The sequence below is a fragment of the Pholis gunnellus genome, assembly GCF_910591455.1.
Source record: "Pholis gunnellus genome assembly, chromosome: 1".
Taxonomy (NCBI): Eukaryota; Metazoa; Chordata; class Actinopteri; order Perciformes; family Pholidae; genus Pholis; species Pholis gunnellus.
Window position 1 is genome coordinate 18,365,077 of NC_136528.1, and position 144,179 is coordinate 18,509,255.

The window sequence follows — 144,179 nt, forward strand, 5'->3', positions numbered from 1 at the left end:
TCTCTATTTGTCCATATGTGTGGTTGTCTATATACATGTGTTTATGGATGCCTGTGTGTTGTATTGTTGTTCACAGTGCATGGGCCAAGGTTGGCATGGACACTGTGAGTAGGAAGTCTCTTCTGGCATCATTTCCATGTCCTCTGACCACTGTCATGACAGGGAAGCCACAATGACGAGGGATTTTAGCATTGCGGTTACAGTAACAAGAGTTGGCCACAAACAACGCCCCTCGGTCTCCATTCCTCCCCCATCCAACTCTTCTTATTGTTTTTCCCATTATACGTTCTCTTGCTCACTTAATAGTCTTTCCTTTCTCTGTCTCTCTTGTCTTTCGGTGTCTCCTTCCTCTGAAACACCCACTGAAGCCCTTGAGGCTCTGGGTAGCCTGAGCATTATCATCAGAGGCTATGTGAGGTTGAGGTGAAAGATGAGCTTTACACAAAACAACTATGACAAGGCTGTCTGTTATTGTAGCTCGCAAACAATGGCCTCATACAAGCATCTGCAGTTACAGTGACATAACAATCTAAATAATTGTAGAGAGTTATTAAGAACTGTATGTTTCTTTATTTCTTTTTTCAAAAGCAGGTCAGCTCCCCCTAGATAACCTCAGTGTAAGTTCTAATTCTATAAGAGTGATGGAAAAAATGTTTTAAAGTAGGTTAAACGTGGTGTTATGTGTGTGTTTGTGTGTCCATGTGCATGTGTTTCGTGTTTCTAGGGGCCTTATCAACTTATTTGTTTGACGCAGGCTCAAAAACACACACACACACGCACACACGCACACGCACACGCACACACACACACACACACACACACACACACACACACACACAGTACATAGCATGCATTTGATGAATCAAGACCATCAACATTATTCACGTTATTTACCATTACCTCGTGAATTAATGAATTATTACCTTGGCTCGAATAAGTGCAGTGAGAAAATGTTGATATTGGAAAAGCACATTTCTTTCAATTTACTACAAACTGTGTGCCTTCATGTCCTTTTTGCTGTGGAAGCCTTTTTCCTTGCCAGCCCGCAATTTACATAAAAGCATTTATTTCATCATCACACCATAAATGAAGATGTACGGATCAGGACTTTTATTCTTTTAAGGGCTAGTATGGAGAGAAAAAAATGAAGTTGTATTGTAATAAAATGATCTACTTCATTAAACGCATTTTCCTGTAACTGGTAAAGGGTAATGTTGGTTTGCATTTTTATGGCTTCTTCTTGTCTCATGGCAGGGGATCCCAGAGTGGAACACTGAGCTGGCTTTTAGACAGAAACTTGGTACTTCTTTCTGTTCCATATTCCCTGTAGTTCTTTTTGTCGTTGCATCACTAGTCTTTCTCTGTCCTCTTCCTCCTTTCAATCTTCTCAAATGTCCCTCACCTCCACGCTTCCATCTATTAATTGCACAGCCCCCTGTGCACCGTTAACATTCCTGAGGGAGGCTCTACCATGAATAGCCAGCCTTGAAGGTTGGTTCTTTGGCCCAACACCACGTCCCATTTGGCCCAGCTATGGTGGAAAAGCCGAGTGGCGACCACATAATGACCGGTGTCTGAAGGGCCTGACTAATTTTTCATGTTCAAACAGGCGGCTGACTCCTAGGCCCAGACTAGGGCTAATGTGAGGTTTGTCAGTGCCCTCCAGGGGTCGTAAAACATGGCAACCAACCTGAGCCTCTGATCCCTTTTACACAATCTACACCAAGAACTTCCTGACAGCCTTTAATGGCAGTGACAGATTTACTAAATCACATAAAAATGTCAGACTTCTTGATACACAGAAAAGTATTATGAGCCTACAAGTTTGTTTTCTAGGCAGCTCAAATTTAATATTCAAGGGGTGTCTTTCGTATTACTACTAATATGGATTTGTAAGTGATCAACTGAGGGGTAATTAAACAACCAAGAATATGTGATGTCATTTTGTATGTATTAATGTATTAATGAAGACAAACCGGATGAATGACTATGTGTGAGTCAATGAACAGGTTTTGGGTGATGCAATGCAATTTTTTCACTTGTCCTGTCTGTAGCTCTGCTCTAATCACATCTCCAAGAGCTCTGAAGCAGTAGAAGCTCATTTAGTTATTTCTGCTTTCTCTTCTTGCGGTCAGTTCACCCTTGTCCATGTAACCTGACACCCAAGGCTGTTACTCTGGATCCTGGCCTGTAGCTGTTACCAATGGTTGTTTATTTCCCTAGCTCTTTAGGCCTGTTGCTGGAGTTCTTGAGACTCTCCTTCCTGCCTGGTGATGCTACCGTTGACTTGATTTTGTGTGGTTTTGCACCAACAAACTATACGTATATATATATATATAACTTCCAACAGACAGAAAGATAAACATCCTTAATGTATTAGCCTTCTCAGGGCAGTATGGCACAGGAAGTGAATTATGGTTTTAGAAGACAGTGCATCCTGATTGTTTGTTAAATGCAGAGTTGGCTGCACTAGGTGTGGTGGACTTTAGACTTTAAATGGGTTAGCAGGAAGAATGCAACTAATGCAAATGTGTTGTGCTGTCTAGATACACTAATTATTTGTAGGTATAAAAAGAATAAGGCGAACAGACGAGCTGGAGTAAGAAAAATAGACCACCTCTATGGTGACCCACATAATCCATTATGTTGATGAAAGCAATACTCACAATGGGTGTTGTGTGGGTGTGAGAAGTTGAAAATACAACTGTCTAGATTAATTTCCTGTGTGTGCGATTGTCCCTTTGCATTCTCGTGTATGTAGTGTGTTGTGAAAATAACAGAAAGTGTAACATAAATCTACAAGGAAGGATTGCCACACACAAAAGATGTTAAAATTGCACAACATTTGAGAAATCCTTAGGGAGAGTTCAGTTTTTATTTGTACGCCAAATCAGACACTAAAATTGGGATTGGAGTTGAGATTGAATTTTGTACTCTTCATATCTGTGATTGTATTCCGGTTTATAAATTAGAAAACAAGCAGGGTAACACAAATCAAGGCGATGAAGACAGCTTCCTTCACAAAGACAATTAATTAATTGCTGGCAAATCTGCCTCATCATGCTGATGCCTCCCGAACAGAAGTAGTGTATTGACAGAGTTCCGAAAAGAAAAGCATGAAGTCATCTAAAATAACATGTGTTTGTATACTAATTCTCTGCCTGCTATAGTGTTGCAATTAGCAAATTCATCAAAAAATCATCATCATAGATTGTATCATACACATTTATAAGTGTGAGAAGAATTGACCTTGACTTGAACACTGACACACGTACTTCACAACTATTACTCTATCGGGAAGACTGCTACGTAGTGAACTGAAAAACCCTTTATCTCTTACTCGAAATACCTCTGTGGCTTTCCTGTGTGAGGAACACAGAGTTCTCAGCTTTTCAATGGATCCGGACTTTTTCTTGAGGTCTTCTTTTGAAAACGTGTTACTGCTACACAGGATGTAGATCTTTGGTATCTTCACAGCTTACATGTAACCTCAGAGAAAGTACCTTGTGGCCTTGTAGGATGTCTGTCATTGAGTGAATGAAGAGCAGAATCCTTTTATGACTAAAATACTTGAGACAATCTTCATTATTGTACATCATTTCACATTTGAATTATGTATGTCTAGTGCTGTCTCCTCGAGCTCAGGAAACAAAGTGAGAGAAAGATTTTCCATTTGTATTCATTTCATTGCTCTTCAGGACAGTTATGTTGTCAGCAATGGATGGTATGCTTTAAAGAATCAAATGGTACAGTTTTTAATTAACACTTAAGGGTGAGGCAGAAATGGTTCTGAAAACAATTGAGTAGTGGAGCTTGAACAAAATGTTCAATCATTGCCTGTAGAACTGTGCTGGAAACTTGTGCGAGACAGGTGCTTTCTGATGAAGTGAAAAAGCTGGTATGGTAGGTATTGGTATATTTTGTAGGGAGAGACTAGGACACCCTCAAAGAATTAAACCAGGCAATTTGATGTTGCTTTTTTTTGTGATGGACAGATATTGAGTATTCTACAGATATATACTAATTTGGTTAGGAAAAAGTGATGGAAACTAGGATGGATATGATATATCCAGCTGTACTGAAAAGGGAATGGGTTTCTGATTAGCGTTGCTGGTACAGAATAGCAGTGACGGAGTTGTGTTACCCCAGTGGCTGGAAATCTAATGCTAACGTGACGCAAAAGAGGGCAACCTAAAGAGGAGGTTGGAAAAAGAAAGGACAGCTAAACCACTTCTGGGTTTGTGGCTACACGGTAGCTGCCAAAGCTGAGACAAACCCAGTAATTCACCCAAAATGTTAGTCTCTTAATTCATGGTATCTATAACAAATAGCTGTAAGACACATTAGCAAACTAAAAGAGATTCACATGTCCATGCAAACAGGCATATATTATGGCAAGAGATTGAGAAACAACATCAGATTCATTAACATAAGTTTACAAAGCAGAATAAAGTTCTTACAGTCCTGAAAAGTGGGTGGTTACTTGTGTGATAAATCTTAATCTGCTTTTTGAATTTTACATGCTATTTAATGAGGGGGAAAAACTACAGATATAACACAACACGATTATATGTCCTTCAGCTTTTGACTTCTTGATATATCTATCTGTTCTAATTGGACCTTTATCAATATGGAGTTACGGTATAGGTCAGGTTACATTTCTACTATCGAAAAATAAGGCCAACATGTTTGGAGTGCGTTCTACCCTGCATTCTGTTATTTGTTAAAAGTCGATAAAATGTAAATGTAAAAAAAATCTGTTACATTATAATTAATAATAGTTTGTTGGGTTTTTCAAGTTATTTAGTATTTTACGTTTGCAGGGAATAAGAAGTAGCTCTGCCCTCAGGAAGTATTTCTGTCTTCCTCATGGCAGACAGCATGGTGGATCGATTGTTTAGGGCTGATTTTCACTCTCCTGCAGCCCACAGAAAGCCAAGGCTGTAAGTCTATTTTGTTTAACACATGTTCGGCATTTTGGATTGCTGTATATCGCTTATCTTTGTAACATGGCTAGCTAGCAACAAAGTTCCGTCCCTAAAAAAATAGCTTCCGAAAAATATGTGCAGATGAGATCGATTCTGCTGCAGTTTGCTGTTAGCGGATTTACAGAAATAGCAACTCTTAAACTGGCCTATTACAGCTCCAAATGCCCACTATACCGCCGCTTCCATGTCAACTGAAAATGACATCAGGTGGGACACATAAGTCTCCATTGACACGATATCCAAATGGAAGTCTTTTTTTTTGTATGTCTTGCAATGTAAAATCATAGAATGTGTTTAAGTACTTGTATATTTGGCCATTTTTGTGTCACTTTGAATTGCACATGAAGGCATCCCATTGGTTGGCCATTATTTTGGATCTCAAATTACAAACCATTAATTAAGATACAAACAGTGGTAGCTAGAGAGACCCAGACAAAGACAACTCTAGCCTTAAAGGACACAAATATTTGTTTTAGTCTGCACATGCGTGTATATTTTGAGTATGGGAGGAGGAGGAGCTGTCAATGACTTGTCTCATCTGCAGCCGGGCCCTCCATCCGTCAGGGCTTAAGTAGTTTTCCAACAGTACATTGACCTTGAGTGCCTGGTATCGATTTCCTGTGGTGTCGCACTGAGAGGGGTCGTTACCACACGGCCCCTGCTGTGGGGTGTGATCAGGAACAGATTCCTGAAATCCCGATGCGATGGTGATGGATAGCCAGCCTCTGCAGACCATCAATCCTCACCTACCGTAACCAGGATGACACCTGCACTGAATTTATCATCATACAAGCCACAGGCGTGGCAAAGACTGGGATGCGGCATGCAGAGTGAAATAAACTTTCACACAGCAAGAAAAAAAAATACATGCTCCTTCATGTGCCCTATATCTGACCTAAGCAGAGAGCCATATCAATGCATTACCTCCCTCAACTCATCCCTGACAGTCCTGTTGCTATTTACTGGGGACTTGGGATAAGAGCAAAAATAAAATTTTGATTGCTAATGTGACAAGATGACATATGACTAGATAAAAAACTACACTTATTACGTAACTGGCATTCGTAAAGTCAGGAAGTTGTCATTGACTTGGTTGACTTGGTTTCCGACATGACATGAACACCAGCCTCCTGGTTGAACGTCCTGTGTTTACTCATGCCGACTTTTCTAACATACTTTTTGCTATTTAAACTACATCAGTTGCTCTGACTTCATAATAATGACACGGCAGGGTTAGCATTGGAGTTAGTTGAAAACCCAGTGCAGACGCCAAAGGGTGCCTCTGTGCATCGGTATCAGAAGCCGAGAGGCACTGACTAAGCTGCGGTACTTGACGCGTTGGGAGTGTGACCGGGTTGAGCTTACATGATCTGACCCCTTTGCTTACGTGATTATTTCACAGCATTGGCTTTTATAAACAATTATAAAAACGCAGTTATTTTTTACTGAACTGTGCTTTCACTGTTAACATACACATGAGATGGTTAAACACAGAATTATGCTATGTCATTATTTAATGAAAAAACAAATGCAGCTATCCCACTATTTTTCTTACATGTGACTTTACATGCCTTTTTGTCTCAGTCTCTTGCTGTCTCCATTGTTCCTCTTTTAACATCTTTCTCTTGTGCATCATATTTGTACGACATATTTTCTATGTCCCTCATCTTCTCTCTGGGCAACGAGTATGGGTATTACTGGTATTGTGTCAAAGGGAGCGGTCCCTGGTGCCGTCCAGGCCACAGCTCAGAGCCTTGACTGCAGGCCCCATGTGGAGGAGAGGGGCTTACAAGCTTTACCCACTAGGAGAACACTCCCACAGCACAATGCTCCTTTTCACTAAGTTTCTCCATAGGCCTCACACAAACCCACCATGAGACTGAGCCAGAAGTTTAAGGCCACGCACACACACAGACATAAAGGCATGAGCATGGACACACACAAACAAGTACGTTCAAGATCTCACATCTATCTCCCTATTTCATTAACTCTGACAGCAAAAGAGATTAATGCAACGCATCACTAATAGCAAAAGGCAGTACCTAGGGCCTAAAACTTCTCGATATGCAGATGCTTTACTCCCAACATCCCCACACTAAGACTTGGATTAGGTTGCATCAAAGGATTGTAATCAATCGATTTCTTTTTTCTTTTTTTAAATCTTGGTTCGTCCTTTTTCTTTCACCAAAAGCAAAACTTTAAATTCCTCTTACTTATTCATTACAATTAAAGTTGCGAACATATATCTAAATATATTCCATAAATATGTTATTACTGCTGTCTATTGTATTTTTTAAACATGACAATATATTGTATAGTAACAGTACCTTAAATTATATACTTTTCAGCAGTTCACATGAGAAACTGAAAGTTATGTTGATTAAAAATAGCATATGTGATTATTGTACAAAACAAATGTCTTTGCAAATGCTAATTTTTTTTCAACACTGCTCTTTGAAATGTTCCCCTTTGATCCACTCAGTTTGACACTGGACTGGCCTGTCTCACCAGTTTGATTGAGAGCCAAAGAAGACAAGACTAATCTATCCACACATAGAGGATGGCCCACATCATGCTCCTGAGCACCCTGCTTTGATAAGCAATGGCTTTGAATGATTCCTTAAACTATCGATTGGCTTGGAGATGACATTTGAACAGCAGAAGAAAAAAGACAAAAGAGAGAGATAAAATCAAGGGATTACTACTTATAATACTTTTAAGGAAAGCTTTATGGATGTGAATATCTAAGGGTTTCCCCTTCCTGTTACCACAAAGACTCATTCTCATTTGAATAAAGGGATTTGCTGTTATTTCTATAGAAATATATTAAATTATAAAATCAGAACCTTCCGTTGTGGTACATAGGCTAAAGTTAATTAAGCCCCAAGATAATTTGCCAAATTAGGAGCCAAATGAAAATGATTCTGAACTGAAAATATACAGATGATAATATATTCAGGGAAGGACACAGCTAATGGCAAAAAAAAAGCACTTAAAAATAGACCTATACTGGCATTGTACATATTTTCCTTCATATTTGTGGTTTCAGCATGGTACAATAAATACATAAATAAAGGCATGGGGTTGGAGGGGTTGCAGTGGTTCTTCCTGTTTCCACTTGTGGTGTCCTTGTCCGTGGTCTGCTTCTGGCTGCGCTGGCTGTTGTACGAACAGCCTCCTTCTACCAGTTATTCACTCTGCGCACCACATAATTCAGCCTGGGAGGTACAGATCACCCCCTACAGCAAACTACTGTAGTGACAAGGCATTACTCATTTCCTCCACTCTTCTACGATATGTCTTTCTTTCCTTTAATTTTGATGGAGAGGGGTTGGGGGTCATGGCATTCTCTGTTGTACATTTAGAAATTGGGAATGAACAGTGGGCCTTGACGCAATTTCTTTAAAAAAAAAAAAAAAAATAGCAGCAACGCAGGCAACCCCAGTACTCTAATCCTTTGTCTGTATCTCTGTGCCCTTCCTACCCCGGTGATCTCTTCCTCTGTCTTTCTATCTCCCCTCTCAGCATTGACAGCAGTGTAATTTGAACTGCTTTTCCCAGGGGCCTAATCGTTTACTTCCTCCTTGCAGAATATGCAGCTATTGATTAGTTATCAGACCCTAATTGGGGTGCAATCTCTCTAACCCTCAGATGTTCAAATCTATGATGGAAATGGCAGAAAGTAAATAAGCTACTAATACTTGTTAATAGTTTTGGCAGCTTGCCCTGCCACCCATAACGACACTCACTACTTCTTATCCCTCTATCTTTTTCGAAGAGAAAGAATAGAAATGTACAACAAACAGATGATGAATGCTTTAACATCCTAATTTAAAACCAAAAGTGCAGAGGGGAATATTACCGGGGTACACCATCTGTTTATGAGATCTCCCACCGTCCCTCTGTGCCTGGTGTGCATAAGGACTGACCTACATGTCTTCACACACCAGGAAGTCTGCACAGCTTTCTACCGTTCTCTGCTTCCCTAAGCTTTCAGCTCGGCCTGGCCTCCCTGCGGCTCTGGCCACAGTTCCCACTGTGCCAGAGCACGGTGCAGAGAACGGCTGGAATTGGAATAGACAGTTAATGGGCACTTAGAGGATGGTGAAAACATTTTCCTCTGGAGACGCAGTGGTTTGGAGATTTCTCAGTGGGACATGGCCGAGCCAGCGCCCTGTCATTCTCTGTCTCTTTTTCTCCTCTATGTCTACGTCTATTTTTCAATTTACTCACCCACTTCGTCTTTCTTCAATGCATGTAGATTGTCCTATGCTTGCCATGTCCTCCTTATTCCAACTCAGGTATTGCCTGTCCTTTATTTATTTATGGTAGACTATCAACTGTTGGCATAATTAGAGGGTGTATACTCACCATTCATACCAGCAACAGCTTGATTGCAACTACTAATGTAGTTAATCTATATGTGTTCGTCCTTTTCCTTACAGCCCCAATTGACCTTTCTATTTTTCCTTCATCCATTCCATGCTGCTTGTTGGCAGACACCAAAACTAGCCAGCTTACAGCTGTCTGTGAAGCTCGGAGTGTGGAGCCTTTAGCTCCATGCCCAGCGGCAGTGTCTGGCGATGGGTACTGGCTGGGTCCCAAGCCTCACGTCCAGTCCAGACATATGAGAATGCCGTTTGAGTCTGGAGTCACTTCAGGATAAGCTGGAGTCAGCTGCACATTTTCCAAACCTTTCACTCTGCTTTCAACTACATTGCTCCATCACTGTCTTGTTTCCATTCAGCCAATACCTCATATACCGTAAGTTTGGACACCGGCTTCCATTTACAGTAAATCTTACTGTGTTGATTTTTTTAATGTTATATAAAACATTTTCACACTTAGTTTGTGTTTTTTTCTTTGTCTGGAGTCATAGAAAAATAGCTTAGACATGCATAAAGTTAAACTCAAACTTTAAGAAGTCACTTGAGTTTTTGTGGCACTATGACAAATCTAAAGTGTCTTGATTTTTTATTTTTTTTAATCTCACTGTGAAAAAAAATAAACTGTAAAATAATTATTAGTTATAAAAATACACCATATAATGTTATCACTGTGAGAGAGCTGTGAGGGGGTTGTGTATTTGTGGGCAATTGCTTTCACACTGAATCACACTTTTCTTACTGTCACAAAGAAGACAGTTCATGCTTGTCTGTAACCTTTACAGAGACTCAACATTTTCATATGGTACTTTTATATCAGTGGTCTGTTTATGCTGGTTGTCTAAAACTGAAGGAGGAGAGTAGACCAAATTTGAGGCTCAGTGTTGTTTGTAAAATTACATCACTCTCCGGTAATATTTGTGCAAGTAAAAAATTCTGAAACATACAAGTGTCAAAGCCATGACTCCTGTCTTCTGTGACCTTGTACACTGTGTGTTTTCTGCCACAGTATAGAATGTGCCACAGACGATTGTTGAAATGTAGGTGCTCATGCTCTGAGAGTGAAGGATATGTGCCCCTGTGGGAGGGAAGAAATCTGCAATGGGAGGCAGAAATGTCCAAATGTGACCCCCTCAGCAGAACCATCTAACTCTAAAGGCTATCTAATTGACTGGCTGGTGCTCTCCTTCCTCCCTCTTCTCCTCCAATCCCTGTGGATAGCCATCAGATGGATTGTGTGAACTTGCCCCTAATCAAGACCCATTCACCACTAATGAGAATACGCTTAATGACCAAATAATGTGTGTGTGCATTCGTAGGTCAGTGTGTCAGTAAGGTGGGGGATGCATAAAGCTTGGAATGGACAAGAATCCTGGAAAAATAAACTAAACCAAATGAACTAACTAAAACACTGCTTTAAAAATGCATTCAGTATTCCTGGGAACTAAAATCAAGGCAACAACTGATCTAGTACTCACAACTGTGGTTTTGATTTAACAAAGTTCAGCATTAGCTTATATGGCTGAAAAGACGTAGCAGACAAGTATCTGCAAAATGCGTTTGTTAGTTTCTTGTCCACATGAGTGATGGATCAAATTTGGCCTGATTGAAACCTCTCAGGAGTTATAGAGGAATGGCAAAACTGATTATAAATGTTTTCCACTTTACTGAGCAAATACACAAGACCCACTGACGACTGCAGTAAAAGTAATATTCTAAGACAAATTTCCCTGCGGCACAATAAAGGATATCTTATCTTATCTTATCTATGTAAGGATTTTTAAGAGGTCGTTTATTCTATTCTTCTAATTCTCCGCTGTTGGCTCAAAAAAACGAACTGAGCTGAAGACACATTGTCTCTGTGTTCTAAGAGTCGACATTTGACAAGAAAAAGGACCATGTTGCTCTTTTTCTACTGGATGTTTTTCAGCAAACATAACTATTACAACTTGATATGCTGGTATAAGAGATCTCTCACACCAGATAAACTCTCTCTCTCAATAGCAAAGGCAGAAGTAGCTCGACATATTATACCGTCTTTTTAGGGTGCTGATCGCGGTGGATGTTGGGTTAACACACTGACTTTGACATGGGCGATGATTTGCAACCAGAGAAGAATGGATTGTGACTGTGTTTTTTTTTCTATACTTAGCTATGTCAGTGATCTCAATCATAGAGGCATCAGATTACATTAATTATATATATCAGTCGTTCATTTAATCAATCGATTGTTTTGAAAGAAGCTCAAAAATGATCTTTTTTTGTTATTTAGGTATGGTGACTAGTTGGAATATCAGGGTCTCTTGCTGTTGAATACGTCTTTAGAAAAATGGTCATGATTAAGTCAAAGTCATTGGAAGTTCTTTGAGGCACCATATTGATATTGTTCCCAGGCATCTATCTGAAATATGATGGGTGGAAGGCTGTACACAAATAATAAAGAACATTTATTTATATATTCACCACCATATGACAGCTTTGAAACGCAAATGATCATGAAAAATGAATAGAAGCGCCTGTATGTGTGTAAGGGAGAGAGAGGATAGTGGGGTAAAGGATATCACTATCTGATCTCAGCCTCCCTCTTTATCACTCCACAATTTTGATCTCATCCCCAGAGGATCTTTTCGGATGTGTTTAAAATTGGAAACATGGAAGTCGGTCTTTGACCAGAACTTGAAAAGACGCCCAGGAATCTCCTTCTTTAACTCTTCAGTGTGCTTGGTGTCCCCATGAGAGCATAGAACTAGACACCCATTAAAAAGGCCCTGGACGGCCATTTGCCAGTCTCCGATACCCCTTTAAGAGCACTGGATAGTGCTTTAAATGGGCTCCTTTCTAGCTGATTGCATGTCATCTCTGGAGCAGATTAGACAGCAGGCAGCAGGGTCTTTGGTGGAGCAGCATGCTCCCTTCTGCCACAGGAGAGACGACTGAGAGGAGTCATCCATCACTGCTTTTGTGATGCCCTTTCGCAGGGGGATGAGCGGCTAATGACTGCTTTGCTGGAGCTTGGGATGGAGCACTGGGGTATATCGAGGCCCTCCCTTGAGGTACAGATTGAGATTTGGGGTTTGGACATGGTTTTGATTATGTGATTGGAACGATAACTAAATGCAAAGTATTTTGAAACAGAGGGAACACAAGGATAATATTTGACAGTGTGTGTGTGTGTGTGTGTGCGTGTGAAAAAGATGAGATCTTTGAGTTTTAGTTAGTGTCACATTCTTGTTCAGCAGCACACTGTAGGGTTAGACAGAGAGCTGCTCCGGCTGGATTGTATTCTCTGCCTCCACACTGAGCGGGGCCAGGGAGGGGGAAGGGAAACAGGAGATTTATGTCCTTCTGTGACACACGCTGCTCTAGGTCTCATGTTAATGGAAAATGAGATGTTTAAGAGTCTGGCAGAGAAATACAGCTCTCTTTAAATCCTCTGCTTGTCAGCCAGTGTAACAGCATTATAACTATAGTCCAGCATGATAATGCTGTTAATGACAGTAATATGTCACGGTTTCAGCAGACTTTCATGCTTCTTTTACTCTGCACCTCAGCGCAGTCTTCAGCTGTTTCAAATACAGCTTACATGACGCTGCATGAATGGTTTATGTCAGGCCACAGGCTGCGTATACATGAAAGAATTCAATATGGCATAAAGAAGCCCAAGGAGTGAAAGAAAAAGTGTTTCTATGACTGAACTGGTCACTATTCAGACAGCAAGCTCATTAACAATGGACGCCTAGTTTATCAACATGTCTTCCCCCTTTCCGCCTGTACACTGAAAGGCCTGTCAGTGAAACAGACTCACAATGCTTCACCTAAGGTCTGTGGGAAAATGACTTGGCTCATAATTGTGTAATGTTTTCCAAACAAGGAGGGACAATTTCATACTTTCCAGCCATCACAGTTAGCCTTTGTCCATCCAATCCGACATTCCCATAATGCCCACATGTTTCAGATGCCTCCTTCTTCCTTGTTTCTTCAATTCTGTGTCTGTTTACTTTCTAAAGGCCTCTCTCTGCCCTCTGTTCTCAGCCTTGCTGCCCACTGTTCTGTAGGAGAGGAATGGAGACCGTAGTAGCTGCTGGACTTCCCGTTGACATGGAGTCCCATGGTTTAAGATATATTTAATGAAGGAGGCCCAGAGTCTCCACAATCAAGCACTGGAGCCGAAATCTGCTCTTAATATTAGCGTTCTCACAAACAACATGGAAAACATGATGTATAAGGAGACATATCTAAGCAACACTGATCTAGCAAGAAAATGCATCTGCATTGTCTAAATACTCACTTTTATTCACTTTCTTTATCTTTATTGTTTAATATTTTTTGAAAATCATCTACACTGGTGAATCATTTTGTGAAGATTGTGTGGCAACTTTCAAAAAATGTTAAAAAGAAAACCAAAAAGGACCTAAAAGTAATGATAAATATGGTTTGTCTGCCCCCAATTTAAAGCTTTACCATAATGCAGTATGACATTTTTGTGGAGGCATTCATAGAGTAATTTGATTCTTTAACTCTTTACTTCTACTGTCATAAAAATGAAGATCACAACACATAGCCTACATGAACAGTGTGTCTGTTGCTGAACCATGAAAGACGTGTTATCCCATCTGTAATGGCCTCAGTACCATCATCAAACTTGCAATATACTGCCTACAGATAGTTATCAGTGCCGGACATCCCTCATCAACACTTCAACCCCAGCTTGCTCCCTCATCAACCAACCAATCCCTAAAACAACAAAAGGGGAGATAAAAGCAGCGCTGTGTAAACCACAGAAGCCCCTCTTCCTCTTGAACACAAAACCCATGGCCACTGCTTCCCGTGTCAGAGATTGTAGCAGGATTTCATCCAGGAAAGGATCAGTATTCTCATAGCTAATCCTGGTTCTGTGGTCTTGGTGGGACCAGCCTATATGGCAAAGGAGCACCACGGGACTGTCATGAAAAGAACTGAAGTGAACAGCAACTGAAATGACAACATGAATAACTATTCATTTAAATTGAAGATAATATTCATGTTTTGTATGATGTGTGTAATTTTGTGCCTTATTATCAGAGCTTTTTTTGGTTATTTGATCCATGAAGTGGAGCATAGTGGAATATTGTTCTTCAGATGGCACTTAGTAAGTGATTTGTAACATTATAACCAACAGATTATGCTGTTTGTACACCACACGAAGCGACTCTATTAAATCTCATCAAGTATAACAGCCCATATCATGTCTTCTCTGCCTCACACTCCTTAGAGATACACGCTGCCTCGACTATCTGGTCTGGACCAGGTCCAAAACCCTCCAGCAAAACCTAAATTTGTGTAACAAGATCTAGACCTTGAGACGCACGCCTGCCACAACAAATTGGCCTCATGTAGAGAGAGAAAAGAGCGGCGTTGGGGGGCGGGGGTGCAAAGCTAGTGAAGATGCAAGCTAGCAGAGGGAGGTAATCTTAGAGCCTGCATGGCCTGGAGGGGCCCTGCCCCCTGAAGCTCAGCATTTGGCCCCGGCCCAAATCGTGAGGACAAACATCATGTCTTCTTCAATTAGACACACTTCTCTCTGGGCAGGCAGAACATGATGCTACACAGAGTGGGTTTTCTTTAAGGGACAAGGTGCTTAGGTGTTAACACATTTTTTCTTATCCCTGTGCATTGAGAAATTTGTTGTTTGAAGTCTGGAGATTAGGAAATGAGCAGGCTTAATGGTTTCCTTGTCTCTGAATTATTAACCAAATTGTACATAGGTACATTTAGTTTTGTGTGTGCTTGGTTGGAAGAATAGTGTTTATGACTCTTTCATGTTTTGGACTCTATTAGGCAAAAACTATTTTGAGCTCAATTTTAAATGGGCAAATAGGTAAAAATCATATATCCTCTCACAACAGCCATTTATGTGCGATATTTATCTCCTCCCTCTTTTTCTGGTTTCCTGTTTCTGCCTGGCAGCAGGTGTACAGGTGTGAGATGAATGTGCCCCCTGTGTAACACGGTTGGTGGAAATGTAATGCATTTCCTTGTAAATCACAACTTTCTCTTTTCTCATGTCCAATTCACATCAACCACTTCTGTATAATATTTTCATTTCCCTGGCCATGTTTTTGCAACGATAGCGCAAATGAAATCACTTGTCCACCAGCCAAAACAATTAAAGCTAAGAGCCATAGAACATTGATTGTTGACTTCTTTACATTTGTTTTATTTCAGACGCATGTGTTTAATAATCATATAGTGTTAATTAGCACCAGCTTCCTCTCCTTTTGAAGAATGGAAGGGGAATGTGTTTTAGAATTGGGGGAAAATTTAGGCTCCAGAGGCTGAAAATGACCCATGACTTCCCTCCACAGCTAATAGCCAAGATTCTTATTAGTGTCCGAAGATCAGTGAGTTCCTCAGTCACCTCACAGACGCACTGAGACAGGCAAATAGACATTCATCTGGTGATCCATCTGCCTGTCCTTTTATTTGTCTATTAATCCAATCATGATTTGGCATTTTACGACATTTAATGTAATGTATCTCCAAATGAGCCAACCAAAAGTTTTATGGTATCTGCCATTGTCTTTTATATCATTCAACCATCCATGTCGGCAGTAATAGGATATATGCAACAGTTCTGGCTCCACTGCAGCCAGAGACACTGCCACCGTGTTCAATGTAAAAGCAGACAGAGCTCAGGACGTTTTGGAGGATGACTTTTAGAGCCTAGTACTTCATTAACTTAAGGTTATTCTTAGCAGGGTGATGACATGTACTGTATAAACCAAAAAGATATAGTATATGGAGAAGGCATCTCTGCTGTATGCGGATGATGTCTCCTTTTAGCTTAACTGTACAATGATGATTAAAATTAGCATCAGCACCTTAAAGTGAGGTGTCATTGAGGACTGAAATCCCCATGTGGAACACAAATTGCTGGAAAACCGAACTGCTTTTCCACAGAAAACCAATTTCAGCAACTTACTTAACAGTGATGACAATAGATTAGCAAAGCTCAATGTAAAGCTACTTTTGTAGTAGCCTACTACTTTTGGTAAATCATAGAGATTTCAAACATCTCCAGACTGTCTTTTCCACTGTATATTTTTACATGCAACATGTGCAAAGCCCATATTGTCTTCTTGAATGCTGAGCGGGGCAGGTTCTTGCCACCAGCTGCAGAAAGCAAAAAACAAGAGTTCAGTAGATGCAGTGGTTACTGTAAAATGAACCCTTTCCATTAGTTGAAGAATTATTGGATGTTGGATGGTTCCCTCCCCTTAGTGCTTCCAGAACACAATGGGTTAATACAGAGACGTTCTGTCTTGGCAGCAATCCCAGACTAGGACCTGCCGCTGCACGTGGAAGTGCAGACTACGAAACATCTGTATGGCAGCATTGTGACAAACGCACACACTAACACACATACACACATTTTGCAATACTGTATGTGCAACAACAAAACTCAACAAAAATCCTCCTTCTTGCTTATCTTTTCTCACATTTCAAGATAGGATAACAGCATGACTCATACATTTCCATCAAATCTGATGCAAGAACATTCAATCTTTCATTCTGCAAACTGTCAAGTCATTTGAAACTAGAGATGCGAGAAGCGCATCCAAATGTCAAGAAATAAAACAATGAGATGCTGTAGCGTTGTCTTTATTAGATTAAGTTAAATTCAGCCATAATGTTTTTCATAAACCTAAGTGTTTTTATTTTGCCTAAACCTAACGTTCGTTTTGTTGTGTAACGTCTTCCCGACTAACAGAATAAAACGTGGTGCAGGCATGAAAGATTCTTCCAATTTAAATACATTGGTTTTAAAGCCGTGCTGAGAGACAAAGAAAATGAAAATTCGTCTCCATGTACACAAATCAATGGATTCAAATTTCGGTCTATTTCCCAATTTGCTGTAAGACTGTGTTGTATCATAATATGCCATTCATTTTAACCTGCATGAATTAACTAAAGCAGTGGTTAATAAAAGTAAAAAAAGTTCAAACCTAGTGATAACTGGGGGGGGTGAGGGTCTAAGGACAAAGTACATATTGTAAAAATGCTAATTTGTGATATTGGGCTATATAAATACATTCCCTTGACTTTAATGTTAGTTTGAGTAATCCACTAATTCGGGGGACTCCTCTCTCTCTCTCTCTCTCTTATGTTACATGGTGTAAAACAGGAGCCTTTTGTTTATTTTAAGACCCACTATGCCAGATATGCAGTATGCCACACTAGGTGAGAGGTGCAGTGCTCTGAAGCAGTTAAGTAAATGAAAATCTCAACACTTAAAAGCAGCAGAAAGAAACAGCTGTTGTGCATACGCCTTACTGGAGTGAAACAGAGGAAACTGAGGGGTTAGTTCCCTGGCCTACAACACAGTACATTTAAGAATATCAATTAAGACTTGATTTAACTGCATTATTATTTGCCTTCTGTGAAATCTCTCATACCATTTATGCTATATCTATGCATTTGTATCTCCAACTCATTGGAGAAGGCTGTCGGAGTGGATTTGTGCCCACGGGGGGTAGCGCATGTGGAATTACTACCCTGACCATGCCACTCAACTCGCTCACCTCCTGCTACAGGTGTGTGTTGTCTGATCTGGTTGTCTGGGGGAGTCAGTTCTCTCTTTGTTCTCTTCCCCCATTATTTAGTTACTCTTCCAGGAAAGGTACGCCCTGCGCTGCCAGTAAAGCATCATGAACACATGTCACACACCCCCATTCGTCGACCGAGCTTATGTCACTCAATAAACTGAGGTTATGGTTCACCGAGCTACAAAGAAAAAAACTTCCCTGAAAGTCTTTATGTCAGATCAGCAAAACTTAAGAAGATACAGCACACATGCCAAACCAGACAAAAACCATTATAGCAATTAGGAAACATTAGATGTTGTCTTGATAAGAGCCAATTTTTGATTTGAAGTATATTTGGAAATTAATCTTTTGACTTTCTCCCCTTACAGCTCAACGGGATTGCAGAATAAATTCAACATCAGCAACCCTACAGCTGATACAGTGAGGTTCAATGTCTTGCTCATGGGCACTTCAGAAGAGTAAATGCTGTGCAATCAAAGGCATCTCAACTTCTTTTTCTGACTCCTTCCTACAATGATACACATTTACACCAGCACAACGCTGCAATGTCTTAATATGCTGTATAGTTTAAAGCCAACAGTGGGGTTCCCCAAAATCACAGGACGTTTCATACGAACCGGCAGCATCACATCCTGCCTTCCTCGCACTGCTGCACCACATCACATTGAAGGAAATGCACACACATACATAGAAACACACACACACACATAAAACAGTCAGATACACATATACTTGAGCACATTCCCACACAAAGGATGAGTTGAGTAGTTTCCTGTGGTGTTTCGGTATTGTTTTCTCTGCTACTGCACTTCACCTACTTTCTAGGCTTTTTCTTTGCTGTTGTGTTTGCAGCTAAACCCCTTTAACCAATTCCTGATCTTCTAGAATTTAGTAGAAATAATGTAGACCATGAACTCTATTTAGTGTTTATCTGAAAAGGTTCAAAGATCGCTTAGCACGGCTGTTCCTGACTGGCCTACATTGTAATAAAAAGGATGACAAAGCTTGTAAATAACCATGCAACACATGTTTTTTTGAAAAATAGAAAAACTTAAGAGAGAGAGATCGGTTTCACTTTGTCAGTATCTGACTCAATGTCCAGTGGGCAATAATTCCAGAATAAAAGCACACAGCAGTGATCAGTGGGATAAGCTCTCAGACCTTCCATACACCCCTCTTCACTCTAATTGACGAGTGTAATTTGATGGCACTCGTAACAGAGTTAGAAAGCAATTAGCGTCATGGCCCATCGGCACAAACAGTGCAGAGAGCCCACCTGTGGGTCACTTTTTAATTTGGTGAAGTGCATAGTGCTTAGCGCAGGACTCTGCCTTTGATATACTCAGTAGATAGTAAATCCTGTTAGCCCTAACTCCACAAACTCCACCACCGACCAATATCCATCTAATCCGCTGGTTAGGAGCTCACCAAGCCACACAACAAATTATTAGGGTGTCATCTGGCCTTGGCTTAAAATTCAGACTCCTTCGCAGAAAGAGAGGAGAAAAAGTAGAGATGAAAGGGAGGGGAGGGAATTGGAGGGAAGAGGGATGAGACAATGATGGGGGAGGGTGTTTAATTAAAGCGACTGATCCGTGCTGTTTGTTGAAGGACTAATTGTCTCTCCCCCTGAGGAGGCTGTTTCCTCGAGGAGCCCCTCCAAATTACACTCCAGACGGTAAATCCTTGTTGGTGGGGAAGACTACAGCACTAACTGGAGAGGAAAGAATAATTCAAGGAAATAAGTTTATTTCAAAACAATAACAACACACAGGGAGATTCTCTTTGTTCCATTTACTCTTCGGAGATATGGTTGGTCCCCGGCGTCTGTATTTGTTCTAATTAGTCCAGCGTTGTTGATCTTGTCAGACATTGTGCTGTCCCTCTTTTTCCCTGGGGAGTGTGTTTAACATGTAGTCCCCAGGCAGGGTACTTGACCCAGAATGACCTTTGACCTCTCATTAAACCAGCTTGGGTTTCCTTTCCTAGTCGTCCTCCTCTGGTCCAAATGTCAGACATTGCTGCCTTTGACTGTAACCCAGCCCTTGATCAAAACTCCACATAGTTCCATGACATGGTATGACACTCTTCATGTTTACGTACTCATGAGTTCACAGCTCATTGTGTTTTATACCAGGATCAACTATTACTTATTATATAAAAACACAATTAGAACTTGATGACTATGTGGACATGATGAAGTCCATCTTGTCAGCACAACTGTTAAGTACCAGAGGTAGCATGTACTGTATGTCCAGCTGGGCCCTGCCTAGAGGTCTTCACAGGTCCACTCAGTTCCTAGTGACCGACACCTGACCCAGGACCTGAGTACCGGGTCCAAATTACATTTAGTCTAATTGTTTTAAGATAGGGTCTTGATACATTACTACCAGTTCTGTGTGTCACTTATCATTAAGTCATTACCAGCTCTGATCAACAGCTTTGCCATAAACATCTCAGGAGAAAAATGTGTTTTTTAAGGTGAGATGAGTGTTATGTGTGATAATCTGTGATATGCAGGGTAAAGTACATAACTGCAGATGTTCATTCAGTGATGATGCATCACGCTGCAGCCAGTGTTGGTGTTCTCTATTTGGGTTTGTTTGGATTGACTGCATTTTGAATCAGGTCTTATTATCTTAAGTCTATTTGGATCAGATCTTTTTGCTGGGTGCAGGTCGGTTTTTCACCGGTCTGTTTCAGATCGGTTCAGATTTCTGGACCTGTGAAGACCTCTAGTCCTGCCAATGAAACAAGCACCATAGCCTTCTCTTTAGCATCCCTAACTACTCCTTTAGCAAATTCTGATGGATACAGGGCGATGTATCGTCATGAGTAATTGAGCTCATCATTCACAGGCTGATTAATAAAGAGGAATTATGGAAAATTGAAAGGAATTATGAATAATGAGAAGGGAAAGATTCCTTTGACTGAGGAAACTCAGACATGTCAACATCTCTATGGGGGGTTTGTCATGGGGTGGGCAGACTTTCACACAACCAAGTTTACAACTGCAAATGAGACAGTTTTCCCCCCAAAATATACGATAACACCACATACATTCACACGTCACATAGATATGCAAACATGGACACACACTCTTACTACATCATTTATTTCATTTTTCTGCTTGATTTGTGTTGCTTACTTTAAGTTTACTTTTAGATTTTACGTTTGCTTGTTTGTTTACCTTTGTCGATTATATGACTTTTGTATTGAGGTGAGATCTTTCATAAAAGCCCCCAGGATTTATTTTTATATCACACCTGCATAACTTGCTTTTTTTCTTTTGTTGTGTTTCTGATGCTTTCTTTTAATGTGCAAACAAATAAATAAAAAGAAAATCTCAAATCTGGTCCTGAATTATGATTTTTATGTTTAGGAGTAAACTAGCATATACAGTAAGCTCTCCAACAGGATAATAATAATACATTTTATTTCATTTAAAAAGGTACTCAAAGGCACTTTACATGGTAAAAACAGAAACAGTAAAAGCAATTACAATATGAAGAGATGACATAACAGTCATCTCAACAGATAAGTTATGGGTTCAGTCCAATCAAACTCTGATTGGAGCAGCAAACTGTCACTAGGCAGTTTAAAAGTCAGATTTCCAAAACTCCACCTACATAGACAAAGACAAACCTCTGGCCCCCACTTAACCAAACAAAAAAGGAGAGAAAGGAAAAAGCTGAGAGATCCCACAGCGCTGGACAATGACACAGTGTAGATTGGACATGTGAATGTGAGTGTGCTGAAAGAGAGAAAGCTAACAAAGAAGAGGCATGCCTGTATTAGCTCACTCAGTTGATGTAGCTGCAGCGTCATACAAGTCTGCGTCACAATACTGTCCTCTGGCCTGAGTCACTAGAGTTAAACACATTGATAACATGTCAGCATTTCTTTACTAGCATCTAACTCTCCTTGACTGCGACATTTTTCTGCGTTGCTGAAATGTGTTGCGAGGAGTTTAAATGGAGTAGTATATTGGAGATACTTTGGAATATAATATAAAAAGTGTAAACCTACTGTGTCCTTCAGTGCACAATGCTGTTAAGCATGTGAAATCAATATGGTACTCCATTGGACATTTAATCATAAACACTAATTCTCCTGACATTCTGTAGCTAAGGTTTGTCGGTGAGTCTGTGTGTGGATATGTGAGTCTACCTGGCACCATTGCAATATTTCCAGCCTGGACTAACCCGTTTAACAGCCAGCTGCAGCCTGAATGGGGCGCAACAGGAAACACATAGCTGTCATCAAAACACTCTACTGGCCAGGGGTCTTGGTGATAAAAAAAGGGGTTTCATTTATGCAGAGATTATGTTTTCATGATCCCAGAGAGGGTTAGAGATTCACTGCCATAGATAGGAGTTGATTTATCACTTTCATTTCATATTTTGGTTGGAGGGAGACGGTTAAAAGAAATCCAGCAGCAACATCTCCATCTGCATTGTAAGAAAGTGAGCCGTACTGCCTCTTTGCTTCAACTCTGCATGGAGTGGGAGCAGCAGACACAGATGGTGAACAAATGTTCTTTTGAGGGAGCGTTGCACAAGACTTGGTTCTTGCACAGCACAGCAGTCAGCTAGCTTTTGCTGCAGATGGTTTAAAGACTCCAACAAACACGCTCGTAACAAACATGACTTCTTCCATCAATTCATGATGCAATGCATGAGTGGGATACACGTTTGCTTTTTTGCATTTTTCACTTTGTTTGTGGAAGAGCACTTGCCAAATCATTTTACTCATTGATTGGTATTGAATAGGGCAGCCTGCACATGACCTAAACTCAATTGTAGGAGCTGTTTCATACTCTGAGGGCTTTACATGGGACACAGTATATATATGATATATTAATTTGGAATAAATCTACAGTCTGTGTATTTAGTGGCCAATAGAAATGGCTGCCAGCAGCACTGTGTCTGGCCAACATGCACTGTTTGCAGATCAAATGCATAAAAAACATTTCTATAGACTTCAGCAGGACTGATGCTATTTCCATTACATCTGGGATAATTCATCTCACACTGAATTACAAACCAGATCTTGCTCACAAAATTGCTGCACATGCCATTAGCACATAATTATATTGTGTGAATAATGGCTGTGTGTAAGAAATACAAGCATTTGGACAGTATAGACTTATTTAGTTTTATATTTCTTAACAAAACGGAGAAAAAATTTACGGAATATGTTTGGGAATTGCCGGGAAAGGTAGACATGGTTCATGTGCATATGACCTGGCAAATATGCCTTATTTAGAAAAAACAGTTATTATGCAATGTCTCCTTCACATTGCTTACACACTTTTATATCAGATGTTTTGGTAATTGATATATTGCTACAGACCTAGTGCAGTACTCTGTTAGCTATGTAGGGACTGGTAGCAAACACACTGCCAGGACCTGACCTGCTGTGTTGGTCATTACTTTAATGTGAGAACATGTGATGACTTCTAATGAACAAGTTAAGATTAATAACAAGATTGGACCAGGAACAGTGGGGGAGAGGGGACAGGAATGGAGAGGGTCCAAAGAGGGTTGGCCTTGTGTGCAGACAGTGATGCTCATTGTTTTTGTGAGTAGGTGTTTTGGTCTGGATTGGTGGGCCCGGTGCTGTAATTGCTGGTTGGAATGTTAGCCTGGTTAGAGGATGTGCTCCGACTACTGGGTGTCATTGTCCATGTGCACTCCAATGCCAGAACTGTGGAGTCACAGACCACAATTAAGATTATGAGCTTTTATTAGCCAATTAAGTCCCTATTTCTCCATGGGAAATGTGTCCAGCATACTTTTTAACTAGTCTGAATGGACAACAACCATGTGATGTCTATCTTGAGAATTAAGCTAATTCACAGAGTATACATATGAATGTGCAAGTCTGTGTGATATAGGGTCAGAGTATGGACGCATCTGTGTGCTGATAACACATTGAGGTCATACCTCTATTGAAGCAACACTTTTCACATGTGACATAGCATCTGAGACTTCTTACTTAAAGCTACACTTACACATTGTGTCGGAATCATGTTGGTATGTTGTCTGCCTTTTGACTCTACATTAAACATTAGCTGGCCTCATAGTGAAATCTTCTTTTAAGTACATTTTTTACACAGACAAAAGTGTTTTTGTAATTACCACTGTGATCAAACAAAACATTGTTCCGGCTCCAACTGGCATTTGGCCAACAGTCCTTTAGCATTTGTTTGGAAAAGTTGATGTTCAAGTTCAGTAAGATTTGTAGGAATTTGGTAAGGTTTGTGATAAAATCACAAGTGTATCTGACAATTAGTTTCTTGAGGCTGGCAGAATGAAAATTCATATTATTGGGTAGATTCATTTAATTGTAGGGGTATCCCCTTTGCATTAATGTATGCCAACTGTAGCAGAGGCCGGGCACTGCAGAGCTTGTGTTTGCTAACACAAAGCTAGTAAAAAGTGTGTGTGTGTTTGTGTGTGTACAGCCATGCTGCCAGAAACCGAAGTGTGTCAATATGTTCTGAAATGGTTATCACTACATTAACTCAGAATTATCATCATGTGTTATGTTTGCAATTTACGAAATTTGAACCACATCAGGTTAGTTGCCAAGCAGTTTCAATGCAAATGCACACATTGTGAAATGATGATTTCTCTCTCTCTCTCTCTCTCTCTCTCTCTCTCTCTGTCTCTCTGTCTCTCTCTCTCTCTCTCTCTCTCTGTCTGTGTGTTTCTCGCGCAGTCACTCACTCTCTTCCCCTATCTCCCTCTGTGTCTATGTCTCTGTCAGACAAGCTTGGAGTCTCATTGTTCTGCAGGAAATGCTCTCACCACACAAACTGCAGGGTTGTATACTCTAGATTTAACCTTATAATAGCGATACCAGCATTTAACCAACCAGCTTCCGCTTGCTTTATGTTGAAGCCCGGTTACAAATACAAAATAGACTTTGACAAACAAGATACAGTAGGTAGATAGGCTCTCTCCGAAAACAGAGACAGAGAGTGGGTTAGCAACAGAACAGTTCCTTTTTCATACATATATTCTAATCTGTATCTTTTGTTTTGACAGTTTGCTTCAAGTCTACAAGAAGCTAAAAGGTAGATTTATTTGGCATCTTCTGCCTTGAGGCCTTTTGGCTTCCAGACACTGTGAGGGCCACGACGGGAGCAGCTGCAGCTTCTGCCACTCGTAAAGACTTGACACATATTTACTTGCATGCACATGTGAAGGCTGTCTCTGTCTCTCCAAAACACATACACAAATATTCACTTGGAGAGCAGTGTGGGAATAAGACTCCCTGTAATGGATGGTGCAGGTGTGAGGATGTTGCCATGTGGGAATTCCCAAAAGCCATGAAATATACAGGGCTATAATGGTAGGGCCAATGGTGTCCAGAGGAAGGGTTTTTTACTGGACAAGCAGCCCACCTGCCCTGTAAATATTGTCTTACCCCTCACTCACCTATCTCTCTGTTATATGTGACTCCACCCAATTCATCCATCTCTACACTGACATCTGTTTAAACTAAACAGCTACTTACATTTTAGAATGCATCAACTTGCATTAACTCAGTGAGCTTTTTTTGCCCTTTTGAGGATAATTTAGCAGTGATGGATTTATCAGTAGATGCTTCTCTGATCTTTTTTATCTGTCCTGTTGGCTGAGATTGGCCCTGACTATCAGCATATGTGCTCAGCTTCGTCAGTATCTCCCCAGTCTTTCTCATTTCATTAGGAATCACTCAGCACTTCAGAGAAACATTCAATTACGCTCCAATGGTAATTAAATGTTCCTCAAATGAGTTCATTTAAATCATTTTCATTTGGGCTTCAGTCAGATTTTTAATGCAGAGTGCTCAACGCAGGGCTCAAATGAACATTAAGCGCCTCACCCACAGGGAGTGTTTGAAGGGCCATGCTCACAATCACAGTCAGATGACATTTTAACCAGCTTAGCAGCGTAACAATTGAAAAGATATAATTATTAGGAACAGACACAGACTGCAGGAATCAAACAGACAAAGGCCTTGATAATATTGGTAACACAGTGAAGCAAGTGATGCACATTTGCAGGTCAGAAATAGTCCTGATTAAGATAATTCCATAACCTTGCAATTTGAATGTGGCAATAAGTCTTTTTGCCACAAGACCAAATGTGACATTACCCATGATTACTTAGCTCAGTATGTTAGATTATGTCTGATTTGACACGGGTAATAGGAATGATCTGAGAGGGGACAAAATTCATCCGCTCACGTTTCATCGTGACAAAGGTTTTCATCATAAAGGTTCAGATTGTATGACGATAAAGGACTTAAATGTCATTGCAAATCCTACAATTAGAAATGGCTAAAATTCAGGACCAGAGTTTTAAAGTTGCAGGACATTATGGGAAAGTTGAACGTGATTAGCCTGAGCCCACACTAAAACTCTGTGTTCTTTCACTCTGCTCTAATAGGTTTTCTTACACTTATCAGACAATGCACTGTAAGTGCTACAGGTTTACTTTCGTATTGGCTAATGGAGCGCTCCAACAGCTGTAAACTCGTTTCTTGTGATGTTAACTTCAGTGGAACATAAGTAAATAGTATCCATGAAAAATAAACATTTAATCACCTCTATTGTGTGTTAAAGGGTCCACCTCCTGCCACATTGGCCCAAACCTACAGTCCAACATAATAAATGCAATAATTATGTGTTGGTGAAATAACTGTAAATCATTTAATGACCCTACAAGGCGAGAGTTATTTTTAAAAGGGGATTCATCAATATTCTCCAGGGGTACATAAAGAAAGGTCAGAAAATCTCTCATTAGGCTATGAGCAAGCGCATGTGTGCCCCCTTACGATTGTGTAGCCATGCATGCATTTGGGAGTGGGTTTGTGTCATTGTGTCCACTTGTGTGTGTTCCTATTTACTTGCTCGAGTGTGATGGGTGATTGGTAATATCTATAATATCACAAGAACTCAAGACAAGATCGGCATTATCCTGATCATCCATATACATGCATCTGTCTTCCATCTGAGTTTAACTGCCTCACCAAACCAAAAGAGAACTTTTCTAATAATTATGATATTATCTACATTGTATACAAGAACATTAATTGAGGACAGATTGTGTTTGGTAACCCTTGTAGAAATGATGCAGCTTTTGTCAAACTGTAGTTAGGCAGAAAGCCATTGCTCCTGTATATCTTCACAGCGTCAATGGCTTGTTTTGGCACATTTGACAAACACTGTACTGAACATAATGAAGAGAAAGTCTCATTAAATGCAGTGTAATGACCCTGTAAGAGATGAGGAATGAATCGTAAAACATAGATAAGGTAATATCTGTGAGTTAAACAAGTGACATTGTGTGATTGTTTACTTACTAGACATGTGATTAGTGTGTTATCTTCCACCGATACCACTCCTCATACACACACAAACTCACCACACTTTTTTCTACACATTTTCATGTGCTCAACAATAGACGACAGGGCGAAGAATGTTACAAGACAATCCAGCTAGGGAGGACAAAGTCTTCTTCTCTGATATTTCTATTGGATCTCTGCTGTAATTAGCTTGCTAACTCTCTGTAATTGTGAAAATTATACTTTATTGTAAGTGTCAGTTCCAGGCTACAGTAGCTCAAGGGCAGAAGAGCAGCTGGGGGTGGAGGCTACATGAGGCAACATGAGGCTCCTGCATACATTGCTGCAATTCCTATTGGCCCTAACTTTAAAGGTGGACACAATATTACAAATGCATTTTGCAAGCCAATACAATATCCCTGACACAAACTCAAAAATGATTGTTTGTTTTGTTTTGCATCAATCAGTAAGTGTTGGTAAGTTAATGATAATGTTTTTGGGCCTATTAAGTATCGATGTTGATTTGCATTAGAGTACACAACTGTACACTACTTAACGATACAAAAACACTTGATGCTAACTAAAATTATTTCCCGCTTACAAAATGTAGCTCTCAGACTAAATTTGTCATCATGTAAAGTATACCTTTGTTTGTTTACTCTAGTAGTCATTAAACTTGAAGTATTTGTTTTAAGATTAAGTCAAAATTCAAACACACACATACAAATGCAGGTACTAAACACAGAAACACTGGTACACACACATAGGTTAAAGGGTTAACAGGCACGCTCAAGCACCACACACACACACACACATGGAAGTCTCAGTCGTGTGAAAGCATCGAGGAGATAACCCTGGAAAGCTATCCAACAGTTAATATACTATTAAATTGCGAGACGCATTAACCTTACACATGACAGCAAACCAATACATTATGTTCATGTGAATGTAATTATGGCTAATATGCAAGCCACTCTGCCAGCTCTTGTGCAATATTGACCAGTCTTCTTCGATTACTCTACATGTGGTGAACAATGTAGCCTACATTTACAGGCCACACGGTATTAATTAGCAACCATGTTATTTAACTTGACACATTTTCAGTTGGAATGAGAAGTGGAATAAATATGGGAGATTAAACCTCAAAACTCGATGTCACCCCTTGTCATGTGACACTGAGTCTAGAAAACACACAAGACTCTGCTGTTCACAAGACTGTAATACATTCACTGGTTTACTGCTGGTGCCTCGGGCCCTTAAGCCACACAACGGATGCTCGCTCGGGGTTGTACACTAGAGTTCTCCAGTCAGACAAAGCCCACTAGCTGCTGGCTACCAAATACTTTCCACCAGTATCAGAGTGGCCATCCAAAGACCATCCACCTTAGACTACAGATCTGCTCTCTCCCTGACCTTGTTTTGTCTGCTCTGTCCTCTGTAGCACCCTTCACAGCCTCACCCTCCGTCTGACTAATGGATTAAGGTAATTATGACATGGCTGTGCCCACATTCTGTTGGTGGGGTGAAAATTGATATTCCAGCTTTTTTGTTCTCACTAAACTGTTGATGAGATTGCATTGCCCCAGAGCAATACCAGCTCTTCACATTAGCAGAGATGTGAAGCACGGGTAGTGTTTCTGTCTGCTTCATCCTAAAGTTAAAAGCGTTGTTAAAACGTGTTTTTTGTCACATTAAATGCTGTGTGACTCCATTCTTTTACCTGTTTTGCCTCTGTGTTTGCAGGTGCTATGAGGTTCCAGGCATTTACCAATGCCGACATGGATACTGCAATAGGCTCAGGTAAAGGGCTGCTTATAAAGGTGTTGGAATGTAAAGAGGCTGATTTGATGGCCTTATCGAGCCCTGACTGGAACCAAGCAACCAAACCAAAGCGACTTACGAGTCGCATGAGTGCATGTCAACAGTATGCATTGTGGTTTTCTTCTCGTAAACAAGGTCTGCAGACGTATGAAAAGTGTGCATATGGAGTAAAATAAAGTCAGAGAGCCCTCAAACACTTGCCAATTTCACAGTGGGACAGAGTGAGACATTACAAACGTATCAGGAGTGTGCATCAAATTTGTAAATGCGTAAAGGGAGACATTATAACTCGGCTCTGCTCACTTTAAAAGAAAGACTTAACAGTATCCCCTTTATGTCAATAAACTGACAAGAGGCTGGTGAGAAGGGGGTTTGAATCTCATTGACTGACCCAACACCACACAAGGAATAAAACCAGAAGTCATCTTGTAGAATTAGATGTACTGTATGACAATACGATGTTCAAAGGAAACTCCTAAGAATGTTCTTAATATTTTGTATTCGCAAATCTAAATATTCAGTCAACGGCAGATGCTAATTAGTCATTAGTCAGTCCAAAACTTGACAACGTGGTTTTAAATACACTGGTACATGTATCACATTCTAAAAATCTTGCATTTAACTCTGAATTAGTAATTCTGAACCAAACCTAATCGGCACGAATGCTGAGAACGCCACATTTACTACAGAGCTCGAACAAACACACTCGTCTGTTTCATGTGGTTGCTAAGGTTTCAAAAACCCTCCAGTTTTATTATTAATAAAAAGTCTCAAAATGGGATTGAGGATATTGTCATGTTTCAAATCTCAAACAATCTGCATTGCTCTTCGACCTCATCACGTCTTCCTTCCCGGTTTGATAAGTTCTCTTAACAGCGGCATGATTCCTCTCCATGTAGATCTCTCTCAGCTCTGCATCATCAATAACTTCAAAGAAACAAAAGCAGATAAATTAGGTCCGCCACTTTCTTCTGTCATGACTAATGAGCTCTCCCTTCGTTTGTGTATTAGTCTCGCTCTGCTGTGGCTGTACCCCAGGGAATGGGCCACTGCTGTGCCTTCCCATGAACAGGTAAGCCCAAACAGATGACACGGCAAGAGAATGGAAATAGAAACAATAGGGTTCTATTTGAGTTTTCTCTGAGCCACACGCACAGTGTTGTATTAACTTGCAAGCGGATGCATCCATTTACCTCTTTACTGGAACATTCAGCAACTGGTATTGAAACGTGTGTGTTGGGTTGACTTCATTTTTGTGTCTTTCATAAACATTCTTCTAACCTGTCTTCGACAAGTAGCAGAATAATATTGAATTCCAGATTTCACAATTGTGAATCTAAATGTCCTTGTTAACCTACTTATATTTAGTACATGTCAGTATGTTTGTGCACTTACTACAGCATTTGACACACAGACATCACACAGCCACATATAACAGAGAGACAGACAGAAAAATATAGTGATTCCACTAAATTTAAAACAGAAGAAACTGGAAGATGTAGCTACAGTTTAGGACAACCATAGCAAAGTGTATAACAACTCCTTAGGGTTATGAAAGTATCTGTCTGATTGGCAGGATCATCTTCCAGAGCTTTTGGCAGCAGAGATGTGACTGATTTGGCCTATCATTAAATAGTGTGCACCCAGGAATCTAAAAATACACATCGTCACAACGATGAGATCATACACTTGGAGAGAGAGAGAGAGAGAGAGAGAGAGAGAGAGAGACAGACTATGATTATAGGCTTTTGTCACAAGAAAGAAATGGTTATTTGTCAGCACCATGTCAAAAGAGGCCACAAAAGAAATCAACACTTCGACTGGTCAACGAGACCCAGCCTTAGTATAGCTTACATCACTCTTTTTCCAAACCAATTGCATTATTATTGAATGAGTAAACTGCCATGTGTCATCCGTTAATTACATTTTGCCATTAATGCAGATGCAATAGGGAACTGAAACTTAGGGGTATGAATCCCAAACTAAAGTCATCTTTGTTGATGAATCCAGGCTAATGCATAAGCAGCAAGCTAAAATAAATGATCATTAGGTGGCTCTATAGCAGGGACTCCCTTATAAGTCCCACTCACAAGCCTGTCTGCTGATGCGTCAGTATCACTTCAAACCAGCAGTGAATTAAGTTTGTCTGTTCGATAAATGTATGAAATAAGAATTTAGTTGGTTTGATCCACATGGTTAAGCCCATATGACCCTCTAACTATACACAGCACACAGTTTCATGGAAACTAGAAATACCCAGACTGACTTCTGTTACTGTTGTACGTGAGTCAATTAAAAGTAGGTGACCTCTGAACTGAGATAAAAAAGTGCAATATACAAGAGTGGTTTATATGACCCAGTGCTTAGATAAAGTGATTTTTATGGCAGTGGGACTGGGTTCATGATATTTACTTCCACTTTCTTGCATAACTCCTTTGGAATTCACAAGTATTGGTGTCTTTTACTTAATGAATAAAGAAAATAAAGATACACTTTTATTGTATGCATGTTTTTTTTAATCAACAAATGTTTTCTATCTATCTTCTAGTCTTTGTCTGGAATTTGTATGGACTGATATAGTGATTGAAAGGGGAAGCCCGTGCACTGTTGTGTCCAAAAGGTGGCAGTGTTGAGTTTTATAATGTTACGTAGAGGCATGACGAATCTCTTCGATACATCTTACATATTTTTGGTCAATTCTCTCAGAATTTACCGCTCAACATTGTCATACATGGCACAGAACAGAAATACTACATGTCACTAATAAGTATCAGGGATTTTTCTAGGAAAGAAAACAAATGGTGTATCATAAAGACAGCCGGCTTGTTGCAAGATATAAAAGTTACACAGATAACAGTTACACTATCTCTATTCAATGAAAGGTAAGTAATTATGATACACGATAGATAAGTCTAGATGCATACATCTATTTATTCAACTTTCGATCTATAAATCTTTGTGTTCTCTTCTCGCTATGACCTGCACAATGAATCTGATGTTAATTACTTTGCAGCATGCACGCTTCACATCATTTCACTGATTTTAATCTTGGATCAATTGTTGCCCCACATAAAAGAGGCGATTCAAATAGTCGTCAAAGAGTTAAGAGTCTGTGTCCCAGCTGACAGTCAGCTGATGGCCTTTGACAGTTGCGTAAAGTTTGGTTTCTGTAGGACTACTAATATGTTAATTAGCTCTCGGAGTGTGAGACCCTATTGGCTCTTCGTCCGAGTCAATTTCCTATTTCCAGACTGACGTCAGGGCAGCTACAATGCTCTTAAACTCATCTGCTGTGTGATCCCTCTAAAATATCGCCCTACCAGTGAGCGCCGTGTAACGCGCAAGGCTGCATCCACTCCCCTACTTTCGTCTTTTCTCCCTCTCCGCTTGTGCAATGTATTAATGAAGAAACCGTAAAGTGTTAAATGTTTGAAATACAAAACCGCCGAATTCCAAATGCTGAGACGGGACCCCGCTACTCGTGCGCGCGGCACTGGTGTGTCTGTGCAATAGACTCCGCAAAGAAAAACTACTCTCACACGCCTGCAAGTCCGCGGCTGCAAAAAGGACGCTGAAAACCTTTTTTTTTTTTTTCAGAATCAAGACAAACGCTTAAAAATCAAACTGGCTCACAATCTTCCCAACCAACCCAGTTTGACAGCTGCTCTTCACCCCACTTGGAGGACTGTCAGCAGCAAGAGGATGGCATCAGAGCTGGCAATGAGCAACTCCGACCTGCCCACCAGTCCCCTGGCCATGGAATATGTTAATGACTTCGATCTGATGAAGTTTGAAGTGAAAAAGGAGCCGGTGGAGCCCGATCGCAACATCAGCCAGTGCAGTCGCCTTATCGCCGGGGGATCCTTGTCTTCCACCCCGATGAGCACGCCGTGCAGCTCGGTGCCCCCTTCCCCAAGCTTCTCGGCGCCCAGTCCGGGCTCGGGGAGCGAGCAGAAGACACACATAGAGGATTTCTACTGGATGTCCGGTTATCAACAGCAGTTGAATCCAGAGGCGCTGGGCTTCAGCCCCGAAGACGCAGTCGAGGCGCTGATCAACAGCAGTCACCAACTCCAGTCATTCGATGGCTATGCCAGGGGCCAGCAGTTTGCTGGCGCAGCCGGAGCAGGAGGCACCATGGCCGGGGAAGAGATGGGGTCCGCCGCGGCGGTGGTGTCGGCAGTTATCGCTGCGGCAGCCGCTCAGAACGGAGGGCAGCACCACCACCACCATCACCACCACAGCAACAGCCACCACCAAGCACCCGGCGTCCAGTCCAACGGCACTTCTGGGACGATTCACCAACACATGCGCTTGGACGACCGGTTTTCAGACGACCAGCTGGTCAGCATGTCAGTGCGGGAGCTCAACCGGCAGCTACGAGGGGTCACCAAGGAAGAAGTGATCAGATTGAAACAGAAGAGGAGGACCCTAAAGAACAGAGGCTACGCTCAGTCCTGCCGGTACAAGCGAGTCCAGCAGCGGCACGTCCTGGAGGGAGAGAAGTCGCATCTCATCCAGCAGGTCGATCACCTAAAGCAGGAGATCTCCAGGCTGGTCCGGGAGAGAGACGCGTACAAAGAAAAGTATGAGAAGCTCATCAGCAACGGTTTCAGAGAAAATGGATCCAGCAGTGACAACAACCCTTCATCCCCGGAGTTTTTCATGTGAGTCTCGACATAATCGTGAAAAAAAATCAGATGAAAAAATCAGAAGGGTTACTCACCCCCGCTTACAAAAGTTGTCATGAAACATTTTTTTTTCATTTGGCGAAAAAAACTGCTAGACCAAGAACTAATTTGTCAACTTTTTACTTTTTTATTTTATACATTTTTAAACGTCTGCGACTGTTTTTAGATTTGTAGGGCTTTGTCCTCCGTATTTTTAATTTTGGAGAGGCATATTAGGGAAACTTTCATCTACGTTTTGCTATCGTACTCAGTATATTATGCATAGCCTGTTTGTGTTTTTTTTCCATCGTTGTTCATTAGATTCGCAGTGTTTGAGTAAAATCTGATTTTTGAAAGTTAATCTAACTTTATGCTGCAGTATACGAAGTGTGCATGCAAGCACTAAGTATACTCCAGTGTACAGATTCTGTGTACAGATTCCTGTCAAACTGCACCCATCAACAATATGTTTTTGGTCTTTTTTACCTTTCTTTTTTTTTGCCAAACTTGGAGGATTGCGAGCCTGCCGTTTGACGCCACCTCATCTCATGCGTTTGCTTGCTTTTGTTTTGAGCAACAAAAGACTATATTCATTACAAACTATTCATTGTTTTTAAAGAGATGTCTTATTGAACTTCCCTGCATGCTGGACATGTATGGTTTTTTCTTTTTTCTTTCTGTGCTTGAAGATGTTCTTCTTGTCGGATGACTCCAGCATGGCATTCATAACTTCATTTATGGCCTCCTCACTTTTTTGGGACAGCAACAAAAAAGTGACAAGACTTCCCAACCCCTCATACAAGTGCATTTCAGCTGTGTTGAAGTGCACCACCACCGGCTGTCATTAGGCTGCAGTCAATGCCCTATGCGTTTCTTAAGGAAGTGGATCAGCGGGGATCCCGATGCGAGAGGGAAAAGAAAAGACTTTTTGTAAAGGAAATCACCGATCCCTTTCCTGGAAGTTTAGTCTGATGCCTATTGCCTATATTGTTATTTAAAAGGTATTCCTCTCTGCATTTGACAACATTTAAACCATTTTTAAAGCGTAATTTAAGTACAAAGTTGAAACGTTGCAAAAGAAAACGTGCTACAGGTTGAATCATTTAGATTCATATAATAATTATGAAGGAGATTGCTGCACAAACGTATTTTAACAACGGTTTAGAGAAATTGGCTCGGCTCCAGTTTGTGCAATTGTGCAGTTCATAAACAACGCTTTTGCAGCATGTGCTTCAAACCGAAGTGTGAAAGCTCTATTGGTCATCGCCACACAGTTCAATATTGTATTTCAAAAAGTATTGTTGCAGAAGTCAAAGTAAATTACCATGCTTTTTGGGTACTGATGTATTCTGGACTGAAATGCACTAAAAATCATGTGGAAGTTAAGGAAAAAGTTAGTGTTCTCCACATCACACATTCTTTTACGACATGATCGTAACATTTTGATACTTTATTATCAGTTCAGGAGACTGTTGTTTTGTGTTAAACGAACTCAATATTTGCAAAGCAATAACAATTATTATAATGAATAATGTCTGGACATTGTTTAGATCGTCAGGGATTGACACCCTGCATGTACAAAATGAGGGAGTCCCATTCGCCAATAAATCTTGAAAATATGTTAATTAATACTTCATATTATATATAGTATATATATATATATATATATATTTTGCTGTGCAAAATTATTTCACTCACTAACCATATGTGATGTTCATATGTGCTCGTTCTTTTCATTTCATACAATTAAATGATATGCAATAAATGTATGTAATTGTCTTCAATAAGTTTCTCACTTTTCTTTTGACTTGTCTTGAATTTTTTATTTTTTTTGGCTTTTATGATTGAAACACAATGAAACTAGAATCAAACCGTGATGGAGATTACTGCACTACATATTAACACTTTTTATATCAGCTGTTGTCGCCCTTCTTGTGTTTTTTTACGACGCAAATTTAAAAATGCGCCACCCTAAAATAATCAGAAACATATTTTTTATGTAATTTGCTAAATTAACCCAAACAGATAAAGCAAAAAAAAAAAAAAAAGCAAAGCATTTCAGGTCGAGACACTTTCTCCTTTTTGACCCGAGTGCAGCATCAATCCGGTCCGGTTTTACTGAGTTGATCAAACAAAGATTGGCCCACATTTGACTTTTGTTATAACACACTATTTGTCTGATAAACGTAAAAAAAAAAAAAAAATCATAAAAATCCCCAAATTAACTGCAAATCCTTTTCACATTGATCCTAAAAACGACATGAAATGTTATTTGCTGCCATTTCGGCAACAAATACGATTTCAAACAAACTCAATTTCCATTCCAAATCATCTTTGTAATCAAATCATAATGTAGGATAAAATAATGTCTTATTTGAAAATATTTTGGTCTACAAATTACATACTCATCTGTGAAAGCCTAATACTGTTTTGTATAATATAATCACATTATGTTAATTTATTGTAGAATGTGACCTGCAATTGGTGTATGTGAGTCAATCTCTCTCTCTCTCGCTCTCTCTCTCTCTCTCTCTCTTTGTGTGTGCTTGTGTGTGTGGATGTGCATACATGTCTGTGAACCTAAATAGGTGTTAATGTGAATGTGTGTGGATTTCCTTGAAGGACATAGGAAGTATGTGAGGATGACATCTCTATGTGAATTTCTTGTGGCTATGCATGTTCTATATTTGCACCATCCGTTTGCCCTTTTTCACATTGCTTGCTTCCTGATCTTTGTATGTGCAGTGTGCCCGCTGTCTGTGTTTTTCAGACACTGTGTGCTCAACTGTCATTAGCCTGTCATCGTCTGGCTTTCCCAATTCTACCCTGCTTTATCCTGTTTGTCAGTGGGCCTGGAGAAGACATGCTCTGGGTGAGGGGGTTGCAGTGAGGGCACTGCCATGTCAGGCATGTGAGGGGGCGCTGGAGAAGGTGCCAATGCAAGTCAGTCGCTGCGGTGGGCAGAAAGAGGCTCAGCGCCTGTACCCAGTCGTGCATTGCAGTTGCTGTTTAGTCATCTGACTTCGTCTTCTTTCAACATAACTTTTGCACTGTACTGGTGCACAAACTGAATAGGCCACTTTTCCGAAACACAAGAGGAAAAGTTCTTTTGTAAGTTCTGGGACAAGGAATAGCCTTGTGTGCATCTTGTTTCACTGTTCTAGGACAATTTGTTTGTTGAAACAGGAAGACCAATGTGCCAAAATCCACTTTGAAGAAACACTAAGGTTTCTGAGGACATATTCAGTCTGGATTAGTTTTGCAAATTAGCCACAGTTTGTGTGTGCACGGCTGTGAGTAAAGGATATACACAAAGGGTACCTTTCATGAAAATTACCCACAGTGTCAGTTTGATAACAAAACACTGAGTGATCAACTGTTATTCTATGAGTAGTCTCTATAAATTTCATACTTTACAGAAAAAAACGAAAAAAAAACTTGTGTGCACCACCTGCCAGGGATGATGTGCTTCACACTTCCTCAAAAAAAAAAAAGAGAGAGCGAGTTTTAACCCAACACTTGTATCCCACTCTGTTTTGTGTGATTTCCTCTAAGATGCGTGCTGCTGCTGTGGTGGCTGATTTGCCCAGAGTGAGGGAGAGACTGAGACAATAGTCAGGCTTGGGCTGAATTAAATGATTTTGCTGATGATTAATAGTGGTGTGGGCCACTGGCTCCTGCGATGTAGAGATGATAAATCGTGAGTGCAGCTCTGTGCAGCTGTGCCCGTGTTGGGTCTTTGCATGCACACACCATGCAATTTACAGCCAAGCCGTTCTCCTTCTTCCTCAATTTATCTAATTACATCTATTTGATCTAAGTAGTAGCGCTGCTATATTTTGATATTTCATATTAACCACAAACATGTTTTGAATGACTTTGGAGAGCATACTTGTTTGCCTTTCCTCTCTTTAAAGAACATTCTGTACTTGCCATTTCTGTTTTTTGATATGTTTGGAGTGGCACGTAAAAAAATGAAAAATTGGTTTCTGTTCAAGGCTGTCCTGTTTGACTCTTTAGCTCGTATATTTTGATTGTTTCCTTATTGGGATAGACTAGTTAGATCTCTAATGTACATCCACTAGAACTGAATACACACTCACCACAGAGACTAGAAATGAAAACACACTCATCAGCCTGCACGCACCAGCACAAACACAAATCCACAGACAAACAATAAATGACCCTACATATGTTTGCCCCTGCCTTTTGTTTCACAGCATGATGCTACTTGTGTTTCTCTTTATTCTGGCATTTATGTTATTCTAATACTTAAGTCTTCAAGCTGAATGACATTTGTTTCACGACAGATCTGATTTGCAAAAGATGTTTTTCGTTATATCTGTGGCACCAGTGTGCAATGATTGTGTAAGTTATAAATCTATCGATTTTCCAATGATGCACTTATGTGGAACGTTGGTGCTATGCGGGCTTCCTGTATAAGATGCAGCACAATGTTCACTTAAGTAGCAGTATGCCAGTTGACCCCAAAATAAGAGCAGGTTGGGGGTCTGAATTCTTCTAAGCTTTACGTGGTGCCAGGGAAAGGGTTAGAGAAGATCTGGTGTCTTGCTGTTTGTGTGTGATTCTGCATCTCTTAACTCATGCCGTCCCGTGTGCAAGGTCGATTAGTCCCCTGTGTGGGTAATATGTGTGCTTGTATGTGCAAATGTGTGGGAATATGTCTGTGAATGTGTGTGTCTCTTGTCGTCTTTTGGAGAAGAGGATGAGCAGAGGTCAAAAGTTGTAGCGCACAAGGCTGCTCTCAAAGTCATTAGAGTAATCCGTGCCCAGGGGAGCTCAAGCTCATTTCCTCTGCCCAGAACTCACTGAATAAGATGTACATGCACATCCGACATGGGACAGTACACAGTAAATTCGAGAGTCACTGACATTTTTTTACCCATTTCCTGTATTTCACCACTGTCTGAGAGAGTTACAATATCGCAGCAAACTTTTTATTACACAAGTACTTTTATGAGGATTGGAACAAAATCTAATTACTTTAACACAGAAATAACTTTCAGTAGAAGTGTTCCTTCTTTTTGTGTGTGTAAAACCTAGGTAATGTGTTAACCTAGCTCCTAGTTGATGACTCATATATGGTAGGTTTTACACAAAAAGGTGCCTGCGTACTTACATGTATGCAGCACAAGCGGTCCATAAAAATATGTAGAGCAGGGCATACATGTCTCCTGGCCATGATGGTCACAGACAGCAGTTCATGTTATTCTCACACCCACATCATTCAAGGATTGCATTGAGGGTCAAAGACACAACAAAACAACTAGTGGCTAGTAAACTAAACGCATTGTTCCTCCTATTAATATCCAAAGGCTCAGGCTGGGAGTGCTAAACTGGGATTATCAGTCTTAGTCTTGAGTTGACTCTTTAATCAAGGTTAAAAAGAACATATAACATCTGAAAAATACTATTGAGGAAAATATGTATCAATCCTCTCTCTTGTAGTGCAATGAGTCCAAAAGGGTTTTTTTTTTCACTTGCTTTTCGACTTAAAGAAAAGCAAAGTAGAACAATCATACAGCTAGGATTTTATACGATTATTTTTCGGTGACATATCACAAAACCTTTGATGATTTATGAGTTTGGTTCTGAAAAACAGCCATGCAGATACAGGACATACTGGATGTGCAACAGTAACAGAAGTCAGGTGTCTCAGCACAACCAGGTGGCAGCCACATCTGTGAATGTGACCAGACACAAAGACAGAAAAACTCCTCTCACTTAACAGTGTACAGTATACGAGAGGTCGGTACAGAAACACTCATTCCGTCAGAATTAAACAGACATCAGGGATCAATTAAGCAGCTTATTTGATCAGAGTACACTTTGCTCCTTCTATGCATTTCTTTCTTTCTTTGTGGCAGAGAGTCTCAGTGTGCTTCAAATAGACATTAAGCGGAAACGCGCAGTGTCATTAGAGAGTTGTCCTTGAAAGACTGGCTGCAGGTTATGTTGGTAATGAGGTGGTCGGGACTTGCTGGGGTAATTTTATATGTCTGTAAATGGACCCAAACCAAGAGTCTGTGACTTGAATAAATGAAACACCATCTTTCAGCAGCACCATTGCATAAAAGGTGAAAAAAAAATGTAAGAGGGATTATAGTCTTCCAAAGTAGCATGTGTTTTTCAAGTTTCTACAAATATAACCCTGATATACAACAGAAATCACAGTTTCAATACATCTGGGGTTTTATTCGTATTTTAAGTTATTCTTTTATTATTATCATTAATGCATGCTTTTAATGAAATGTGGAGATGCACATTCAGAAAACACATTCGGTGAGGGTTTAGTCATTTATAGAGAAGAACGATGATCAATATTCAGCAATTTATCCTTGATTCAGCTCTCTAGCATTTGTGTGCGCAGAGGCCGCTTTGTCCTTTTTCCAACATGCGTTCTCCCCTTTTCGGAACTGTTTATATACTTTTTAAATATCTGTCACTCTAATTTAAGATTACACATTGTGATTTAGATGCAACGGCTCTGTTTCTGCTGCGGTACTAATATCACCATGCTGCATCGCTGCTGTTTTCCTGCAGGTTTTATATACTCCATAGAATCGAGTTATGTGGCATTTATTTGAAAATCCAATTATTTTAAATTTCCTTCACTGCAGTGTATAGGCAAAGTATTTCCTCAACTGTCATTTTCCAACGCGTCTTAAAGCGACCCTGCTTGGCATCAGTGCACAGAAACTGAAGAGCTAAGCAAATGTTTTTACTTGTGTAGCAACATTTTTAGAGAATATGAAAAGTCCTATTTGGACGCCTCGAGCAACACGCTTACTTGTGTGTGTTCTGAGGGTGGTGCTTGTGACAGTGTTCGTCATGGGGTAGTACGGGAGTCCGACATTATCATCCTCCATTTTTCCGTACGATAAATTCCCTCCCTTTAAGAACAATTAGTTATGTAATTGAATGAGATTAGCAGGAGTATAAAGGCCTTCGCATAGAACTCCATCGCCTTTTCTGTGCAATGGCACACTGTGTGCTTAGATATTTTAGTTTTGTCTCTTGTGGTTACAGTGTTTTGATGCACGAGTTCTGCCTGTAGAATCTATTTGCATGCAAATTTTTACATTTCCCTCCGCATCAAACGCTTACTATGATACATGTACTGCATTTCACCAGACCGACACGGTGAGACTGAATCTCGCTCAGAGAGGATCTACTTGTTTCTTTGTGATTGTTTGTTGGCCTGACAGGGTGGCAGAGAGTGACACACGCAGTAGAAGAAACAAAGGAGGTAGAGAAGAAGACAGCATGTGTGTTTGCCTTGATATTCATTGATCTATTCTTATATGTTTTGTCCAATCTTATCTGCTCCTTTAGGTCGTCGAGAAAATTCCTCCATCTGTGATTTCAAGCCCCAATCCTCCGTGCCCTTCCCTCCCTGAGGTAAAACACTTGTTTCTTTATCTTTCTCATCTAACTTGCTTTTCTTTCCCCTGTAATTTCAACTTCATAACAGTGAATGAAGTCACATTTGTAAAACAAGCTTGGAAAAAAAATGATCACAGCAGTCTAGAAATATCAAACCTGATTATAATATACAGAATTATTACTGGCCATGTTGTTTCCTATTATGCACCGACACAATGAAATACATATTAATTATTCATTAATATTAGACTCTCATATTAAATGGAGAGAGGATACAGTCACCACATATAATATTGAGTGTTTTATAGCATATAATATAAATGTAAGACTTCCATAATGGATACATAATATACCATAGTTTGTCAATTCCTATTCATATGCTAAAGAGTACTCACTTTCTTTATGTTGCTAGTATCTCTCTCGATCACAACTCTCTCGGTACTTTGCAGAGTACTGTATGCATTTTCCCACCTTATTAAATCCACAAAGACACACAGAGACTACACAGATATGACGTTTTCTGTCGTCCTGAATCGACAGCAAAACCAGCACATTATAGCCACTCATCTTAATGTAAATCACATGTTCAGATTGTGTGTGAAAAAAGGCAGAGAGGCAAAGCAGAGTGTGTCGGACAGCGGGAGAGAGGCAGAGTGAAGAATAAGCTTCTCGTCCTGAAATCAATTCACAGAGGCAGAGAGGAAACTGGGCAAATGTATATTGCAAACCCAATTGTTCCTGTAATGGCTTCACTGATTGTTCCATAGCGGACGCCGTGATATGCTTGGCCATGACACAGAAGGATGAGAGAAGGTCTGAGCTTGTATTCTTGACTTGGAACCTTGGTGAAGAAGAATGTACGTATATGCACAAGTGTTTGTATGTACATGTACTTGTGTGCAGTGTTATTTACTTGATTGTGTCTAAGTGGGGCGTGGGATCAGTAGCTGGCCTTTCTCCAGCTCCACTTAACTTCAAGAGGGGAAGCAGGACAAAAGCCATCACGGAAGACAAGGACAAATCATCTTTAGATGAAGTGTTTTAAGTGCTCTGATTCTCCTCCCACGTCATCACAGTGAATTAGGTGCCCTCTGCTCACTGCTGAGGGGTGTAGAATATAAACAATGCCAAGGTAACGGATGTTAAACGAATGAAAGTGGAAAACCATGAGGGTGTCTATCTTAGTCAGCCTCGTAAATCTCAGCTCCCTTGCCACGCTGCTGCGCTATACTGATGTTGCGCTCTGACAACCTGCCAGCTGAGCTTAGAGTGGCTGTGTGTGGTGTGGTCTGGTCGATCCTGCTCTTAGCAGTTTCACCCAAGGCAGACTTTGCAGGCAGAGCCATGTCTTTGTTTTATGCAAATCCATGCATATGAGGGGGTGTGTGTGTGTGTGTGGGGGGGGGGGGGGGGGGGGATGAGCAGTCTGGCCACGTAGCTCCAGGAGGACAGGCTGAGTGATGGAGACGGAGAGCCAGGTCTCCATGTCCTTGCCTGGGGAAAGAATGTCCTGACTCCAGCCTGGGATGCCTAGACATCCCCAGGACACTGTGTCACTGCGCCTCTTCCCCACCAATACAAGAGAAAACTAATTTTCCAGGCACAAATGTATTTACACTGTGAGATGTTGGTGACAGAAGTTAACGTTGATATGAGGGTGCCAGTGTGTCCTACCTGTGAGTGGTGTGTGTGTGTGTGTTATTAAGGCAGGCACACCTTAGGGATTCACCATGCAAAGAGATATAGGAGTTCAGAGCCCAGCAGGGAGGTGAAGGACCCAAAATATGCTGAAAAAGATAAAACACCAGGTGTGTGTATATGCAGAGTAAGTGTGTGAAAGAGGCTGTGAGGAGGAGAGCTAAGTGCAAACATAGATTGCGAAAGCAGGCTTGTATGTGTGTGTGTGTGTAGGTGTGTGTGTGTGTGTGTGATCTCATAAGCATACTGTAACAGGTAGGCCACCAACCATGTGGCCAGTGTATGGCAGAGTGGTTTAGGTGAAACCTGCTGAAACACTGTCACCCATACACCACATCTAGTAACAACCATCCTTTCCCCATGTCTTTTGCTTCTTTGTAGCAATGTAGTCCATCAGTGCAATAAATGATGTCAAGTGAATGTCCCCCCCATCCTCTCTCACTCAGCTCAGAGCTGCGTGCTAACGGTAATGCTTGGTCGGAGGCTCTTCTATCACAGAGAGCTCTATTTCTGGGTGCCAGGATGTTGGTCTCAGTCATCGAGGGCAGATGAAATCGATCCAGATTGACCTGTCATGTGGAGGAGAAAATGAATAAGATAGAGGAGGGGACCAGAGGCCATAGAGAGAAGGGGGGCAGCGCAGAAGTACAAAAACAACCTCCTGCTCCATATGGGTCAAAAGTTGAGGGCTGATTTATCCCCCCTCCCCCTCCCCCTCCTCCTCCTCTCTGCTCCACCTGCCTCTCGGAAAGGAGTGAGAAACTGGAGACTGCTCAGGAGGCGTTGACTATATTTAGCCTTGGTGACCAAAGACACTGGGGTCTAACTTTAAAGTTAAAAATACAGATATCCATGTACAGTAAGATGGGCACAGTTTGCGTCACTACATCGCACCAAGCAGAAGTTTTTCAGTTTGAACCGACTCAAGGAAAGATTGCAAAGCAGCTTGTAGCTTCCGCTAGGCGCTGCTTTGTCAGAAGATAATACTTATTGGTAGCCTTATTCATTGGAGTTGTCTTTAGTACTACAAATGATTAAATTCAAATGTGTAAGCATAAACATACAACGTAAACATTAAACTCCTGATTGTGTAAATGATACTAAAGAAAGGAAGACAGGGAAAGATGTATGGTTGCATTTGTATGTGAAGTGGTACTAGATTTAGCCCAGTGTGTTTGGGCAGAGCTCCACTTTGCTAATTATTTTCCTGTGGCAGAGTTCTCAGCATGGCGCTCATCTCTCGCTCTGAGAAGAGAGGCTCAGCAGTAAGTGCTTAGTCAGCCCTGCTCTGGGTGTGAGATACTGTTGGGTCTCTGGTGGACTGTCGGGGAGGCAGAGCAGCATGGGACCGATCCATCGCAAGGGCGAAGGCTTTGAGGAGAGGGCAGGCCCATCATCACCCATCAGTGAACGGGAGTGTAAAATACTACTGTTGGAGTCGGTGAACGAGAGCTCTGTCTTGTATCTACCTGAATCGTTAGCTCTAAATGCTGCTGTTAGAGCTGGTACTTCGCTGATTGTTTGTGGAAATGTGATGCCACTTGCAGAGAACTAAAGAATGTGGACATAGCTGTTAGGAAAGTCTCTATCGCAGCAGGATCCACACAATAGCAATTAGCAAAGGCATGGACTTTAAAACGTTTAAACACATCAGTGTTAGTTTCTATACTGCCTTATTGTCTGTGCAAATCCCTTAGACTAGAAGAAACGGTCCATGTTATTTGTTTCTCTCCTCCCTCTCTATTTATACTCCAATGTCAAAGTTGTCTTTCTTTCTATCTCTACCCCTCTTTTTAGAGTGACACACAGCTCCTCCTCTTCTGTCTGCCCTGCTATCCTCTAAATGACTCTCCTCCTCCTCCCAAACAAACTTAGCTTCCTTCCCCTTGCCTCTGTACCCAACATTGCTTTCCCTCCCCCCTCTGCCTCACACTGCACCTGCTTCCCTCCTGCTCTCTGCTCCCTCTCCAAATGTCACTTTTCCCCTCCTCTCCTCCTCCACTCCTATTCTCCCCCTCGTTAGCTTGATGAATGGCTTCACTGCAGGGAAAGTGCTGATTTTCATCCCTCTGTCTGATTTCTGCTGGCTGTTATTAATTTCAAACACTCAGAGAAAAGCAAGTGAGTCAATAAATAAGGAAATGAACACACTTCATCCTGCCATGCAGCAGCTCTCACAGTCATTCACCCAGGATGCGGGTCCTCTGTGGAGCCCGTCCCTGCATTTATACTGATAGAGTTCAACTCCACTCTTAAATCACAACATGTTTCAGTATTTTTTACAGCAAAGATAAAAGTCAGCCGGTACCAGTGTATCATATCAACTGTTCTAGAGTATTTTCAGTATCTTGCTTCCCTCAGACAAACAGGACCAGAGGGACAGAATGGTACAAAGTAAATAGCTCCGAAGAGACCTGCAGTGTCCTTTCTCATCTTTCACACCGGTTGACCATTTAAGAAATGTGTACAGAGGGTGACAACAAGAAGAGATACAGAGAAGATGCAGGGTTAAAGAGAGGCAATGAGAAACAGCAGCCTAACAGAGTTATTGCAGCACATTAAACGATGCTGTCCACACAGTGTGGCTGGCTCTGTGTCTAAGTGCACATTACTTACATTCCAGGCTTAATGCATTGTGCTTGCCCGTGAACATCAAACACAAATAGCCTTTGAGATGTTACGATTCCCTCACTTTTTGTTGTTGTTATTCTCTATTTTATGTATTTAATTAAAATGAGTTAGGATGTCTAATCAAAATAGGATCACCATAATGCATGCACAGACACAAGAATTAAAGCCTGGGATATCATCACGCTGTTTACAAAGTGTTAATACAAACAGTCTGGTGGAGTATCCTATTAATACATGTCTGAGACACATTCACATGTCCTCAGTTGTGTGGTCTGTGCTCTGCAGCGGTAAGGCTTATGTTTCCCTTGGCTCAGACAATTAAAACAATATTTGGTATCACATTAATAAACATACAGATTTATCAAGGGCAACACTTCCTGCATTTTGCTGGTAAGTCCTTGATACCTCACTGATTAATTGATTTTCGCATCCTTGGACTGTCCTCCTGAATCAGTGCATAACACAAATATGTTATGATAAAAGAATTTAAATGTAAGCGATTTGCATGTACGTCACACAATATCTAGAGCTTATGCTTTTGCGGACAAGGAAGCATATAGAACCCACATAATCAATTTGTATGTAATTCAGTTATGAGCCAGTACAGGTGACATATATAAAGAGCAAAGTCAGCGTATAGGGAGGAGGTCGGGGTGGAAAGGAAACCACTAGACTTTCACCTAGGAGACCGCTGTTTGTGTCCCAAGTGAAACCAGAGGTCAATGTTGACTTATTTGTTGTGTAACGTCTGTACTAAAAGGTGCTATAGACGTGATTGGCAGCATTTCTATTGCATCTCAACGGCTCTCAACATGGCGATGGCTGAGCCGGCAGCGCGCAGCTAACGGTGCTAACAGCGCCAACCATGGCAAAAGTCTTGACAGAGCTAACAGTTTTTACCTGAGGGGGAAACAAAGGGTGGGCTACGCTTCAGTAACAACGCCGTTGGTTGGAACGGCGTTATCAGGTGTAACCCCCGCATGAGGCCAGTGCCGAGCAGCTTCCGTGAAGCTACACACATACACGAACGTATACTAAAGTCACACGCAGCCGGCCCCGCTACCTGAACAGAGCAGGGTGAAGCACAGATAACACACAAACAGAGGGAGAGCGACTTCATTCTCTCCTCAGGTAGACATTACTACACTTTATCTATATATAGAAAATAGTTGTTTGCTGCTATATTATTGCTCTAAATCCCATATATTGCACCTGTAAGTAACTTCACTTCCATATTATTCTGTGTTATTTTAAACCATGATAATTTCCTGAACCTAAACAAGTAGTTTTGTTGCCTAAACACTGCAGGGGCTTGTGCAGGCGCACTGATTGCTCGTGTTGCTGGACATTCATAGGAAAGTGCACAAAAAAAACAAAATAACTTTTCATAAGTTATCATAATCACCGTTGGCAGGATTTGACAACATTAGCTGGTAATGGATTCCCAGAGGGTTTGCTGCAGTCTCAATAGATTGAATATACAGCATGTGACAATACATATTGATACAAATACTAAGTTATAGTTATATAGACTTTTTATGACTTTGTGAAAAACAATGTAAATACAATTCTGAATGACAGAAATACTTTCTGTCATTCCTCATTTAATCTATAAATTAAGAAAATATCATGAAAGCTGAATGTCAAGACACCAAAACCTTTGCTTTATGGAGTGGTAACATAAATATAGAGGATGATGTGAAGAGAGGAGAGGAGGAGAAGAGAGGAGCGGAGCCTGTATTAGTAGTAGCTGCAGGGGTAGTGGAGCCTATATGTCTGCTTCATGGCTCTGTGAGTGCAGACATAACTATTGTGTTTACAAGGCTGACTTGCTCTAACTGTTAAATTATTGGGGTGGGGGCGTGTTAAAGGAGGAGGAACAGAGGGAACGGGTGGAGGGGGTAAATATTTGTTCCTCTCTCTCATAGCTCTGGCTAACCAGACTGAGGAATGCTCTTTGCGTTTTATGATTACAGAGTTTGGGTAGTGTCACCCTTGGAGAGTACATGGCCTCAGAGACCTGGCAGAGGAGTGCCTTTGTATACCCAATGTAGTGACTGGGCTTCAAGTGTGGTGGCTGAGGAGAGGCACACTTCTGCATGTCACTACTATACTGAGAGGCACGTTCAGTTAATGGCCATGTGTCGTGAGGTCACTCTCTGAAGTGTAACACAAACACGCCAGGCCAGACCAAGCCGTGAACTGGCTTGGAAGGGTGTGTGACCCCTGGGAAAGAATGTTGTGGCAGAGACAAAAACTGAAATCAAGAGACCCACAGTCCTGGTTTGCTTACTCGTACTCAGAACTAAGGAAACCATCTTCTCTCCATTAAAAATACACAACATCTTCACTGTTTTGCAATGCTCTTATTTTTTTTTCCCACTCTTTGTGACCTGGCCATTAAAGGAGAGCGATGAGTTCACAGCTGATAGTCTCTGGTTGCAAAGAGCGGAGAGCAGTGTAGGATGACATTATCGGAAGCGGCTGCATATAGATACAAAAAAAAAAAAAGACACAAACAGAAAGAGAATACTATGGCGTACTTCTCTCAGTATAAACTTCTGTCTGCTTGGATTACACTAATGACCCCTGACAAACCATAATAAGACTCATGCATCTCTATGGATACTAGCCATGACCAAAGGAATGCCTCTGTGTTTACTTTCTAATTTGACATTCTGCAGTCAGACGCTCTTGTTAGCAAAAACTAAAACATCGTAATTATCCTGTTGTGTCCTTAAACCAATAGGTCACGGTAGAAAAAAAAAAGAAAAGGACACAAGTTAATACATTCTCAATATACAACCCAGTATGCCACAACTACCATTAGAAAGAGGGATGTGAAAGGAGGGTGATGGAGAGGGACAAAGCTTTCCCTCTATCCCTGCGGCTGAAGTGGAATAGTTGTGGTGATGGGTTGTGACAGCTGAGGGAGCGAGGGAGCAAGAGGGGAGTATCACTCCAAAATCCCCAGGAAACAGAGAGGAGGGAAGAGTAATTTAGGATCAAACGCCCGCCCTAGCCTCTTTCAGGCTGGCTGTTTCTGCTGTCTTTCTCAGTTTTCGGACATGCACACAGAATCAAGTCTCTTTATCTCTGACACACAAACAATCTTTGGTTAGTATGTATTTGATTTAATAACTCTCTAGTCACATTACCATAAAGATGCAGCCAATACGTATTAATGCTGGCTCCTTGGCCTGGGTCAAAATCAGACATACGTCAAACCCATATGCCGCACCAGAATTAGATGCACACAGGACAAGCACACCGACTCTCATTTCCTTTCCCCGTCTCTTGATAGTATCCCTAATAGACCACTCTCCCAGTGGCACACTGCTGTTGCAACATTCACCTACTATTGCTTTAATGAGATGTCTGTGTCGTTGTGTGTATGCGTCGGTATGAGTGTGTGTGCATGTGTCTGTGTGTGCCTGAGAAAGAAAGATGTTAGCGATCCTTGTGGCCCTGTTTATCTCCACCCTTGTGTTGGAGTAGAGGGAGGTCAGAGGCAGGGCTGCCTGTATCCATCTCCATTCCCACGGCTGCTGTCTCACAGGCACAGTGGTCACAGGAGGATGAAAAGACTATGGATTTTTTTTCTCCTCCTCCCTACACTCACCAGAGCAAGAAGATTAGACAGAAGATGAGCATAGCCTGGCCCATTCAAAGCAGCTTTAAGCCCAACACTGGAGGCATCTGACCCAAGCTCTCTGGTTCATGGAGCACAAGATATGCGTGCATGCACACAGAGACACGCACAGACAGACACACACACACACACACACACACACACACACACACACACACACACACACACACACACACACACCTACACACACAAACACAAACACACAAATCAACTAAGACAAGATTTCTTGGTTGACTTTTCTGGTTCAAAGCTTGGTCATATAGTGCCTGGGTGTTAAACACCGTCCCTATGACCTCCGTATACTAACACGCTCCAAACACACACAGCTACACACACAGAAATAAGCACTCACACTCACTTACCAGCAGCCCCAGATGGAGGCTGACAGTTGCATGTGTATAAAACGATATTTTGGGGAAAACGTGATAGACAATGAGGTGAAGAGAGTCAGAAGAGAAGAGGGTGGAAGCCATATGGGGAGGGATAGTGAGAGACAGAATTGATGCAGGCAAAGAAAAACAGGGAGATAAAATTCAAAGCTCTGCTGCTCTCACGAGCAATTAAAATTATTTCGGTATAATTTGAGAAAGGCCTGAGCTGTCTTATCAGTTCCCAGATAAGTCTTCTCCTCCTCCTCCTCCTCAACCAGAATGCATGAGAGGTCCTTATGACTGAAAACTGACACAGTGTACACTGAAAGCTGCTACCATATGGCCACCTCCGTAATTTCAAACAAACATGCACATAGGTCAGCCGACAGGCAGTACAAAAAGTGTAAAAGGAAAGTAGCTACATCTAAATGGGAGCATCGACTCAACTTGTCATCTTCCTTGTCTGTTTTCCAATGTTTTTGGGGAAATGTACTTGCTATTTGTGCGCGACTGTGTGTGCATGACGTTTTCACCACATACATGCTTTTCCAAAAATCATGTATGTTTTATTTTTTATGCGTATCTCCTTGCTCTCTCTCTCACGTCAGCCGAGAAATAATCATCAAGCGTTTGGCTTCCTAATTGAAACCTGGGATGGAAATTTTGATTAAAACAGACACTACAAGATATAATTGAAGAGGAGCGTACACTAGAGAAAGTGTGGGTGAGCAGCACAACTACACAGGGACCAAAACTTAAAAAATAGCATGAGACAACACTATAACAAACGCAATAACAAACTAAAAATGTCATTGGTCAGAGTGACCGTTAGGTGAGCCATCTTGCACATTTTTTTATCTCTTTGATACAAATAAGACTTGATCAAGTCATGAGTGTGCAGCCTGGAAACAGTGGAGGGAGGATCTTCTCAAAATAGAGGGACAACAGAACTCTTTGACTTGAGCCTATGTCAAACCTACTTGAGTCAGTTTGTAAATGGGTGCCTCCCTTCCATCAAGGTAGGTCTTTGGGGAGCCAGCAGCTCAGGATTCCAACATAACAGACATGGTTTCACAGTTGCTGACAAACTGAGTATCCCCCTTGAGACACAATAATCATGTACGGTCCGTGGTAGAGTTGTTGAGGTCAAACTGTTGACGCTCTTCTTGGTACTTGATGTGATGTGACAAGAGGCAGACTGTCTGCTGTTTAGTAACATAAACAATTGTGGCAGAAAACGGTCAGTGGCAGTTATGGATAAGTGCCATGTAGCCCGGTTTCAGAGCATTGGATAAAGTATGAACCAGTGGTCTGCTACTGTTTTTCACACAGGGCTCCAAAATGCCACCGTCAGCATGTTGATGTAGCAAATTGTGTCTGTGTAAGAAAGGATGCAAGGATACAAATAGAGCAAGACAAGCATACAGGGACCGAGCACTTTCCAAGACCAATGTGCTTAAATGAGACGCTGAAAGGTGTGAGTTGTTAAAAAAACAATGTGGAGGTGGGACCAAATGAAATTATTATCTCAAATCTATGGAATAACCTGCTCCTTTGTACTGCAATGTAGGACTTGTGAATCTGTTTACCTTTACTGGGCATCTCCAGAGCGAGACGTCAAGGTGGCACTACGTCTGCATCATTTGGGTTGTCACGGACACGCTGAGGGCAACGTTCCAGTGAACAGGAGGTGGGTGCAGTGACATAAGCAGGGCGCAGTGCCCTTACCATACACGAGACTCTCACAACACATACATATGGAGGGGTCAAGGGCATGTGCACACCGACTCACACAGACACAAACACACACATTTTATTGCGGTGTAAAAAATATTCCACAAAAGGATATTAACTGCCTGTGCCTCTCGATTTAAGATGATTCTACTCTCTTTATATGTCATATTGTATGTTTTTACAAAGTGAATACATCTTTTTTTCAGTCTGTGTGCAGATACAGTACAACGCAGAGTGCGTCTAGTTCCATACACTTGGCAGCATCCTGCGCACACACTGTGTGAGTGCTGTAAATAGCCAGAGTGCGTCGTGCATCTCTGCTGTGTTTGGACCTATTTTAGAGCTGACACAGGAAACAGGGCCATTCTCACAGCCACCCTGCCAGCCGGTACTGCACAAAGCAGCCCCGGAACCTTCTGTCGCACACACACATACATAAGCATGTGTATACATACGAACACACACACACTCAGACATGCAGGCATACCCACAGACAGAGCAGATTTTTCCATGTTAACAACCTACCAGTGCTTCATCCACCTCATAGACTTTCACGAATCATTTCATTTCCTTTTTAAGTCAACACTCCTTCTCTCATCGCTCTGTTTTATTCCAGTTTTCCACAACCTCTGACTGGAGAGACCTTTTACAAAAGCCCCCTGCTGTGTCACTTGGCAGCCCCCAGTCCCTCATCTTGTCTTTAGTATTGAACATTTCAAACCGTGCAGTGAAGGGGTGATTTCACTTCTGAGCCAACTAGAGAGAATCTAGCTGCTTTGCTGTGTTACATATCCCTGCATAATAAGCAAAATGATAAGTGTGGCAGAGGGGAGCTCAATTACCCAAGACACAGGTTTCTGCTTTCAGCTACACAAGACAGCTGGAGACCTGCCACAGTATACAGAGTTAATTTAGAGTTCATTCATGTTTTTTTGCTATTGTGGTTTATTGTTACTGTACCGTTCTGTACTTTTTTTATTTCATTTGTCCACCGAGGCGAGTTCATTTAATTCAGCATCTTTGCCATTTCTTCATTCGTTCAATACATATTTTGAGGGACTCAAGAGAGTTGATACCTAAATAAAGCTGCATCTCATTGTCATGACAGTGCTCGCTCATTGAGAGACAGTTTGCTTACAGACATAAATGCGTCTTTAAAGGCTGTAGCAGAGTCCCACTCACCAGCCTCTCATGTTTGGGGTGGAAAATAAATTCTGCAGGCTGCTCCTGCCTCCCTATGTAATTATGTGCATGGTGATGTGCTTTTACAGCCTGCCTAACAGTCGGAAATTATCTCCTGGAAATGAAGTCCAATTAATTGTGGCACTTTGGAGGCGTATGTGTGTGCAGAAACACTGTAATGACACTTAACAGGAAATTGGCTCCTGTTGAAATATTTAATAAATAAGTTGTGAGGTGAAACAACCTTGTATGATACTGACAAACGTAGCTTGTTCTTTCTGTTTTTTACACAGTCACACACACACACACACACACACACACACACACACACACACACACACACACACACACACACACAGCTCCCTCTCATTTCAGTAAACTGCTCAGATATAAGGAGTTAGAAAAAAAAGCCAATAGTTTACAATGTATTGCATGTAACAATCACATCTATCAATTATTATTATTATTATAGATAGGACAAAATTGATATGAAAAAAAAATGCAGATCAAAATATTTTGAAATAGGTATGGGTGCAAAATACCAATCTAACCTAAAAGGGGAAAGTCGATAAAAGGACACCGCAGTCTTTTAGGGTCAGTGACATATTGTGCCACAGTAGCTCTCTATGGTAGAACACACTCTGATGAGTGTGCACTTTCGCAGAATAGCACCTTTTGTTTTTGGCCCTGGGTGTGTGGGTGTTCTGCCCAGATCTAGTCCAGACACAACCCATTCATGGATTTTATTTTTCTTTGATTTTATTTATTCTTGTTCCATCATTCTGAATATGCTAAAAGGTTCTTATTCAGTTTGCACCTATTGAAACAGGTTATTTTTAAAACGCAAGTTTCAGCTTTGAAAACATAATCTTTAGTGGAGGACATACTACATGTAGTCAGACTTTCACAGGAAATGGGACGATTTGAACATAGAACCATCTGATCACACGCTTTAATGTAAGTAAATTAGGCCTGCGATCTGAAAAGTCACCTGAGACATTTGTTATATCTGGACGTTGTCGTTGCAAAGTAGTTTGCAAAAGCTATTTATTTGTGTGTGTGTGTGTGTGTGTGTGTGTGTTTACATCGACCTCTAAATGTATATTTATTTCCTCATGTTTATAACACTCACATCCACTTGTCCATTACCTTAGGTCATTCTGCTCTGCTTGGTTACACTAACAGCTCCCTGGTCTATGTGTGTGTGTGTCTGTGTGTGTGTCTGTCTGTCTGTCTGTCTTGCTATGTTAAGGGCCTACTATAGAGCCATTCGGCTCAGCAGTATGGCACGTAAATGGCAGCAGAGTGGTGTGAGTGTCAGCCGGAACGTGTGCTTGGCAGGCAGCGGCTATGCTATTAGCAAGCGCTAACAGTTTTATTATTAGAAAATAAACGGTGCGCTGCAAAACTCTGAATGTTATTAGCACCTCACCATCTGGGTCTGACAGCTGTGTTCAGCCACCATCATGGCTGAACTGCTAACGGCTATATCTGAAATCTCTACTCTTTATCTACAGTAATTTCACACTCATTCTCTGTGTCTGTCAGCATCTCTTCCTCTCTTTCTCCCTCTCGCTATCTTTTTTTCGTCCCCTTGCTGGGTTTCATGCAGACGCAAAGATAAGTGAGTGGATAATAAGCGAGTAGAGGCAAACGCAAACTATTTCATAATAATCTTTTTGATTTTTTTTGCAGCCTATGAAATGAACATTTTGTCTTCTATGCCTGTGTTTCATTTGTAATGGTAAACTCATGCTTATTGCCTTAATTAGTTGTAGAAGTAAAAAAAAAAACCAAAAAAAACTATTGTTCAACTCTCTCAAAAGAGGCATACTGTTTGTGTTTGCTTGCGTGATAACTTCTGAAATGTGTTGCTTTTTATTCACATGCTTGAGTGTCTGCACGGATACCTTTAAAAAAAAGAAGGATTCTGGATGTGTGTTCTTCCTCCCCTATCACACAGCTTTGCAGGGCTTTATTTAAACAGATAACCTGCTACTAGAAGCCAGCAGCATCCCCAAAACCTCCCAACTCCTCTTCTTGCCTCCCAGTCTTTCACAGAAAAAAACCCATAGAAAGGAGACACCTCCAGAAACGAACACTTATTGCAGACACTGCAGAAAAGCCATACCCTGGAGTGCTTCACTTTCTCCAACAGAAAATACTTTTCTTCACTAAAACAGGCCAACTCCTTCTAGGGGTGCGTCTCAACCTAATCTACATGCATACTTACTTCCCATATATTTAGGAATGTCGCTACCAAGCAGCGTGAAGGACGCAGGATGGCATAGAAAGCTATTTCACATAAAGACGCACAGGGCTAGCATATGGATAGGATATAAAGAGAGTAGAGAAAGCCATTGTTTTCATTGGCCGTCCTTTGTATTGTGATATGGTTATCCGCTGTCTAATTATCTCTTCAGTTTCTGATACGTTATGGGAGAAGGGTTCAAAAAGATATAAATGATTTTAGGTTTATTTTTGATTACTTTGGATGACTCTGTTGTCCTCAGCAGGGAGACACACCAGACGAAATACACTATACGGTTTTAAATAGTTTTTTCTGTCTTTCTTTCTGTAATGAACAAGATGCGCTTCCTTGCTTACTCAATTTTGATGTATGAATAAGATCATCTTTCTAAAACTAGTAATAATGCCACCTTCACACTGGCCAAGTAGCAAATATGCCTAAATCACTGGCAGTTACTCTGCATCTGAATTAAATTCAAAACCTACACGATACAACAGATTCATCTGAACGTAATCCTTCTTAAATCATAGCAGGACAAATTGTGACATTGTCTGTAATTATTGTAAATAAGCTAAATCATGGATTACCTTTTTTTTAAGCACAAAGGTAATTTAAACATGAACGAATAAACATTGTACAGTGTGACACAACACAGTCTGTGTGTAGTGCATTGTTAAAGTAGCATGCTTACTTTTACCATTGCTTTTGATGAACAGATTACAGCTTCTGTTCTGTTTGGGTAAAAGTGACTCATTTTGAAATCTTCAAAAGTACTTAAAAGACTATTTTCTCTCAGTTGGATTAATTATGGGATAGGGCATTTGGATGCAAGAAAGGGAGCAATTTACAGATTTGTCGCAGAGTGAATAGCAAATGAGTCACTCTGGCAGAAGAAAAAAAAAATATTGGGCTCTGGACCTGCTGAAATAGGCAACACATCACCAGCAGCATGTTCGTATTTTCTTCGGCAGTACATGAATACAGACTACACAAACAGTTTCTGAAATGGTATCAAACACCCTGCAAGCAGGCCCATTCATTTCACTCTCCCTGAGGTTTGCAAAGAGACCATTTCTTTTTGATGGTGTGTGTGTGTGTGTGTGTGTGTGTGTGTGTGTGTGTTTACGCAGCTAAATGTGCACATCTGTGTACTACGTGGTTAATGCACTTGACTTGAGCCTGACCACAAATCAAAGTGATGGCTGGTGAGTACCACATAAGAGAACAGAAATGAAGCAGATAAGTGTCGAGATCAAACAGACCTTCCCCAGTCGAAAGCTCCCCTAGAGGGGCAGGAGGACGGCAAAGCACTGCTCAGTGTACGTCTCATTTACTAGAGGCAGCACCGCAATCGCTAACGAGGTGATAACACGGACAGACGATGAGTTATTAGGTGAAACAAAGATCAGCTTTGTCACTTTTCTTTGCTCTCTCTGTGTGCCACTGCATAGTATTTAATGGCATCTCTCCTAATACATTTTACATGTACAGTATATAAATAGAAAAATACGATTATATTACTGCAGTGGCTATGTTGTATGTAAGTCTGAACTGAGATCAGAGCTGAAGTGGTCCAAACACAGCAGACAATGGGACTCTGAGGACAGATGAGAAATGGCATTGATGAGAGGTTTCTGTCACTGAGCTGGCTGGGAGCCAGAAGCTAATGTGGACTGTGGAGTGTTAGAGTTTGACAAGACTGAACGCTGTTTGTCTGACAGCCAGATTACTGCTCTGTATCTGAGACCAGATCATAACCAGACCAGAGTCCTTCTGCCTCCACGTCTCTCCCTCCTCACACACCCAACCCCTTTCTTCAGGCGTTTGAGTTTTTCTCTCCCTTTCTCTTTTGCCAGACATGTTCAGTCTTTGATACAACATTTTAAAAGGCAGTACACTTCATGATTTTCCGATCAAATTTGTCCTCTCTTTACCTCTCTGTGTGCACGGGGGGGGGGGGGGGGGGGGGGGGGGGGGGGGGGGGGGGTAGGTATGTGGAAAGACTGTGATGTAGCGCATGCTAACAAAAAAATATATATATTCGTCTGACTCACCGGTGGTTATAAGCCTGTCATTGGCCGCACATTTCACACGGCATTCTCCTCCCCATCTGCTACCTGCGCTATCTATTTTGTAAGGGCACTGTCGCTGTATCCTGTGCTTAGCGCTGCTCAAGATGCTTGTGATTGGTTCAAAGTAATTACAATCAAGCCAAAGTGTTTTTTACCCTATACCAGAATGATAATGTGTGGAGCCAGACCTTTCTTTTGCACTGTGAAGATAGATTGGGCTATGCAAGACTAGAGGAAAATAAACACAGAAATAGCATTACAAATTGGTGTGTCTTAATTAGAGTCATTGTTCTGAGTGCACAGGAAATTCCTTCGTTTCCCCTCAAGCTGAGTGAGTTAACACCTTAGAAAATGAAGATAGAAAAAGCCAGACCTTAATCACTGTCTTGTGTGGATGTGCAGCCACAGATACACCACAGCAACTGTGTTTTCCCTGCTGTGACGTATTTTTGAATGACTACATGAAGCCATCCCATCTATGGAAGTGCTACGCGAAGGCGTACTCAAGTCCTTCTGATAGGGCTCTGGGAATGTATCAAAGAGAGAAGGTTGGGAATCACAGTATTCAGTCTAACATGCTACTGTTGGGCTCCCACTTTCCCGAAACGGTCTACCTCCATCACCACCTCATTCACCTCAGGTATCCGTTCAGGAGCTGTGTTTTAGCTGGCTCTACTAATGACAGTGTGGCAGAAGCAAAGACAGCTTTATAATAGTAATTCCTCCCTACTGACAACAAAATTGTTCTGAGGGAGAATTATTGACTTATCTTTACCATTGTCCCTGCGGTACAAATTCAACCACAGAGCCATGAATACAATAGCCCATTTCGACACTTGAAACAAGGCTTGTATTCAGCTTCCTCTCCTTTTGTGTTTTGTCAGTGTACTACTCCAAAGTTATTTAGGTTTTAGAAAAGGATAGATTTGATAAGTTACGTCTCTACTGGAGGAAATGTGCAGTGTGTGGGTATGATGGGGAGTGTATGTCGTGAGTACTGCGTTGAGAAAATGCTATTACATAAATGGACTAAGCAAGACAAAGACTTTGATATTATCATAATTAAAAGTGAGCAGCACCATATGGTGAGGGAGAGGAGCTGCACAAAAACAATCAAATTGAAAGCCTCTCAGTGAACAGAAATACATGAAATGCTCATTTTTCAGCAAGAATAACTGACAAAGTCTAAACATACACTTTACTATAACCTTCTCCTCTCCTCTCCTTGTCCTGTATGTGTGTGTGTGTGTATGCCTGGTCAGTGCCCTGGGCCCTGCTAGGGGTCTACAGTATACTCCAGGAATAGTCCAGTCACGTGGCCGCTCTGTGGGATCTGTTCCCCTGGCAGGAAGCTGTTATATGGTTACAGTTATTTTTGTTGTCTGTCTGGGGATAGTTTTTACTGCGCTCCAGAGGATCAATAATTGTCATAAAAAGACTGCGTCACTCTGTGCCCTCTTTGAGCAGGACAGTGAGGTGGTGTGTGTAGGTTAGGGAGGCATGTGTATGTGTATGTGTGTGTGTGTGTAGCGTACATATGCAAGTGTTTTTCTGTATTTAAATGTGTGAGCATGTAGAGTGAACATTTGGGTTTTGCGTGCACATTTGTGCGAGTGTGCATGATATTATCTTCAGTTTCTATATGAAGGTCAGGTGAGTTGTCAAGAAGTGCGATGGGTGTTTTAACAACAATGTCAGAGTCTGTGGGAAATGTGAAATATGTTATGTGAAAGGAAATGAGTTACAGTGTGGTGTGTTAGGTTGTGAGGTGTTTGCGTCACAAGATGCGTCACAAGATTTGGTATAAGGATGGGGGACACGGGTCAATTATAGTGCATCATTTAATTTAACTGCAGCCTGCATTGTTTTTATTTGATATAATACTACAAATTGCCCTTTATGGCTTTGACCTGCTATATCTGTCTGCTCTTCTGTTCGTCCCTTCCTGTCTGGAAGGCCACACCACGTCCCTGTCCATAGCATGTCTGCCGGGTATCTGTGTCTCTCCTATAGCTTGTCTACTGTATACAGTATATGTGCCATCATATCCCCGAAGCTGCAGTCGGCCCTGGGGACTCAGAGAGGAGGTCCTATAACAGCGCAGGCAACGGAAGCTGGCTCCTAGCTAATTGGTTCCTGTGTTAGCGGCACACAGAGACGGTGTCAGAGTCAGCACTTTCCCTCCCTCTTCCCACGTTCCCTCTCCTTTTCCCTTTCTCCATCCCTCCCTGCCTGCCAACCACAGATGCCGCAGGTCTGATATCCCTTCAGGACGCACGCCTGAGCTAATATGTACATTGCAGGATGTGTGTGTGTTGACAGAGGATTTAGGCGTGTTGTTGCTGTTGATGCCAGTTTGAAGCAAAACAATTTGCAACATTTTTCATCTTAGAACATATGGCCCTCGTCTTCTTCTGTCCTTTGTACTGTATCTGCCCACTTCATGGGCAAAGCAGATGAAGGTCACTATATGTTACTGTGTTTATGTCGCCAACCCCCCCCCCCCCCACCAAACAAACACTGACCTTCCTTCAGCTGATGGCCCCAATGACAGGGAAGGTAGACTCTAGTCTAGGTAATCACAGCTTTAGGCTCTAAAATGTGTGTAGGGATGCTTCCTCTGTGTGTGTGTGTGTGTGTGTGTGTGTGTGTGTGTGTGTGTGTGTGTGTGTGTGTGTGTGTGTGTGTGTGTGTGTGTGTGTGTGTGTGTGTGTGTGTGTGTGTGTGTGTGTGTGTGTGTGTGTGTGTGTGTGTGTGTGTGTGTGTGTGTGTGTGTGTGTGTGTGTGTTTCATACTGCAAGAGGAGAGGACTATGAAGTGTATCCCACTGAGCTGGAGTGGCCCTGAAGAAAACAGGCCTTTTCCCGCTCTGATCACAGAGTATGTGTCTGGTCAGCCACAGCTTGATGCTCTGTGTTTATCTTTGCAGGATGTCCTCTCGCAAATAGGTGCAAACTTTGTGAGCCTTCTATGAGTGAGCCTAACACTCACTCACAGAAATATTATCTTCTACATTCTCAAGCTCCTGCCAAAGGGTATAATACTGTACCTCTGTACTTTATTTCATGGCAGTTAAGGTTGTTGGAAAACAATTTCATATGCACTCCTGGAGTCAGTTTTCAATGATCATTTGATATGACGCATTATTTAGTGTCTGTGCTTTGGTTTACGTTCACTGGCCCTGTTTTTTCAATCCAAAAACTGGACGCATGAAGGGTTAGGGTGGATGGTCGCGCTTTGACACAGAGACCAAGAATTATGTAGTACGTCTCAACTGTTATGTTTAGAACAAAAATCTGTGGTTATGGAAAAACATGTTTTTTTTATGGTATTAAACAAACTAGCACATCCCTTCTCATGGTTCAAGTCAGCAAGATATTTAACCAAGACCACAATATTCCCTAACCTTAAAGGGTAGATTCAAACAATACCCAGATGCCAATATGTACTGTACATTACAGCATTATAGGTCACCACTTTGTGTTACTGTCCCTGTTCTGTGGCTCAGCAAGCAAACAAAGTGTGTGGTGTCACAGAGATGGGATTTTGTACTAAAAACGGAACATTTGGAAAATAACCGATTTGACTCGCTCTTTTTTTATTTGTGATCAGTACAGACTGGAGGAACAACTACAGTGACAAGCAACACTTTCAATGTATAAGCCTGCGAGTATTGTATTACGATAGACTTGAACAAATAACTGATCTTTAACTAAGTGGTTTGAGTTGTTTAAACTCCCAAGAGATGCCTTTTGTTGCAGACCATTGTCTCCTGTCAAACTCCTCTAACATTGCTGAAATGTCCCTCCATCCCGACGACTCCTTTGCTGACCTCCTCTATGAGGGTGGCAGCCCAGGCTCGGCCACTTCTCTGCCCCATTGCATTAAACATTGATGGAGCTGTAAGGGAAGGCTGGAGCCTGTCTCTTAGACTCTGGTCTGGCCCTTGCCTATAGCAGGTCTCTTCTATGGCTGCAACATGTCTCCTTTCAATTTCTTTCCCTCACTTTGCGATTTACATCTTTGCGGCCGCTGTGGTTATTTGAATGTGGCCGAATGAAGTTGTCTGCAGCAAGTGCTAAGAGACCCATCAAATCTCAAGAAATGAGAGTGATACGTGTTTGCTGCTGCCTGTGGCCATTTCACAGCAGTGAGACGTGACTTCCTGGAAATGCGTCTGTATTTGATTCCTGTATTTGCATCTCTGTCTATGTGTGGTGCATTTATGTTATGCATTATGACTCTTACCACAGTGCACGGTTATATGAAAGGAAGTGGTAGGAGACACAAAACAGCAAGACTTTCCTTCCTTTATCAGTGTGTGTCTGTACGTGTGCGTGTATGTGTGCTTGTGCGTGTTCCAGTACTGCTGCATAACCTCAGAGCACGGTCTTAGCACCTTGCTATCGCTTCATTTTCATGTCGGTTTAAATAACACCTTCATATAATTAAATAATTGGTTTAAAACAAGAATCAAAATAAATGTACATGCAGTGGGTACCAAATCTAAGTAGGCTACTAATAATGGTATGTTAAATGTGTTCTGTCGTTGCCACGAAAATCCACATGGCCAGCAGAACAGCTTATGGTGACAAGTCCAAACACTTACAGATCCAGGAGGGATTTAGTTGCCTCCACCCTCCTTCACCTATCCTACCCTTTCCCCACAGAGCCCTGCCCTGGGAGATCTGCCCCACAACCAACAAGTGGTGGAGTTCAGCAGCATACCAGACCAAATACCGAGTCCTGTTAAGACTGAAAATGTATTTATAGAGTGCAATGTGAGCCGGGTACGGGTATTAGATCCTGAGAGATGTTGTAATATAGCATTTGTGAGAATTGATGTGGTGTTTGCGCATGTGAATTTGCGAGGTCTAGGAGAAAGCTTTTTTTGTGTTTGCATGTGTGGATGTTTATACATGCCTGTAGCAGGCTTGTGTTAATCAGGATCATGTCTGATTATGTGGCCATTGGGAATGGAGGTTTTATAGACGATTCTTGTGTTTTGTGCTGGCAGACTGCTGTGTTGGGTCCTAAGAAAGTCTGCTGGCAGATCTGGACTGGCCCCTCTGCCATTCAGCCCTCAGGCAAACTTCAATGTAACACGGCAGAGTACAGTAGGGCTTTTCTCTCTCAGCTGAATTACACATCCTGCAAGCTCTCTTTATCACAAGGCACACACTTTAGAAAATATGATCATGATACTGAGCAAATACAAAGGAGATAAAAAGGTTAGGATTGCAATAAAAGTTACTTCAATTGATGTTTTGGATTTTCCACCTAGAACAAGCAGCTGTGATAAAATCATCTGAATTGACAAAACTAAGATGAAGGTTTCTCATTAATTTGAGGAGCTCCGACCAGTTGTCTGCTTCAAGGAGAGACAATCGCATGAGAATAATCCTAAGTGAAATAATCACAGCTCTGAGCAACAGCAAACGGGGATGAATAAATAAGGCTGACTAAATAAATGATCAGTGATTGTTTGGCTCTAAGTGCTGTTGCCGTAGCTCAGCATCCTGATTTAGTCGAAGCCTTCAGCCATCCCTCAGCGGAGCTATGGTCTTAGCGGAAGAGAAACGGCTAAAAAGCCCCATTCTTCTTCATACCTTCAATATTCAATGAGAGCGCTAATTGCACCGTGCTAAAAGAAGAAAAAAAGAAAAAAGGCGGAGGTGGGAGAGGGGAGGGATCTACTGGCTAATGGTCCGTAGGGGGAAAATAAAGGAGAGGAAAAAAGGGGGATTTAAAAAGTTAGACATATCCTCGGGAGGTTCCTTCCTCTGTGTTTTTACCTGTGCGTCTCTTAGCTATAATGCTAATGCTCATTAGCCAGTCTGTGTGATATCCGCCGAAACACGGCTACTGTTAGCGACCGTCACCGGGAGCACTCTGGCGAAGTGAGTGCATCCAGTGGTTACGCACACGCTGTTCTGTTGTCAGCTGGAATCCAACTATGGCCTTTTTTTTCCTTTTTTGTTTTACCTCAAAAGTTAGTTGGAAAGATATCTCGGAATATATTCGCTCAAGGTGCACCCATTTGTGAGGAAGAATTGAGAGATGCATATGCATTACAAAGTCTTTGTGTGTATAAAATGCAAGCGCAGCACTTTAGCCTTCCCTCATCCTTCCACCCCCGTTTCTCCCTTTAATCTTTGGCTGAGTTATAATACAATAAGTCCCTATAATCATTGGATCTTCTTCTCTCGACTTACCTGGGATAAATGAACGGGTTTAAACAGGGAGGCAGTGGAAAAAGGAAAAGTATTTAACATTATTTATTGAATAAAAAACAATGGTAAAATATCATTGTTTAATGAGTTTTACAATTGAACCGGCCACGTATGACCACAAGGGGCAGTGTACAGGACGTCTGTTTAAGGTACCAGGCTGCAGTGTCTCCTTCTCTTCTCCCCTACAGTCAGCCCTTTAACTGCCCCCTGGTATTCTGCAACTGAAATACTGCTGATCTGAAGTTTTTCTCATAAATCACGCCATCCACCAAACAAAGCAATAAAGATGTTTGTTTGCATTATTGAAGGGAAATTATTGGCTTGGGTCAGCTTTACGCAGTGGTCGGTGAGTGTGTGTGTGTGTGTGTGTGTGTGTGTGTGTGTGTGTGTGCATGCACATCCTTCAAAATACATGTTCACTTGAGTGTGTGCTTGCCAAGTATTTTTTCTGCTCGGAAAAAAAGTAATTTGCTTAAGAAAAGCATATTTTATTGAGTTGACTCGCTTTTTCACACAGGAATAGTATTTTTGATTGCTCAGCCAATCAGAATGCAGTTGCCTGTGTGTATTTGAGTGTACAAGTGGTTATGGCGGAAAGGGGTACATACTGGGTACATGCACGTACTGTAAATATGTGATTGGCTGCATGTCTGTGCTTGTGGAAACGAGTTTGTGCTCTTTTACGTTCCAGTTTTGTACTGGGGATCATTTACAACTCTCGACAATTTTATAACAGCCCATTTGGTGCTATTTATATTGATCACACAGGCTGCCAAGCGCAAGCTCAGAATACAAGTTTCCCTGAATTGAACTCTTTCTCTCTCTCTTCATCTGCTTTACTTTTAACAGCTTGACTTCCTTCATGTTTCTTACACTGATGCAGAATCCCTTTCAACAACCTTTTTTTTCTCACTGTGGTGTGGTTATGTGTTGCTGAAGAAGATGAGATGATATGTATGATGTAGTTATGAAGGTGCAAGCTTATCCAACCGGCTATTACAGTGTCCTAAACTGTGTTTTCAGTGCACACACAATCCCCATGTGACGAATCTGTGCCTTTATTTACACGCACTCTAATGTGATTACCACTCTAGATAATAATACAAATCACTGACCGTCACATGACCCTCTGACTTTTGTGTGTTAAGCGGTCTCTTTCTCTTAGTGAGTCACAGATACCAAGATAAATACAAGCAAGTGAACTATGTTGGTTCATTTTACTCAACTTTAATCAGTAAAATAACTCTAGAATCACTTTGAAAATGATACAACTTTTTTACAAGTGCCTTGGACACAAAATGTTGAATGCATATATTTGATAACTTGGCAAGAGTCAGGTGACACACAGCACCTGTGTAAGATAATTTCCACCTTCTTGCTACTTAGAGACCACTCAGTTGGTCAGTCAACAGCATTCCAGCTTAAGCTTGAACCTGGTACACTCATTAAAACCAAACCCAAGTATTTGGTTCGTGGCCTCAAGGCTTGTGTGCAATTCATGACTGCATATGTGTGTGTGTGTGTGTGTGTGTGTGTGTGTGTGTGTGTGTGTGTAGGTGTGTGTGTGTGTGTGTGTGTGTGTGTGTGTGATGGTGTGTATATAGTGTATAGGCCCGTCCCCAGTCAGTTGTGCTTGAAACTTAACCTGGTCCATCCTGTTCTGGGATTTTGGCTCTACTCTTGTGGCGTTCTAGCATTCAGCACTTCATTTGAGGAGGAGTTTATGAGGGGTTTTTGAGTGCTTTGCAAGGCCAACACACTCCTTTCAAACCAAGATAGTTCCCTACAAAGGCCAAAGCTTCTCCTGTTTCCCCCTAGAGAAAGTTAAAACACAAATAATCAAGTGTCAGGTCACTAAGACAGAGCAAAAGGAAACAATTGCAAGTAGAAGGTGTGCATATAAGAAACTGAAAGACATTCAAGAAGGACATTACCGTTTGTCGTCTACCTACTTTTAATACTTTTTATGATCCTGTTTACTCTGCCTCCTTACCCTTTCCGCTCCTCACTCTCTGTCGCATCGATGACTGATAGTAAATGGCTTTCTAGAAGGCTGCTGCAGAGTGAGGGGGTGAGAGACTACCTGCTTTTGTTATCTTAACACCCAGCGGCATGCAAGAGACAACCATCAAACATTCAGCTCCTCACTTGACATGAGCAGACTGCGCTGATGTGGAGGGAGCTGGTAGTGACATGGTTGGTGGAGTGAGAGTACACTGCATCCTGGGCCTGGCAGCTTTATGAGCCCAGGGGGAACCATAAAGACACAGGCTTTCAGGCCCTCAGCTGCTCCCTGTGTTAGGGTTAGAAAAGCATGAGGGACAGGGACAGGATGCCTGTTTGGTCAGAGTTCATTCTTATCTAGGAAGTGTCTTCCCATTCACAGTAGCAAGAGTGAATGTGGGTTACTTCTATAACCAACTAAACCTTCTATCATTGCATTCATTAATTTACAGCCATATACATGTACGACCACAAACCTCCCTCTTTAATTAACAGACAAAGTGTAAACTGTACCTGTACAAAATCAAATGAATAGGCAATTACAATGTTATACAAGCCAGTGGTCATATGCAGACACAAACGCAAGCATGAACACACTGGGAGAAAAGATTAGATCCTTCTTTTCAAATACCTGTGGCATGTCGCTGACAGATGGATGGGTCAGTGTTTGTTTTAACAGCCAGGTCTTTGGATGACAGGAGGAAGCTCTGGGAGAGCTATATCAGTGTTTAGACAGATACTACTGGGCCTGAAAGACACACGTTATCCTTCCCTCAGGCCACTGCTCACAGAGCAAGGCAAAGGCCACAAAAATGTCAGATGTTTTGCTTAAACGCACCATAGTCATAATTTGGAAATATTTACCCTGTTTGAGCTACCAGATGGGTAGTTTTTCAGTTAGTGCAGGTTCTAAATTTGCTTTTAATTAAGTCTGTCATTTCCGCTGGTAAGCTCTGCCCATTTAATCGCTAACAAAAACCATGAGGCAGAGGAGTGTTTTAACATGGCCATGATTTTTTACTGCGTGTGTTCGCCCTTGTTTTCCAAGCTTTCGTTGTGACTGGAGGTGGCCCACTTGGCAGGAAGTTTAACAGTGTTTTATAGAGTAATCCTCAGTGTCCCAACCTCCTCATGGTAAGCAGTTAATGGGACCAGGTTGAGGAGGAGACGGGGACAACGCAAGGAGCACAGACTGGTTTAGACACAATGGGAACACACACACACACACACAGGTCTGCATGGGCACGTATCCCACTGATGGAGAATAGAGACTTCACCATCTGCAACTCTAAGGCACTGAGGTGCGCACACACACACTCACAGGTGCACAGAAACACACAACTAAGTAGAAAAGTCACAATTGAAATGAATATTAAAGCTAACGAAACTAGAGAAACAAATGCCGACAGACAGTTGTTTAGCAATGTTAATATAAATACAACAATGCTGTGTATCCCTGTTGTTATAAATAAATGTAACTGGCTGAGCGACAAGGGGGAGGAGGTGTGAGTCAATGGCAGCCACGATGGTGCAATGGCACGCTGTTTTTCAAGGCATGTGAGCGAGTGTTCCCTTAACAACCTCTGACAGTAAAGTGTGAATCATCAGTTGTTTCATCATCATCACACTCTGCCTCCCTCAGGAACACAGTATGGGGGTTGTGACCACTCCAGCCTTGTTTTCTAGTGATGTGTGAGCCAACCAAGACACACGCTTTACCCTCTTTTCTCCCCGCTCTTCAAACCAACCCCGCCCTCTCTGTCTCTGTCACGCTTCTCACGCTCTCTGCTCGGCATGTTTCATCTTGAAGTGCATTTAAAAATAAATCACTCTATTGACATTGCTCAGTAATATTTAGTTTGCGTCGTTACACATTCTCTAAGTTGGGTTTCAATTAGCAGCAATCTCTTTGCAGATTTAAATTATTCCGGTTATGATCAGATCTCCTCTTTAAAACCCAAAAGCATCTTATTGAAGACGGTGTCCCGTCAAACTGCGTTTGTACTGGAAATGTTAATGAATGAAATGACCATGTGGAGAAGAGAAGTGTGGTTTGAAATGCTCATCTCTATATTACACTTAACAAGAGCAACCACAGCTCCCCTACCTGCTTTTCCAAAGAAAACCTGTGGTAAAGGTGGTCACACTGAGGTTCACAGACGTGTGCGAGCGCTGGATTGTGTGTATGTGTGCGTAGCTGCAGGCTCAAACCTACATCCGTGGGGGGCCTAGAAAAGCGAGAGAGAGAGGAAGGCAGTGAAGTTTCTGTTGCAACAGATACAGTATCATTTCTCACCACCTGAAAAGTCACCGGAATGCAGCTACTGCTGCTGCTGAACATCTAAAATGCCCGCTGACATGTTCCGCTGAGCGAGCTTACATAATGAATGTTGGTTTTCAGCAAACTGTCTTGACAATAAATTAACTGGATTTATTGCAATAGTACATAGTGACCCAGGCTTTCTGCTGTTAGAGACAAAACAACTAATGCATCCAGTTATGTAGGTGCGGCGCCTTTGTTGTCATGTGCGTTTGTGTGTGTTGTGGAAAGGAGTTTTATTTATAGTTATATTGTTTGACATTTCTAAAAAACGTATTACTTGTAAAAAAAAAAGGTGTATTGAATTGCCTTGGAGGTACTGTTTTCAAACCCATAGACAAATGTTGACACATGAGAATTAGGATGCAGTGTAGTATTTTGAGGCTAAACATTGCAAGTTGTTTTGGAACAAACTACTCCACCTGTCTTACGTACACATGAATATAAAACATCTTGTTAATTTTCAAGTGTGTGGATCAGATCAGGGAATGCACAAGTGTGTGTAACTAAAAGCAGAAGTGGAGATACACAATTGATACAGTGAAGACAGACCAGTGGGCTTCACAAATGGAATAATCACTTTTATAACCAAAATAAAGTACGACTCTGTTTCTTTAATCCTCGTGTAACAGCAGATGGTCAATATTAACTGCAGTCTCTGCTGGTGGGCTTGATCTGTCACAGGTTGCAGAGAAAAGGAAATCTGTGATCACCTTTCACAGAAGTGTATTTCTTTCCACTTTGTATTTCAGGAAGTATTAGGATAACTTACTCGATGCGAGCCTAAAATGTACCTTCAAATGTATAATTTCTTGTCTTACAGTTGTGTTTGTTTTATTCTGTACTGTGATTGTCTGATATGAGCTGCACCTTCCCAGCATTGCAGAAAGAATGGTATCTATTTCTGCTCCTTCCTGCCATGGCTTCGAGCAGGCATCCATATCTTACCATAACCCCATCGTAGCTCTCTCTAGACCCATATCTCTGTCAGCCTCACAGAGTGAAACGCTGCTTCCTGTTTGGTTTGTCCAACCAGTGCCTCTTACTGACTGCTCTAATGTTCCTATGTCAACTTTGACCCTACTTAACTGAAACCACTGTTATCAGCCTGCTTCGCCCCAGTCACAGGAAGTCATGCTCTGAACTCATGGCCTCAGAGGCGGTTACGAAAACAGGTAAAAAGAATGAAAAGCAAAAATTCACTCAGCAGGAACATAAACTGTAACACAGTCACTTTGTAAATGCTTTTAATGGACGTGGCTTGCATGCTAAATAAAAACAGAACAATAAAAAGTGGTGATATTAGAAGACAAATTGATGTTTGTTTCACTTGGCTATATATTATTGATGTTGTGCGGTATGGGTTTGCATGCATTGCATTGTAGTCCTCTTCCCATTTGGATTAAACAAACAGCTTAAGGTTTCGATCGCTTCTGGAGTCTATCTGCGGTATAATTATCATCTTTCATTCACCCTTTCGGAGATGTTTTCTATTTGACTGCGTCCTCCATCCTCCTCCATTTCTGGTGTGCTCTAAACCACTACCCTCCCACACAGGGCGCTGCAGCCCAGCAGCAGAAGGGTGAGACGAAGTCAAACATTTAAAAAGACAGGCCTCTTTTGGCTCCGATACAGCAGCAGTCTCACACGGCTAGCAGACACTCAGTCTCACGCTGGATCTGAGGACAGAAAGCATGAGCTCGTGATAAAGCTCCGTCTCCCAAGTTATGTTTGTTGCGTGTCTGACTGCAGTTACAGATCCAAAGTTAAGAATAAACCGACAAAATATCTGTTGGGAATCTTTGATGAGTGAGTAATGCTAAAGCGGAGGAAGAGTAGTGGCGAGAACTTGCATGTGTGCATCTCTGTGGGAGTGCACACGGGAGAGCAGTTGAGATTTGAAAAAAGATGACGAGACTGAAGATGTGAAGGAGCGACAGACAGACCACTGAGTGTCTAAGAAAGTGAGCGTAGCACAGTATCCATCAGCCTTAATAGAAACACGCACCAGCCCATTATGGAGTGGTGTTTGAGAATAAATCATCTAACAGGCCCCTTTTCAAAGCATTACCCTGTCAAACCTAATCTAACCTACCTCTGTCTGCTCTCCCCTCCCATCCCACACTGCACTCCCTCTCCTCCCTTCCATAGTGAGCAAAGCCGTTTGCCGCCTCAGGCAAGGGCTGGGAACATAAGAGCAAAGTCACAGCAGAGCTGTAGATTCTAGTCACCACCACAGTGTCTCCTCTTAGGCTGCATGCTTTGCTTCAGAGGAAAAGGCGCACATTGTGAACCAAACACTCTGGGTTAACTCCATCAATATTTGTTTGCTCACCCGTCGCAATGTTTCGGCCTCAAAAACAACACCATTTTTCTTTTCCAAGCACATCGTGAATGCATAATTTGTAAATGAATTTGTTTGCGAATTTGTCAAAAATGTTAGAATAAGAATGCCGGAGCCTTTGGAGAACAAAAGGAAAACAAGTTAACAGTCTTTGATGTGACCACTGCTGCAGTGAACATGGATGAGAACTGCCTTCCTCATGTCTCCACTGTGTCTGTCACACAGTGCGGTTTTCACCACAAGACACATCCCCTATCCTTCTGGGAACCATAAGGCCAACCTCTATGACAGCGCGGCAAAGCAACAAATAGACTAGCACAGAGACTCTGACCGCGAGAAAGGAGTTTTAGAGAAGCCTGCAGACTGATTGTATCTCTAATGCTGCTTAAGGAGGAGCAACTACTTGTCTCTGCCTGCACAGAAGCTTGTCTCTTTATATCAGATTTATAGCATTCACACATTTGCACAATTTGACTCCTTGCAGGCTTTTTCAAAATGAATTGTAAGTTTGAATGCAAATTTGTATTTTTTTTTACCTGCATATTCAGAATTAACATCGTAATGACTTGTCAGGGTTTCTGATACATGAGAAGTGTTTCGCACAGGTTTGCACTTCCGTTCTCACTTAAGGACAAGCCCCATTGATCGGTTGGATATGGGGCAATAAGCCTCGTGTGTTTTTCCATGGCTCCCTCCAGTTCTGAAGCAGGCTCATGCTCCAGGCTGCTATATGTGTGAGATAGCTCGGCCCGCTGACTGACAGCCCTGGATAAGGGATAGTGTGTCTCCCCTCAGTGCCAGCACAGCTAGAAGTGATAAACACTGGCAACCTGATCCAGAGACAAGAGACGCCTCTGCCTCCGACAGAGTTCAAACTTAATGCACTTCTATTCTTCTTCGCCAAGTCCAGATTTGCTTGGCTCAACCCTGCTGAGCCTGACATGGCCTGGCCAAGTGGAGGTCAGCGGTGGCTATTCCAGCAGTTTTTTTCGACCACTCCTGATTGGTTCTTCCCTTTGCCAGTCTCTCTCATCCCCAGTCTGACAGAACATCGCAGTTTCAATCTGTCAGCTGCCTCTACTTTATAGCTGGGTCTTTCAGTCCCTATTATTCCAAAAGCTTCTCCTGTTCAATATTCCTATTGCACCAACCGGACCTGAGCATTCTCTCTGGTCTGGAATATTTATGGAAAGTTTATTTTATCTATTTTTTATTGCTACTCTTGTGCAAATAGGCCCCCATAGAGTCCCTAGTCCCTGCCCTTGCAGTAATGGCAATGTAAACATGGGAAAGTAATTTGAATTCTAACAAAGTGGAGATTAGCTGGTGACAGTTTGTGGCATGGGCGATTATTTCTAAAATAATCCTGTTTTGATATGCATCTGCGTCCCGGCAGGAATTTTCAATTTGTTTTCCCATTGCCGCATGTAAACAAGCTCTAGTGTCTCCTTATCATGGCGTCGCACGGACAAGGAAAGAGCGTATGCCTGCCTGCCCCCCCCCCCCCCCCTCTTCCTTCTTCCATCTCACCACACAACCTTTCTCCTCCATCCTGCATCTGGTTAGAGTCGCTGAGCAGCCGTGCGAGTTTCAACAAGTCTCTTTATCGAGAGCAGGTAGAGTGTTTTATGTGTGTACCTGCAAATCATTTGCAAACATGAAGTCCTCAAAACGCACCCCCTGAATATGTTCTGCTTGAGGGGTTCTGCCCATTCCCCGTCTGAATAGGCAAATATGCAACATGGCAAAATGGCCCATCCTACCCACAGGCCTGGGGCATGTGATAAATGTTTACACATTTGATTGTCAACTAGGAGTTATGGAAAGAATTGCCTATTTATTTGAAATAGCCACAAAAAAAAAAAAATCCACTTTAATTTAAAGTTACAGACTTCATCCAAAATATTCCCGAAAAATGCAATAATACAAAGATTTATTGTTGCGAGTGTGATTTTGCTCTGTCGTAGACATTTACTAGTGAGGAGGTATTCAGACATTTCACATGCAGAGGTGGTAAAGCCACAGAGAGTCCTGAGCAGCGAGATATTAGCTGTTTGCTTACCCTTCTTTCATGTGGATTGAAAGCCAGGGGGCTATTTATCTCTCGCTGATTGATTGCTCCTGCCTGAAGCTAATCAGCATGTAGCTTGTTGTGTCTTAATGTTTATGGGGATTATGCGAGGATAAACATGGTAATCCCCAATGTTGTGCTGGACTTCCAATTATCACGCTGCTTCGCCAAAAATAAGGTCACCATAGATTTAACCTATTAATACAATATAAGCCAGCCAACACCCCTCCGCTGTTAATTTCACCTAAGATAAACCTGACTTCATTCTGACATTCGAGAGCCTGACTGGAAGTCAAAAGTGACTCATCTCTGATACAGTAGGTTGTGATTGGAGCTGACCAGCTAGGTTAGGCTGTGGTCACTGCCGTGACTGAGGCAGGCTTCCTTACAGATAGAGATAACAGGCAGAGGTGAATGTCTAGTCCATGCTGACAGTCAGGATCGATTAGGGATGGATCACTTACACGCAGCGATCGTTACAACCCCACCCCAGCGCTCAGGTGGAGCCATGGAGTGACTCACAGGAGCGCAGAGAGGTGATGGTCCTGACTGAATTGTGCCCTTGCCCAGATGACAGCTTACATTAAAGAGTTATGAAAACATTTTTTGGCAAAAGTATCCTGCAATCTCTGATTGACAAAGACCGCATGATTGATAAAGCTCCTCTTTCCACGCCATTAAGGGTGAGTGAGAAAAGAGGATGCAGAATGGCCTGGCTCTCACTGCCAGCCACCTCCATATCCTCCCCTCATTAATCTACTCTAATACATTCACTGCAAAGAGCTGCTTTCCCGGTGAAGAGCAAGCAGGCCTTAAATTACAATACAGAGGAGTGGAATCATTACTACCTTTAATGTTCCAAATCTAATTGAGGCATTCATTTAAGTAGAGTCTCTAGTGAGGATTATTCATAACTGCTTTTTAATTTAGAAGGGTGATCAGCAGAAATAGTCCCCGGATCAGACGCAAAGTCCCTCCTCTGGTTTCCCCTTTCACTGCTTTTCAAAGCCCCTTGACATTCGGAGGGTGAAGCAAGAGAATACACACAGCGGAAAAGAGACGTCCCTGTTATTTTAACAATAAACACAAACAGTGCAGCACCTTTGGTGCGTTTCCTTTTCATGTCTCATGTCATGTAATGTAATGTTGCTGCACACAGAGCCAAATTACACACTACGGTGACAAGAAAAATTATGTTTTATCCAGGCCCCCAGAATCAAACTGTAGCCTGCTGAACTATACTCTATTATCAGCTTTTGTGAATTAGTTTGTGGTATTTTAATTTTAATAAATATGAATGATTTTGACATATTTTCCACATAAACATCAAGAAGAAAAGTAGAGGCCTCCTCACTAGATTTTTACGAAAGAGTCCATTTGCAGAGCAGGGCCTCAAATATTTGATAACATTGCAGGGCCCCAACATCATTTTCTTATTTTTAGTTAAATGGCGCATCTTGCAAAATAAAGATGCACCAGCCAAATTCCCCCAACAGAAACATCTATGATGATAAACAGACCATTTATTGTAGATGGTAAATCAGTTAGATTTCAACAAATTTGAGCAAAAATTAGAATCCTCAAGTAATAGTATAGAACATTCAGGTAGCCACGAATGTGAACTATAAATCATAGCAAAGTCATGATCAGTATAGAAAAACAAGCTTAAACACAAAAGAAGGAGCAGGTGGGGTGGTGTAAAGAGCTGCGCCTGCAAAGTGCTGTCGACATGAAGACGAGTTGTAAAAGCTAAACGCTGAACGCTTGTATAAATATAACTGGACGTCGCTAGTTAACTATGCCAATGAGCCTCGGATGGGACAGCACAAACGACTGATGGAAACTGGACTTCAGTGTTCGGCCTGGATGAACACAATACACCACTAATGCATAGTGAAGCTGCATGGGGACTTTGGGGCCCCTTAGGGTCTGTAGTCCCAGGGGAGTTTGGTCAGTAATTCTGCCATATCTCTCTACAGCCGTAGCTATCGACAGACTGGTTCTTTAAAGCATGCTGTGGTGATTAGGTGTGATGATGAATCGACAGACGCAGATTCTTTTAAGTTAACATCAGTTCTACAGCCATGACAATGAAAACAAAACTCTTAAGTCATCCATGCTATTTGCAAAGGTTGCCAGTGCGCTTTTTTATTCGTTAGACAGGCTAGTGTGAGAGAGTAAAGGAACATTTTCGTTATATTGTGTACCGTATACCCCCAGCAGTGAAGTTTTTACAGGCTGTATTTTCCCTTTGAAATCACTTACTTAAACGGTGAGGCTCAGTGGGGAGGATTATGAGTGAAGGAACCAACAGAAGCCCACGAGACACGGGCATTTGAGTTTTGGGACTCTCTAAAAACACACAACCAAACAAGAGCACTTACGGGACACGCACATACGCTCACAGAGGCATGCACACGTACCCAAACACACATGCGCACACACATGCAGACGGACCATGCCCCAAGGGACTTGAGTCACACCGATACAGTCGCAGTCCCCCTGTGGCACTAGAACCAGGCACGGCATGCCATCTGGAGTTGGGAGGAGGGTTTGTTGGAGGGGTGTTGAAGCCGAGCGGTACATGCTTCGACCGTGTGGCTGACCATCTGGCTTGGCATACTGTGTACCAGTAACTTTGAGCAGTCCCGCAAGAGAGAGGAGGAGGGAGATGGATGGGTGGAAACGGAGGGGTAGATAGCTGTAGGGTTAAAAGCAGTCAGAGTTTAGTGGCAGCGATTTGATTGATGTATTCGGTATAGCGCTCTCTCTCTCTCTCTCTCTCTCTTTCTCTATGTAGCGAAAGTGAACTCAGTCCATTTCTGCAAATGAGATACTTTCATGATCAATTAATCTTTCGCCTTATTTGTAGATTAATCATTGATCTAGAAAAGTAAAGAGTGAACTATGCCAATCCGTTTTCCAGAGCCCACGGTAACATCACGTCTTCATATTGCTTATTTTGACGATTGACAGACTGAACAAAATGTACAGATTTATATTCTGTTGATTGAATAATTGATTCAGGATTGTTTCAGCTCTTTTATTACATAAATGTTAGTTAGTATAATCTTTTGAGTAATTCAAAGTGTCCCTTGCATATATTAAAGCAGAGACAGTTGAAAATCAGTCAAATTACTTGATACTGAAAGGTCAAAATGACTTTAATCTATATCAGCTATACTGCAACAGAACAAAGCCTAATTTGGGTACTCTAACATAACTAGAGGAGCTGGCATTTGTAGGGCGGAGTGACTGAGGAACTTGACCTCCTGCTTGTGGGACGACTGCCAACAGACACACTCGAAGCATTTGTAGAGGAAAGCTCCATGGCCCTTTTCTTAGAGCACAGACTGAGCGAGAGAGAGAGAGAGAGACAGAGACAGAGAGAGAAAAGAAGAGAAAAAAAGGATTTATCTTATGAGCCAATGTGTGGCCTGACTCATCTCTGCATTAAGCCAAGTGAGGTATCTGCTTCCCCTTAATATTTTATAGTTTCCTTCAAAGAGTTCCCGCTCCCCGTACTAAAGTCGCTGTATGGGTTCAGTGAAAGAATTCTGACTTCCTACCTGGTGTCCTGGACCGGTATAGAGTTACTCTTCAGTCCTTTACTGACCTCCTTTATCACACACTTTCTCTCCGCAGAACAATGACTGCACACTTCACCTTAACCCACGAACAGTATTCCCTCTAAACACTTTCAGTGAACACGGACATGTTGTCAGCTGCTTTAGACGAAGGGAAATGAAGAAAAAAAAGGATTGAACGGCATATTGAAAATTGGCATGACGAGGATACAAACAACTTGTGGCTCCTTGGACTGGCATTAGCACATGAAGGTCCAGCAAGAAGTAATGAAACAAACGCAAATTCACAATAACTGCGACCATGTACGCATATGCATGCATTCACACACTTATGAAAAACAAACTCTGTTAAGTGCAATGATGCCTCCTACAAGAGTCTACGACAAACGGTTCACAAATTTGGCCGTGGTACGTGTGCATTTAGAAGTTAGGGCGCCCTTTTGTTTTAGGCCACTCTCACTGCCACACCCCCTTTTTGCCAATTAGCATGAACACAAACACACACCTTCACACCTACACGCTTGACCTCCATGCCAAATTTCAGCCTCCTAGGGCGAAAACTGCGGCCACCACAGGGTGGGGAAGTTTTTGTTGACTGACCGACCGACAGAGTGAGCTATAGAGCTGCTAGTCGCAGCTAAAAATATGTATGTAGTGTACGTATTTATATTGGTGCCTAATTACTGACCAGTCAAAGAGACTAAGAGTTTTCTAGAGATGGATGAAATCTGGTACTGCTTTAACTTCAAAAGCAGGAAAGGGTATAGAGTTCCTAAACACATCATGAATATTGAAGATTGTAAAGTCACTCTTTCTGATCTGAAAGAGAAGCTTTTTAAGCTCTCCATCCGCCTCCTCAGCCCCCCCAACTTACAGTAGCCAAGCGGATGGGCAGCCCATTAACTATTTAAATGCCACAGAGATGTGAGAAGTGGCCAGCATTTTAATGAAGAACAGAGAGCAGATTGGCTTCTGAAGGGACCACTCTGTTTGTGATTACCATTACTGCAGCTCATAGTTACATTAGGTCTGGATGTTATTAAAGTTACATCGATATTTTCTTTTCATTTTTTTTAGTCTGCGTATGCATGATTTTTTTCTCGTTATCCTGATGTGTGGTGCAGAGCCTTAATTCTTGTCAGCTCCGTTTTTATGTCTGCAAGTCAAAACAGTGACAAAGTGCTACTAATTCCAAATAGGTCTGAGTCAAAGCCAAAGTGTCATCCATTCTTCCTATTTCCCCTGAGGGAGTTCTCACCTATCCAGCCTTCATGGTCCTATCTTGGGCACTGTGCTAATAAGGAACACCCCGTATTTAAGCTGGGTGAGGCTCTGTCAAGAGTTCTGGTTCAAGGCTATGGGTGCCTACACTCAGTTTAAATTGAGAGATGGGGGTTAGAGTCCTTCATCCATTAACTACCTATAATTAGGTATAGGTACTGTGTAGCTACATTGGTCTAGATGGCTAAATGCAGTAACAGCTTAGTGGTATATTGTCATACTACACATGTCAATCTCAACCCTGCCTCCAACAGAATAGATTTGCCATAATAAAAACTAACCTAACTAACTAACTAACTTTTTTTTCCAAATGCATTTAGGAGAGAACATAATTTCTGCTAGGTTCACTGGCAATTGTTCCTAATCAGGAACTGTATTTGTTATCTATATTTAAGAAATGTAAGACTTTTTGTTTGTGCAAATTGAAAACAGGGGGATGAAAGGACGGGCACAGACAAACAGTGAACATTTTGTTATATTGACAAATACAAAATCCAGCAAGCATTCAATTTCTCAAAAAATCTGTTGAATAATAACATCATTTTTAGGAGACAGAGATGCAAATCTGCATATAAAGCACATATATGTGTAATCTCTAAGATCCAATGTGAATCTTGAGTAACATTTGGTATTTTAAAACTTTAAAGCGTGACTGAAAAAGATGCAAAGAGCAGAAAGTAGCTTGGTCCTTGGAAGCAGTGTTTGCATATCTTCAAAGCAATTCTTTACAGCTGATTCTGCCTCTCATCTTTTCATCTGAGAACAGAGTCTCAGCAAGTCTTAACCTCTATGAATATGTGAAATGACTGCGCTGATTACATTTTCATTAATGAAGCACTACTGCAAAACATATCTATTGTCCTTTATGATTCAAGGATACACATGCAGCTAAAACACAGTTCTGTTTGGGTTTTTGTCTGGCTCTTTTTAATATTTTTACTCCTGAGACAATGCGACAACAGTCCCTTAGCTCCCTTGGGCAGGGTGCTAAGTGGCTGAAAGGACTGGGAGAGGCTTGTGTAAAAGACTGAAGACATGTCTCTGTAAATACTCATGCATCTTTGCACTGCTCTCACTTCACACACGAGCTCTCCCCGGCAGAGTCAATAAACTGTTTGTTTTAAGTGTCTCTCTCACTTTCATTCACTCTCTGTATCCCTTGCTTAGCTCTCTGTAGCCATGATACGAAACGCCTTTCTCTCGCTCTCGCTCTCTCTGCCCTTCTGATGCAGTGCTCAATCTTGCGCTGCAGCGCAACAGGAAGCCGCTTAGAGTATTGTCCCCACCATTGTTCCAGTCTGTTTCTCTCAAAAAGCTTTTATCGCTTCTACGAAGCGCTCTGCTAGCGAAGACACAAAGATTTGTTGACAGTTTGCCGCTGCTAAAATTGCACCCTGGAGGTTTGCACACTTAACATGTGGAACATATAATAAATTAAGAAGAATGAGATGCAAACTTGGATGATGGAGGATGTTCCTGTCAGTGATGACAGCAGGGTCGTGTACTGTGGCAGGGACAGTGCAGTTTCCACTTTGTTATCTCAGGGCCCTCACTCGAGCTTTCCTGTTGCTCTCAAACTTTTCTTCTCTTCCTTGGAAACAACTGTGCTTTTGCTCTATATATATGGGGGGAAATAAATGCATTATTAGGGTGAGTGTTCATGTTCACACTTGAAACACCACTATGCAGCACAGTGTTGTTACCATGTAAATGTTCCAGTAACAAAACATTATTAATTGGATGGCAAGACTTAACTTGTTGTCCATAAGACGAAACATAGATTAAATGTGTATGTTTTTCCATCACAGTATTTTTTTATATATAATCTAAATATGAAATGTAATATATAGAAGTAAAGAGACAGAATACAAACAACACAGAGTCTCACAAGTGGTCATGGTCAGATGGGTGTGAGTGCCCCTTGACCTGTCCTCTCTTGCCTTGTTTGATGCTTAGAGTTTAAGTCTGTTCCTTGACCCTTGCTGGGCTAAGCTGCTTTTTGGATAATCAATGGACATAAGTTCAAGTTAATTGCCATGTCACAATATCACAGACACCATAGACTCACCATTGAGGACAATGTATATGTCTGTGTGTGTGTGTGTGTGTGTGTGTGTGTGTGTGTGTGTGTGTGTGTGTGTGGGAGAGGGGGGTATATAAGAGGATTGCAGGGACCAGATGTCTGTGTGTTCCGTTTTGGCTTTAGCCCAGACAGGTTCAGGTCAGACTGGCCTTTTCACAGAAAAAAACGAAATACTACATTTTTATTTTTCTGTTGCATCTCGTTCTGTTAGAAGCCATTGTGTTCCACGGTGCTGATAGTAACAGTATGAACCATATCATTACAGCTAGAGCATGCATATGTTATCATGGAGGGTTAGAAAAATCCCCCCATAACTTCAAGACAGTGCTACACAGGGAAGCTAGTTTCTTTTTTCGCATAACATTACACTATAACCTTTATGTAAATAATTTAAAATGCTCCTTGAATTATTCATCAAAAGTGCCTACAAAGCCAAGGGAGCTCTCAATTCCATTTTTAATGTTCATTATTGTTGTGACTAAATGTATTTTTTGTATAAGACGTCACTACATTGGATTATTGACTCCTGCCTAAATACATAATGTGAATGTATGCAGTCTTCTGCATGAAGATAAGGGCTCATAATGTTGCCATCGTGTCTACGTGTACAGTAGAGTGGTGTGAAGCAGCTTATGATGTGGAAAGATATTATATATAATCTGAATTTGTTTCGTTAGAAGGTAGTGGATTTTTATGTGCGGATGAAGACGCTCCTCTGGTTTCGGTCTTGCGTGTCTGTCTTGTGGGGAAGAGCAGCTAAGATCAATCTGGAGGCTACCTGCTCACAAAGCAGAATGTCAGCCTGTGGCTGTCATACTGGAGACAGGGGAGAGATAGAGGATGAGATTTTAAACGTATACTGTAGCAGTTGAGAGGCCACACAGGATATTACAGATGTGCTCCCTACTTAAACCCCCCAAACCTCCAGACGTCAACTTTGTAACATCCATCATGCAGCCCTCCTGTCCTCTCTATGCGATGAGGGATGTATCTGAGGACAGACCTGAGCTGGTTACCACAAAGGATTTGAGAGTAGAACTACCTCTTTGGGCCTGTACCTGAGGCTGGAGGCACCCAACTGTAGCAAGCTTTTGTCACCCTGTCACCATCTCTTTTCTCTGTGACTTATGTCCCCTCCGGCATCTTTGGGACTCCATTACCCCTGTGTGTATTGTGGGAATGTCAGGACCTCCCTGTGTGGAGAGCGTGTGGCTCAGATTGATGGGCAGAGGTCTAACTGTGACCTGGCTGACTTTGACTCACACTCTTATAGAGAGATTTACATGGTGCAGGCATGAGGCTTGTGTGCATTATGGGAGAGGATTGTGAGGTCCTTGTATACAGGGCCTGGGCTCCAGAAATGTGTTGAGATGAGCACCATGTCTAAAAATGAACAAAGGTGCACAAAAGGTGAGAAACCTTGCGATGATGATCACGATGATACGTGAAGACAAAAAGAAGACAAAAAACGGCGTAGTTTGGCATGAAATAGTGCTTGGGTTATAGTTAGGGTGGTGTGTATTTGTATTGTGCATATGCCCCAACATTAATGAGCCTCAATCTGTTATGACAGAGCAGCATTGTTGTACTGATGACCTTTTGACCTAAAGTTTCAACTCAGTATCCACTTTTACAGTGGGGTTAGAGCTAGCATTTTGGTAAAAATGTAAACCACTAGATTAATACAAACAACATATTCAACATGATTTTTTGTGTTTGATTCCACACTGTCAAATCCCCATCTTAAATAAGCTTTGAGTTGCCTACTACTCAGCTAATTAGCCTCAAATTGGCAGTTGTTAGCCTTTTATAACGCAAAGGTAAATAAAATGACTGCTAACTCAGCTCCATGCTAACATAATTAATATCTATATCACTTTATCAGAATTATGGTTTTTTATATGTTTTACTGCATGGTTAAACCATGTAAATCTACCTTTTCGCATCGTGGAATCCTTTCCACTTCCCCTCTACAGCGCCTGTTCACATCTAGTTGTCAGTTCATTGAGTTGAGAATCTTCTTTTTTTCCTCTAGAGAAGAAGTGCAGGGCCCGGAAAAGAGAGCTGAGGCTTTGTAATCACCGTCCTGTCTCTGCCTCTGCATTTCTCAGTCTGTGTTTTCTGTTAGTATTGGAGCTGACAGCCTGTCAGTGGAGGAAGGGCTTTGAACCTGAGGGCTCCTCTCTCTACCAAAGGCTAATCGCTACTTCAGAACAGGGGACTGCCCCTAAACAAACATTTACTGCTGTAAAGACAGGGTCGGCCCCTAACGATGTAGGTCAGCGGGGCTTTTTACAGCAAGCCCTTTATGGAGACGGATGCCAGAGATGGACAAATAGCAGGACATTAACTGTCAGCGGCACCAGTAGGAGCCAGATCTGGCCGCACTTTAATAGCTGTTTGTTGGTGGAGAGGAAGAACCTCATAAAGAGGAGACTCTTATCTTCTGCGGACCCTGTGTGTTTGTGTCACACAGCCAAGACTGACCACAATGAAACACAACCAGAACAGTCCAGGCCAGAGAAGAGCTGCACTCCATCTGATAATTGCAGTGCATCCTCCTATCTACATGGACCAGAGAGCGGGTTAAAATACTACACTGCCACAGGCATCTTTTTATCGTACATGATTTCTTAACACAGAATATACATCTTTCCAGGAGAGTGTAATGTAATGCTAAGATTTTTCTGACAGGATAATCAGTTCATCCAACAAGGCTTTATTTGGTGACAGTGCTGAGGGTCTTTCTCTGCCTGAGGAGCTACGCTCTCCCAGTGCACATGCTCACACCTTTAACGACTTCTTAAATGTCACAGAATGTCAGGCGGAGGGATAAAAGCAGAGGACCTCCTCATGCTTGCCAGTGATCCTCGGTAGTTTTTTACTACGCTACAGTGCTGCCGGGCAGGACATATGCACACAGGTGTGGCCCAGATTTCATCGGACGGACCGGTGACATGATTAAATGCACTTGCTTCTAAGGAGCCAAGTGAGAAGAGCTCCTTGTCAGTGGAAGAGCTCTGACTGAGCACAGCGTGCCCTTACAAATGTATCCTTTGTGCATTCTACAAAGAAGAAAATCATCTATCACATGCAGTTTCATAAACTACAACACTTCATATTATAAAGCATTCTCTGTAGAGAGCCAACAAGCTCCCTCACTAACAGCACAGTATATCTTTTTTCTTTGCTCAGAAAGATTTAAGATCAGTGTAAGTTGACTGTGTATTCCCTACGGAACGGACAACTGCTGTGATGAAATAAGCATCAACTCTGCTCAATTTTCCGTTGAGCTAACCAGGCAGCTCATCTCCATTAGTGTTAGTCTAACCAGCTCTGCTCTGGATCTCTGTAGCTGTGATCTCGCCAGAAGCCAGCTGGGTGTTACGAGTGTGTGTGTGTGTGTGCGCCTGCACACGCTTGTGTGATTTTGTGAGAGCTCAGTACTCTGAGCCCTACAGCTGTGAGAGATCTGAGTGTAAGGCCATGATGGGGCTCCGTTAAGCTCAACAGCGTGAGCCTGTATCAATTACGCTGCAACAGCGATACGAACACAGCGTGCAGTCTTCAAAGACAAAGACTTATGACCGCCCAGTGTCTCCTCAGTTGCTTTTGGCCACAGAGTCAGCTAAATAACCTTCAGACAACTAACACTGAGGAGGAGAAGAATATATATATATATATATATATATATCCAAACGATTCAAAACATTATGATAAGCACTTTATTTTCAATTATGTTCCATAATATACCCTGAAATAATGCTTTGTGTACCTCAATTTTTATTATTTAACTGAAAGAGAGCCATCATGCCTTGTGACCTGCCTCACCTCTTGGTAGAACATCTCTGTGGTCCAGTGCTCCTTTGAACGTCGTATGGATCTAGTTCCTGGGCTGGAGACTAGTGGTATAGATGAGCTATAATCCATGTAGGTCTATCTCTACTTGCAACCTCCTTTCTTATACCTTTGTACCTCTATATTCAATACCACTCCAAAGGCAAGCCGATGCCTTTGAGGACTCCACCAAAGTTTGAGAGATTCTGAAGGCAAAACTGTCATGCATAATATGTGTGGTATTTTCCTAGACTCCTGGTTAAGGGAATGACTGCCATATCAGCCAGTCAGCTGTGGACTGTAGCGAGAGAGAGAGACAGAGAGTGTGTGTGTGTGTGTGTGGGGTAATGAATGAAGGTAAATGGCAGGGTATGAAGCACTTCCTATCGTAATTTCACACTTGTCAGCTCTTGTGAGGAAACTTCACCTTTACACAAGGATAGCAGAGAATGTGTCTTGATGTTGTGGGATAAATTATCTATGCAAAGAATTTCCCTTGCAAATATATCCTATTCTCAATTGTACAAAAAAGGGCAGAATTTACACTCAAATACTAAAGTTTAAAAAACATACAGTTTTAGTTGTCAATCCTACAAAGGTTTACACAGTATGCAATGAAAGCATCATACAAAATAATATTCTTGTTTAACTTACAATGAGTCAAAATCACTTGCAATTTTTGTATAAGTGAATATATTTGTGTGCATAATGTGAGAGTGTGTGTAAGGGAGTGTTGGGGGAGCTGTAATGAGGGCTCTATATTAGAGACGGGTGAAATAGGGGGACGTTATCATACACATGTACACACACGCCTCATACAACGAGTTGGGTGGTATCTAATTCAATTGCAAGGGGTAGACATAAAGTAAAGACACAAGAAATGCATTCAAACTACTTCTTAAAGAGCACCTTTACCACCTTGATGGAATTCATTACGCCTGGATGTGGACTATTTTCAGTGATGATCCTTGTGCATTTCTAAGTCACATCCACATATGTGATGAAAAGCTGCTATCAAGTTCATGATTTCCCCCATCCTAATGTTACTTTATGAGGTTTTGAGGTCGGGCTCCAATTTGCAGCAAAAACTGGATCATATGTGAACATAATTTGTCCACAGTTACCAGTTGAGATTGTTAATTTATGGAATCATTTTTATAGAAACACCTGTTGAGTATAATTTACTCGATAAAAAAAAAGTTTAGGCAGTTTTATGAATCGTTGTGTTGTTTAATAAACCCCACATAAACATTTATCCTCAACATACATTTTAGCTGCAGTCTGTTCAAAACCTAACCCCATCCTTAGATGTTCTACATTTACTAACACATAGTGCTTCCTCAAAGTTTTGCATCAAATGTGGTGCCAAAGAGGATGCACATTACACATCTGAATCTTTCTCTGCTGGTGCAGCACATCAGTACAGCTCCTTATATACTACATGCTTCCTCCCGACGGAAATCAGTAATTCAGTAATAGATTCAGTAATAGATTCCAAATAGAAAATCATGGACTCATCTTCCTCACTACCCTTGTATTTATTTAAAATACACAATAAGGACAAAAAAACTAAAAGAACATTAATTATGCACAAACCTAAAAAAAGATAAATTCAGTCACCTCCACATGTGAAGTTCATCTATTTCATTCTATGTAAGTTAGGGACTGTGAAGGTGGCTCTCAGTGTGTGTTTGAGTGTGTGAGTACGAGAGAGACAGAGCAGGGAAAAGGAAGGGGTGAGTAGAGGGAGGATATGAGAGCCTTCTCGAGGGACCTTAAACAAACTGACTAAAGTGGTCCTGTTTTCTGATCAGGCACAGAGAGGAGAACACTTAGCACTGCTGGAGACACTCTAAACAGCCACTGAGGAATTAGCCTGTTACTGGGAAACTTCACGGCTCCTGCACTGGGCCGTGTCCCTGACTAAGTAATACAGAAAATAGAACAGGCAATAAACAGCAACAAACAAATGCATGTATGCACACACCCATCTATCCTCCACCCACCCGCACGTACACAGGTGCATAAGGACATACTGTATGTATGCCAATAAGCACATTTGCTCACAATAGCTGCTCAAATCAGCACAGATAAACAGGAAAACACACACACAACACAAGATACCATATGCGCCACGATCTCTCTGAGGAAAAGCGGTAGATAATGAATGGGCCCCTCACACACTCCAGGAAAGTGTCGCGAGTGACTTGAGACAAGGAAAAATATGTTTTCACTGAGGAAAAGGAATGACCTTATTCCTTCTCCGCGTTCATATACAGTATTCTTTTAGCTGCATCGCCAGGTTTGGCCAAACAAAGATGAGCTTAAATTTAGGCCCCATGATGTCAACACAAACACGGGATAGAAAGTTCATGTTTAATTAGGTGTCCCCCCCCCATTTCTAAAGTTCATTTCAATTAGTCCCACCTCGGCCCCACTTTCAGGTCTCAGTGATTTGTCAATGCCTCAACTTCTATGAAGCGCAGTGTGGTCATAATGCAGCATGTACATGTTGTGTGTGTGTGTGTGCGCGTGTGTGTGTGTATGTTTTTGCATGCGTGTTACTGTTTATGTTTTGTGTGTGACCTCAACAAAAAAGGGACTCCTGTGCCCTTGACATTTCCTTCTTGTTCTTATGATGAATTGCAGGGGTTATTTACTAGTTCATAGGAGGGATTCACAGATCTTTGCTTTGTCCCCAAACACTTGCAAAGAATGCAGAAACATCCATAAAAAGAACTGCTCAAGGAACTTTTGCTGTCATTCCTAATAACTGGAAAATGCTAAATCTACACAAAATAACCTCGAATTGTTTAACTACCCCAATATATAACAGTATAAAAACATTTTAATCTTTATCATATCAGTTTCTCTTGTGTATGTCTCATTAGTAGACACTGCATATTACATTTGTAAATAGTTTAAAGCTGTTACGTCATGTTTTTTTATATAATTTAGATGAGTTGTTTTTGAAAAGACAAAATAATAATTGTGAGCATGAAAGTAAAGCAAATTAGCAGTTGAGTCATATGTATGTTGTCTTAATAGCTTTTGTGTGAATGTTTTGCTCTTTTTGTGTGTACTGTGTGTTTTTGCTTGTGAGCCATGTCCAAGACAATTTCCCAACCGCGTGTGATTGACAATTACATTTTTCTTAATCAAGTGTGGTTAAAATTGTAGGTAGCAAAGCAAAATAATTCTAAATACTGTAAAATGTTTATGTAAGACATCAAATATTTCAGACACCTGCAGACCTATCATTCAGAGGTAACATAAGTCACAAGCTTACTGTATATGGGTGCCGTGGTTAGATGGCCTATATGTCCTATGTAGGATCCTGAAGGTGTACTATGTCTGCTCTGTCCATTTCGTGACACCCTCACATGAGCCGATCAATCAGATGTAATGAAACCCATCAGGTCACCTTTGAAATTTATCATTTTTTTTGTGTGCGTAAAATGAAACGCCCCATGATGGTATGGAAGCTAAATTTAGATTACATATAGGCTAACATATCTCTACCCCTCCTCCCCTCAAAAAGAAAGGGGAAATGATTATGCTGAGATGCCGAGTCCATATGCTAGTGTTTGTGTGACATGTAATATCAACCAGAAAAGCCTGATCTTGGTCATTTGACCAAGATTGTCTTGTTCTTTCATCCCCAGTTATATTGTTTGTAGCAGTGCGTTTTTTATCCTTAAATTGTTGCACAGTTCATCAAGAGTAAATGCCCAGAATCAAAAAGTTTTAAAGGTAAACATAATGTGTTGTTGCTCATCAGCAAATACAAATTGAGCAATCACCTGACTGTTTGACTTATCGCTTTCAGCCTGTGGTGTGCTCCTCTCTGTGTGTTTCTGCCGCTCGCAGAGGTTTGAGGTGCTTAGCATCTCTTGTTTGCACACAATCCGTCTGTGATTATTGCCCGCTCCAGGCTTCATGCACAGTGATGCGTCTTTTCACAAAGCAGCTTCATTTGCATACATTTTGCCAAGAACCTCTCAAATCTTAAGGAGTGTGCTTAAAGACGAGTTAAAGATGAGCAATCATGACGACAAATCGCCTTGTTTGTGTTAAAGGCATGGCAGTATCAGCTGAACTATAGCTCCTCAAGTCATAGATGGCACGCAAAACATCTTTTGAGTTTGTTTTGATGTGGATAGAAAGATTTCCAACCCGTTAGTGGATTTTCCACAACAGTTAAGTTTTTTTTGAATAGTCAGGCCAAACCTGTGTAACTGCAATCAAGGTCCAACTACACGGTTCATTTTCTGCAGATGGCACACAAAAAGTCCTTATTCAAGCATTTGCAAAGAAATAAGCTTTTCTTATGTGTTTGTTTATTTATTTCTTTATTTTGTTGTTGTCATTTTTTTCTGCTGAACACAGCTGCTTGGGCCCCACCATGCAGAAAGGCCCAATATGGCTCTGTCTGTAAATCGGAGTCCGGGGGCCACAAGGCAGAAAACAGGGGAGAACCACCCGGCGAAATTTAGCGCACGATGGCTCCCAGCGGGCATCATTTGGGGACCAGAGAGATTCTTTTCCCTCCTTCTCTCTTTTCTTTTTCCTGCATGGTGAGCAGGTTGGAAAGCTCAACCCTAACATTGCTGCTGACACAACCACTCAGGGACGGCTGTAACAGCTCTCTTAGCATGGCACCTGTTATTGAGCCATCAGAGAGAGAGAGAGAGAGAGAGAATGCGAAAGAGAGTGTTAGAGAGGGAGGGGGAACAAGGAAAGGAGAAAGAGGTAGGTGTGCAAGCAGGAAAGAGTGAAACTCAATTGTAATTTCAGGGCTGTCACAGTTCTGAGAGCCGGTAATTCCTCTGCCGTATCGGTGAACGGACGTATTCAAATGCCTCTCTGTGCTGAGACTGATCTCTTCCCTCATTGTCCAGACTACTTATATTTATACATTACGAAACAGAATAAATGAACTGATTATAATTAGATTTGCATCAGGTTCATTTGTAAACAGAGAGCGGAGTCTGTTTCTATATGGTGGTCACACTTCTGCTCCCTCGGTTTTGTTGTGTTTCTCTGGTTTAACACATTTTCTTCCCACTGTCTCTGTTTTAATGCAACTGAAATTATTTGGACAATCCAGTGTGCCTTTTATGTATCTCTTTATCATTTGTCTTCGTCCACTGAATGAAATAGGCTTTTGGATTTTTTTTTAAATGATTCATAATGCTTTCATCAAACTGATAATGATTATAAAGAGTCCCCAAGTGTCACCAAGATAAATGACCTACAGTATAGTAAAAGAGGTACAAATAGAAGATGTAATGTTTTCAGTTTGGTGTTTTTTTCATTATGATTTATTTTCTTTTGAGACGACACCAGGAAAGAGGATGGAGATATTTAAAAGATACAAATACTGGTAGAAACAAATACTAACAAACATGTGGGAACAAAAGAAAGAAAGGAAAACCACTCCGGTTTATTTTCTCTCTCAGCCAATCATCAGAGGTACACGGCTGTCCATTCAAGCAAAGCAGTGGCATTCCTCTGCAGAGCAATCAAAATGGATTAAACCAACCACGCTCCAGCTGCCTCCACGCAAATCAGATATGCCTGTGATGATGATAATCAATCCATAATAAAATAACACAACATAAATCTGATAGTGTTGTTCCAACAATTTTAATAACATAGATTTAAATATTGCCATGTGCACTGGAGTGATTTATTGAGGAAAAAGTGCTATCAAGCTTATATACACCCCGTTTCTGGTGGCCCGCCAATAATACCATTAACTGCATTGTTCAAACTCATTATGTGATGAGAAACACAATAATAATCGCAGGACTACAAACACACAATTCCTCCCATTGAGCTAATCACTTTTGCCAGCATTATTAGTCTCTCTTCCTCTCCCTCTCTCCCTTCTTGCTCTCATGCTCACTTCATCATAAATCCTGGGAGAGGAAGGTGAATAAATCCCTAGTCCTGAATTAGTATTGTAATTTCTGGTATCTATGCATGCTTTGCCAGCGCAGACCTCAGAGTTATTAATCTGGGGGGACAGGTGCCATAGAAACAATATGCTGAGCGGTTGGCCTGTATACTGGGACGACCCCACCCGTGCCAAAGCCCTCAGTGCATTCAATTACAATTACAAGAAATGGACTGAAGCCCAGCTTTAGTGAACATAAAAAAGCTGAAAGCTGAAGGATTTTATGCATTTCATCAATACATGTTTGAATTGAGTTTTTGTATATAACATTTTTTTATATTTAGATAGATTAAAATATTTTATAAATAAAAGTTAATGAAGAATGGACACATAGCCTCTTCTGAATAATCAGAGAGTCTGAGTTGTTTGGAGTCCCACGACGTGTGATATCGTGTGGTTTACCACCTCTCCGATAGAAAAGCTGTTACGCCGCACATATGGTCCACTGACAAACATGACAGATGAAACACTTTGTTTGCTTTTGTTTAAGCGCCGGCTCTTCTCCTAATACAAGCCTTTTAAGTGATCAAAAAGGCCCGGCGATATTTGATGTTGTCTGCGGAGAGAGGGGGGAGGCAAAGGAAATGTCATCCGGTGAAATACAGCTCCAGTCCTCTGTCACACAGCGCAGTGTCTGCTGGGAAATAATCTGACATCTTGTGCTCGACACATCCAGGCGATGAGTAGAGAAGGAGGCACGGAGGGGGGAGAAGAGATGGAAGGGAAGAGAGTGATGGCGAGGGAGGCGAGGGAGAAGAGAGAAGCAGAGGGAAATGGGAGTGTGAGCAGCAGAGTGAAAGGAGAGAGAGGACGCAATCAATTCAGCAGCCCCGTCTCCATCATGTCATCGCCTGTCAGCATAGATTTAAGAATAAAGCTTTTGAGAGACCTTCCAGTGCTACAGTCTGATCGATGCTCTGGCAACGTTGGCCCAGATGCCACTGACACGCATCACACGGCCGCTCAGAACACAACTTCACCGTCACCACCGCATGACTGGGAACTACCAGAGACCCCTGCCCTGAGTTTGTACTGGGGCAGGGCACACTTTCCAAAGGCCACAGTTCTGTCTTATATCCCCACGCATGCTCCTCCGCACTCCACAGAAGTTATTAAACAGTGTGCCCATAACTTGAATATGCCAATCGGGATGGAAAACTGGAAGTGCATATGGGCAAGACCATTAGAGAAAACAGAGAGGCAAAGATGAAGATATAGTGACGGGGTGAATAAATCGAGTCATTAAGCATGTGTGTGTGGGAGCCTGGCTCCCATATGACGGTGTAGGGTGGCAGGATGCCTCTGCTGCCGTTCTCCCGTAAACAGACAACAGATTGGCTCGTTTGCCTCTCTCCTCTGGGCAGCTTTTGCCTCCTGCTTTCTGGGGAACGTTTAGGACTTTCCTCCCCTCGGTCTCTGAAGAGAGTCCTTCTTGTGCTGTAATTTCAATTTGTAGCATGGCTTCTTTTAATTAATCCACACCACTGTCAAGTGTCAAACTGTAATGTTGAAAGCAGATCTCTGCCAATTTAGTTTATAAGTATAGCTGCGATTCAAAATTTGACTGATTTAATTAAAACTTTCAGGAATCACAATGTTCTAAATCATTTAAAAAGAGTTTAAGTCAAAGAGCTGTATGCAAGTTTGTTGGTTGACGGCTGCTCTCTTTTCCCTCACTTTCCTCAAAGGAGCAAGCTATGCACCACTTGTTTTTAAGTAAATCTATCCTGTGTCCCTGTTCAAAGAAAAACAAAACTACCAAACTGTTTCCTTTCTTTGTTGTGTCTCTTTATGGTGCAAACACTCAAAATGTTGATTGTTTTATTCTATTAAATAAAAAAAAGAGTTTGGCAATTCAAACTACATTTTCCTAAAACCTGCAGGTCATTTATATCCTAAAACTGGCTAAAATGTAAGTAACATTCCAGACTCAAACGTGAATACTTGTGGCTTCCTGCTGACACAGCTGTCTAGGACATGGGCCGCCAGGTCCGTCACTGACTGCTGTCAACTAGCAGGTGGTAAAAATGCCATTGAAATGAACTTAAGACGTGTATATGTGGATAGGATGATTACATGTGCCATCTTAGAGGATAGCACATACAACTGAAAGAGCTCAAGTAACTCAGTGTCAAGCGTCTCTGTTCATTTTTTCCATTACATTTCTGTTACAAACGCATGTGAGTTTGAACAAAGAAAATACTGCTTTAAACACATATTAGATTATTTGGGGTTTCCAAAAAAAAAAAAACTGTTCTTGGCCTTATGATGATGACAAAATGAAGTGCTAAAATCATGTCTGCCAGCAGAGTGGAACAAATTCTTCTCTGGCCAGTGGAAAAAGAAAACCACGGTGATTCCATCTCTGCAGCACAGAGGGGAAAATCTACCTCTGAGTTCAAAACCTTATGAAAATCTATAAAAAAAAAAAAAACAGTTCCGTAGATGAAACGGAGATAAAATTGGTTCTTTTTTTCCTCTCACTGTTATTTTTACTCAACTGCCTTGACTTCCTTTTCGTCAATCCTCTACAACCCTCTCACTCCGTCTTGTCTTTTGATTTCAGTGCGGAGGGCAATCGTTACGTGAGTGATGGTACCCATCAGTGTAGTGCATGTGTTGTAAAACTGTCAGCCGCTGACAGATTGACTGAGATGTTCCACCCTTCGATCACCAGGGTTAGAGGCAGAAAGATACAGAAAGAAAGAAAGACATGCAGAGAGAGAAAAAAAAACGAGTCAAAACAGGTGCATTTAGGGAGTCATGTTTTTGTTCTGTGAGCACTGATCAAATCTGGCATCAAACTAAAAAACAGTAAAACAAACATGGTTGGTTTTAAACTGAATGCAAAGACTGATATGTAGAGAATGAGTGTTCCCGTGTAATTTCCAACAGCTGTTGATTCAAAGGGAAAAACTTTATTTGGTCCAGATGGTCCCAGTCAGTGGCAGAATGAGAGAGCTGACTTCATTGGCTCCAGCCATGTGTTTTTCCTCCCGATAGAAATTAAAATGGTCGTTCGTTTGTCACCGCTCACTACACAGCTTAAAATGTAGCAATGAAACGTTCCTTGGCGATAATGCACCATAATTACTCAAACGCCTGTTCTTTATCTGCAGCAGAGGGAGGACAGAAGGAACATTTTCCTCAGATGAGATTTTAAAACACTTGCAAAAGACGAAGCACACAGTCAAAAGTATTGTTCTTTTGAGCCAGAGAAAGCCATAAGTCTGTCATCTTCTTTCTTGACACGACTGACAATCCTTGTGTTACGTGACCTTTTTTATTGTTTTACAGGAACAGTGGAGGAGAGTTTGAGCATGCTGTGGTGGCATAGTGTAGCAAGTATCAGGGTGTGATAAATGTATTTATTTTAGCAGTCTGATGGATATTGATCTCCTCAGCGACTCCTCCACAGGCTAACGTTATGGGACCCTGAAACGGAAGAGAGTGGGCGGCTCTCTACTACACATCTAGACATCTCACACCTCACAAATGAGGTGAAAAACACACTATTGCGGAGGTGTGGAAAGGTTAACAGTGGCCTCTGACTGCCAGTTCAACATAAAATCTGTCATTTATCGGAAATATAGTAAGAGCATCTCAGCAGTCACTGTTACGGAGATGAAAGACCAAAGCATGACAGGAGTTGAGTCACGGGAGTGACGAAACTGACACAGAGCAGAAAATATATCCAGATGCTTTTTTTTTTTTGTTTTTTCAAGGCTGCGCTGCACATATCTCTTGGCACACATGAGTAGGCTGGAGAGGTACGGGCATGTTAAACTGAGGCTGTGACCTGTGGTTGTTTGACTCAAACATCAACTACAACATCCTCTTCCCTGTAGCGCCGCATCAACCGTGTGTGAGCGCTGCACAGTGAATCATGCAAGGAGATATTCTGCATGTTTGATTGTGAGTGACCTAGACTCGGCCGCAGGCTGAGGCCAGTCATAATGCTTCGTGAGAAATATCGCAGGCACTCGTTTCCAGCTCAGTGTCCCTTCGGTATTTTTCTTCTGATCTTTCCGTCTTTGTCAATACCTCTGAACCTTTCTGTGTCCAAACGTTGATAGATGATTCATGAAGATTTTCCTAATGCCTGCTGAAAATGTCTGCTGCAGAGGTCTATGGACTAAAATAACATAGCATAGAGCGATACTTTTCTACTGAATACAAAGCATCTGTGGACAAAATGTATCTAGAGAACAATGAAAAACTAATCGCCATTTTGGCAGATGAGATACCATGGAACCCTTGAAAAAAAAGACATCCTATAATTTCATTGTCATTTTTAAATCTTAAGTGTTTTAACAGTATATTCATCTTGTTTAAAGAAACTAAGACAGAGGAGAAAAAAGTGTTTTTTGCAGAAGTTGTTTGAAAAAGGTGTGAAATGTAACTAAACACACTTGTATGGAACTACATCAAACAATCTCAGTAGAGAATGAGCTCTGTTTGCACTCAAATAAAAAAATCAAACACAACCAAAAAAAGGACGGAGAGAGAAAAACAGTCTCATTCGAGCTGTTCAACAATTGTCACTTCACAGTGCGTTTGGCTGTGCAGCGACTGCTAAACGGCTGCAGATTGTGAAACACTAAATGAGTGCGGTGCCGCTCTCATTGCGGCTATGTCTATAAACACAGGATCTGATTGGGTAATCGGCTTCTCAACAATGGTCTCTTTAACAGCAAATGTACCTCAGTGAACTGAAAAGCTTCAGAATAATCTCAAAATATCCACAGAGATAAGATTAATGGGGGATGTACACAGCAGACATGCAGGTGTAGAGCGCTAAAGTCCATCATAATAAGTCATATCTGTAATGATTGATGATCATTTTGGGCTTGCACAGAGTAGGAATGTGTTTGATGAGAGTTTCTGCCACAACCCGCTTTACTTTAAGGGAAAAAGAGGGATGACAAGCAAGACAAGAAAAATGAATTCAGACAACTATTTCTATATTACAGAGTTTCTAGTTCAATTAAAATGGTAAAAAGTACGAGTTAATTTCTCAAGAAAAAAATTAGAAAATATTATGAAAGAACTATACGAATCAGAGTAAGTCACAATTATTTCTAATTCACTCCTTTAAAGCCGCACATAGTTAATATTACAAGCATTTGCATTATTGTTTCTTTTCTTGCTCTGCACATTCGGATGTGTGTGCGCGTGTGTGTGCGTGCACGCGCATGTGTGTGTGTGTGTGTGTGTGTGTGTGTGTATAGCTGAGATAAAGTCAGTGAGATAAATAGGATAGAGAGAGGCTATGGGCAGATGAAGCACGAGCATTTGCATCTCAGGAAGTGCGTCAGCCACACGGGACAGTCCCAAGACTAAGAGCCTTAGTGCTTTTATGCCCTATTTGAAACACACACACCTACGCCTACGCACACACACGCACACGCAGTATACAGATATGCCGTTGAGAAATATTAGCATTAATGAACCACCTCTATGAGGGACTGAATGCGGTGGTTAGAGAATGTATTGTCTCAATTCTATAAATGGAGAATATAATTCGAGGACAGTATACTGTTCAAACAACAGACCCTATCGAAGTGACATATTTCTTTATTCTTTTATTTTCCCATTATGTTACTCTATGATATGTTATCGGTCTTCTTCTTCCAGTAATATTGCATTAGATTTCCAATACTCGTGGTGTGTTTTTCCATCTTTCACAGATCAAGACTTCATGGGCTTTTTAGATGGAAAATTATCAATACAACATGAAGCATCAGCGAAAAAGCAGTGACACATTGCCAACATGTTTTTGTTCCCGGTGCCAGCATCAATAATTCAGCCACTAGCTCATAACTTTATTTTCAATGCATAATTGAGGCCAACCAATGTTTTCTTCGGCCATTTATACGTCGAGCAATTTTTAAACAATAAGAGGAGCGGTCCATTAAGCTTTTAACATCTCTTTTCCATACTCCAGTAGATGGCCGGAAAGTATGGTCAGCGGGGCCTGTTTTACTCTCGTTGTGCTCAGTAATGTGCGAGATAGGGCGTGACGTCAGGTGTTTTCACTCCGCAGTCGCAGCTTCTGTATAGCATGAAAGTCTTAAAACGATAACTGTGGGAAAGCTGTGGTGAGTAAGTGAAAAGGTGTAGACTCCACATTTAAAAAGTGTGGTTTGGAAAGGAAGGGGTCTTCAGGGTGAGGTGAGGTTTCTGTACCTGCATTTGTGAATGTGCTTAAATGTGAACAGTGTGTGTGTGTGTGTGTGTGTGTGTGTGTGTGTGTGTGTGTGTGTGCATTGCAGAATGCTACTTTGAAGAACCCATCCTCCTTCCAGACACTCATTATTTAACCTGATTACATTTCTCATTTTCTTTGTACTACTGCTTAATAAATATTGATTTACTATTTTAATTACATGTTAATCTCGAAACACATAGGTGCCAGGGTTATGACTCTCTCAAGCCATACTGCAAATTTCCTGTTTGCAAATATCTATTGAGGATGGCATCCTGAGAGGGCTATAAAAGTGAATAGCAATCATTAAACAGAGACTAGCTGTCTACAATATCTGCACAAGTGTCAATATTAAGTACACAGGTCAACCTAACTACTAATCAATTATTTGTTATCTTTCATTTGCATCAACAATAAAATAAATTCTTCAAAAAAGGCGGATGCATTCCATCCATCTTTTATGTCCATTTCTTTGTCATCTGAAAAGAACAAAATCTAGTTTTTGACAAGTTTTTATTCAAATTATGTTTTGATAGTTTCTATTATTTTTGACAGATTGGATAATCAGGCTAAAGACCTGTAACAGTGGCTATATGAATCTAACTTCCTCACTACGGTGCTTTAAGAATAGGAGCTTCAATGCAGCCTAATTGTTCTAAAAAAATAAGAGTTAAAATGTTAAATGTTACGACGATCCTAATCTGTGATCTCAGGTTGATTTGAACTTTGACTTTAAATTGACACAATGTTTCTTGGGATAAAACACATCTGAATTCATGATTATCAAATTAATTTAGATAACAACCATTCTATAGCTGTGAAGTGCTTGCTATCGCCATACATAATTATTTCCCAAACTGATTGCTTTGTGAAGCATAACTTACCAATACACCAGAGGGGTTTTTTCAGACTTCTTAGGAAATGGAGCCCAAGAGTGTTAAAATGGGGGCAAATAATGGAGCAGATCATTGGGGCTATTTTCTTCTTTCTGCAAATTGCTTTATCTCCCATTCACATTGGAATATGTCATAAGTAATTTGACAGCAGCGTATTTAAGGAAGGATTATACACTTAGTGTTGAATCTGGTTATTAGCCAATAGGTGAATGAAGAAAGTTTTTTTTCTGTTCCGCACATATAGGGGTTTACATGTAATCTGTAAAAAAAAAAAAGTACCACGGGGAACCCTTAAAAATAACTATGCACACGAGAAAACCCGAAATGATCTTGATGATGTCTTCATAGCGGGCCATCATGCCATGGAGGCCGGAAGGTTTTATTCCACCAACAGACTACACTTTGTTTAAAGTTGTCATCAACAACCTTTGACTCAATTAAATGAATTCAAACCATGTTAAGTATGTAGTATGTTCACACTATAAAATTGACAACAACTTTAAAAAGCCAGTGTGCACACTACCATTGCTCAGTCTTTGAGTGTAGACGTGTGAAACAGCCCCTGTGACAGCTTGGAATAAATAAACAACAAATGTACATTTTAAAATGGAAACTATCAAAACAAGTATTTGTGTTTTCGTGTATACTATCAGGGAAAGCATAACATACAGTATACTTTATTGAAATCTAATGCTATAGTCTCTGTTAATGAAAACCTGCAGACTTTTGGACCATATTATAGTTGCTTTCTAAAAGGTTATACTTCAGCAATGAACCTTAAGAGTTTAGTATGCACCCCCCCCCCCCTCCCCTCCCCTCCCCCCTCCACCCCCTTCCTTTCAGCCTTGCTCCCTCCTTTTCTATTGCAACTGCTTTTTCACTCTCATTCGAACATTTCAAAACCTTCCATCACAAAGATATATTGAAACTGAGAATGCATTAGGATGATTGGGAGGCTGAAATATTGAAAAGGAAATACTTTTCATTTTTTGCAGGGAAAAGCTGTGAGTGAGAAACAGTAAACAACATCATTTTAATCTCATCTGGGCTAAACAAAACGGACAATGGAGTGTGAAATATTTACTTTAGATAGGAGTGTGTGTTTGGGAATAATCCATGCAGCGTGTTGTGTTTGTATGGTTTGTTCCTGACATCAAGGTTGCTGGTTTAATTGAGCATATACTGGGCCCAGGTCTGAGAGAGCAGGCAGAGGAGCATCGATAAACTATGAAATGGTTCCAATATGGCCAATCGATGAGGCTTTGTGAGCAGCTCCCTTGGGGCTTTGATTTTCCTTTCAAACAACAAACCAGGATCTCTGCTCTTCAAAGGCAAACTCCATCTTTGCTGTTATTGTTGTTGTTCCTTCCCCAATGTTTGAGTGATGTCACTGAGGTCGATGTTATCCATGTCCATAAAGGCTCTCCCACACTTGAATCACCCGGGAGACGGCTTCTGTTGGTCTGCGCAACGGTAACAACAACCAATAAAGGTCAATCTCCCATGGTAATGGCCAATTGGGTTTGTTCCCATTATTGGCTCTCTGATCCGTGGTCAACAGATGGAGAGCTGGCATCACTGACACAAGTTACACTCCAACCTTAAAGAGGCTCAGCTCTGTCTCCAAGCGCTGTTGTGTGATTCCACTCTTTCTCCCCCTCAGCTTGTACTGGCCAGTACATCACTCCATCATGTGCAGCTCCTGTATAAGGAGACCCGTCGCAGTAGCGTCACAGGAGCGCTGCCAGTGTGGGCTAACCGTCTAACCATTTCAGCTAATTGCCTCATTAATGATTCACCGGTGTTAGGCGGCTCTAGCACTTCGCTGTGGGGAGCAAATTGTTCTGATTGGTTTGCCTCTGTCAATTATTGATGAGGCAGTGAGCTGAAGTGCTAACACCTGGCTTTGGAGGTCCAAATGGCCCTGCATTCCCATCACATACTCAGTTATCACACACCCTGGGACCACATTCATTCTTGAAGGGCTGGAGTCTTGACTGTTGGTGTTCTCTGAGAGTGGATGTAGCATGCCCCGGGGCAATGGCTGTGATCTCAGTTGTTAGGATATTAGCTCATAGAACACGGCTCACTGCTGTGCAAAGGTGGACAAAACACGGACATATAGCTCGCAGTGATTTGTGCTGAAAGTGGTGAAAGGCACACAGAGACAATGTCACATTAGAGGGGCCATTGAGAAAGTGTGTGTGGATACAAATGTTTGTGTTTGTGTGTGTGTGTGTGTGTGTGTGTGTGTGTATGTGTGTGTGTGAGAGATGACACCACAAATAACAGAAATATTAGAAATAACCTGATAATAATTCACTTAAATGTTGGTCTTTTATCAACACATTGCACAAGTTGTCTCTAGCTCTATCCTTGCCTTTGGGGGAAAATAGAATGATGTTGTGAATATAAAAATTAAACATCTTATGGCTAATAAATAACACCTACTTTGGACGAATTGAGTGTATACGACTGAGATAAAATTCAGATTTTACAGGCCTGAGTGGAGCTGTAACGGTATGCAATGCGATGTCAATACTTGCTTTGTTTATGGTGATTTATAATGGGTGCAGGCTAGGCACCTTTACTGTAGGGTCATTTAATTGGATCTCTAGTAGATAGTAGCTGAATTCCACTATAGTCTCTGTGTCTAATGGCCCACCCACAATGTGCTCCTTCTGGCAACATGAATCATCCTTACACAGTGCACAAGCTGCTGAGGGGTCCCACCAAATGTTGTGTATTTCATGACACAAAAACAATAAAGAATTGTAATTTTGTGAATAAAATAAACGGAATATAAAATAGGAAGATGTAGACATGGAGTAGACTCATCCACACTGAACTTACTCGTCTCTCCTTGGCCTTAATTAAAGCTGATTAAAGAGTCACCCCCCATGCTGACGCCACTGTCACTCTGAATCTCAGCCAAGTGGGCTTGCCATGTACACTCACAGGGTGGTCATTCTGCCTTTGTTTTTACACCGGCACAAGTGACAGCAGAGCCTACCCCACCCCCAAATACAGTTGCTGTGACTCACTGTTTGTCACCATAAACTCTTGACTGGGGAACCGAGTTTAGACAAGGGTCCAGCTCACAATGTAGACTTTAGTCACTGCCTCATGGTGCACTTTATGTGTGTGTGTGTGTGTGTGTGTGTGTGTGTGTGTGTGTGTGTGTGTGTGTGTGTGTGTGTGTGTGTGTGTGTGTGTGTGTGTGTGTGTGTGTGTGTGTGTATGGAAGCACTACACTAAGGTGTAAAGTGGAAATTGTTGTCTGTGTCACTTTAATGACTTTTCTTTTCTTTTCTTTCCCAACCCCTCCTCTCTTCCCTCTTTCTGTTAACAGAACCCAACGACAGAGCAGTGATGACATCAAAGCGGCTGACCAATCGTAGGAAGACACCTACAAAGCACAACATTCAAAAATGACTTCACTAAAAAACAAACAAGACAAGACCCGCCGAGATCCCTCGAAATCCCTGCAGTGAAATTCTTGAGAGCCTCTTACGCTCCCCTTTTCCTCCCTGAGATTTTACTTCCAGCTTTTTTCTACAAAACACCAAAAAGAAAAAAAAAGGACAGACTCATTACTCATGAGATGGTTGACAATGTCAGATAGATACATTTGAAGGACTGTTTTCTCTTATGTGGGAAGATCATTGATGCATGCCTCTGTAAATAGATCATAATAAAACCCTATTCTTATTCCTAATATAGAAAACATACCAAGTCGCTCTTCTCACCAACTACATAAACCACCATGATTGTGGATAAAGTACTCATGGTTCAATATTTTCCATATGAAGTCAGTTTTCTTCTTACCTCCTCAGAGACCATGTAATTATCATTTCCAATATCATTTCTCTACTCTTGGGAGTTATTTGGACTGTAAAAATTGTACTTGCTACTCTTCTTATTCTCTTTACATAACAGCCTTGTCTTCCTCTTGATTATCCACACTAGTACATGTAAATAGAGATAAATGAAGACAACAGCATGGAACAGACTATAGTGTTTATTTACCACTCCCCTAGTAGAACACAAATCTCAATACATGGCTATTTCAGACAACCTTTTTAAAAGTTTAACATACTTCTGATAGTTATAGTAAATATAGTCCCAGGTGTCTGAACACTTGTCCTGTGTATTTAAATGGATGCATAAAGGCATTAGCTATAGGTAATGTTATTATTTGACTATCGTACAAGGATTTTAAGGCAGCAGTTCCTTTGGTATCATCAATCTGTTCCATCAGGAAACAAACGGTCAAACTGAAGAGGAAAAGACCAAACCCACGAGTCTACCTGGGCACTGCTATATATTATTTTTTTATATTCTATTCTATAATATTATTTACATTTTTTTTCTATACCTACCTATTTATTCTCTTCCATTGCAATAATTGCCCTCTCCCTCCCCATGTCTGGGTTGTAACTGCTGTAGTGCAGCTGCTGTCAGCCTGAGAGCGCCAACTTTTTCTTAGCATTGTTTGAAACGGTGCTTCGATCCTGAGCCTACACAAAAGAACACCTCATTGATTGCAATGTAGACATAAGGACCCTCCATCGTCTATGGACTACGAAGATAACCAAATGGACTGACATATAATATGCCGCGCCAATGAAGGTACAACTTCATAGGGTACCCAGTCACTGGTGAAGACAGAAAACCTTTGCATGGACAACAGGGAAAATACCAGGTTGTTGAACACCTCATCTCCACCATCGTGCATCCTCTACCTCTTAGCTTGTGCTGTGCGTCTAGGGAACCATGACTTATCAGTGACCCCTCTACTGTCCCCACAGTCCGTTTCTGCACTGCATGTCCTCAGAGCCTCATGGAAAGTGTCCGTTCTACCGATGGATGCCCATGGCAATGGGGGAATACAAAACAAACACTGGTTCACTTTGACACAAACATACTCACACATACAAGCGCATGCATACAGATGCACAATTATACACAGCGCCACTCCAATATGTTGCTGTATATATGTACAGTATTTCAACTATGTATAGTCTCGGATGCTGTACTTTGCATGTTGACCTGTAGATGGAAAGTGACCAATATTCATAGAAGAGGTTGCGCAGGTAGGCCTAGTCACTGGATTGACTCTCTAAGCCAATGCAAGCTCTTCGTCAGCTCAACATCTCCCTCTTTAATTTAAGAAAATGTATAGTTACATGACAGAAATTGTTTTACCGCCCTCCTATAGTGAAAGGTCCTCTTCAGCCAAACCGCAGCGCTGATAGGTTTTAAACTCTTTGAAGGGACACATAACCTCGCCTTCGATGTCAGACAGAACCTGGCCACAGTGAGCGTGGGTAGGAGACGAGAGGAGGGAAGGCAAACTGGGGCGCTCCAATTAAGTGGCAGCACACAAAGTGGCATGGGGCAGTCTGCCAGCAACTGTCTATTCATCCTATGTCAAAGGGATTTGCACATCTCAATGATTCTATGCACTGCCAGAGAAGTCTGAGAGCAGAGCAGAGAAAGGAAGCAAGGCTCTGGAGAAAGGAAAGGAGAGGAAAATATCCCAAAATGTACTGAGCTTATGTTGAAGAATTCTCCTGGTCTTTTCACATATAGAATATTCTTTTCTGACCGGCAGCCACCTTGGAGAGTTCAATAACCCCTTAACCTCTCACTGTTACACCGTCGTGCAGGCTCTCTGGGCTGTCATGACCTCACGTCCAGTCTGAGGTTAACTTTGTGTTAATGAGCATGGCCCTTAGCTCAACCAGATGTTCAGCCCAGTGGTTAAATACTTATACCCCTCTGTCCCAATGGTTCTTCAATGCCTGCCCACAACACCTGTACACTTTCACAGACACTCAGAAACTCATGGTAGACCATGATGAATTGGGAGAAATTAGATTAAAAACGTTTTATAACAGGTGTTTCCTTTTCCACTAAAAACAATCAAATTGATCAAAATGCACCCTATATCAAGAAAAGTTGTGATTTCAGCAGAAAACAGGTGCTGTAGATCACTTAATTTGTATGCCCCCTTGTGCAGCCAATATGAAGAAATATTCTTCATTCAAATTCTGTCAGAGCACACTGGATCACATGAGGGTATTTACAGTCAACATGTAAACAAACTTGAAATTAGGACTTATGACTTAGCAGTGATTATTTAAAGAAGATTTAAAATACAGGAAGGATGAAGATGTCACTCAAACATGAGACGTTATATGTGGTAGGAAACAAGACATTGAGCAAGTGCTGATCTTCTCTGAGCCTCAAGGCTTTCCACTTTCTTAGAAGTCAAACAAAGCTCCATTTCTACGCAGCTGTAGGCAATGTGTGACAGGCTGATTTATTTTTCTCTGCTTTTAAATGCAAGTACTGCGTTGTTCTGCCGTGATAATCATGACAGCATGGGTGCTTTTATCTGGCAATGACCCTGACCGGGGTCAGCACAGCCACGTAAACATGCAGAGATGTACATATTCATAGACACAATGCGTGAAAGTGCACACAAACGCATAGAGGCACATCCTTGCTCTTTCTTTCTCACACACACACACCATGCTAATCTAAACAGCAAGACTGTATGTAAACAGATCTTCGACATAATGGGATTGTTCAGTGTGCAAACAATAAGCTGTTAGCGTAATCACAGGTCAAAGATATATTACCCAGAGGGCCACGCTGTAGGTATATTAACATGATGGATATGTGGGAAAGAGGAGGGGGGCAGGGATACGAAAGATATAGAGCACTACTGACTCAGATTTACCCCCTATTGGGCCCCGTCCGCTGCCTCTCTCTCCTCCACCTCCCTCGTATGGGCCCCGCTTAATCAGCCTCTCATTCTCTTCTTGCTCCTTCCCCCATTCACCCACCTCCTTCTAATACACCAGGTTCCCATCTTTCTTTTCTCTGCTATAACACCTCAACCCTGTCTTTTTCTGTCTTAACTCCCTCCATCCCCCTCTTTTTCTGGACAAATATATTTTGTTTCAGCAAAGCGGTGCATACATCTCAGTGGTCAGTGTGAGAGCAGGATGAAGCAAGTAAACAAGGGTCTGAGTGAGCAAAAGAGCAAGGATTGGACAGAAAGACAGCATTTTGTTGCATGAAGTTAGCCATTTTGAACTATGTGATAAATATAACAGCTATATTGTTGATAGATATGCATCATTATCTTCACTTAACCATGTTGAGAGGGCCATGCTTGTGTATCTCAATGAGTAGCAGCATACAAGTTCCATGCCAGTCAAGTTAAATCCTGTGTAGCTTACTCCATTGCACATACAGCTTATTAACTTATCTCCGCTTTATTTGATTACCACCTAGCCTATTCTCTCAACTGGTTAATAAGTCTTTGTCCTCCTGACTAAACACTCCATTAGTGTCATCACTGGCTAGCTTGTGTGTGTGTGTACTGTGTACGTCTATGGACCACTGAGGCAGATACACATCGGATCCAAGTGAGTAAACACAGAGGCAGAACACTGGGGAGAAAAACAACCTGTAAGACAGACAATAGGTACAAAGGTGACCAGTCTGATGATGACAGTAACAGTCACGGCACTCTGCCTCACTGACGTTCTGCTACTTTGATAAAAAAAAGTAGAAGAAGAAGCATGTAGATAAAAACTTTAAGGGAGGCAATAACAACAACTACCGATGTGCGTTTTTTGAGCAAGCGACATCCAGGCGCCAAGCTTAAAGCTCTGTTACATACACGGCTAAGAAGGCAGAAGCTAAAGTTTACAGTGTTAAGAAGATGGATATTACAATCTGCAGCTTAAATTAATTCACTTTCAGATTCTGGATACATTTGCGGGTATCGAATAAGCTACCACTCTGATTTGCACTATTGCAATACAGAATGGGGGAAAAACAGCAGCGCCTCACACTTACCAACTCTATAGTGAAGAAGAAATGCAGGGGCACACGCATCCACGCTCTTTTCCTCACTCTCTTGCGCGCACTTGCGCGCACACACACAAACACACTCCTGTTCCTGTGTGTGTCTGTGTCTGGTCGGGTGTCATGATTAACAGTGACCTCAAGCCAGACATGCTTGGGGTAGAGGGAGTGGGGTCAAAGGGGAAAGGATTACAGTGAGGCAACCCCGTGTCAACGGCTCTGCTTTAATCCTGACCTCCAAGCCGACCCAAGATGATGATTCACAAGTATGAGCTCAACAAATAATGTGTACACACTGACATTACTCACATAATTACTGACTTGTTTGGGTATTTTGACTTAAAAACGACTTGTAAAAATACTTGAAATGTAGCATTTAAAGCAGCATGGATTTGGATGTAGCGATAGAGTGGATGAGGGTTGTTCTAATAGCCAGACAGCTGCAAAGATAGAACAGACCTCCTTATGTCACATAGCTAATGACAGGGATGAATAATACAGCCTTTAAAGCCCTTACTCCCACCCCATTCTGGCCTGCACATAAGCCTGTGCTCTGGGTGAGCAGTTAGCCTTCAAGCCCCTCACTGAGATGAGATTGGCTCCCAAGAAGATTTGTAGGGGGGTTGGAGAGAATCGGATTAACCAAAATGCCTCAATTGGAGTATATGCCCTGGGCTGGTCTCAGTGTAATACCATTTATAAATGCTGTAAACCAAAACTTTAGCATCTGATTAGGTAATGGAGGAAAACACATCCTTTTAGCAACCATTATCTGTGGTGGAATAGCCCAAACCTTCACGTAAGGGTTGTACGAGCATCAAAACACAAACAAAATGAGTTTGAGTCATAAGTAGTAGGGACTTTTCCAAATACCCAAGTCTCCACTGTAGAAATAAACAAAAAAGGAAAATAATAAATGTCCAGAAGTTGTGGACAGGTGGCATTTCAGCTTGTGCACCGTTTAGCTGTGCTGTCTGGTTTCTGACAGCTTGATTTAGTCTCCTGCTCCTGAGCCAGAAAAGAGAGAAAATTAACGGCAGCTTAACTAGACTCCAATTCGCCTGTTTTGAAACACTATTGATGAAACTAATGTATATGGAAAACACAGAATGGACTTCCTGGTAGCCGTACCAAGCTTATTGTGGTCATGAAAATACTGCGTGCACTCAGTCAGGGTCAGGTACACCGGGAAGTAAGAAAAGCAATAGCATTGATTTGATTTACTCTGCCATCTGAGCCTGGTTATCCTTTGGGGGACATTAGGGTTTGTCTTTAGGGTGTAAAATGGAGATTAAAGTGGCTCAAGGGGAGATGCTAGGATACATGCTGTTCCCCCTGCTGTGAACAGGGTGTAATCCTTCAGTTTCAGAGAAGTGAAAAGTTTGCAGAGTCCAGAAAGTTACACATACATCCCTTCTGGGCCCCCTACAGAGCAGAGAGTGTGAGACAGCAGGGGATAACCATATGCTATCAAAGTGTTCTTCAAAGCTCCCATCTTTAGTCCACTAAATTATACAGTATCATCACATATACCTGACAAATATAGAAGAAAGATAATCATGCAGCTCAACACACGAACAGAAAAAAAACAATACATTCCTTAGAAATGTGTTTTAAGAAATCTGTTGCCGCTGAACTGTGAAGGAATACATTTATTTTCTGCAATGACTTTGTTGAAACTTTGTTGAAACAGTAGCCAACAGTGTGGGTAAGCTCATGATTTTGTATTTACATGCTTTTACATTACTGCTGCTGGTGGACAATTACAAATTCATGAATCCTATCAAAGTGAGCCCCTTCTCTGTTAGCAGAGGTTAATTTGTGCTAGCCCCTCATTTCAATTGTAATGTACTAAATGTCCACATTATTTCCCACATGGGCCTGGATGAGGGGTTTGATTATCCAAAGGTAGACCTTGGTCTGCTCTGCTATTGTCAGAGGGGTCGTAAGATGCAGTAACAGCTTCAGGGTCTTATTGCTATGGCTATCAGCCCCTTGCCACTTGGCCTCTGTGACCCCAGTCAGAGATAAGCTTTATGGGAAAGCACATTAACATGCTCTTGCAGTCACCTCCCTCCTTTATCAAAGGCAGTTCTGTGAAATCAAGTGTTTATGGACCCCCGGTGAGGGTATAGTGCTGCTCATTGCCTATATTAGAGGTTGAGTGTAAATGAGCGGGAGGTGGACAAAGGACCTGCACTAGTGGGGGGAATTGAGGATGCGATACTGATGTTATTCTCACTAAATGAGCAATATCTTTAATGACTGCAACACCCCATGAGCTGGATTATAAATACTGGTTGCAGTCTAAATATATCCATGTCTTCCAATCTTTCTACAAAACTGACACTACCATAACATAAGGGACGTAAAATGTGCATATGGATATGATGTAGCTTTGTATTTTGGAGTAATTTATTCCATTAGCTCTACTGTATACTGTAGGTGACAGACATTTCCTTTACTGTCTTCCTCTTTGTGTTACACTAACTACTGATCCTGTTTAGTAAGTTGTCCAATGGATGTATTTTTATTTTATTTTTTTCTGGAACGTGCTATGTTGATATGGGCATTTTCCTGTGGCTATGAACGACACTAGGAACAGAAAATAAATTAAAATACTGAGGTGTCAGTAGTGTGATCCTGCTTACAGCCTTATCACTGGTGAAAGATCCTTTCAGTATGTCTGCAATGATGGATGGTGATAGCCCTGTGTCTTTGTACACATCAGGGGGCCCTACTGTTGTCACTGGACAGATAGAAGGAGCGAGAAAGAGAAAGATGTAGCCGCAGCTTAATGTCCTTCTCTGGTGCTGTGCATGCTCTTTCCTATTTGCTTTTCCCTTCACGGCACGGTTAACATCGTAAATTAACCTTTCCAAGCCCCCTGTGCTCAGAGACTGGTGCGCAGTATAGACAAAGGAGAAAAAATAGATCTATGTTATGCAATGCAGTAGCACTGGTCAGAGACATATCCTGTTACAGAATTGAGCTATTCCTTTTTTAGTGATACGGAATAAAACAACACACTTTGTTCAGTCAAGCAAACATTCTATTTTATGTGCATGTCCTGTGTACTCTGCAAATTGGTATGAGGCTGCGTTTTGTTCTCCATCTTAGAAATGTAAATTAAACACATGAAAAGAAAATGTATTGTAGATCCTTCTCTTCTTAGTTCAAGTCTGTAAATAGGATGTAAATACCAAACAGCTATGCATGCTAATATACAAGCAATTTGTTCAGGTACTTTTGTAACCCAGACTTCTCATATGGCATGTAATGACAAAAAAGAAAGAAAAAAAAAAATCAAACATGGAAAAACATGAACGCGAATATGGTTTGTAAACAACTTAAAAACTGGAAAATATATGTCTTTGCTGTTAATGTTTTCTTACTGATAACTAATGCATTGGCCTGCCATTTACTACAGTGCTCTGCTCATGTTACCTGTTATCTTTTTTATGTTTCATAAGGTAGGGCTGAGGCAAAAAGGACCATAAATCACTGATTTGTGGAATAGTCGGTTTGGAGAATAAGATGAGGGGAAGAATGGCAGTCTGACCATACTCTTTGTAGTTTTTTCATTGCCACTGCACGTTCACATGCATACACGTAATAATTGACAACCTATCCTCAGTGTCTAACACAGCCAATAAAATGACATGGCAAAACTGTTGCATAAAAGCAGTAGAAAATGGGCTGCCATTTGGGTTATCTCACCAAAAAGACGTATCACCAGCTCCGAAGTGTGCCGTTATTTTAAAATGGCATACATTTGTTTCTGATGAATGAATGCAAAACCATTAACAAACTAAGAAGCTGGTACAACAAGCAATTTTGACTCATTACAAATTCTCCAAATCATGATTTGCACGTGAGGACATTTTGAAAACTTTGACCGTTTTGTTTCTCATTTCTAATACTATGTGACAATGATGATTATCTATATGCCAAATTTGCCTCTGCCCTTGCAACTCTAATGTGGCATTTTATGAAGACAGTGATGGAGAAAGTAGGGAGAAATCTGTTTGGTTTCTAAGAGTGTTTATTTTCAACCATGTTAGAACCATGTTGTATCCCAAGGCGCTCATGGTAGATGGAAGTGTCTAATTTTTAACCTGTGCTAAAGATATTTTAAATTTAATAAATAATTATTGTAAGAAGAAAACAAGTTGTGTCGTGTTCTTAACTAACCTCTTACGTTGTGCATATTTTTCATGATTATATTTTCAAGACGTGAAGGATGTAAATCATCAAGACAAGAGAGACAGAGAAACTGTAAAGAATAAAAGAGTTTAATTATAAAAGGCCTTTAGGGGCATTTGTGTCTGGGTAAAGTGCTCTGCTCTAAATGTAAATTTAAGTGATGAGTCTTTTCACTCATTATATCCATGATGAAATACAAAGAACCCACAGTCTCAGAAACAATGATCGTTGAACTCTGGCTCTCAGTTGTGAAAGCTGGAGGTTCAGTATCCCTTCACTTTGGCCTGAGCCAAAACAACCACCAAAATATAACTAGATTATTGGCAATACACCAACAGTCTTCTTTGGGATATTTGTTAAAGCATTTTCGGGGAAGAGATGGACCAATACCAATACCAGAATTAGGTATTGCCCCGATACTGTGCTCATGTACTCGTACTCATTATTGTAAAACTACTCGGATACAATTTTACGGTAACTTCTCATCAGTTGGGCAGGTAGGTGGACGCGGAGAAATGTCAGCAGATTGGACAGATTTTAGGATAAATTATGATGATAAAAGTATTTCTTTTTTTTTACCAATAGCTGACCTTCGTTAACCAATCATTAACAATTAACCAACAAGATTAGTGCCTTGCATGCAGTGGTGCTGTAGTTAAAGTTCCTAACAAGCTACCCAGCTGCAACCATAACCAATGCACAAATAGGTTACGTCCATCATTTATCACCAGCTGCAGTGTATGACGAAAACAGGCAACCGAGTCTCCAGTTCACCTGTCTGGGTAAGGTAGCATTCACGATGTTGCGTGCATTGTTGTGGACACATGCAGCCATTTTCCTCCATTGCATTAATTAGTTAAGCTGCACGTTTTTTTGTCTTGTATACTCTGTCAGGGTTGTGGCCAGTGTATTGCAAACCTGGCGTAATATTTGAGTGTTTGGTCGAGAGAGAGAAAACGCGTGTGTGATAAAGGGTGAAGTCAACAGTAACATCATAGCTGTGAACGTAGCAGTGCAGTGTGTGAGCAGGTAATTTGTCGCTGAATAAATGCTACAAATCCTCAAGACCCAAGCCAAGCTCTCGTGTAAGCCACCTGCTGATTGAAGTGAAAGGGTTAGCCCAGAAGTCAGCCACAACTCTGGCTCAGACATACTTAAGGTAGGCTGACCTTTAAGGTAGACCAGATATTCTCCTTTGAGTGTCAAGCCGCAAGCTTTTTTATTTCTAATAATTATTTTAACATCGTCAAATCAGTACTAGGCATCGGCAAGTACAGAAATGTAAATACTTGTAATCGGACTGAAAACCAGTGATTTTGGTGCATCCCTATTTTCTGGTTTATCAATAGCATCACTCCTTGGCGGCAACGAAAGGTATGGGTCATGTTTTTGTAAAGGTTACCACACTAAGTCTACAATTAATTAAAAGCCACTCACAGTCACAGACAGTGAGGCAAAATGTGGCCGTTTGTGTTTTGTATGTTTTAACAAATTGTTTACAAGAGGACACATTCAATTAGTTATTTCATTATCGCCCGAGGTGTAATCAATTGACAATGCCGATAACAAAACCACATCAATTTGTGTGCCGACTCCAGCACATTTCTCTAAATGATTGAAGAGCACTTCTATTTTAGGCCCTCATGAGTTCTCTCTGGCATTTCAGCACAAACCCATATAATGAACCGTATCATCATGTACTCCATGAGAATCTTTTCTGTCTTCAGTGATTCAAAGTTGTTTCAGTGACTGTTCGTGACCCAGAAATTCCACATGTAGACTCTGTCTTCTGTGGGGAGTGAGGTTCTGTCCCCCCCCACCCCCATTTCCCCTTGAGTGATATATGGCAAAGAAAGAAAGAAAAAAGCATTCTTTCTTGCCTCCTCCCCCCCCCCCCCCCACCGTAGCGTAGATAAACAATGCGAGTGACAGTCTCTCATCACTCAAGAGGCTGAATCTCTGGCCCTGACCCGATAACATCAAGTGTGTGTGTCACCTGTCAAGTGGCTTCTGTCACACTTCAGTGGGAACTCTAAAACAAGACTCAGTGTGTGTGTGTGTGTGTGCGCGTGCGTGCGTGGGAAGTCGATTGGGGGATGGTGTTGTGGGTTTAAGAGTGCCTGTTGGCATGCAAGCGCAGGCCTCTCTAGGCATGAGTGGAGTCGAGAGTGGCAAAGGGAGGGGGTGGTGCTAGTGAAGGTATACCAGGAAACTGAGAAAAAAAGGAGGGGGAGGCACAACGACTCAAATGAGAAGGACTTGTGCAGACACTGTGAAACTATCTCATTTTGTAGGCTCGGCTAGTCTCATTCTCATGTTCAGAATGGGCAGGGTGATCTGGGAACGCAATTATTTTCACCTATAAAAGGCAACATATGCCAAGATCATAAAAGTTCTTATTGGACAGTAATTTATTAAAGCAAGTCATAGAAATGGAGAGAGGTAGGGCACAAGCTATAATATGAGGGTGTCGTTCCGCTTCTCATTAAGGGCCTGAGTGTCAGTGGAATTCAATACCCCAGGTGCCTGACAGAGGAGGGATAGATGAGCTAAACAGAAGATGTTCTCTCTTTATAAGATCCTGGGGAAATGGGAACATTTACTGCAGCCACATCATGTCGAAGTTCCATTCTCGATTCATTTTCTGCGTTTCACTGTAAACCTATACGTATGTATTCAAGTGTATAATTAAGCTTATTTCACAGCCACACACATCCTTGGTGTATTTACTTTTTGCAAAACATTCTCTCGGCCCATCGTGCAGCTTTTCAAGGGGAGGTACTGTAGAGCTTTGAGACTAACAATGATCTCCACCCTCCAAGCAACACACAGCTGCTACTACGCAAAACTGGCATCCTCTTAAATGGATGAGTGATCTGAAACAGTGCGTTTGTTCATATATTGCAAATGTTTAAATCATTGTTGAGCTCTGAATGAGCAATAATAAACCATCATTGTGATCCTCACAATACTGAATGATGTGGATTAGCCAATGGGGAGCAGATTGTATTGAGGAACTTATCAGCATCTTCTCATTATCTAATGCAAAAGTGCAGGAGGAGATGATTACGTCTGTGGCACATTTTACCCAGAACAATGTGAGCTTGTGTACCTCTGTTCATTTTTTGCTCAAAATGAACGAGGCGGATATGTGCTATTGTCTGAGGTTATTGTAATGGTAAAATGCACTTTTTGTTAATGTAAATGATTGTAAATGACTCTTCTTTCAGACGGGAACGAGGTTTTTGTATCTTTTACCGAGATAAATACCGTCACAAATGAGGCTGGAGAAAACAAAAGCACAAGAGAGAGAGAAACAGGCAATTGTGATAGAGGGAGGGAGGGTTTTGTGCATGCCTATTGTGTAACGTCTGGCAATGTACTCACACGTTTGTTGTCGTCTTTCACACTGACAACCGCATTCTGACAACAGTCACACTCAACACAAACAGAAACACACACACACACACACACACACACACACACACAAAAATCTTTTACCAATTTATGAACACCTTTCTTTTTTCTCTCTCCCTCCCTCGCATTTGTAGCATTCAAGAGTGTCGAAAAAGCTAAAATAATTATCTAAAATGTGATCAGCGTAAATGCTAACATCAACTTTGTTATGGCTATATCATATACAATGTTTACATGAATACAGCTTAACCATCCAATCAAAGAAAAAAAAGAATCACACAAATATGCCAAACTCTGAATGTGTATTTTTGTGCATTATGTTAAAAGACGTTTCCTTTTGGTTACTTCTAACTCTACATTTTCCCATAACCTCTGTGTTCTGTTCAATCACATATTGATGTAAACTTGGTCAAGGTTGTACGGGCCAGCTGGTCAGCCTGTCGAACATGTCCAGATCATGTCTGCTGAACTGTCCAGAGAACACAGAAAGCTCTAATCCCTTGTTTGCATTGGAATCAATGTCATATTGATCACAGCCTAATTATATCATCATACATGTATTAATATCAATCGGACTTGATTTGTAGATACTCATTTGTTGTATGAAAGCAGTGCAGTGTCCTTGTGGTAAACACACAGTAAGTCTTGTCATTGATCCCACTATTATATGCACACTTTGAAAAGACCAAATGAAGGAGGCAATTTGAAGTCCAGCAATGAACTTCATTAGTCACAGGCATGCACACTTGCACATATACAGTACATGCACATGCATCACACACACCGTCACTCATATATGGACACATGGACGGACACACACACATACACACACACACATGCACATGTTCACACATGCATACAGCCCCTTGGACATGTCTCATTAAATTCAGGTGAGCAGATTAATTAAAATGATATTTAAATCCCTCAGGACTGTAATCTACACTGCTGGTGTGTATGTCACACACACACACACACGTACAGGTAGGGCAGCAAACATTACATAGAAATGGGTAGCGGGGGAAAGATGGGTAATTTGCAGGTAAGCAGAAACATTTGTGTGACCTGTATGCACAAGCAAGGACATCTATGGAGCTACCTGAGGTCTGAACTCATCGCCATACTATTGTGAGAGACAAAGTGAGGGAATCAGTATCAAAATGCTTCATTGTGAGGAGCTTCACAGTGCAAAGCCTTTTCTGTTTAGCTGATTTGACCTTGTGTGTCCCTCCTCAAACCCCCCCCATCCACTCAGCCTGCTCATCCACAGCACTGACCTTAACTGCAGTTGTGATTGGTAGACCAGAGGTACGCTTTGTTAGCCTTCTGTAAATTCTGTAATAACTTCACTGATTGCCTGACACTGTCGTATTTTGAATGGCTCTGCTGATGTTTCACTGAAGATAAATCAGGAAGGGAAAAAGAGAAGGTTCGTAATAGCACCGCTGAAATGACAACAATTATACCAAATAAGTGCTGAATCTGGAGACTTTATCAAACTAAGAGTAAAAAGAAATAATGGCAGGTGATTCATAACCACTAAAACCTACTTCAGTGCATGGGGACACTTGGCGTTCTGAAAGGTGAACCAGCCATCAGGAGGGTGACATCAACTCCGTAGTATCTGTATTGTAGCTCTCATGGGATGTTTATGTGCAATCAAGAGAATGTCAGCACTGGTGTTGTGTAGGAGGTGCGTTTCTGCATATGCTCGCCTACTTTCCTACCAATCAAATCAAGATAAGAAGGAAAGCGAAACTTGAGTCCTGGTTTGGTGCGTTTCTATTATCAAAAGGGAAATGGTGTCAGGAAGTGTCAGTTACACATAAAATGAATTTCTATCTTTTTGTTTGTTTTTGCCATTTTCGTTTCGGTCACTGCATATTGTGTAGTGTAAATATTCTTCCTTCATAGCTCAAAAGAAGCTTTGGAGTAGACATGAAGAGAGAAAAAGATGACAAGAGAATAAAAAAAAAAAAGAAAAAGAAGTCGTCAACTGCCATGCTGGGGGCTCTCTCCTGACCTTCACCTGCCGGAGAGGCAAATTGCATTAGAGAATGACATGTCATTCATCTGGGCCGTACTTGGAGGATCATTTAGCTAATTTAATGATTAATAAGTTTAACACCTCTTAATAATTTCATTTGACGAGCTAGGCTGAGCGCAGTGGGAGGCAGATGAGGATGTCTGGGACTGAGATTGTCTGTCTGGGAGCAGAAGACAGGGAAAGGGAAAGAGAGAGAATCTCCCTGAGGACTACATATCAGTCTATTACCACCATGACCTTTTCCCTCCACTGGCTGTGCCATTAGAGAGAAAATCTGAAAGTAAAGCCTTGATTAACACAGTTTTTCAACATGTTGAAAGAAAAAATGGAAAAGGAAAAATATGTTCCTTCATTAGGAAAATGTTCTGCATTATTAATGTCACTGAAGCCAGGCTAAGTGGACCTTAGAGCATTACGGATTCTTGGTTTAACCAGAGGTGATCACTGTAGAGACTCACAAAGTCTATACTGTACAACATGATTCTACAACAGTGTGACAGAAGGATGTACTGGAAACCTTTGGAGAAATTAATCTGCAACAATTCAACCGTAAGTCCTGGTTCAAATAAAAGCACAACAAAACGTGACATTTAGTCCAATTTGATGATGTCTGAGTTATGACCGTTTTTACCAATTGCTGATCAAATCAAACAAAAATAAAAAACATTACAAAGAGCTGTAAATCTTTTTATTGTATTTTAAAATAGATGTGCACAGAGTGTTGCACATTATAGCTCTACGTGCGTGTTCATTTTTCCACCACCTTCTTTTCTGTCGTTGACACACTGCGGAAGTACTGCGTAACAGCATTGGCCTGTCAGTTCTCACGATCTAGCAGCTCTCACAAAGAGCATTAGTATTTTCTCTCAGTTAGGTAATAGTGCTCTCCACTGAAACTCATGACAATGTTCCGGGGCTGAAGCTGAGCAGAGTGAGCCGGAGTTGTGGTAAGATTACAGTCAGACCTGATCACAGCGCATTGACAGATACGTTGTAGGCTTCAGACAAATGCGCGCACACACACACACACACACACACACACGAGATCCAGCTCAAGTCATGCATGCCTCTCACTCCTGTTGCAGTTTCACCTCAAAAGTCAGTTCTCCACATTTCTCAGTTCTCACAGATTCGCAGCAGAGCAATGGTCACAAGCAGAACCCAATTGATATCACTGCTGAAGCCATGCCTGAGGGTAGCAGCCACTCAATATACTTGTTAGATCTTAGACACCCTGCGTCCTGACGGAGTAGCTATTAAAAGGCACCTTGCTCTCTTGTTTTTCAGATCGGATCACAAGAAAACACTCACGGAATGCTTTGATGTGCAACATGGGAAAGAATCATGTTCACCACAGCATTAAATTCAGATTGGATTTAAACAGGACTTTGCCCCTTCTCACCTTGGTGTCTACATCTCCTGATAAGCCCATTTGTCGTGGTCCATGTCAACTAACTAAACAGCCTCCTACTGCCCATCAAATAAAACAGTGACCTTGTCCCAATCTGCTTAGGACCATGCTCTGCACCTCATTCCCATCTTACTCCTCATGACCCTTGTCCCATGCCACACAAGGTCATGACGGATCCTCCCACGTTGCTTTTAATGTCCTCAGAGGAGCGAGCTCTGTGGTGTTTGTGTGAATGCAGAGCTAAAAGACCTCCAGACAACCTTGGAGGGCCTGTTCCAATCTATAGAACCAGCAGGTGATGCTTATCTCTAGTACGGCAGGAAGGGGTCCGCTCTAATTGTGTGAAGCCACATATTGTCATGGTGGACAAAGAGAGTCTATTAAGTTCATAATATAAGGTCCAGGTGAAGCAAACCAAAGACTGTGACGTGTGAAAACCAAGCCAGCTGCCATTAGCTGTGTGTGTGTGTGTACCTTAGACACATGAATCTGTCTTCAAAAGTCTCCACTGATACCAAAATTGTTTTCTTATATGGCTCTATCTTAAAAGACTGACAAATTGAGCTACGCCCCCACAAAGCACCAACAGTGCGAAACTTGGACCGTCTCTTTTTTTTACTTTTTCTTTCTTGTAAAAAATGTTTTTAACATCCCACAAAATTCCTGGCCTGCAAAATTAGTCTGGTCTTCAAAACAAACTGGTGTGTCTAAAACATGCAGAGGTCTGTGGAGGGACACGCAGAGAGGAAATGGCTATGATCTCTGTGATGATTTTGGTTGGACGCCGACACACATCGTGTGTGTGCTTAAAAGCATCGGTGAAACGCAAACCTTTTCAAAAACTACTTAGGAAAATAAACGCAGCTCCCACTCCAAATAAATGTCTGTTTGAAATGAAATGTTGGACCAACATTTTGGCTTTGGTCATAACCTAGAGAAAGAATGGAAAACATTTTTTAAATGGACTTTTCGTAGAAGTGGGGAGCTCGGGGGATTCTCACTTTGAGGGTGGTGTAGATCAAAGGTTGTGCACTGCCTGTTTGTTAGGGCAGACAACCAACAGCTACAGAAGTCTGGCAATAGCACCCTTTCTCAACAGGGTGCACCTGGAGAACACTGAGGCCAGTGTTTTGGCTAGAAAAGTCTGCAGATTTGCTTTCAACACCTTTGCTCCCCCTTTTCTGAGACTGAAAAACATCAGCGCAAAGTCAAACTACACACAACATCCATAGATCTATAGACACGGAATGAAATACAGACTGCAAATGTGTGCAACGATGGACACTGCACACACATATACACATATATATATATATATATATATATAGTGTGTGTGTGTGCACAAGCAGGGACAAAAAGAAACACACACACACACTTACTCTTCCTGATTTGTGTTAATTGCCATTTAGTTGGGGTAATCATTGCTCCTTTTCAACAGTCCTGTTGAAGTGAGGCCGTAGGGGTTAATAAGTATTTCATTTAGCAATTATTATTCTATCAGCAGCTTTTCCTCTTCTGATTGGTGTTTATTGGCAATGTACTCAAGCTGGTGTAGCTACCGTGGGTGTTTTTAGTTACTCATTTCTGTTTTAATTGCCTGCCTCCACCTGTAGCGAAAGGAGTGGAGAGGTTTTCCCCTCTCACTGACGAACACAGTAGGCTTTGAGATGTCAGCCGCTCTCTTTAACGGGCCAATGACAGTTTCCTCCTGTCACAACTCTGACTTCCTGTACAAACATAACCTCATTAAAACTGCCACCCTGGTCTGTGGGCGGGCCTCCTGGTCCTCCCCTCCAATTAAGAGCAGTAAGGGCTGTCGCACTGACAACTCCCACTTTGAGTTAAAATCTGTGCGCTCTAGGGGCCAACCCCATGTGTCAAAACATAATTATGATCTCACCCATACCTCTGTCCAAAAGAGAAGAGGGAGTGTGAGAGAGAACGAGTAAGAGAGGGTGAATGAGAGAAAGGAGAGGAGGTGGGGAGAGAGAGAGAGAGAGAAAGAGAGAGAAAGAGAGGGTTGGGGTCGGCAAATGGATGCAGTGGAGGGAATAATGAACTGAGAGGGATAATGAGAATATTTGACCATAGTACATTTTATCACCCCTCCCCCACACGCCCATGTCTTCAAAATAAACAGTAATATTTATTCTTTGTACATCTGGACAGGGCAAGGGTATGTTCATCCCCTTACTGTTGACACTGGTTCCTCCCAGCAGCCAGAGTTGAGTTCAAAGGTTGAGCAGTCACAGCCTGCTCGTGTAAAGGATTTCTGGGTATGACAGAGTGTGATACCACTTATTCACCCCGTTATCCTTTTACACTCACAACACACACACACACACACACACACACACACACACACACACACACACACACACACACACACACACACACACACACACACACACACACACACACACACACACACACACACACACACACACACACACACACACCCGTGTGCCTGCTATGCAATCAATCCACTCCCTCTAAACTCTTATCCCAGCATGATTTGCTAGACATGTTTTGCATGCCAGGTCGTCCAGCTGATACGAGTTACCCCCGTTTTATCCCGGAGGACAGGAGGCAAAGATGAGGAGGGTGAAGAGAGGGGAGGATGCAAGAGGGAGGTCACAGAAGAATGTGACACCGAAGGCCACCCCCCTGTCTGCTGCGCACAGCGTCACAGCAAGGCCTCAGTGACCCAGTAACAGGACACTGCAGGGGCCAACACACTGCAAGCTGTGCCCACTGTCACAGCTGCCAGTCAGCCAGGTTTGATAACTGACAAATGATGGTACTTATGTACCCCACCATTGTGAACCACACACTGATAAAGGCTCTGTAATTAAACTTCCATTCCAGCAAATTAACAATGCAATTATTGTGAGTTGTAATCTGTTGTACGCCGAGATCCTTTTGGTTCTAAGCACGCATGAAGATTTCCTCTCCTTCATTGAATTTTTGAACAACCCCTTCCCCGGTTTGTCCTTTTCCTCGCTTGTCCTGTACGATGGGGGTGAGATGGGGTTGGAGACAGAAACAGACAGGTGTTCAGGTGTGTGATGTTTGACATGCTCGCACAGCATGCGTTCATCACAGGGAGGAGACATGTTTGACAGCAGCGACTCCCTGACCATGATTACATTATCTCTTGGTGTGCTGCTGAAGGTCAGGGGATAGCCCCAGCAAGCGAGCAAAAACCAAACACTTATGAAGAGTAAATCATGTGATTTGGCATGGGGGCAAACACACCCAGGGTGGACGATGAAAGGGAGAAAGAACAGATCATTTAAGGTCAGCTGCAAAAAAAAGGATAAAAAAAACAATCCAAGTGTTCAACCTCATAATCAAATACCAGTCAGAGGTAAATTGCATAATAAAGTAGCTCCTCCATCTCCTTGGAATTAACACAGTCTAACTTGGCTGGAAACAGGAAACTACTCCGATTAAATATGAATATTTGTCTCTGATCTATGAATTATACAAAGCTTGGCGCAATGAAACAATTATCTACTCATTTTGTTTTTTCTTGTGTGCTCTTCCTTTTTTGTTGAATATCAACAAACCGAGCGGAGCAAAACAATAAACATTAACTGAATAGAGATGTCAGTTACAGTGGCTACAGAGCCATTATGTGGCATTCCCCCTGGGGTGGGCAGTGTGCAGGAGATGGGGAGGGGGGCACTGGGATAAATGGGCCCAGTGTTTGTAATGGAGAGGAGTGTGGCTGCTGGCCAGGGATTTGAGTTAGCAGGCCTTGTCCTGGAGAGGAACACTTCACACTCTGCCAACTGGTGCAGGGAATGGCATGGGCAGACCTCTCTTTTATCGCCTTATCCTTGTGTGTGTGTGTGTGTGTGTGTGTGCGTGTGTGTGTGTTCTTTGTGGTGCAAGAGTGTGTGCATGTGCACTCGCGTGTTTAAGGGAGAGTGATTAAGGAGAGTCTTCTGAAGCACGCTACTCGGTCCTCCTCCTCTATGTAGGCTGACAAAGAAAGAACTGCTCTGGCCTGTTCACAGCATTTCCAGCTTGAGCTGCGGGGTAGCCATGGTGAACTTCTGTTGAAATGCCACATAGTGGGAGCTGCTATATCTCTGTTGAGAAGGTCTTCATTGGGCTTTAAACAATCGATTTTTAACCATTTGTTTTCAGAAAGCAGATTTTACCTTTACACACACATGCACGCATGCAAACAACACAGGAACACAAACGCACATGCTCTAATTGCTGTAAGTGAGTGAGAGCTTGGAGCGGGTGGACAGGTCTGGCTGAGTGGACGGTTTCACGCGTTCATGCACTGCTGCTCCAGCGGCATAATGAGGTGTGACGCATCAGACTAAGTGGCTAATGGGGTGTGAAGTCATTAGAACACTGCCTGTATCCCTCTAGCCCTCCCTGTCTGTAACTTCATCTATCCCTGCAACTCTATCTCATTTGTTTTCAGTATCACCACATTCCCCTTCCATCTATTCCGTTTGTGCTTTTTGCAATCTCTTTTCTTTTTTCCATGTCATGCCGTGACAATCAGTTTTTTTCTCTCATTTCGTCGCTGGCTATGCCACTGTATGCTTCAGAATCTTGACTTGTCTAACTTGCATGTTACCTAACCTTTCTTTCGATGTTTTCCCGACCAGCTTCCACCTGCTAAGATTGCACACAGTAAACGATCTACAAGGAAGCCAAATGCGCCGTTTTTTTTGTTCTGCAAATACACGATAGGGATTAACTCTAAAAAATCTATGAACGTTTGAACATGCATGAGCAAATGGGGGGGGAGAAACGACCATCTGTTCCCTGGGATCAGACGTAGTTGTAAACAGCTTTAAGAATAGAGAACAGACTGAAGACAGTGAAACTTAATATCTTTGTCCTGCTGTCATTTTTGGATTTTGGCTGCTTTGAATCCTCGCTACACTCTTACCCACTAGGGCACAGATGTAGTCATCACTATGCGCCCTTTGACCTTCTGCAGCAAACCAGGAGGAGAAAAACGTCATGAAACACATGGCCTGCTATTGTAAAAAAAAGCTAGTTCGCTGTGTTTTCATCAATACGCCTAAATGCTCGGCTTGCAGTTTGAAAACATTTTAGATTAAGCTCATCACTGGTGTAACGTAAACCACTTCTGCGTAATAACATCTCTCTGTCGGGTTGATCTTGTTGTTGCGAGTACAAAATTAAATGTGCAGATTTTGCAACCTGCAAATGCAATTGTACAAGTTCATTTTGCAACCAAAGAACTCAGCCTGTCACTGTTAAGTGTGCCTGTGTGTGAGAGCGCACACCTGCAGCTGTTGTACCAGCCCTCTGTGTAATTTCATTAACCTTTATACAGAACAGTGCATGTACAGATCCTCCCCAGCAGATTATAGGCAGTGAGTCCTCCCACACATCTACTAAAAGTTACAGCTGTACCGTGTTAAAGTTTAAGGTGGTAAAACATTCTTGTTTTCCTAAACGTTTGGTGATAACCTTCATTGCTTTAGTGGTTTGCACTCAGTGTTGGCACTTGCCCAGCATAAATAGCAATACTCAGTGACTGCAACTGCTAAACAATAGCCGAACCAGGAAGAGTTATCAGTAAAAATGAGGTGCATCCTGATAGAGAAGTGCCAGTCTTACTTACTTTACTTGAAATGTGGCATTTGCTTGTTGTCAAATTGAGTCTAAATTCTATTTGAATAAAATCCCCCACTGTGCAAGTTGTATTTACATTACATTTCCTGTGGGACAAATAAAGCATTATCTTATCTTATCTTAATATGAATCAAATATAAATGTGTTTCTGTTATGAACTATAGAACAAGTCTGAAAAATGTCAGCATACAAAAAGTTCCAAGAGTAGAAATGGTAGTAAGTATATGCTTTAACTGTGTTAAGTTTAAGAGAGGTTCCCTGGGAAAATGTCCCCCCTGCAAGCGGTCATTGGCCCCATTAAGTTTGAAAACCATGGTTCAGACCATCAAACATGATTTAAAGCTGAGTCACTAATGTATAGAAATAACGGTCAAATGAGAAAAATGGTTGTAGACATTTTACTCCATCAACGCTTACTCTCCATCTCTCATATCTCTGTTTTTCACTGGCAAGCATTTTGTGGAAGAGGTAGGTCTTTTAGCAAGTAAATAAGGGGGGATGACAAATAAACAAAAATGCAGAGACTTTGTGGGCTGTTTTAGCTCTAGAAAACTAAAAAGCTTTTTTATGTGTGTGTGTGTGTGTGTTTTGTGTATGTCCACACACATGCAAGTCCGATGCGAGGAGAGAGAGAGAGAGAAGTCTTAGAACGCGGTGAAACATCATATTCCCTCGACAAAGGCAGACACTGTCCCCAGGCACTGATCCAGGTTAACTTTCACTTTATATCATATAACAGTGAGGTCAGGGGCTTTGATGGGAGAATCTGATTCCACACCAGCCCATGGTGATAGCCCTTCCCATGGAGCATGTCTCCTCCCACCAGGGAGAAGGAGATAACACTGGCAGGCCGGGAGCTCTCATAGACTGGAGGAATCAACAGTTTAATGCTCCAGACTTCTCAGAACTCCCATCAGACCTCATCAGCATCCCACAGTTTGTCTCTTTAAAAAGGATCATACCAGTGGTTTTGCACATCTTAGCCAACGAACTACATTCACATACACTTTATATCACAGAAAGTCATTTTGTAAATCTGAAGGTATTTTCTTTACCATTCCAGGTGTCGATCGGTTGTCATTTATTCCTTTACTATATGGAACTTAATTGACAGGCTTTTTAAAAGTTGTGTGTTGCATTTCAGGAAACATTAGGTCTGCTTTTGTTTTTGTCAAAGTTATCAATGCCAGGTCTGAACAGGGCCAGTATCAGTTCAGTGTGCCAACATTGTACTCATGCTTTTGTACTTGGATACGTGTGCGCTTCTTTTTCAGTCTTCTTATACCTTTGTGGATAGCTTCTTTTATTTTTTTTACCTATCTGCGGCCTTATGTTCTTCTTTCATGATATGCATATATATCTTGGTAGCACGGGATTTCACCACTGAGATAATCACAGGTGGAACACATCTATACATGATCACAACAGGAAACACGTATCACATCATCTGAAACTGAATTACAAAAACAAATGCTTTTCAAAAAACTGCCATCGTTTACTAGATCTATAGATGCATTTGGCTCTCTTGCTCAGAACAAACACTGTTGTTTAAAAAGATTTTGAGCTTTGCCTCTACGCATTATTCTTGCTCAGTGATTATATCAACCATCTATTTTTCAACAGCACAGCTGTGGTATTCCTGTGAGCCAGCCAAGTTGGGGTACATATTTGTCTAAAAATGATTCACTTACATAAGCACAAAACTGCATTTCCTTACAAAATAAACAAAACCAATTACATTTCCAGTCCAGTGCACTGCCTACTACCAAGGGCACAAGACATGTCCTTTGGCAATGCACAAAATGTTTTACAGGAGAAAAAAAATCCCCTATGTTGCTTGTATGTCCTTGGACATTTGAATCCAGGTTCACAAAAAGAGAGAAGCATCTGGCAGTGGTGTTGCCATTGTTCCAATGACAATAAACATAAACCTGACCATATCAACTCTATGACAGGACCTAGATGCATTTCTAATAGTTGGCTAGAAAAATAAAAAATAAACTGGGCATTGTTATAAAATCCAACACAATAGTCTTGTAATAAATACATACTTTTGTGCTTTTTGCATGTTTCTAATATTGTGCTCTGTCACATATGCAAATAAGGTGCAAACTTTTATAAAAATCTCAGTATAATAAATCCTTACAACACTACCTAAGAGTATTGCCTCAAACCCTATTGAGTCCATTAGGGCTTGGACCCACTAAAAGGTTTCTACAGGAAAAAAACAAATACAAATTATGGATAAAACACACCGACAACTAACACCAGGGTTAATTGATATGGAGGCTAACTAGCCATGGTTGGAATGCATGCACTCAGTTTGCCTGCCAGGCACTTGTCTGGGAAAAAACTAAATCACCGTTTTATTTTTTAGATGAATTGTCAAACGGGACACACTTTCTGTAAGCCTGTCCACATTGCATGCCAAATCAGATCTCTGGACCAGAATGAAAGGTAATGTTTTGGATTTCAGGTTTTAACGCACAGCACAATTCTTTCCAATTTACAGTGTAACTTTATTCCACAATGGTGCACCAGTACTGTGCTTACCAAAACATAAATGTAAGTACAAGGGAAAAACATGTCAAGCTAGAGAATAAAGGTTTTCAATCTGGGAACTAACTGTTGGTATTTTCTTTAACTGGCAGCCAACCAATAGCACCACATTCTAAATTGATACTAACAATGGAGTCTGACTCAGTACTACACATTATTACACAGAAGTCTGACAAATCAACATGGGCTGGGTGCTACATGCTGAACTCATTTAATTTTCAGCACTCTCAAGAGAAATCCATGTGTAATTAGATCAATACTTACATTTGATTATTTATCTCTTAATATGAAAAGATTAGAGGTCTCCCCAAAAGGATTAAATGTTCATTTGAGGACCACTGGCGTGTGGCCATTACTCTTGAAAGGATTAAGTAAACTAATTAAGCAGAATTTGCATCTGGAGCTAATTAGGTGGAACATTCAGAGAATTGGAGGGATTCAGAAGGTCAGGGTTTTGTTTTATCCTTTTTCACCATTCACATGAAGTAGAAGTGTCTAATGCGTAAATCGTGTCCAACATAGTCTGAAAGATGGGCTTATGAGGTCAGATGACAAATCAAATGAAATTAAAGGATCATGGCTGGAACACAAAAATGTCAAACAGAGCATATGGAAACCCTTGAGGATGAGTTGGTGAGAGAAGTAGTCTTCGTTAATAGAAAGACTCTGATTAGTTGGTAAAAAGCACAGTGCTAATAACAGTTATATTGGCCTTAGTCCCTGTTAGAAGTGTCTGGTCATCTGTGAACAGCCACTGCTGTGAAGCAGGTGTGTAGCCATATGCACATGGCTGCAAAAGGGTGGCCTGGGACGGATAAAGACAGGAAACTGGGGCCTCATTAAACTGGTGCTAAACCAGGTAAGCAGCAGTGCTCAAAAGGCAACACCATCAGAGGGCAATTTCAAGCAAACATATTAAAGAATACCTGAGCAATGCAATACAAACAAATAATATGGATCTGACCACAATTTTGACAAAGAACTTCACATATATCAAACTACACACTTCAACGTCTCACTCTGTATTTTTTGCCACACATTCCTATAGCTCTAAGTACCAACAGATAGCATTAATGGCGAATGACTCGCTCTGGCAGTTCCATTATACCAATGGTTCCCCTTTCTATTACGTGTCATTCTGCGATATTCATGGTCATAACAGGCGGAGTGAAATTCACTTGCCATAACTGTCTTACTGTAGTCCATATGTCAGAGGGAAGCTCTATGGCCTAGCCGAGGGGTCAATCTCTCAACCTTAATGGCCCTCTTTGGGTCATGTGACTGCCAAGTGCTCTGGAACACTCGTTACAGCAGATAGGAGCAGGAAATGATTATCGGGAGGTCAATTTATGCAAGGGAGAGGCAGAATGACAAAGTGAGGGGTCAGAGCTCGCCCATATCTCTACGCATTAAAGATTGACGTGCAGAATCTGAGAAGGCCCCCACGTTACCTCACTCCTCACCACCCGCACGCACTTCTCCATTTAAATATCAGACAGACGATGAAAGTGCTGCCATTAAAATGTCCGACGAGCGCTTCAGGAATGAAATGGGGGAGATAAAAGAATCCCCCTGGGTAATCAATGAGGCTATGAATTAGCTGTGAGTTTTAGAATGGGGGGGGGGGGGGGGTAAAGATCTGGTGCATGTTTAACTCATTTGTTGGCCATACCTTCTCAAAACATCAGTCCAGAGAGGTTGCTACAAGTAACTTTATGCTCTCCAACCTATGGTTAAAGCAAAAGGCATTGGCGCTTGACGGCACTTAAGGCAAGGAGGATGCACATAAAGGCCATTTACTCTCTTCTATGTACATATCCCGGGTGTTTATGCACAGATTATCATGCTCGCTCTTTCTTTTGCTAAATGTTAGGCTAACTCGGTTTGTTCCTCTGTAGATTCTGTTCACAGGATAATGGCCTCCATTGGATGATGGAGCTGTCATCAATCCAACATCGACTTGCTCTAGGTTGGTATAAAACAAACTAACCTTCCACTGCGGCACTTAAGGCTGCATTGACTGGTGTCCACCAAGATGGTCAGGAAGGCAGGACACCAAACAGTATTTGAAACATGCAAATGATCTACTGAAAACTCAGAACAATAAAGCGTGAGGAGATTCATAGCTCTACACCACAGAAGTAAATAATGATATTATTTTGGCTTGCAATGAAACCTGAGACTAAGATCAGTCTATACACACTAAACACATTTAGTGGTATCATGTTAGTTTAGCTGTCTGGAATAAGTGTACATGTGTATTATTTATATAACTATCAAGGTTCAGTGTAGCTCCTTTGGAGATCCTCTGTCACAGCCTGGGCTTTGAAACATTCTTCTGTGTATGGGCATGTTCAGCTTCTTTGTGATTTTTTCTCGGTCAGTACCTTGAGGAGACTTCACAGCTTTGGGGAATTCCTTGCAACTAGAGTCAATTTGACTGACTTTATTTCCAAATACATCATTTTCTCCTTCTTTCATGTTGGTGATTATTTTTCTGGAATCACCAACATGGAAGTTGTGTTGGGATCTCCTATCGCAAAATTATTCTAGGCAGGGGCTTAGACAATAAGCTATTTGAAGACACTTAGGAAGAGCTCCATAGCCAAGAAAAGGGGATACAGGGCTTGCTTCTGGAGGCAGCCTTGAGAGCTAAATATGGGTAAAAGCCTGGTGTCTTGGCTTGACGAGCACCAGCTCATGCAAATGTAGGCAGTGGTGGCAGACCCCGTTTTAAAAGAAGAGAATGGAAAGATGTGTTGTGATTTACCACTGCTCATCCTCTCTAGAAAGCGTAGGATAGGGTGCTGGAAAGGTGACTATGAGTGATTGTGAAATCACAGGGTCAAGAACAGCAGAGGTTGGTCTTGGGGCACCAGATCTTCACCCTTACTCTTTGAATACAGGAGGGGTCATACAATGTTGCCTATCCAGTCAACCTGTGTTTATGGATTTGGTGGAAGACTTACTGTGTCCCTTGGTGTGTCCTATGGGATATGATGCTGAGGCTTGAATCCACATCCTCAACAATAATTCAAACTTGCTTTCAGTGTGTCTGGGTGAATCAAAAGTTGTGCTTTGTTCAGATTTGTTGTTTATAAGGATGTCAGGTTTAAGCAAGGGAATGTCCAGTTTGGTGGCTTGCATCTCAGCTTGTTACTGATGATGTAGTCTTGGTGACTTCATCAGACATTTCACTCTACATCGTAGCTCTGTGTAAAGTTGTTCGGATGATCGTCAGCACTTCTAATCTGAGGACATACTCTCTGCTAAAAAACAGTTATTCCCCTCTCTGGTTTGGAGTGAGTTGCTGCTAAAAGGTGTTAGGATCTTGGGGTCTTGAGTGTAGGTTTTGTGTTGTCACTAAACAACTTAGACTGCAGATATGAGAGGCCAAATGTTTTTTCTATAACCGGGCTCACTCCTAGAGAAGCTCAACTAGAGGAACTCAAAAGGACTTCCTGGTTTCTTCAAACCAGGCAATTTAGGCAGAATGTATGTACTGTATATAGCCTATAGCCTGTATAGAGCCTCAGCTTGCGGTATAATAACACATGCTTTTTGGGAGGTTGTACAAGGCTAATTAAGGAATGCTACTGAGTTTTTCAGTCAGTAGAAAAGTGCATGGTTAGAATATGAATTTCTCTATTGTGAAGGTTGAAGGGAGGAGACAGATGAGCATACAGCAGAATTGGTCACATTGAAGTTTTTTTAGTGAGGCCTTATCATGTCTTACACCATCTTTCTGTTGTAATGCATAGAGAAAGCCATACTACCATCAGATAAAACTGGCTGCAAGGCAATTTAAACCAGACGTGATATCATTCAGCTGCCTAAGAATGTACACATTGTGTGCCCTGAGCAATAGTTCCTTCATGAACATTTTGCATAGGGAACTTGTCTGGCTTAGTTGTATCAGAGGTACAAGAGACAACAAAATATCGTCCTGCCGTTTACCATAACATGAGATTAATATTTGACTGACAGGAAACATATGGCATGGTCATTGTAATGAGATGTTCCATAGCCTCAGTTGGTTGTGTTGTCTATGAATTGTTATTCAACACAGTCCTGTGAATCCCCTTTAAGGGCTACGAGAAGTTGCAGCGATCTCAACAACTATAAATAGAGATATAATTTAACTAACCAAAGGGAGGGAAAATGAATGCTGTTCCTTGTAGTAATTGGCACAGATGCATGATAACCACCCAGTGGAAAAAATAGGTCACTTATAGGAAACAGTCATTGGTACTGTAGATTACACTTAATATATATGCAAGGAAACTGAGCTTTTCAAAGGCCAATAAAAATGTTAGCGATACTTGATTGGAGGTGCTTATGCCACAGAGGGTGGTATCACTATTTATCAGAAGTATACTATCTGCAATTTCTGGAGAAAATGTCCCACACACAGCTTGAAACGCTTGAAGGTTGTCTTTTTTTCCTTTAACACGGGATACAGCGTAATTCTAAGTTCAGCATTGACAATTTGAGAAACAGTTGGCCTCGTAGTTGAACAAATAGTTGGATCCTTGTCAGGATCTAACTGAATTTTTTGGTGGTAGGCGTACATTACATCAACAGCACAGGTGTCTCCTCATTTTAAATGTGCTCGTACTAAAATCTACATGGAGAGAAAACAAATTGACAAGGAACGAATGTGCACTTTCAGAACCAGCAGCTAAGGTGTTAACACTAGAGCTTGTCTCTGGGGTGGGCTGGTCTGATGCTAGCTGTGGAGGATGACTGAGGTGAAGGGGTTAGGAGAGGAGCAAGCACAGCTACAAGGGCCTCTGTCCCAGGCCAGGCGGTGAGCTGCAGCCCTGTGCTGATAAGACTGTAATAGTCCTCCTTAGAGGACCCAGGGCTCCGCTCCCCTTATTAGTCATTTATCACACCTGGCAGCCTCACTGAACCATAATTACTCTTCCCTTATCCCCCCGCACTGTCATGTCCATGAGAGCGAGTGGGGCAGAGGGGGAGGGAGAGAAATAGCTGCGAGAAACAGTGTTCAGAGAGAGTGGACTTAGAGAAGGACAGAGGAGATGGAGAGAAAGGAGAAAGAGAAAGTGCTACTGAAGAACAGTCATGAAAGGACAAAGTCTCAACTAGACATTTGAAGAGTATGTAGTACATACAGTCGTGTATCAAATACAACTTTTTACACATGCTAGAGGAAGGAAAAAAACACTCTTAGGGTAGCCAAAATACAATTTCTTTCACGAGTGAGTTACAGGGACATTTTCTCTTTGAAGGGTTTACTTTGTTGCCACGTGCCTGGCTGTCACGAAAGCGCCCTCCTCGACACTGTGAGCAGATCCAGATGTGAGCCACATGCTTCCAATCACAAACTGAGGCTTAGATACCACACCCCAAACCACCCAACCCTTAACAATTGGAGTCAGGTCTCACACTCCGTCTGTAGTGTTTCGTTAGCAAAAGGGTTTCACCTTTTACAAGAAAACAAACATTTAACATGTAGTCATTCTGCTCTTGAACTGAGTTTTGTTTTGTTACTAAACTAATTTTGCTCCTCCAATTGTCCTAAAGTTAAAAAACATTTAGGACCAAGATCCAGTCCTTGAACGACGCTATTCTAAGTGATTGTGTGATCAAGATTTAAATTGAAAAAAAGAGTTCCTACACATACACAGCAGAAAAATTATAATGTACATGTATTATTATCCAAAAAAAACTTTAAAAAAAAGATTAACATGAACACAATGTCGAAGGATTTGTCTTTGTTTTTTAATTTATTATAAATACTCAATACTGGAAGGACAGAATCAGATTAATGGAGACACACAACTAAACTGTCAAGGAGGAACTGTTTGAATGCTCAGATTCCCTGGATGCCCTGTTCAATCCTGGGCCTAACTTGTAAGAACCCTGCCAACAGTTGTCGTCCTTCACAGATGGGGACGACACCAGGGCTCACACAGCTATGTCCAGATGTGTGAAAAGGGGAAGAACAGAGGGACTGCAAAAAGAGGGAGGGTAGAGAAAGTGGGAAGAGAAATGGGATTGCATGAATTTTGCTGTCATTAAAAAACCCAACAGATGTGTGAGTCCCAAAGGAAAGACATCTGGGTTCTCTCTCCCTGTCTCTCTCGCGCACACACACACACACACAGCCACTTTTCATCAGCTACGTAAGGTGAGGAAATGGTGAATGCTCTTGGCTTTTTAAGATCCGTATTGCTGCCTTCCTCCATTTTAACAAGCGTTTTATGGAGCAGCTTCCTTAATAGCCACTCACTTATAAAACAAAGCTGTAATGACATGCAAATGACTCACAGGGAAACACTGTAAAGAGGATGTGATGTATGGCCCGTCTGTGCACCACAAACACACACACGCACACCAAAACAGTAACAAACAGACAACAAAGGAACAGTACCTCAAAGAACAACCTACAGAAATATTTCTTCTTTTTCCTATGATAACTAATATATATTATATGTAATACCTGTTGTTTGATACTGTAAAATATATAAGAATGGTCCTTTCCATGTATTTTGCTTAATCTCACAATAATCACGGTGACAATGTCATTGCTCACGTAATTCATATTTCCCTTTGAAAAAGTTGGGGAATTCAGTTGATTGGAGTGTAAAACAATGAATCAAGATCTTACAGAGACATTCACACAATGCACACACAAATCCATATATGCTTTCAGCAGGCAATTCACTGTACAGCAGAGAATCTCTACATGAGAACAACAGGGAGCAGAGTTCTGCACCAGTTTTGGCCAAGCTGCAGGCTTAACAGCTACAAATGAACAAGAAAGAAAATAGGAAAGAGCAGTGGGTAGAATAGAGCTTTGTTTTACAAAAAAAGGTCATTAAAAGGTCACTGGGACCTACCGGCTCCCACATTCACAAGAAAGTTCCCGTTGCTCCAGCGGTATCTTTCTGTCTTGATTTGTAAAAGGTGGTTTTGCTTTCAAAGCACAAATAAGTCAGTATTACAAAGTAGGGACCAGCTATTCTGTTTAAGAGTTTAAGATCACACTGGATTAGGGCCTGAGTGGGACAGATGATAGGTAGGCTAGTTATGGCTCTATTGGACACACAGGGGCAGTAGCCTCTTCATCATTATGATAAAGAGGGTATCTGATGGTGAAACCCTTTTTCAGTGTGGTGTTAAGGAGCCAACTGTCTCAATGAGATGTAAGCCCGGAGACAGGGGATCATTACCGGGCTTTGCGCATTTTGAACGGTTGGTTCAAGGTGAACTGGTTTCCTCTTGAACCCACGAGAAAAATCGGAATTTATTGAACCACTGACTATTATATATTTTTATGATAAGTGTAGAGCAGGTTGTCAACTAATCGTAACATCGGTGGTTCATTCCCCGACTCCTCCGTCCACATGTCAAAGTATCCTTAACAAATCTGAAATTGCTCCTGAAGGCTGAGCCATTGGTGTGTGTGTGTGTGAACGAGCATTTAGATTAGATCCTGATGGGCATGTTGGCATCTTGTATGGTAGCCCCTGCCATCAGTATATGAATGTGTGTGAATGGGTAACGGTTGACATATAGTGTAAAGCGATTTGAGTGGTTGGACGACTAGAAAGGCGCAACATAACATGCAAGTCCATTTACCATTTCTCGAAAAGTCAACTGCATCAAAATGTACTAAAAGTTGAGTTTGCATGCTTTGTATGCAGAGAACCAATCCCAGCTAATCTAAACAACAATAGACCCCTCTGTTCAATCATCACACTGACTCCTCCTCTGTGTTGGCTCCACCTCAAAAAGGTCTGTGTAAATATACACGGACATATATGCTGCTTACGAGTTGCCAGAGCATCTGCATCCTGACTCCAATTAGGAGAACAAACCACAGGGAGGAGTACGCACCGTCAGCAGTTCAAAGGTCAGCTGACAGGAATGAAACAAAAGGCAGCTAGACAGACAGCACAGTACAGTAAATACAGCAGCATAGAAAGCCTTCTCTCTACAGTAGAACTGAGTGAAACAATCAGTCAAGTTATTTCTCTCTCTCTCACGCTCTCGCTTTCACTCTGGATGTCCCCGTCACCTCTTCAGTCTGTTTCCTCTTCCCTCCTCTCTTCCCTGGTTTTGTTCTATTTATGACTTCCTCTGAAATCTCGGCGTCTCTTGCACACTTATATGGGCCATAAATCAGCCATTGAAAAGGACAGTGGATAGGAGGAGAGAGAAATGGAAAAATCGGAGGGAGGCCTTCACCGTCGTCTGAGAGACCGTTTAAAGGCCCACCAGAGAGCTTTAAAACTGAAACCTGCTGGAAATATTAGCCTACACAGGCAGACGGGAGGTCCAGCAGCACGCAGCATTAGCAAACGGTGTAGTGACAAGCCATCAGTGTCAAATGTGCTCGGCAATGTTACGCTAGACGCACACAAGTGAGTTATTCGTTCTTCTCCAGGGTGATTTAATTGCAATCTTCACATAACAAAAGCCACATCTATATATATATATTTTCCTTTTTAACTAATGAAGGGCTCCGCCGCGTTGCAGCAGTTTGTTTGCTGTTGGCTGCTTCCAGTGTGAGCTAGCTTGGCCAGAGCAGTTCAGCAGATGCATGCTAGAGACTTGTATGGGACTCTGGGGTGATTAATTTTTGAAGTGTGTTGTAAAGAGCTATGAGATCCATAAACAGGAGAGTACACAACAGGCAATCCCTGGATAGTGATGGTCACAACACAGCTCACAAAGCACTATGGTCACATATAACCACAGCCACGCATCATTTCTGAAGCTTACTGCTAAAATCAATAGCTTCTTTAACATATCTGTACACTTTTGACCGTTATGGGACGGCATTCCAGATAATTCAATCCTATAAAGGGATCGGTTTCCTTTTTTTTTTTTTATCTTGGTCTTTATTAGTGACATCTTTAATGGCTACGATCATCTGATCATCCTGATTTTACCGATAGAAGTTACAGGTGCTGCCTTTTCTCTCATATACACCTCCCTCAAACACTGACATGCCTCACCAGGGCCTCGTTTAAAACAACACAGCGTCTCCTTCAAACAATGCCCTGCTAATCTCAGGAAGAAAAAGAAACCCTTGAAAGAAAGGGAGAGGGGCACTGTTGTTTCATTAATATGCCCCTGAGAGTACGGTGGCAGTAGCAGAAGAATGAGAGGGGGGTTATCAGCCCTCATCTGCGAGGAAAGCTCCCCCCCTTCCCTCGTCTCTCACTAGACTGTGCGTCCATCAGGCCTCATTACTCTAATGGTTGTGGCAGTGATTAAGGCTTCCTGGCTGCAGACCCCTTTGTTTGCTCGCTTGTGTTTCCCCTCCATAAAGACAGTCTTCAGGATGCCTGTGGCCCAGCTCCCCCTCCTCTTGTGGGGATGCAGTGCTGGCAGACCCCCTTGGACCTTGGAGTTATCACAGGAGGGGGTTGGGACAGGTTATCACCATTTGAAGGGGAGAAAGCCAGGAACCGCTGGGTTCCTGCAAACACACTGATAATATGGCTAGTGAGGGTATTTAGCTGCAACAATGCACTTCTTGGTCTCTCTCTCTCTCTCTCCTCCAGCCACTTATGGGGCTATATACAGTATGTATTTGGGCTGTGTGTAAAGTGTGCTACAACATACACATACAAACACAGTTGCTAATAAACAGTGCAATACAGAACAGTACTTGCACATATATATATATTCATGCAGACATATACACCCACAAATCGAATTGGACAAAAAAGTGCAAAACAGCATTGAATGAAAATAATGTTAATGTCATATTTCTTTCCTCCCTTTCATTTGTAAACTATCCAATAAAACAGAAATGACAGCATTTTGGTTGCAATACTTGTATTACACGGTTATCATTTAAACATGAAAATGAATCCCAGGTGTCAGCGGTGCAATAGGAACCAGTACTGCCTGACCCCATCACCATCCACTTCATAAGGGGGAAGTCTAGACTTTCATTGTTCTTTGTACAACATTACTAAAGCAATCCTGTCTCTGGTCTCAGTCAAGTGTGCAGTGATGTGAGGCACTCTGCCTGGCCTTCTTCAGTTTCACTCAATTCAGTCTTCTTTCTCGCTGCTTCATTCATAATGGATAGCTCTTTGGGTTGCTGTCACCAAGAGTCTATCAATGACTGAAAATCCAGCTATCTAGACAGCAGTAGTCTCTTACAGACATCAAATCCAATTGTTCTTGTGTTCATTATGAGGACAGATTAAGTTCAAAACTCAAACTTTTGGGGGTTTTTTTGTGAACGAAAAGCAACAGTGATTCCTGATGTTGGCCTTTGGATCATAAATAAGAGATAATAACAACAGCAGACTGAAAATCAGATTACTTTTTAACCATAGTTTACATGAATGGCTGTAACACCTTTGGCAATTTAAAGAAGAAAATGGATGAGAATACACGGTGATGACTATTTAATGACAGTAGATCTCAGATACTACAATTACAGGCATCAGGTGCAGTCTTCCCCAATAAGAGGCCTAAAATGTAACAGTCTCTTAAAAATGTTCATTGTGGCGTGCACCCACAACACCTCGGGAGAGCCATCAGCTGCCAGACGCTAAAACTTCAAAAAATGATGACCATGCAGAACAATGGCTGTCATGGGAGACCATAAAAAAAACAACGCGTACACAGAAAGCAAGTAAACAGGCACAATACGTACACAACGACCATGTGTAAACAAAGAGCGGTATCTGTTTGTCCCACATCTGAGCAGCGAGCGGCAGAACTGAAGACCTGTGCACAGCTGTTCTCCCCTTGCTGTCAGTGGGCTTCACCAGGCTGGGCCCGTCCCAAAGGCCTGCAATGGGAGGCCTGCACACAGTCTGACATCTGGACTACACAGGAGGGAGGGATCATTCCCATTCTGGGTTTTTTTTTGTTTATTTTTTTATATATGCCTCTCTGTCTATCTCACTCAATCTATCTCTGTCTCTGTTTGGAACTCCAATTCTCTCTCCTCTCTTTCCTTCCATGAAAGGGTCCACAGGTCGTAGTCCCTGGGGAAATGTTGATGAACAGCTCTACAACTGAGCCAGCTGACTCTTTAGCAGTAGGACTGTCGCCTTGTTCCCTTGATCCCCTCCTTTTTTCCCCCACTCTCTCCCTTTTTTCTCCATTCCCTCGTATCTCCTCAGTTCACCGTTCCCTCATTTCAGTCTTGCAGCGCTACGAGTGATGGAGCTGAGGGATACTCTACATGTGAAGCCTCAGAGGAGAGTCGCAATGAACGGTGACGCATCACAGCAACCTCCAGGTCATTAATCAGTGTTGGGTGTCACACTGTGTTAATTTCATGAATGAGAAACACCATCCATTCTACTCAGAAAATATTGCATAAATATGTTTTTTTCTATACAATAGAGTAAATATGAGTAGCACTTCTCTTTTATTACATCAAAATAAGAGCACACTCCAATAGAACGTTAGAGCTACTTCATAGCTTCGTGGAGGCATAGAAGTGATTAATGCTATTCATATCTTTGTCCTTTATTGACCTCTTTGTAAAAAGGTGCACAGTCTTCACCCTACATCTTGACTTCACCTAATGGGCTCAGTATCACTGGCTACACTGACTTTGTTTTCACTCTTATAAGAGGCAGAACTTATGCTTAAGCCTCTGAAATGCTTTAAAGAGATGCCATAACCTTCTGTTATTCTTCTAGTTCTTTGTTCTTGTCTCTTGCTTGATAAGGCATGCCAGCCGCCAAGGTCATGGAGACAGGAGAGACGAGGAGAAGGGGGGGGGGGGTTGGGGGTATTTCTCTGGTGTAAATGAATAGTTATATCTCTCTCTAGATGAAGAGGAAGAACCTCATCAAAATGTTGTCTGGTCCCTTCTCAAAACGAGACCACATTCAAGTCAGATGAATGAGAATTGTCACGCGCAAAATCATAATTACAAGCCTGCATATTCCCTCCAGCACTGGGGAACGACTTTATCAGGCACCCATTGGTCTGTTCTCATGTGTTAGCTGGGGGAGGATCCTCTAAGCCCTTTTCTTGTCTGCAATCTGCGATTGTTGTATTCCAAGGGGGGTATCAGGGCTGAAAGGACCAAATTTAACAAACCTAATTATCATGCCTTAATTAGTATCAGGGGTAAACCTCGGTGGGACACCTGCAGACTTAATTTATATCCTGACAAGCCAGGAACAAGTGTTAATGTGCCGTATTTATGATAATGCCCCAAAGTGTGCAGGAGGAGCAGGAGGAAGCTCACCTCAACTCTTCCAGAACAATGTGAGAGGCAGGTAATTACAGGGAAAGGGTCTGAAGTGCTCAGGGATCAGCCCGGTTCCAATGTTGATGCACAGCAATAAAATAACAGCACATGCTGTCTATGGCATTGAGATGACTTAATAGCTGGGCCTCGAGTTGTTTGTATCTTGGAAGATTAACAAGGCAAAAAGTTAAAACCTCCTCAGAACAGATTTCAAGGCATGCCCATTGAGGCGAATACGAATAAAAAGATAGAAAAGGATGAAGATAAAAGATTTAAAATGACAACGACGCATCACTCCTAAGTGTCTGTATCGTGTTACGCAATTATAAGACCCTACACTGTCTAAGACCTCAGGTGAGAAATGCTAGCTTTCACAGAAAATTCTGCTACCACAAATAAATGGGACAATTGTTGTCCTATTAGTCAAAAATAGATGTGCCGTTTGTCTGTTTTGCTACCACAAGCACACCTTTGCGATAGAAAAAATAGGTTAGCAGGGCGGGGAAGAAACCTGGAAAATTGTGCATGTTGTGTATGGTGGCTCTATACACTGTTGCAAACCACTACAGACTTCCGCCTGGCCTCGTCAACACTCTCTGCAAAGAAAAAAAGCCGAGGACATATTTCCACTGATCAACTATAGAGGTCATGCAAACTTATGTTGAAATGTGCTTTTCATCACATTCAAATGTCTCAGAATCATTTCTAAATGATTTATGGTGTAGCATACAGTAAGGCTTACTGAAAAAATATATATATTGAGTAAATGTAAACTTATTATAGAATTATTATTTTTTTAAATAGAAACCAACATTCACATGTCTTTTAGGCTCATCAGTCCTGTAAATTACTGATTTAAGGATTTCATGCTTTTACAGAAGGGACATAATGAACAGAGTTAGTATCACCAATGTGTCAATTTAGAAATCCCCCTATTGTTCAACTTTAAAACACCAATTTGAAATTGAATAATTTACAATTATATAAAATATATAATTTCATAAACCACATCCGTAACACTTATCTTCAAAAACAAAATGAATCACATTACAAATCGCGTGCATGAAGTCAGTCATGTGTGGGATAATTCACAGTGCATGAATACTGTGGTACAGTAATTGTTCATCTTTACATTTGTAATTTCCTCAATGGGAGGCGGATGTTGCTCTTCAGTGTGTTCAGAGTGGCCTGGTGTTTTCCCTTTAACCTGTTCGTCGTCACCTTTTTGATGAGCAAAGGACGATTTCTCATCTTTTTATCTTCATAAAAAAGGTTTCATCACTTTGTTCTCATCACGTTTTATGAACCGTGGGTGGGCTGACGTTTCACCCTTCTGTTGGACCACATGAAAGGTGTTTTGTGTAATATCTTTACATGCCGTGGGTTGACCTACTTACCAGATGTTTGTTTTCAAATCCAAACTATAAATCAGTCTATTCGGGAAAGAAATACATGTGAAAATGATGTGTGGAAATACTAAAATCACTTTCAATATGATTCATTATTTTCGGGTTGTAATGATACATAATGACTGTTTTAGACATTTCTTTGGTTGCAACGTCTTCCTCCTTTCATGTAATCCTTTCAGAGATTAAACCTAACCTCACCCATTATCGTCAACACTTCATCCCAAATTCTAGCTTATTGTTTTTTTTGTAAAAATAAATAAATTGTAATGTAGTATTAAATGGGTTGAATTGAATTGAATAGTCCCTCAATGGTCATTCTAGTTCTGTGGTGTGAAATCCAAGAAGATTGTGAGTCGTACATCTGGCTCTAGCTGTCGAGGCTCAAAGTTGATGCCTCTTATCCTGGGCAGGAAAATAGATGCTCTGGAGCTGTGGATGATCCATCATACACTGAAAGCAGAGGTCATCAGAGAGATGATCACAAGTAAGTGTGTATGTGGTGTAGTATCAGTATGTGTGTGGGATTTGTCTGTGAGAAGGTTTGGGAGGTGTTTTTTATTTCCACAATGTGGAACATTTTTCTAAGAATCTAAACCGCCACAACACTAAACCAAGGTTTGGCCTCGAGTCTCAAACTGTTTTGTGGAAAACCGGGTAATTTACGTGTTGAGAGCACTTCTTTTTGTTTGTTAAACCCATTCTACATGTCCAAGAACCAAAATCAATTTACTTTAATTACTGTGCTGAGCACTGTTGTAATGAACCAACTGTCCGATGGATGTTTTCTCAAAAGATTTATGCGTTTCATGTTTGACTGACTGCTGCTGCTGCTGCTGCTGCTGCTGCTATCTCACTGACTGAGCTGCCCCACCTTTTAACAGAGGGTGTCTTCTGTCAGTGACTTCTAAGGATGAATTGTTATTCAGTTGTATGTTTTTACTAAAATCAGCTTTACTGATGAAGTATTTACTTTAATTTGTATACTTTCCAAAATACTTTTCATATGGCTTCTTATTGCAGAACTTTCGATGTTGAGTAGCAATCAATTTCATACAATCATGCTCAATTTATTGAATTGTACTTGCAAATGGAATTGAAGGTGAAATGAAGACAACAATTTGATAATAATCAATACCTTCATTTTTATTTTTTACAAAAAAAAATGTAAAGGGTTGTCTGTTTCAATTAACATTGAAATAACTAGAATATCTGTCTGTTGAGGCTTCATATTCTGTTATTTATTTAAAGGACAACTGATATTGCACTTACCATCATCACTGAAACCACACCTCTCACAAGTCTGGAGAAAGTTCCGTCAGTAAAACAGCAGAAAAAGACTTTTCTGAACAGAAGTTGGTTTACGAGCTTGATTCTTCAACACACTCGGACTGGCATCTTTGGTTAGCTTTTCTTACAAGGACGGTATACTACAGTACATCTGATACATTATGGTATTTTTTGGCTCTTACTGTCAAAAGACTTTTGTCCTTTTCCTTTTTGTTGAAGCTTGTTGATCATACAGCTTGTTGATCATACTATCAGTGTCAATTCTGGTTTGACAGCCTGTTTTCTTCAGATGCTGGGTTTGAGGTTGTTTAAAGCCAAAGGTGTTGTAAGAGTTCACTTCCTGTAACCTTACATACACAGTCTTTGTGGAGCAGCAGTATTCATGCCAGTACCAGGTATTGACAGGTAGCCTTGAGGCCCAGTCTTGGGAGCTCTTTGGGCAGATTGTGAGCAACAGAAAGGCTGGATTGAGTAATCAGGCTGTTGGCAGGCAGACAGAAGCCCTCCAGTCCAGCTGAACTGCTTTAAAAGGCCTATCCACTGTTTTCTCCCCCCTGCGCTGGCAGCTTATCACCCAGACAGATTTCAGGGGCCTTGAACCGTGCAGAGAGTCCATCCACGTGTGATAAAGCCCAGGCTCTCGCTCAGACAATATGACCCCCTGCCTCAGAGAGATGAAGATAACTCTACGGCCCCCGTCACTCTGAAAAAAAAAGAAAACCTCACCATCTCTTCTGTTAGTGTCATCCACAAGTCTGGAATACGCGGAGAAGATTCTCTCCAAACAGAAGTGAGGGAGTTTAGAGTCTCTGCCCGGGGCTGTTAGGAATGATCCCTCAGGGAACGGAGCCAAGATCATGATCACTCCTCCACATGACTGGTTCCATGTCAATAGTATACAGTACACACACAGAATTTCTTACTCTCTGCCTTTCTTTCTCTCTCTCACACACACACACACACACACACACACAGACACACAACATACATGTGCTCTCAACACCTGCCCTCTGAAGGTGCTCTCAGTTAATCTCAACATTAATTATTGACTCCGAGTTTAATTTGAAAGTCAGACGCACTGTAAGCCAAGGGACACTGCTTTAAATAATGTATACGGCCCATTCAGAGGTAATCATATTGTCATTGATTAATATACATTGGTGCCGTGGAGCATACCTGATGTGTGTGGGAGCCAGGCACCGGGTAAGATAAAACTTGGCGCTGCGAGCTGGTGTCAGGCCCGGGAGCATCTCTAGGGCCCCGTCCTCCTTGTCTGATGTTTCAATCACAGCTTAGGAGCTGTGATGCATGGAGGCATACACTATCAACTGACTGGATAACATGAGGAGCCCCAGAGAATCACCACCGCCAGAGAAAAGGTTAGAGAGAGAAAAGAAATGCAATTGGACAGACAGAGAGGGCGATAAAAATCAAAGCAAGAGAGGTGGAAACGTGAAGAAAGTGTCATAAAATAAATCAAATAGATATTTTTATTAGAGATAAAAATCCATCTTTTGTGAATAGAGTAAAAACTATCCTGCCCATTAGGGAGAGAAAGAGTGATTTGGAGCAACAATACAATATCTACTATCTACTGTACACACAAGGATGAGCTGCATCAAGTATCCCAAGCTGACACACTGAGGCTGAAGGATCGGGGGTGGTAATGTATCCCACACGCTCACACTCCTGTTGACACCCAGATGCAGATGCCATGTCACCCCAAGTTTAGTTTAGACAAACACAGATCTGCCCAGAGAGGAGCCAGGAGCTGCGGCTGCTCCCTGCGATGAAAAATTCATACGCCATTGTTACCTACACGCCATTCAGAGAGCACAGAGTTCAAAAACATGAACCAATTACAGTCTGAAACTCAACTGTCTGGACACAACACATGCATGTTGATAGACATACACTTAGACACACTAAAACCAATGAAAAGTCATGCTACACTCTCTTTCTCTGTCTCACACCCACATACACACACATGCACAATCTATCGGATAGGTAAACAAATCCTGTCCAAGACTCTCCTCCTTCAGGAGATTGTGAACGCTTTGGCAAGCTTGAGTGAATATGTTGTTTTTGTTAATACATAAAGATTAGGAAAACAGTCTCTAGGCTCCTCTCTCTCTCTCTCTTCTTTCATCCTCCCCCACCTCCTCTCCAAGTCTGGCAGGAGAGGTGGTCTTGTCAGACAGCTCCTCTCCCACTTACCACGGAGCTCTGAGAGGTGTGGAGCAAACAGGCGGAATTCTGGGAGGCTTCTGTCTCTTATTCTTAAAACCTTTTGGCTGCTGGAAAATACTCTCTGACAGCAGGCCTATGTGTTCTGCTGTATGTCTGACAGGAGAGGAAGAACAGCCTGCACCAGATACAAAATAGCACCACAGGCAGATGCTTAGCCAATCTAAGAAAAGCCTCATGGGTTGAGTAAGAAACAATATTCTACAACTGAAGAGGGACAGTCAGTTATATGTGGTTTATTCTAGACTGTTTACGGGGCTTTTTCTGCTTCCCAACCACAGTGATATGATACTAAGTAAGTAATGGGGAAATGGTGACCTAACCGATGGGGGTGGTTAGAAGAACGCTGTCTTATCTCTATCTTGTGGTATTGCTGGAGTGGAGGTATGCGTAAGAAGGAGCATGTAAATGTAGAGCATCGGGGAGGAGGCCTTATTTCTCTACATCAGATATATTTGCTAGAGAAGCAGCGACAGGGACAACTGTAGATAAGGACCGACTCACTGAAGACACAAAACACTAAACACAAGCGCATTTGACCTGGTATGTCACATTTTTTTGAACATTGTATCTTTATCTGCTTCTGGCTGGATACAGAGCGCCAAATGTCAACAACTTAATACGTTTTTCATTCAGTCTCATGAACAAGACATTACCAATTCAATTAGTAGGGAACTCCACCTGCAAGTGAAGTCAGACTTTACAAAGAGCAATAGGAAGAAACCCTCCACCTAGGTCTTCCAACCGCAGTCTTTCCTCTAATTTTCATCTCTCAACAGGCCTATGAGCCACTCCAGTCAGCCCCTAAAGGAAAGCTTTTTATCATCCAAATTGAGGAGGAGAGAAAGGCCAAATCACATCAGAGGCAACACCAGCTGCACATAAAGAAGTTCTCCACTGAACAATGGAGCTGCCATGAGCACCACCTCTGTCTCCCAGCTGAGCCACGCAGCCAGCGCTTAACCAATCATTGAGGTCAGAGCAGCCGCATGGATGACCAAAGTGCAGCCACCATAATCTAATTGTCATTGTATTGCCTTCCAATGTAAAAGGCATCTCTTTTCAGTATCATGAAGGGATTGGAGTGTAGATGAATAGGTCTCAGGCTTGTGTAGGCGACTTTAAACTGATTTAAAGGAGTCGAGTATAGTATTAAGATGCACTTTGGAGTAGTGGTGTTATTCAGGCTTCACAATAGAGCTCGCTTGGAATGATGCACCAGCGTAATCAAGGCCCAACATCTCCATCCAATCCCCATTCAATGGTACCGTTACACAAATTGACATATTGCCACGCCAAGAATATTCAGAGGATTCAGAAATGTACCGATTAGAAAAATGCGAAAGAAAAAGAAAAGTAACCCGCAGTATGGCAAAGAAACTTTTAATACACAAAGAATTACACAATGTTGAAAATATTAGAACATGTATTTTCTGAAAGATAATATTTACATATGTATAAAAAACTGAGAAAGAGACAAAGAAAGACAGAGAAGGTGAGAGACAAAAAGAACAACCAAAGTATCTAAATTAATATCAGGTTATGATTCAAGGTCATTTGGGGAGAGAGATCCCTGTCTCTGTTCTTTCTACCTATCCTTGGGCTGTTTTACAGCTGAGGTTCTCTTTGTCTGGTTCTAAATGCATGGCGTGATTGGCCACTCTCTTTCATATTCAGCATGGAACGTATTAAACCCTCTCCTTGATTAAATATAAAAAAGAAGAACATTCCTTTAGCCAATTTCAACACGCTGACATTGTTTGAGCGTCGAGACTAATTGAATATATCATATCTTAAGTTTATTGATAGGTCAAACTGTAAACCTTTTAACAAAGTCAAAAGCACTTTGACAGTTTTTTGTAAACATTAAATACTTTTTGAAATTCATAACCATGAGTCTGATTTTTGGTCAGCTGGACATCCATCCATACAATTATTCCATCTTTCACTCACTGGTTTTCTTCCCAAACCATTCTATTTATGCAAATGGTTTTGTTTTATTTACAAGTCAGTAAAGTGCAGTCACATCTTGGACAAGGCAAAAGTGCCAGTCTACTCTAATATCTCTCAGAAATGTGCACACATATTTATAACACCCCCCCCCAGCGGTGATGCCAGCATCCATCTACACTTAGCCAAAGCCTCCCCCTTCATTAGCCAATGGCACCTTTAGCTTATGGTCAGAGCTGCAGCAGTGTCTATAGTGTAATGAAATTTACGAAGAAGAGCCACTTGGTATGCCAGCGATGCGGCAGCAGATCCCCATGCTCAGTGAAAACCACACGCTCGCTTTTATAGATTGCATAATGGCTTGCATGAAAATGGTTTCACACTAACATAAATCAAATGTCAAAATACAACCAGAGCAAGACAATTCCCGCAGTGCACACATGGACACACACACACACACACACACACACACACACACACACACACACACACACACACACACACACACACACACACACACACACACACACACACACAGTACACTAACTACAGATACACATGCTCAGAAGAATCAGCCATCCACAGACCTCAGAGTCCTGCTTATGCAGATACATGTAGTGCTTAATAGCATACATAATAATTTATTAAGAAATGTTAAATATTCATCAATGTTAAATTAATCATTTATAGCATATCTTTACATTAAAGGGTGTCCTTGAAGTTGTAGATGTGAGGAGTGTCTTTAGCAAAGAGGCAGTACCCTGTGGACATTTTAAATCTCTGATGTGCAACACTTGGACTGCTATTGTATAACGACTAATATCCTACTTTGACATGGTCTGTCACACAGAAAAAGAAAAAAAAACACACACAAATGTTCCTGTAAAAGTCATTAATTGCTAGTTCCATAATTCATGTTATCCCCATGTCTAGGAAATGGGAAACACCAACACTGCTGTAAAGCTGTGCAATGAAAAAGATGTTCAGTAGTGGTGTCCATTAAACAAGAGCTGCGAGTGTCACTATGAAGTAAACTGTAAGCTAGAGCTGAATAAATCACTTAGTAAATTATTCGGTTGACGGAAAAACAAATCGCCAAATAACTTGATAAAATGTATCCATAATTTCAGTAATTTTTCAAGCATAATTAAGACACTTGCTGCACATGTTCCTGTCCCAGCGTCTCCAAATGGAGGATGTTCTGCTTCTCTTTGTCATATCATAAAAACTTTGCGGCAGACCTCAAACATTCCGTAATGTGTGCTTTACTTTGGGAGAAAATTTCTAGATGGATTTGTACCATCTTGATCAATACCATTATCAGAGCATATTTAATTACACACAGCTTGTGAGAATTAAGTCATCACACACTATATACGTCTGTGGCCATGAGGGCAGAACAGGGGAAGGACGCGGCTCCTTGCCAGGACACACCGGCTGGTGAGACTGCATGGGACACGCTGTTACACAGCAGCTCAGAGCCAACCACACCTGTGCCCACATAGGCACCTCACTCTCCAGGGCACGGCGAGGTCACCTGGGTACTCTGCCAGCCCCACCTGTCCTTCTCCTCACCCTCATATAGGCCCCCCCCCCCCCTCCCCCCCAGATGAAGCACCATACTGTACAGGATACATGCTTGATTGGCCGGTCTGCGAAGGGCAGTCGATGTAAAGACCACTTCTGGCACAAAGTCAGTGGGAGAGGAAAAGGGTTTTCTCCTCTAATTCCTCTGCATATACAGGAGTCATATTCCCGCTCAACCTTTCCATACATTTCCCCTTTTCAGTTGAGCTAAAGCCCTCAGGCAGGAGATCAGCGAGTTGGGTCGCCCCATCAGCATGGGTAAAGGCAAGGTTCGGCACAGGGTTAGGCAAAAAGGCAGCTTATAAAAGATTATACTGCCATGATAGCAAATAATCAGGAGCTAATTCATTGTGTGGCCCTCTCTCATTGCTCCCTAAGCCTACTTATTAGGGGGCTTACATCTACATTTGCAGCAGATAAGGGCGCTTCTACCCTTTTAAATTTTAACCGTGCATACCAGATGGAGACAGCACACTTATATTAGATTTGGCCCTCACGTCTCCGCTATTTGTAATCATTGTGGGTGATATAGTCAGATATGTGCTAAATCCAGCGCCTAAAGGATTGAAAGGGGTTTTTTTTGTGTGAAAGGCACAGATCTGAGATCTGATTATTTTATTGATAACAGCTAGTGGGTGTCCTCAGATAAAAGGCTTAGCCCTGATTAATTTCCCTTGTACAAATTCTTCCTCTT

At 41.6% G+C, this 144,179-nt stretch overlaps 1 protein-coding gene across 1 annotated transcript; it reads left to right on the forward strand.

Moving 5' to 3' along the window:
• Positions 1-32,452: 32,452 nt before the first annotated feature.
• Positions 32,453-99,573, forward strand: mafa (MAF bZIP transcription factor a). Its single transcript, XM_079163105.1, has 3 exons — positions 32,453-33,788; positions 41,148-41,213; positions 98,968-99,573. Exons 1-2 carry the CDS (start codon positions 32,824-32,826, stop codon positions 41,173-41,175), a joined length of 993 nt encoding a protein of 330 aa, XP_079019231.1. The 5' UTR covers positions 32,453-32,823; the 3' UTR covers positions 41,176-41,213; positions 98,968-99,573.
• Positions 99,574-144,179: the final 44,606 nt, after the last annotated feature.

Coding starts and splice junctions, on each gene's coding strand:
- mafa (XM_079163105.1), top strand. CDS start 32,824: ATGGCATCAGAGCTGGCAATGAGCAACTCCGACCTGCCCACCAGTCCC. Junction 33,789..41,147: donor TCATCCCCGGAGTTTTTCAT/GTGAGTCTCGAC, acceptor CTGCTCCTTTAG/GTCGTCGAGAAAATTCCTCC.